General features: G+C 39.5%; 2 protein-coding genes across 3 annotated transcripts; one reads left to right on the top strand and one right to left on the bottom strand.

Annotated features, from left to right (window-relative positions):
- Positions 1 to 31,025: 31,025 nt before the first annotated feature.
- Positions 31,026 to 67,416, top strand: LOC124554824. Of its 2 annotated transcripts, XR_006968462.1 has the most exons (7): positions 31,026 to 31,219; positions 32,682 to 32,824; positions 33,870 to 33,969; positions 46,446 to 46,633; positions 46,731 to 46,781; positions 64,540 to 64,681; positions 65,921 to 67,416. XR_006968462.1 is itself a non-coding variant. In XM_047128486.1 (6 exons), exons 2-6 carry the CDS (start codon positions 32,738 to 32,740, stop codon positions 64,621 to 64,623), a joined length of 510 nt encoding a protein of 169 aa, XP_046984442.1. In that variant the 5' UTR covers positions 31,026 to 31,219; positions 32,682 to 32,737; the 3' UTR covers positions 64,624 to 67,416. The 2 variants fall into 2 exon arrangements, 1 of the variants encoding a protein (XP_046984442.1); XM_047128486.1 differs by having other exon boundaries at positions 64,540 to 67,416.
- A 4,551-nt stretch (positions 67,417 to 71,967) lies between these two features.
- On the bottom strand, positions 71,968 to 130,057 carry LOC124555658. The gene is made up of 4 exons (XM_047129642.1): positions 129,430 to 130,057; positions 79,982 to 80,170; positions 79,129 to 79,313; positions 71,968 to 72,194 (listed from the first exon to the last, which is right to left on the bottom strand). The coding sequence occupies exons 1-4, from the start codon at positions 129,450 to 129,452 to the stop codon at positions 72,106 to 72,108; spliced, it is 486 nt and encodes a 161-aa protein (XP_046985598.1). The 5' UTR covers positions 129,453 to 130,057; the 3' UTR covers positions 71,968 to 72,105.
- Positions 130,058 to 144,179: the final 14,122 nt, after the last annotated feature.

Here is a 144,179-nt window from a genome sequence, read left to right as displayed (position 1 = left end):
CCAGCCATGCGGACAGGACAGGGTCCTTCTTCCTCATCTTTGCATAGGTCACAGCGCTATTGCGCATGGCTCCTTGCTCCGGTAACAGGACGCTCCAATGTGTGGCGCTTACGGTGTACAGATCACTGTGCGCTACGTTTCATTACAATGTGTTTTAATTTCAGACCAGAGGGCAGCAGCAGATTTACCGATAGATCTTCCCTCTATCTTAAATGACGTTCAAATAAATATGACGAGAGTTTTAAGGTAGTGTGATATGACCAACTTCAGGGAGATGTTCCTAGTGTGATAATAGACTGACTGGCTCACCCATGTTTTTTGTAAGTGCTCAGTCAGCCACATTTCCCTATGCCTTTATTTTAGCTCCTCTGTCGTTTTACTTATGTTTTAATCCCAGGTATAGCACCTTTCACCCTTTCTCTATTTTCTTAAGGCACGTGAGACAGAGTGATTGTGTGGGTCAAAGCGAGTGAGGTGGGACTGAGTGAATGGGTGTCATTTTATAGTTTTCCTCCTTCCTGAGTGACAACAATTTTACCCATTTTATCCACATTCGTTTCCTTTAATATATGTTATGGAGCTGATAACCTCGCCATTGAGTGCTTGAAAACTCCAACCACACAAAAGAAAATCAGGCTTCTTCAGTAGGCAAACTCTCAGCTCAAGTAATGGAAGAGTAATTTGCATGATGCGATAAAGCCCTTGCAGAAGAACAGCTACATATATGAAGAGAGTATTTCAGTGTTTAAGAGAGTATCACGTATAAATGAAAATTTGTTGTAATATCAGTCTGTCAATACTACAGGTTCTTACATTCTTACAAAATATGTCTCATCTTCGAAGTCTATTGCATTAACAATTAACTATTATTCTACAAGACCACTGGATTATGTCTGGGCTACGTTTGAAACAATAAGTGGTGTGAAAGTACGATTGGACCATCTGGTTTCACAAGTTATTATTATTGTATTTGTATGTATGGGTTCTGTGGAGAACTCCATTGATTTCAGACTTAGTGAATTTGTGTGTGTGTGTGTGTGTGTGTGTGTGTGTGTGTGTGTGTGTGTGTGTGTGTGTGTGTGAACAAGACATGTGATAAAGTACACTGATTAATAACCTCCATTTTTTTGTAAACTGAAGTAAAGATTTAATTTCACATAACACTGGAGCATTGTTTTGCTGTAAATTAAATAATCATTTAAGTGAACAAATTCATTTTTACTAACATCTGAACTGAATTTATGTCCACTAGTTACCGCAATGGTAAACCGAAGTAACGACTGAACTATATATTCCTGACTCTTCAAACTGTAAAAGGGAATTGGTAGTGTTTAGAATGACCAAAAAGTTCTCAAAAGAGCAAAAGTTTATTATACAGACAAAGAATGACTTAAACTGCCTTTGTGTGTAAGTTTTTCATTACAGTGGGAACACTTAAATGCTCAGGAGCTTGGACAGTAACTTCCATACAGTGTTGTCATGTGTCATCTCTGCTGACATCATGAAAATTGTACATTGTCAATTGAATGGAAGAATCTTATACCGTTTGTACTGGAAACTATTGCAGCAACTAGGTCGGCTTAAATTACAGTGATCGGCATTTTCACCACGATGTAATCTGTTCTTAATTAATTTAATTCCACATCAACAAGTTAGACTGACATCTGTCTGATTATGAGTATTCCTCCACGAAAACAAGTCATATCTAAACACATATTCCGAAGTTACTGTCAATTCAGTGGCTTTAAGTAAAGAGGGCAAGTTTCTTGCAGGGTTTTAATGGAGAAAGCGTAGTCTTGGTCTCCCAAGATGGCGGACTGTCATGCTCTTGGGTTCACCCAATGACTGTTCTTAGCAAGGTGTAGCGTTTTGATACAATACAGCTACGAGGGTAAGTCAATTATTATCCCCAATTTAGTTACATTTTTGTTTATTTTTGCAGTACTGTCGTTTTACTTTGATGACGCAAGCTTTGTTTATTTGTTGTTACATCTTTGCCTCCCCATGAACCATGGACCTTGCCGTTGGTGGGGAGGCTCGAGTGCCTCAACGATACAGATAGCCGTACCGTAGGTGCAACCACAACGGAGGGGTATCTGTTGAGAGGCCAGACAAACGTGTGGTTCCTGAAGAGGGGCAGCAGCCTTTTCAGTAGTTGCAGGGGCAACAGTCTGGATGATTGACTGATCTGGCCTTGTAACACTAACCAAAATGGCCTTGCTGTTCTAGTACTGCGAACGGTTGAAAGCAAGGGGAAACTACAGCCGTAATTTTTCCCGAGGGCATGAAGCTTTACTGTATGATTAAATGATGATAGCGTCCTCTTGGGTAAAATATTCCGGAGGTAAAATAGTCCCCCATTCGGATCTCCGTGAGGGGACTACTCAAGAGGACGTCGTTATCAGGAGAAAGAAAACTGGCGTTCTACGGATCGCAGCGTGGAATGTCAGATCCCTTAATCGGGCAGGTAGGTTAGAAAATTTAAAAAGGGAAATGGATAGGTTAAAGTTAGATATAGTGGGAATTAGTGAACTTCGGTGACAGGAAGAACAAGACTTTTGGTCAGGTGAATACAGGGTTATAAATACAAAATCAAATAGGGGTAACGCAGGAGTAGGTTTAATAATGAATAAAAAAAATAGGAGTACGGGTAAGCTACTACAAACAGCATAGTGAATGCATTATTGTGGCCAAGATAGACACGAAGCCCACACCTACTACAGTAGTACAAGTTTATATGCCAATTAGCTCTGCAGATGACGAAGAAATTGATGAAATGTATGACGAGACAAAAGAAACTGTTCAGGTAGTGAAGGGAGATGAAAATTTAGTAGTCATGGGTGACTGGAATTCGAGAGTAGGAAAAGGGAGAGAAGGAAACATAGTAGGTGAATATGGATTGGGGCCAAGAAATGAAAGAGGAAGCCGCCTGGTAGAATTTTGCGCAGAGCATAACTTAATCATAGCTAACACTTGGTTCAAGAATCAGGAAAGAAGGTTATATACATGGAAGAACCCTGGAGATACTAGAAGATATCAGGTAGATTATATAATGGTAAGACAGAGATTTAGGAACCAGGTTTTAAATTGTAAGACTTTTCCAGGGGCAGATGTGGACTCTGACCACAATCTATTGGTTATGAACTGTAGATTAAAACTGAAGAATCTGCAAAAACGTGGGAATTTAAGGAGATGGGACCTGGATAAACTGACTAAACCAGAGATTCTACAGAGTTTCTGGGAGAGAATAAGGGAACAATTGACAGGAATGGGGGAAAGAAATACAGTAGAAGAAGAATGGGTAGGTTTAAGGGATGAAGTAGTGAAGGCAGCAGAAGACCAAATAGGTAAAAAGATGAGTGCTAGTGGAAACCCTTGGGTAACAGAAGAAATATTAAATTTAATTGATGAAAGGAGAAAATATAAAAATGCAGTAAATAAAGCAGGCAAAAAGGAATACAAACGTCTCAAAAATGAAAGTGACAGGAAGTTCAAAATGGCTAAGCAGGGATGGCTAGAGGACAAATGTAAGGATGTAGAGGCTTATCTCACTAGGGGTAAGATAGATACTGCCTACAGGAAAATTGAAGAGACCTTTGGAGAAAGGAGAACCACTCGCATGAATATCAAGAGCTCAGATGGAAACCCAGTTCTAAGCAATGAAGGGAAAGCAGAAAGGTGGAAGAAGTCTAGAGAGGGTCTATACGAGGGCGATGTACTTGAAGACAATATTATGAAAATGGAAGAGGATGTAGATGAAGATGAAATGGGAGATATGATACTGCGTGAAGAGTTTGACAGAGCACTGAAAGATTTGAGTCGAAACAAGGCTGACAGCCTTGGGAGAGCCAGTCCTGACAAAACTCTACCGTCTGGTGAGCAAGATGTATGAGACAGGCAAAATACCCTCAGACTTCAAGAAGAATATAAGAATTCCAATCCCAAAGAACGCAGGTGTTGACAGATGTGAAAATTACCGAACTATCAGTTTAATAAGTCACAGCTGCAAAATACTAACGCGAATTCTTTACAGACGAATGGAAAAACTGATAGAAGCCGACTTCGGGGAAGATCAGTTTGGATTCCGTAGAAATGTTAGAACACGTGAGGCAATACTGACCCAACGACTTATCTTAGAAGAAAGATTAAGGAAAGGCAAACCTACGTTTCTAGCATTTGTAGACTTAGAGAAAGCTTTTGACAATGTTGATTGGAATACTCTCTTTCAAATTCTAAAGGTGGCAGGGGTAAAATACAGGGAGCGAAAGGCTATTTACAATTTGTACAGAAACCAGATGGCAGTTATAAGAGTCGAGGGGCATGAAAGGGAAGCAGCGGTTGCGAAGGGAGTGAGACAGGGTCGTAGCCTGTCCCCGATGTTATTCAATCTGTATATTGAGCAAGCAGTGAAGGAAACAAAAGAAAAGTTCGCAGTAGGAATTAAAATCCATGGAGAAGAAATAAAAACTTTGAGGTTCGCCGATGACATTGTAATTCTGTCAGAGACAGCAAAGGACTTGGAAGAGCAGTTGAACGGAATGGATAATGTCTTGAAAGGAGGATATAAGATGAACATCAACAACAGCAAAACGAGGATAATGGAATGTAGTCGAATTAAGTCGGGTGATGCTGAGGGAATTAGATTAGGAAATGAGACACTTAAAGTAGTAAAGGAGTTTTGCTATTTGGGGAGCAAAATAACTGACGATGGTCGAAGTAGAGAGGATATAAAATGTAGACTGGGAATGGCAAGGAAAGCGTTTCTGAAGAAGAAAAATTTGTTAACATCGAGTATAGATTTAAATGTCAGGAAGTCGTTTCTGAAAGTATTTGTATGGAGTGTAGCCAGGTATGGAAGTGAAACGTGGACGATAAATAGCTTAGACAAGAAGAGAATAGAAGCTTTCGAAATGTGGTGCTACAGAAGAATGCTGAAGATTAGATAGATAGATTACATGACTAATGAGGAGGTATTGAATAGAATTGGGGAGAAGAGGAGCTTGTGGTACAACTTGACTAGAAGAAGTAATCGGTTGGTAGGACATATTCTGAGACATCGAGGGATCACCAATTTAGTATTGGAGGGCATCGTGGATGGTAAAAATCGAAGAGGGAGACCAAGAGATGAATACACTAAGCAGATTCAGAAGGATGTAGGCTGCAGTAGGTACTGGGAGATGAAGAAGCTTGCACAGGATAGAGTAGCATGGAGAGCTGCATCAAACCAGTCTCAGGACTAAAGACCACAACAACAACAACATACATCTTTGCAGTTTCCAAGCTGCTGTGTTAGTTTCGTTATAGATGCCGTGCTGTTAATCATGACTGCTCCGCTGTCTATTTGCACCAAAGAAGAGCAAAGTTCAGTGATCCGTTTTTTGTGGTCAGAAGGCGTATCAGGGGCCGATATTCATCGAAGATTTTCGGTGCACTACGGAAACAGTGTTTTGCCACAACAGAGTGTCTACGAATGGATTGAAAAACTCCGAAATGGTCGCACAAGTGTTACGCACGATGAGGGAGCCGGACGACCGTTTACCGCTACAAATGAAAAAACCATTGAGCGTTCACGTGAAATGATTATCTTAGACAGACGATTAACTATTGACGGAGTGGCATATCTTCTGCAAATTACTCACGGTTCTGCCTACGAAATCATCCACAACAGACTTGGGTTTCATAAAGTTTGTGCTAGATGGGTCCCAAAACAACTCACACAGTTGCATAAACAAATGCGCTTGGACATCTGCAAAAAAAACATTTGGATCGCTATTGCAAGGAAGGGGACAACTTCTTAGATAGGATAATTACTGGTGACGAAACATTGATCCATCATTACGAGACGGAGAGTAAACGGCAGAGTATGGAATGGAAACATCCAAAGTCGCCGTGCAAGAGAAAGTTCAAGACCCAACCGCCCGCAAGAAAACTGATGCTTATGGGTTTTTGGGACGCACAAGGTCCAGTACTGGAACATAAGAGGAAAAACGATAAACAGTGCACGTTACAGTGGGTTGCTTACTGCCAGGCTAAAGCTGCAATTCGAAGTAAACGACGAAGATTGCTGTCAAAAGGTGTTGTGTTGTTGCACAACAATGCCCGTCCGCATACTGCTGCCCACATTGCTGAAACGCTCCAGAAACTCAAATTTGAAGTAGTGGATCATCCTCGATATCTTGCCCCTTCTGACTGTCACTTGTTTTGTCCATTCAAACAGGCATTAAGGGGCCGTTGATTTGCCCTGGACGTAGCAGTGAAAGAAGCGGTGCATTCCTGTCTCGCAACTCAACCGAGAACCTTCTTTCATGGGGACATTAGGAAGCTTGAACAATGATGGACCAAGTGCGTGGAATCGCAAAGGAGAGTATGTCGAAAAATGATGTTCTTGTAAGTTTTCTATTTGACTATAATAAAAATTTATAACTACTTTGCGGATAATAATTGACTTACCCTCGTAATATTTACATAGAGCACCCTAGTTGTTAACAGAGAGAGTACACGCTTACAGAGAAGCGTTTTGATTGAAAATTCATCCACCAGTTGTTTTCGGTGAATTTCATTCTTTTTCTTGTTCCTCAGCACTTCTTCCCTTGTCAGCCATTGAGCAAACAAATGCAATTAGACACCACTGCTCGACTAGTCCACTTAATATTATTATCATACTGAATACAACAATATATTATCAGGACCAGTGCCACAGGCTGGTGCAAATTTTAATTTTGAACGGAATTAATGATTAAAAGGTAAAAGAATCATGTAGTGTTTCAGCATGCTCATTTCTTACTCATAGCAATCTTGATCATTATTTGAGCACTCACTCATGTCTTATTGTTGTAAAAAAGTCCTTCAAAATGTACTATAAAGCACAGTGTACTCATAGTGATGTGGAGTACATCTGTTAAGAAATCACTCTTCTCAGCGAAGGTAATGTCATTTAGAGATTTTTCAGAGGACCTGCAGTTAGTTTTTACTCGAAGTCCTCTACACATATCACAAGTTGAAAGTACTAATATTTAAGCTGACATACTTGATTAACCATATATTACATACATTTATTTTCGCTCTTTGTATGTGGCATGTTACATTGGCCATCGTGTTGTAAAGGTTCGATTATTGTGAAACTACTCTACATATTGTTCTATGTTTCATTAACAATAATCCCATCCAAAGGAGACAAGAACAATGATACACTAAAACAGAGGAAGGAAGCTATAACGGAAATTTGGAAGGGCCCAGTAGACAAATTAGTTCCTGGACACAAAACATCGAGAAATTTCCTTAGTTCATAGTTAATTTACTGCATAGAGCTGTTAAATTCACTTTTGCTAAATTTTTGCAGTGTGGAGGAAGGATTGTCAAATTTAATTATACAACCACCATTGCTGCATAAAAGTAGTAGTAGCTCACCTAATCTAATGGCGGACTTTCAGTGCATCAATTTATAGTGGTGGGTACGCTATTAGTTTTTTAAAAGTAATTCAAGCACCATTACATGCTGAGTGGAAACGGAAGTGGAGAATTCATGTCGTGTAACTACAGCAATATAGTATAGCATGTTCTTGTTGTTAGAAGTAGTAATAAATATTCTTAGTATTTATTGTTATTATTTCTCTATTAAATCAATTTTTGAAAACAGTTGTCCTTTATGAGTTCAGAAACAAGTGATTAACAACCCATAATGGAGCCGAAAGCTATCAAACGGCAGTTTGTTTGTACTCCCATGAATAAAATGCTGTGGATGTTAGAAACTCTCACAAAAGCAATATGAACAGTTTCGCGAACACTAGACCAGACAAAAGGAAAATTGGTAGTGAAAATAAATGAGCTTGCACAAAATCAAGGTGATCAGGCATAAGCACAAGCCAGATTAGCTATACAAATAAATGACATCGACAAAAATGGTTCAAATGGCTCTGAGCACTATGGGACTTAACTTCTGAGGTCATCAGTCCCCTACAACCTAGAACTACTTAAACCTAACTAACCTAAGGACACCACACACACCCATGCCCGAGGCAGGACTCGAACCTGCGACCGTAGCGGTCGCGCGGTTCCAGACTAAGGCGCCTAGAACCGCTCGGCCACAACGGCCGGCGACATCGCCAAAGCTCAAAAGGAAACTGCGAGCATCCAAGTGCAAATAAAAACTGATAATGACAAAGTGCAGGCTGTGTTGGTGAACCAGTTAAACGCCCTTGCCAGAGAGCAAGAGACAACAGTTATGGAACACTTAACAAAACACCAGCAGTCCATGCGAGCTGATATGGCCAAATAGCTAAAGGAAAAGGAATTTCACTCTGATCAAACCTTAAACAAAAAGTTCTCCTATTGGTAGGAGAATCAGAACTTACGTAGTGAAGCTGAGCTATATAATTTCACGTTGGCAACCGAATAGTGTGTTGGAGAAATTAGTTCGACTTAGTTAAAGAAGACAGAGAGGGAGCACCAATTACAGTGAAGACCATCTCTGCCGAGTGAAACCATGTCAAGGAAACTGTGCCTAGAAAACTGAAAGAAAGGGAACAGGCTATGGTTACTGAAGTTACGACAATAAAGAAAGAAACAGAGAAAGTGAACCAAGCAATTGAGAGTGACAGCCCTCCTGTAACTTCAGAGACTAAACTTATATGCCTACAAGAATTCCTGTGATACGTGCTAGCATTCCAGTGATGAGTGCTGTACCAAGAACGGTCAGCCAACAGACGTTCCCAAAAACGTTATTTGTGGTGTAGGAACAACTCCTCTGCTGGTGAATGTCATGCTCGAGGGAAATGTGATTATACACTGGTAGTTTAGTTTTTCTCGCTGGACAAAAAGTCTATTCATCTCGTAGTTTTCCTGCGTTCCTTCAGTGAAATTTTACTACAATCCTGGAGTAAAATCCAGCAGATAAGGTTTGTGGGAGGTTTCATTATAAATCACATGGCCCTCTGGGCTACAGAAGCCACCAACACGTCAGACTTACGCCGATTTCGAGAGCGCATTCCTGACGTACTGGTCCACACGCGTTCAACAGCATCTGCTTAAAGACGTTCCTATCCTGGAACCAAATAAAGAGAGAAACGGAAGCCTTAATCGACATATAGAAAAGCACGCCAATAATATCAAGTATTGGGATCAGACAATAACAACAAGAGGTGTACTATGAACCCTCAAAGTTAAGTTGCCAGTCGCAGTGTGTGAAAAGTTGATAAATGTGCCAGATGAGAATTTTGATGCTTCATGGCTGTAGTAGACAGTATAGGTTTGATTTGCAACCGCAGCATCAGAATAGCAATGGAAAATCGCAAGTTGACAATAATCGGCATATCAATCATTCCGACTACAGCGGACGCAAGCAGCCCCAATCCAACAACTAGTCCCCATCACACAGCCACAGCCCATAGAGTCTTGATGGAAATAAAAATCGTGACAACTGTGATCACTGTGAGAAATGTGACCAACACTGTGACCAAAACTACAATAACAGGCGACCAAATCAATGGTGGCATGACCACCGTACAGAAAGATGTAGGAACCATTCACCCAACTGTGAACATGGAGTGCACATAGTAGAGGGTCGCTCCAAGGATTTACACACTAAATCGTCAAATTAACTGAGACAGGCGTTGGCCCTGCTGATTTGGTGTCAGTAGACCGTAAAGCCGTGGATATCAACTTACAGTTACTACATTACAACGAAGGTGTGAGCATGAAAGGTGATGAGAGCACAATGTCTGTAACCACAGGGTGAAATATGATGTTCAAGCAGCTACAGACACTGCAATCAACAGTTTACCTCTAAACGCCATTTTGGACACTGGTGTACAGCTAAGTGCGATGTCAGCCAGACTGTTCAATAGGATAAATGAGTGTGACAAAGTCATGACATTAAGAGTTAGTGGATCCACGGTTTTGGAGCTGTTTGCCCAAGATCAAAACCAATAAAACTCCAGGTCCTATTAGAAATCAGGATAGGAAATGATGTGTAAACACTCATTCCTCGTCGTCGACCGTTTAACAATTCAATATATTACAGGAACTGATTTTTTCGCGAAGACGGATGCAGTGATCGACAACTCCAGGTGTAAATGCCATGCCTAAATTGGTTGTGCTGATGCTGTGCTAGACTTGATTACACTATTCAAGAAACACACTGAAGTCATCTGTGGTGACGGATGTAAACAGACATTTATCCACATCAAACCTGTTGCCACAGTTTCTATACTATTTTCTGGACTTAGCAGCCAACCATAACTAAGAAAACGAAAGATCTCAATACATGGTGCGAAATACATACGCACACACACACACACACACACACACACACACTTAAAGGATTTCATCCTTTTCAAGACCTAAACCGATACCACATGTAGTGTTTCAACTTATGGAGATCACACATGTACACTTCTTAGTATTTCCCTACACTTGTACATAGTTAGGATTACCATTCATTTTATAACATGTATGGAACCACAGTTGTCTACATAATAAATAAGTATATGTATGCTTTTTTTGCTTTTATGTGTACTATGTGATATTTACATTTGTCATACAATTGTTTTGCAAGCACCCTTAGTGTGCACACATCTCACCTAGTATTTCAATTTATTATTCTGTGTGTAGTACACATGACATTCTTTTTTATTAGTTAACATGCAATTTTAATGAGTACTGCTAGGCACAGTAGTTTATTCGATGAATACCATTCATTGAAAATTTAATGCAAATATTATGTAACATATGCAGTGGGATGTAACTGATTATAAATATTAAGTGCAATAATAAATTTGCGATTTTGTACATAAAGGTTTCTACCATTCAATTAAAAATAGATATTTGATAAAATATTATTCAGTGCAATGGATTTTTCAGTGATCTATAGAAATCAAGTGTGTATGTTCATCTCTAATCATTGGTGTGTGAACATTTTTCCATTTAATGTAAACAGCGTACCTCAAACGTCACCTGACTGTGAGCAAGCATCACTCGCACACCAAGCTGGCGACTTTCCTGACACTGTTGTCCCTTCACTCAACAACAAACATTGTCTACAAAAATATGTAACATTTGTACACTAAATTGAAAAAGGAAACTCAATTGTAAATTCTGTAGGAAAATAGTGGATGCATTCCTCCCCAGGTTTATGGTTTGTTCCCTGCTTAGGGACATGAGAAAATGCCACTGAAAGACAGATATTGTCACTTCCACCATTTGACAGCATGAAGAAAATCATAAAAATTTTGGAATCACCAATCCGCTTCACCTAGAAACATTCTATACATAGGGGGAGAGAGAGAGAGAGAGAGAGAGAGCGTGTGTATTTACAAGTTCTATAGAGCCTTTTTTAATTTTTTTGTCTCATTGAAATGAGGTGTTGTAATGAGGAACAAAGAAAGCCTCTTAGAAAAATTCAAGTGGCACAGGAAAGAAAAAGTCATTTTATACAATGTTTCTAAGTCTATATGTATACCACTGGCCATAAAAATTGCTACACCACGAAGATGACGTGCTACAGACGCGAAATTTAACCGAGAGGAAGAAGATGCTGTGATATGCAAATGATTAGCTTTTCAGAGCATTCACACAAAGTTGGTGCCGGTGGCGACACCTACAACGTGCTGACATGAGAAAAGTTTCCAACCGATTTCTCATACACAAACAGCAGTTTACCGGCGTTGTCTGGTGAAACGTTGTTGTGATGCCTCGTGTAAGGAGGAGAAATGCGTACCCTCACGTTTCCAACTTTGATAAAGGTCGGATTGTAGCCTATCGCGGTTGCGGTTTATCGTATCGCAACATTACTGCTCGCGTTGGTCGAGATCCAACGACTGTTAGCAGAACATGGAATCGGTGAGTTCAGGAGGGTAACACGGAACGCCGTGCTGGATCCCAACGGCCTCGTATCCCTAGCAGTCGAGATGACAGGCATCTTATCCGCATGGATGTAACGGATCGTGCAGCCACGTCTCGATCCCTGAGTCAACAGATGGGGACGAAAAAATGGTTCTGAGCACTATGGGACTTAACATCTGTGGTCATCAGTCCCCTAGAACTTAGAACTACTTAAACCTAACTAACCTAAGGACATCACACACATCCATGCCCGAGGCAGGATTTGAACCTGCGACTGTAGCAGTCGCGCGGTTCCGGACTGCGCGCCTAGAACCGCTACACCACTGCGGCCGGCAGATGGGGACGCTTGCAAGACAACAACCATCTGCACGAACAGTTCGACGACGTTTGCAGCAGCATGGACTATCAGTTCGAAGACCATGGCTGCGGTTACACTTGACGCTGCATCACAAACAGGAGCGTCTGCGAAGGTGTACTCAACGGCGAGCCTGTGTGCACGAATGGCAAAACGTCATTTTTTCGGATGAATCCAGGTTATGTTTACAGAATCATGAGGGTCGCATCCGTGTTTGGCGACATCGTGGTGACGCACATTGGAAGCGTGTACTCGTCATCGCCATACTAGCGTATCACCGGCCGTGATGGTATGGGTTGCCATTGGTTACACATCTCGGTCACCTCTTGTTCTCAATGACAGTACTTTCAACAGTGGACGTTACATTTCAGATGTGTTACAACCCGTGGCTCCACCCATCATTCGATCCCTGCGAAACCCTACATTTCAGCAGGATAATGCACGACGGCATGTTGCAGGTCCTGTACTGGCGTTTCTGGATACAGAAAATGTTCTACTGCTGCCCTAGCCAGCACATTCTCCAGATCTCTCACCAATGGAAAACGTCTGGTCAATGGTGGCCGAGCAACTGGCTCGTCACAATACGCCAGTCACTACTCTTGATGAACTGTGGTATCGTGTTGAAGCTGCATGGGCAGCTGTACGTGTACACGCCATCCAAGCTCTGCTTGACTCAATCCCCAGGCGTATCATGGCCTTTATTATGGTCAGATGTGGTTGTTCTGGGTACTGATTTCTCATGATCTATGCACCCAAATTGCGTGAAAATGTAATCACATGTCAGTTCTATTACAATATATTTGTCCAATGAACACCCATTTATCATCTGCATTTCTTCTTGGTGTAGAAATTTTAATGGTCAGTAGTATATATATATTGTATTTGCAAGTACTTGTGTATATGTATGTAAAAATCTACATTTTAATATGTGTTTAAATACATCTATCAATTCAAGGCAAATTTGACCTTTATTAACTGAACCAAGAAAGTACAGATCTGTGACATCTGACGAACTTTGCATCAGACGTAATGTTTATTTTGAAAAACTGTCTAATTGTCTAAAGTAAATTGGGCAGTCTCTAGGGGCTATGTAGTGTTTTGATCCAATACAGGTAATATTTACACCAAGCGCTGTAGTTGTTAGCAGAGATAGTAGACACTTACAGAAAATCACTCTGATTGAAAATTGTCCATCAAATGTTTTTGGTGACTTTCATTCCTTTTCTTATTCCTCTATGCTTCTTCTCTCGCCAGCCATTGAGCAAACAAATACAATTAGACACCACTGCTTGACTAGCTCACTTAATATTATTTTCATACCGAATATAATAACATATTATCAGAACAAGTGTGAAAGGCTGATGCAAACTGTTGTTTTGAAGAGAAGGCTTTATTCTTGTAAAAATATTCTTTAAAGTATGTTATATAGAGCCATGTACTCATACTGAGTCGGAGTATCACATCTGTTAAGAAAGCAATCTTCTCAGTAAAGATAATGTCATTTAGATATTGTTTGAAGATCTACAGTTAGTTTTTACATGAAGTCCTCTACGTGAACCATAAATTGAAAGTTTCAGTATTTAAGTTGAGATACTTAATTAATCATATCATTATATAATTATTTTTTCTCTTTGTACACTGTATGCTACAATAGGTAATACCCATCTTCTTTTATTCTAGTCTTCTTGGTTACTCCTTAGCATGCTCGTATAGCATTATCAACATTGGTATTTCATCAGCAGTAATAAACATATGGCTTCGTTCACACATTTGTTATGAGGATTGAGATTCAGAGGAAATGACTGCTAGAATGTGAGAGGGAGCTAGGCCACACACACGGAACTGAGATATTTTAAGTTTTTCCTTTGTCTTTATTGTATGAAATTGAGCACATTAACAGACATCTTTTCGGTTCATAAACAATTGTTTGTAGGCCAAAAATACCGAAAAATTAAAATATCATCTAATATGCAATACTAATCTGAAAATTGTCAGCTCTGTATCGCCAAATATGAAAAATAAAATTTAAAAAATGAGTTACTTTTACGTCAGTCCAGTCTTCATTCATTGCTCGTTTTAAATTGCAGTAACGTTCAGATTTACTTCAACATGAATCTCTTGTTGCATGTATGGTTTACTAATAGTGTTTGGTGTCCAAGTCACACTGACAAGCCATGTCCATCGAAAGCTAAACTTACATTTAGTCATATGAGTCCTCCTCGCTATTTTCACCTTCAGTCTCTGATTGAAGAGCACAGTACGCAACATGATGGTTTACACAGATGTAATGGACCAGGGACATGTAATCTGCAGCATCAATCTTTCTGTCACTGGGTACAAGCATTCTGTATCTTGTAAGCGTGAATAAGCAGTGATGGTGTTGAAATCTGTTGATATTCTGTGTTTCCAAGTGTACAACGTGGCAGCCAGTCATGGAATATTTAGAAAACTTGTTTAAAAAAATTATTTCAAAGGCCCCAGTCAGTTTTTACAAGTTTTCTCGCAGAGTAATGTAGGCTGTACCTACGTGACACAAGCTGCCTCCCTTTCAGAACCAAGGCAGTTCTGTCCATTTAAAGCTGCTGACAAGAGACGCTTTCAGACCTCTTCTGAAGTTTCTAGCAAATTCATGCCCCTCTTCTGAAGTTTCTAGCAAAGTCACACCATCAGTTTAGCCAATAGCATGCGTGAGAGGCAGGTCATATGTGTGGACGATGAAGTGTTCTGTTGAGCTGGACATAGTCACTTCTCTTTCTTGTGATCCAGACCCCAAGTAGAGCAGACACCTTTCTTGGGAGGCAGAGCCTCTGGCTCTGTGCTTCGTGACTGGCCACCAACAGATCTCAGCATGAACTGCCTCCCCTCCTGTTGCCTACTTGCTTTAGTTTGTTCGACTTCCTACACTGCCCCACACCTAGCAACTTCCTATCCTAAGTGCACCCTCTGTATCCCTTACACTGAAATATATTCTCATTACTTGACCAAATTTCCCGTTATATCATTGAACGTTAGCCCTGGATGCCCATTTACAAGTCCTAATCATTCGATCACCTGTACACAACGTGGTCCAGTACTTTTTTTTTTCAAAATCTCAACTTCCTCCAAAAACGCAAATGGAGAGTAGCTTTCTATAAATTGTTTAGTGCCAGGCTTCCTGGCTTCGATTTTCATGACACAGACTATATGTAGACTGTCGGATGGAATTTCACTTGGTCGACTGTGGTGGGGAACTGAATGAGGAACTCAGTGAAGTTCTCCCATAAAACTGTAGGCTCTGCAAAAAAGACAACAGAATTGCTGAATGGGAGGCAAAGATTTGTACCCTTCAGACTAAACTAGAACACGCAAAATTTGATCCAGATAGGTTGAAGGAGGGAAAAAGATCGTGGGAACTGGGTAAAGGTAACAAGCACTGGGCAAATGGCGAACTGCTCTTCAACTTCATCTATACAGTATTTGAGCTTACAATATCGGATAAATTTGACTTGTTACCCGAAATAGGAGGGGAAGAGCCTCATCCAGCTATAGGCATAATAGGGTGCAGCAGACTTCTAGCAAAGAAACTCAGTGTAGGTCGGTAACAAAAGAATGTGAGGAGACAAGAGTCTCAGGTAGTAGCCATGGGAGGAGTGCAGGCCAGATGATACAGGACCAATTGGGAACATGATACAAAGTCACAAGTATTGTGAAGCCAATTGCCACCTGTATCCTTGTGACAGAGGGTATAGGGAATTTGTGGATAGATTTTGGCAAAGAAGATCAGGTAATTGTAGTAGTTTGAGCAGGGAACTACTTCACTAAGGACAATAATTACAGCATTAGTGGTAGCCTGAATGAAATAGGAGTAGCAACTACACAAGCGAACGTGAGTTTTGTGGAGGTCCTGTAGCACATTTGACCAGTCCTGTCTTAACACTGCAGTGAGCTCTGTGAACACTGTGTTGAACTGACTGAGATGAAAGCCTAAATGCGTGCAGTGCCTGTTACTGCAATTTCGAAACAGGGATATACAAGACATGACTTACACCTGAATAGGAGGGGGGAAGATCTTGACAGAGCCTCTCGCAGATGATACACAGGGGGCACCATCACAGAAAGCAAGATCCCTATGATAAATGGTAACAGAGATGTATCATAGTTTTGATTTAGAATCAGGATTCAGGCATCCTGTTTCAGAATAACAGAAGATCCCCCAAAATGCTTAAGAATGTACAGAGAAGTAAGTTTAGCTTAATTCATAGAAATATTAGAGGGCTGGGTAATGAGATAGAAGAGCCTCTTCTCTGCTTGGAAAATTTATAGATAACTACAGAGTTAGATAAGTTACATATAAAAGATTACACTTTAGTAGCTTACTCAGGCAGAACTCATATGGGAAACAGAGGAGTTGTTACATATACACTGAAGAGGCAAAGAAACTGGTACACCTCACTAATATCGTGTAGGGCTCCCACAACACGATGTGGCATGCACTCGACTAATGTCTGAAGTAGTGCTGATGGGAACTGACACCTTGAATCCTCCAGGGTTGTCCATAAATCCGTAAAAGTAGGAGGGCATGGGGATCTCTTCTGAACAGCATGTTGCAGGCCATCCCAAATATGCTCAATAATGTACATGTCTGGGGAGTTTGGTGGCCAGAGGAAGTGTTTAAACTCAGAAGAGTGTTCCTGGACCACTCTGTAGCAATTCTGGACGTATGAGGTGTCGCATTGTCCTGCTGAAATTGTCCAAGTCCGTCGGAATACACAGTGGACATGAATGGATGCAGGTGATCAGACAGGATGCTTATGTACATGTCACCTGTCAGCATCGTATCTAAAAGTATCAGGGGTCCCATATCACTCCAAATGCACATGTCCCACACTATCACAGGGCCTCCATCAGCTTGAAAGTCCCCTGATGACATGCGGGGTCATAGATTCATGAGGTTGTCTCCATACCTGTACACGTCCATCTGCTCAATACAATTTGAAACGGGACTCGTTCGACCAGGCAACATGTTTCCAGTCGTCAGCAGTCCAATGTCAGTGTTGATGAGCCCAGGCGAGGCATATGCTTTGTGTGGTGCAGTCATCAAGGGTACACGAGTGGGCCTTCAGCTCTGAAAGCCCACATCGATATGTTTCGTTAAATGGTTCGCATGTTGACACTTGTTGATAGCCCAGCAATGAAATCTGCAGCAATATGTGAGAGGGTTGCACTTCTGTCACGATCCTCTACAGTCGTCGTTGGTCCTGTTCTTGCAGGATCTTTTTCCGGCCGCAGCGATATCGCAGATTTGATGTTTTACCGGATTCCTGATATTCACGGTACACTTTTGAAATAGTCGTATGGGAATACCCCACTTAATCGCTACCTCGGAGTTGCTGTGTCCCATCCTTCGTGCGCCGACTATAACACCACGTTCAAACTCACTTAAATCTTGGTAACCTACCATTGTAGCAGCAGTAACCGATCTAACAACTATGCCATTCTCTTGTTGTCTTACATAGGCGTTGCCGCCAGCAGCGCCGTATTCTGCCTGTTTACGTATCTCTGTATTTGAATATGCATGCCTATACCAATTTCTTTGGCGCTTCATTGTATTAAGACAGAACACAAATTCAAAAACAGTGAGACAAGTAGATTTTGTAGCTATCAGCATATAGAAGTTTGTGCTGTGAATTAATACTGAAAAATAGTTCATTCTTAATTGTAACTATATGCGCATAGATCCCCACTGGCAAATTTTGAAGCGATTGTGACGAACCTGGATTCCTTACTGTGTTATCTGCCAGACTGCAGCAGGCAGCTAATAGTCTGTGCTGACTTCAATGCAGGTTTTAAAAGGATTCTGATAGGAAAACTTATCTGGAAACCTTATTTGGATCCTTCAATTTGATCTCAGTGACTAACTTTCCAACACATGTGGATAAAGACTGTAGGACCTTAACTGATAATCTTTTCCTTGGTGAACCTCAAATCAAGACAATAACTGTTTATCCAGTAACAAATGCTCTCTCTGATTATGATGCACAGTTGGTTGGGATAAATAACATAGTCCCTTACAGTATGGATACTCCTCAGTGGAAATCAAAATAATTAAAAACTCCAGGACAAATGTTTTTAAGAATAGTTTACAGGAGAGTAACTGGTATGAAATTTATAATGAACAAAATTCTAACAATAAATTTAATATATTCCATGATAAATTAATATACTTATTTGAAAATAGATTTCCACATAACCAAACCAGAAAGGGCATTAAACAGCCTCATGAAAGAAACTATGGATTACTAGAGGGACTGAAGTAACTTGTGGAAGGAAAAGAGAAATGTATTTGTTGGCAAGAACAAATAAAGATCCTGCAGTAGTTGCACACTACAAAAAATACTCAAAATTGCTAAGAAACAGGTTATTAAAATATCAGGGAACATACACATAGTGTCATAAATTAGTAATTCCAACAACAGACTTAAGGCTGTATGGAATGTAGTGAAATGAGAGACAGGACAACCAGCCACAAAACTGAAATGAATGGAAGAGCTGCAAATGATGAGTCACAGACAGCAATCAAATTTAATAAACATTTCTTAACTATAGGAGGAAGTATAGGGACAAACAGTTACAGAGAAAAATTATAGCAGTATGCAGTACGTTGAAAAAATAACACTCATTAAATTCAGTCGTATGAATGTATCACCAACTTCTCCTTCAGAAATTAAGAAAATTATATATTCTCTCAAGAATGAAAGCTCATTTGGTTTTGGTGAATTTTCCAATAGAATACTAAAGATTTGTTTCCATAAAATAAGAGTGGTTTTTGCCTGAAATATTTAGCACATGACTAACTCAAGGCACTTTTGCAAGAGAGACTAAAATATGCCATAGTCAAGTCTCTATTTAAGAAAGGTGAGAGGAGAGATGTCAATAACTACCGACCTGAAACTTCCTGGCAGATTAAAACTGTGTGCCCAACCGAGACTCGAACTCGGGACCTTTGCCTTTCGCGGGCAAGTGCTCTACCATCTGAGCTACCGAAGCACGACTCACGCCCAGTCCTCACAGCTTTACTTCTGCCAATATCTCGTCTCCTACCTTCCAAACTTTACAGAAGCTCTCCTGCGAACCTTGCAGAACTAGCACTCCTGAAAGAAAGGATACTGCAGAGACATGGGGGATCTCATTCTGGAACTACCGACCTACCTCACTGCTGACACCACTTCCAAAATATTTGAGAAAGTGGTTGATTCTGGAATAGATGCAACCTGAATAACAATAGTAGCTTCAGAAAATCACAGTTTGAATTTCAGAAGAGTTGTTGTACTGAGACTGGCATACACTCATCAAATTTTACAAGTATCAAATAGTAAAATAGCGCTGACTGCTATTAGTTAGCCTGATATGCCTATTTTCATTCTCTGCTTTCGTATGACATCATATTTTGGGGTAATTCATCATTAAGAGAAAACGTATTCATTGCACAAAAGTGTGTAATCAGAATAATAGCTGGAGCCCACCCAAGATCACCTTGCAGATATTTATTTAAGGAACTCAGGATGTGCACAGTACCTTCACAATACATATATTCACTTTTGAAATTTGTTATCAATAGCCTATCCCAATTCAAAAATGGCACCAAAGTGCATAGCTACAACACTAGATGAAAGGTTATCTTCACTATCCTTGGTTGAATCTGACTTTGGCACAGAAAGGGGTGAATTATGCAGCCACAAAAATCTTTTGTCATTTGCCAAATAGCATTAAAAGTCTGACAGATAGCCAACCAATACTTATAAACAAATTAAAAGAATTTCTCAATGACAACCCCTACTCGATAGACGAATTTTTAGATATTAAGTAGTAATTGTAAAATAAATAAATAAATTTTGTAATGTAAATTTATGTTTAACTGACACATATTGTCATATTCATGATCTATAGAACAAGTATTAATGTAATGTAATGTATGAATCACAGTGTTCTCCTAGATAAATTGAAGATTTGCCAGATTGGTGTTATAGTCAACTCATGGATAATGTCATATCCAACATAAAGAATGCAGGAAGCAGAACCTTGTAATTCAACCAATACAGTCTGGGGACGTTATTCTGACTGGGGAGGAATCATGTGTGGGTTTTCACAAGGCTCAAACTTAGGCCCACTATTGTTCCTTATACGTGTGAACGATCTTCTGTCTAGTATACAATAAGCAAAATTAGTTCTTTTTGTAGATGACACCAATATTGTTATCAGTCGAAGCATGCATACAGAAACAGAAGAAATTGTAAAGTTTTCTTAAAAGTATCATTGACTGGTTTTCTGCGAGTGGTCTCACTCTGAATATAAAAAAGGTACGTCATATTCTGTTCTGCACAAGTAATGGTGCTACACCAATAATAAGTGCAATGTATGGTATGGAAATAATGAATGCGGTGGTAACTTCAAAAATGTACAGGTGAATTTCAACTGGAAAAAGCACATTTTGGAATACCTGAAACAATTAGTTAATTCAGCCACATTTGCACTTAGGATCATTGAAAATCTTGAGAAGAGACAAATCAGTAAGTTTACATATTTTGCATATTTTCATTCAATAATGTCTTGTGGAGTAATGTTCTGAGGTAAGTCATCATTAAACAATAAAGTCTTAGCCCGCATCTCGTGATCGTGCGGTAGCGTTCTCGCTTCCCACGCCCGGGTTCCCGGGTTTGATTCCCGGTGGGGTCAGGGATTTTCTCTGCCTCGTGGTGGCTGGGTGTTGTGTGCTGTCCTCAGGTTAGTTAGGTTTAAGTAGTTCTAAGTTCTAGGGGACTGATGACCATAGATGTTAAGTCCCATAGTGCTCAGAGCCATTTGAACTATTTGAGCCAATAAAGTCTTAATAGCTCAAAAATGTGCTGTAAGAACAATATGTAGTGCTCACCCACAATCATCTTGTAGATATCTGTTTAAGGACTCGAGCATTCTTACTACTGATTCACAACGTATTTATCCTCTTATGTAGTTTGTTGTAAATAATCCATTGTAGTTCAAAAGGAACGTTGGTGTACATGACTACAGTACAGAAGGAAAAAGTATGTTCATTACTCCACATTAAGATTGTCTTTAACGTGAAAGGGGTTCAAATGCTGCAACTAAAATTTTTGATCGTTTATCTGGGGATATAAAATGCCTGGCAGATAGCAAAGTAAACTTTGAAAACAAACTGAAAAAGTTTCTCCTTGAAAACATGTTCAGCATATAGCCTTATTTACAAATTATAAAGTAAATGACTCATTCCACATCTTTACAATTTATCGTACAAACTGCAGTATCAGGTGCAATCTGGTTGGCTGAACTTTCAAATATGCCCACCACCAGTTATGGCACCATGTTTCCTAAAGTCACCACTGCAACACAAGGGCGCTGCCATGATCGATTGCGCTGTAGCCAGTGAGATGTAAGCATCCCCTCTCCAGAGCTCCAGCGCTTGTTGTACTTAAGATCGAGCATTCATACACTGTCCCCATTTTCTGTGTTTGCCAGTTGATTAACATTTACAGACTTCAATAGTGGCCAGGGCTCGACATCTGCTGGATAGACATTGTACTGGAGAGTGATAGATTTATACATCTTTTGTATCTGTATATGTTTCAACATGCAAAGCTACTGTTACAAACTGATACTGCAAATGCAGTAACAAAGCTATGTATTATTTACACTGTTTGATATTAGATGTAGAATAACTCACTATATGAACATATGAATTCTATGTTCAGGATCAGCGCACATTCCTCGCTCCTGTATCCACTACTAAAGAACCACACAGCACGCAAAGGAAATCATAACAGGAACATGAAACTAATTAACCAACTGGTTTTGCGAAATTTCCTCTTCTTTACAAATGTGCCCATTTATCTCTTATCTACGTTTGAAGTTGCAGCTTGCAAATCTCGAAAAGTTTCTGTGGTCATCATCTGCACATGGAAAGGATTCTATATACAGGACTTTTCTACCGCTCTGTATCAGTCCTCTGGGTTAAAGATAAAGTATGTTTTCCTAATCTTTTTCTCAGCAACACCAATGTCATTGTAAGAAATTAAAACGGTATGTGAAAGAATTAACCTTCTGTCGGGCGCGGTGTTTGGCGCAGTGAGATCGGGCACAGTGTATCAAATTGATCACACCGTTTATTCACGTGATCATTTATTAAATTCTGTTCACAAAACATAGTATAAGTGCCAAATACATTTAAAGAGAAACAAAGATGACATATGAGCACAACTGCAGCAGATGTATTCATCATTCATATTTCTTATCGTCAATGTTGGGCTTTAGTAACAAATGATGAAAACGTCGCTTTTTCATTTGCTTCTTTATTATATTTCACTAATAAAACACATTACAAATGACAATTATCTTTACAGAAAGGCTATTATGATACTGGAGCATAACAACAATGATATTACAACTAATTCATTTGTTTCATCGTCACTTTTTGACTGTGGTAACAAATGCGAATTTTTCCGCATTCAGAGCAAAAAGGTTCAATGTGTATCAAACAGATAGGCTTCTGACACATTTTGCAACAATATTTTGTCAGTCTTTTTTTTCTGTGCAGGTATTACACCTTTTCCTCTTGATCCCAGTCCCTTGTTCTTCGTTTCTGCTTGTGTCTTCTGCTTCTTCTTCACACGTTGGCCTATATTGTTGTAGCCGCAGTTGAAGATCTCTGTGAATTCCTGAGGTGTCGAAGCATTATTGCTAACGTGATACAATCCTTCTGGCTGCATCCCAGCGTATATTTCCAGATTATAGAGACAAAATACTGGGGAATCCACAAGAGCATATATCTTAATTCCATATTTGTTTGGTTTGCTAGGTATGTATTGGCGAAAACTGCATCTTCCACGGAATCCTTCAAGTTTCTCATCTACTGTAACGTTTTCTCCGAGGGGATAGGGAGCCGGCCGGTGTGGCCAAGCGGTTAAAGGCGCTACAGTCTGGAACCGCGTGGCCGCTACGGTCGCAGGTTCGAATCCTGCCTCGGGCATGGATGTGTGTGATGTCCTTAGGTTAGTTCGGTTTAAGTAGTTCTAAGTTCTAGGGGACTGATGACCTTAGAGGTTAAGTCCCATAGTGCTCAGAGCCATTTGAACCATTTGAATTTGAGGGGATAGGATTTCAGGCAATTCTGTACAAACAGAGAAAACATTTCCCGAATAGCTGTTATCTTGTCTAATTTTCTCCTTTAATTGCGAGTCACAGGATTGTCAAATCTAAGGCACCGCATGATGAATTTGAAACGTTTTATGTTCATAACGACACGAAATATTTCAATTCCATCCCCATCACTTCCCCACAGATCTTCTAAGCTTTGTCTGTTACTTTTGTCAACACCAGCCAAAAACAGAAGACCAATGAAAGCTTTTGATTCAATAATATCTATAGGTTTTACGTCTCTCTCTCGCTGAAAAGAAGCTTTGGTGCTCTCAATATACTGATTGGTATACAGAACTATAATCGACAAAATGTCGCCATCTATGAGGCAATTCCAACATTCCAAAGGCGTTCTCAATGCTTTCGCCGCACCTATAAGACCAGGTAACTAATGGCTCTGAGCACTACGCGACTTAACTTCTGAGTTCATCAGTCGCCTATAACTTAGAAGTAATTAAACCTTACTAACCTAAAGACATCACACACATCCATGCCCGAGGCAGGATTCGAACCTGCGACCCCAGCAGTCGCTCGGCTCCAGAGAGTAGCGCCTAGAACCGCACGGCCACTCCGGCCAGCAGACCAGGCAATTTTCGAATCATATTGTGCGCCCTGAAACGTACTCTCTGCGATGGTAGAACTTTATTCCATTTTGTCTCTTTATCCGTTCCAGTAATGCTGACTTTCTTCAAGTACTTCCTCGTCGTTTACACTGTCGTTTTCCTCTGTTTCTGAATCTTCCTGCCGAACTTCAACTGTGTCTTCACAATCTGTGTCTACTTCATCTTCAAAATCCTCTTGAACTTCATCATTATCCTCTTCGAACAACATTTTTTGTATTTCTGCAACATGATTTGGGTCAAGGAGGTTGTATGTCTTACTGTAGCCTGCCATGATCAAGTGTCTCACAACTAAAATGATAAAATTCCTATAAAATAACGCAGTCAGGAGCAGTGTATCAATTTGAGACCTGATACTCAAACATCCTTAACTGACGAATAAACGGTCCAAAAAGAAAATAAGTGCATTACACGCTGTATATTAACATTCTACTACTTACTTCGGTATGTTGATAACCAAAGAAATGAATTGTTGAAATGCAACACGAACGGGCGCAGTGTATCAAACTGATCAATCAGCACATATATCGACAACAGAACAGTCGTATCGACACTGAAGCACACAACAATGACAAGCGTTCGGAAAAGGCTAGTTACTAGCGAGTAGGCGTCAGTGCTGCCATTCGTTGACAAATAATTCGCAGTAAACTTCGAGGTGTATCAATTTGAACAGCCGCGCCCGATGGAAGGTTAAGCAAGAATGTTCTATGGAATCGAAAATTCAAGTCATTAAAGTACAAGGACATAGTATACCATGTACAATGCATTATTCTTGCTGTGTGTTGAGCAGGAATCGGTAAACAAATGTAAATTTTTCTTCTTCAATATGTTTTCTAGGATAATTATAAATTTAAACAAACAAGACACGATTTCTGAAGCACATCTTGAAGCCATATTTTCAAGCCACATACACATAACATCTATATTGTTATTACATATGTGTATACCAAAGTCATACACACAAAGTTGCCTCAAACAGAATGCAAATTTGGTAGGTAATGTGGATGTTGGAAAAGAATTATACAAAACGATAGTCTGATTCTTCTTTGCAACATTCAGCTCAATACTGGCTCAGAAGATTATGAACAGCTGTGGCTTGTGTTTGATGTAGGTGAATATCCAGATGTATTATACCCTGTTGTTTGGATATCCCTACATCACACACCTTACATATATCAGTATGAGACATCTTAAATTTTTTTGTGAATGTCATATCTAATATATACCTGACGCTCTAAAAACCATCCCTTTCGATTTATTTTTTGTAATTTCAGCTACAGATTTCACAGAATGTGTATCTTTCCTTGTCAACTTCTTCCTACTATAATTGCTCTTGTACAAAGAAAAAATCTTTTTGTATGAACAATTATTCCATTTTCTAAATCAATAAACTTCGACATTTGTTTGCCATGTTTTCGTTTTTGGTTAACATAAGGAGAAGATATGTAAGCTTTGTTTTTTAATGTTTCTGCATTGTGAGACTTGTCACTGGAATCATCAATGTCATTAAACGTTTCTAGATGAATATCAGATGTTTGTGTCTTCATTCTCCTCTGGTGGTAGACAGACGCTCTCTGGATATTGCAAATACATCATAAAATTCTTCAGCATATACCCCTATTGAAACACCATTTGAATTCTTTATACAACATGTAAATAATAACTTTGATTTATTTACACAATCAAAATATGCACTATTTCTATACTCTCTGTTACATCCTCCATCATGTACAAGAATGCACAGAACAGCATTTTACAGAGTATAGTAAAGAGAATGTCCCTTTCATTCACTGTAAATGTGTGATATTTGTATCAAATGAGGTTATTTTTCATAAAATTCGCAGCACAATCGCAATGGTTACCCTGTTTTATCATTGGAACGGTTTTGATTCTTTTTCAATTAATGTGGTCTAGTCTCATGTTTATTCATACTTTTGTCTTCCTTTTCTTCCAGTAATTTTCATTTCTTGCACTTTTCTAGATTTCTCACAACTAATAGGCACAGAATCATCTCCAACATCACCCATAATACCAACACTAAAACAAACGACTGCAAGTGGATGTACTCTAGGTTACCCCTAGCTGATGTATTGTTACCTCTCACATCGAAAGATTGTTGTTCAGAGATATTCCGAATCCTTCTTTTCCTACAGTGGAAAAATAAAAGGAGATAATAATTATTCATGCATTGTGGAACAGTAAAATATTATAATAATATCCAAATATGTAAATAGTTAATTTTTAACAACTTGAGGGATAGCTCCCTCTTCTATTCTAGCACACAAATGTTTTCTCATCAGCAAACTTCATTTCTTATTTTTGTCAACTGTAAATTGATTTTAGTGCCAACATTGTCTCAAGTGGTAAAGTGGCTTGACCTATGGCAACATTGTATTGTTGGTGCAACTGTGGGCATTATATTTATGTTTATAACAGGGTGCAAATTGTGCAGTGTTTTAAAGATGAAGTGCTTTTGTTTTATATGGCTATTGTGTCATGCGATGTTTCTGTATTCCTAGCTGCTCATGGCTCATGGTAGAAGTCTGCATGCCCAGCATATTGGATTTATTCCATGAGATTTAATGACGTCAACATCTTGCTACAAAATTTCAGCTGATAACCATTCAGCATCATGGAAAGCTGTCAACATCATTTGGCTAGAAGCCTGTAATCTCTTGGAATATTCATTACGCTGGGAAAACTTCAAAAATCACAAACTGGATTTAACTGAAATCATCTTACTTGATATATTCTGTTTTCTTGTAATCTTGTGTCTGATCTTAAGAGTTTTTATGTGCTGGTAATCTTCACAACCTCTCAAAAAGGCATATTCTGAAATATAATTTATTCGTATTGCAAGTTGGGAAATAAGGTTCCAAGTTAAGAAATCGTTTCCCTTCCAAGCATCTCATATAAACTGCAACAGTGAAAACTTTGGTGCAACACCCTACTTCAAATACCTTCAGCCAACATTGCGTTTTTACTAAGTAAATCAAAAGCAACTGTACTTTTCACTTTAAATATAGTCTGCTTTTTCACTGTTAAAAATGCTTACTTACTGTGAAAACCAATTTATATACCTGTATATGCACCATATATTATTATTTGTCTAGGGACCACTTGTATAATCACAGAATAAAGCCTGGAATAGCTGCATTGTATGCTGTGCACACTGCATGATGCCATTTTATTTCCCAATTAGTTATTCCTGGTATGGTGTTCCAATTCAGTTAGAGTGCCAAAGCAAACTCAGCTTTTGGAGAATTTTTGCATGTGAAAGTCACGATATTCAGTTTATTTTGCCATCATCACAGGAAATATAAATTGCAAACATGTGTGATAACCATAGAAATAATAGTATTACGCCATTAAGAACAATGAAACCAGTGGTCATCATTATGGGTCTCAAGAACGTTGTGAAAATCAGAAAGTTCTTTCATCTAATGAAAATGTTAATGAGATATACTTCACTAAGCTTGAAAACAATCTGGACATATAACACAGCACTCTTATCTTATAGACAGTTAAGTAAAGAAGCAGATATACAGGACGCAGCACTTAAATCTGGACAAATGAAACTTTTATAAAAGTAAATTCATTAAAACACAACACATACGAAAATGAAAATCCTTTTACATATCAGCAATGGTATCTGTCAAGAGTAACATCGCTCAATGCAAACACCTTCAGCTGCAGTGACCACGCCAATCTTGCCCTGAAGCGATCGCACACACTCTTTAAAAAAGCACTGTCCATATTCGTGAATGCTGCTTTCATAGCAGTGCATAGAGATGAAACATTAGGGTGCCTCATCTTATTGGTAACTCTTTCGACTAAATTCCAAACATAGCAGTCGAGGGGGCCTGAATTCCTTTGACCAAAACATGTCAGTGTTATCCAAGAGCTAGTTTTAGACTAAGTAGCCCGTATCAGGTCCTCTTCTGCTATCCGACTCATTTTTCGCTCGCTGACATTCAATAGCGACGCCAATTTCCTTAGCAATTGCCCCAGGTCCTGCGAAATTGGTGCCTGAGCCTTTTCGATGACTGCTGCAGTTCGTGACATGCGTTTCCTCGAATGAGGTTTCCCCGCCGAGTTAGTGGAACCTTCCCCAAACTTCTCTGAAGCATTGTAATTGGCCACAATATCGTAAACAGTTTATCTCAGGTACCCAAAGAATCGAACTATTTCAATGGGCGATTACCTGTCGCGAAGACTTTCGATAATCACGGCTGTTCGGTTGTACTCCACACTTGTTTGTAGCATCTCGTCCATTTTGAGGTTTTCACAGTTTACTAGATGCCTATGGCTTTCAAGAACGCTAACCGCGACCTCTGGCGGAACTACGATACGGCGGGAAATTCAGATTGAAATTTGTCTGGGTTTATGCGCCGCACGCTGTATGTTATTTAGCCAGTGAGAGATACATGTTAAAGGAAAAAATAGGTAAAAGAATGTAAGATTTTCAATTCCCGAACTTTTTCATGCAGATTTCAGGAAAAAACCGGAAAATGATCAGGCGGACAGTTGAGGCACAAGTATGACTCTCATACAAATAAACAAGGAAATATTATTAATAGCAAAAGCAATATGGGTTTCAGACTGGTGGTGTTTAGTGCACAGAACATAAATCTTATGTAATGTACAGTACAATATTTGAGATAACAGAGTTTTGATGCATATCAAATTAAGCTAACTTGCCAGCATCAAAAGCTGTATGACACATAATGCTACAGCTCCTGTGATTATTATAATTCTACATACTGCAGTAAAGGTTTTGAAATTAAAATTTTAAGTGAAAGTGTTATTCTGCAGTATGTGGTATTTTGAAGTGTCTTTCATTCCTTGACAACTAAGGGATAATTGACCGAAACTTATCTGCTGACAACTCTGAGGTGTTATTCCCTGTCGTTTTGTCAGTTAGTATACCAGTGACTTTAACCACATAATCCGCAGGCAAGATTCACAAAAGCTGTTTCATAAAAAATTGAGTCCATTGCACTGTGGGATCTTGTACATATAACAGCGTCTGGAGAATGTCAGAAATATAAATGTTGTAAAAATTTTGGAACCCATTTCTTGCAAACTATAAAAACCACACTGTAGCAGATTTTCAAATAGACCCTTACAATTACAACTGCAGGCTGTGTATGGTATTTTGTGCTTAAGGAAACAAGCCATAAATATATTTTATCATATATACAATTTTATTCTTTCTGTAACAATGTCATTTTAAAATCAAAGTGTGTGAAATTCATTGAGCTGCCCCACAAAAGGAGTGCAGTACATGACATAAAATATGTAGCATGTACTGTAGATTAAACCATAATTTCACTACTTTGTGTTTTCATTTTTATAAGGAGAACTGTATAGTAACAAATATCCAGAGGAATGGAGCTATTTTGAAAAAGTACTCTGTGCACTAGCAGTTTATTCTTGTGCGCTTGAAAATTATATGTGTGCAAGGGCAAGTTACACAGTGGATTCTTGGACTAAAACTTGTCCTGCTGGTTGTCGCCTTGTCACTATCAATCTAGCCTAAATCTCCAAGAAACAGTACGAAATCTGCAGAAGAAATATCTGAAATTCAGAAGCAGCTGATTCATTGATGGAAAAGTCATTTCTGAAGGGAAAATTATATGAGACAACCAGCTGACAATTTAATTTTTTATGTAGGTCAGCATCAGTCATAGTCATTATAGGAAACACTGCCAATTCATTGATTTGGATCAGTATTGGAACACATATAATTCAGGACACATGTACACATGTAAAAAAATATAGTCCATATGGTTCATAATATATAACCCTAACAGCAGTAGGGCTGAAAGTAATGCAAGGTGAGATACAGTTTTGTTTCTTTTCAGCATTAATGAGCCTGTCGTTGTAATACTTCCACAAAATAAGAGAAGGTTGTTCCAATACTGTTGACTTCTTAATAGAAAGTATGACCTGTAAAGGGAATAACATTATCTGCTATCAAAATATTGTCACTATGGGAACATCAGAAACTACCTTTATCATTAGCGAGGTCAGAAAAGAGGCCGGAATATTCTGTCCAACTGTAAGTATCCACAAAGGAGGGCTGTTTTAGTATTGCTTAGGCCTATGTAGCATGATTTTTCTAAATTAAAACGAATGGTGACAACATCTCAGTTTATCTCTTCTCATTTTGCCGGGAACTAATTTTGAAAAATCTCATCATTAATGTAAAGTTGTGTAGCTATTTTTGACTACTCGTCGAACTTAATACGACAGCTAAGCGTTATTTCGAACTAGTACAACGCGTTTCCAGAGTTTGTGAAGCTACCCCTAGGCACTGTAAACCACAAATAATTTTTGTTTTCGAATATGTTGCCTATTTTGTGGAAGAACACTCATGGAAAAATATCCAAGCTGTCATGAAACATTTTCAGAGTTCCACTAAAACAAAGCAAAGAATAAATAAACATTGAGAAGAGACAGAAGCTCAAAATCTACTACTGTAACATGTGTGGACGCTTTGAAAATAGGTTAACCTCCTTTGTTACCACATGATGTCGCTAGAGACCAGTTCATACTAGATAGAATGGAACGGACGGCCTGCCAATGTTACCATCAATTAGTGACGGTTCACACTAGGCGGAAAATCAGCACGACATCAATTCACTTCGCCCAATGCCGAACTGTGAAAGTGAGGTTATGAGACACCATCCATAACACAAATAGGTGAAATATAGTATAAAAACTAAGAACTATAAAGCCTATTACCGGTCAAAGCAAACTTTATAACGGATTTTCTTGATCGGTTTTGTACGGCAAATTGCTGGGAAATGAAACATTTGAAAACACAGGCATTTATTTTCTGGCGGAAATATACACATCAAACAGTATTTATAAGAGAATACATAGAGCCCGGTTAGCAAATCTATTACGTTTTTTCCTACTTAGCAAATAACGTCTTACAAAACTGTATTTTTCACCTTCAATTGAGCTGACTCGATAGAAATCAGCGATTATATTTCTATCTACACGCGCAGTTTCGCATATACTACTTCTCTGGTGTTTACGTCGTCGGAATGCTTGAATCCGTTAGGCCAGGGCGTTGCCTTGTTTTGTTGATTTCTGTTGTTAAGACAATGTTGAGATGAATAAAATTATTTGGATGGATCGTGGAGCCAGCTGATGAGTGAAAAATTGCTACGAGTGTGTCTATTGCCGCTGTCTGTTATACTGAGGGGAGGTTTGTTAACACAAATTGAGACATCGGATAACTTCTGAAAAAATTCAAAATATGCCTGACAATCCACAATAATGATGTTGAAATGCACTGAATGCTGAAATCTTTATTTCTGTTTCCAAAACAACGTGAATTATAATGTTCGTCTACAATTAGAATAATGTTGGCCGATTGAAATATATATGTGGAAGAGGTTATTATGCACGTTCATGAAAATACCATCATTGCTTGACATTACAAGAGTTGTTACACGTTGCACTCCGTTCTTCAGTGTCATTTGCTATTCCTTTAAATGGCCATTGCGAAATCTCTCCTTCATCTGAAAGTAATCTTGTGTATTTGTGTAAAGTGGCAGTGATTTTTTAAAATATTTTTGTACTTTGAGATATCTAATTAAGGCTATGGATTTTTTTGAACTAAAAGAGTGAAGTTCTGTTTCTACTGACCTTACGTGTATAATCCTACTCATTACTCCAGTGACAAAAGATACAGGCATGTATTTTATTTATTAGCGGTTCGTGTTGGCAGAAGTTGTCAAGCCACTATAGCTTTATGAGATACGTTGTGGTAGTATGTTGTTTTTCACGGTTGTCACGGCACTTTAGCTTTATGAAATACGTTGTGATAGTATGTTCTTCACGATTGTTGGCTTACACGCGTGGATCTGCCTGCCTAAGGTACCATGTATTTGTGTTTGTAAATGTGCACCTTGCGCGGGGTAGAGAGATGCAGGTGCACCTTGCGGCAGCTGGCCCACAGATATGTTTACATCTGTGGGTAATAGGGAACCAGTTCATATTGACAAATCGATTCGAATTAGGGTTGAAGTACTGGAGACATGTAAGGTACACCGTTCACATGCTTATATTCAAGATTGCGTTGACGAAAGTGTTAAAGTAAATTATGTTCGTCGTCATTGTTTGACATATCTTACATTCACTACCTAATAACAAACTTATATTGTGCCTTGTGTAGTATGCGAGTACTACAGTGCGAAGTAATTTGAACCTTCGATTAGAATCACCTTAAGACAGAAGGCTATTTTAGCCCGACGGCGGAGCGTTAATTTTTAAGTTCTAGGATCACCATTACGACAATTTATGGGCACGGTATACCAAAAATTCTAGAAGTAACGTGAGTAAAGTAATGTAGTTGGAGCGGTACATTGTACCCCGCCTGCAAAAGTGCACTTGAATTTTATGTAGTTTGGCAATATTCAGTATAGGCGTTTATGCAATAGTTAATAGATAAGAGTTAATTGCCAGTCTACTGTAGTTTACGTAGTTGTTTCATCTGTGACATCATGTTGTTTAAACTTCATTCTTGCTTTGCATACAGTGCTTTGTAATCAGTGCGTAGAATGTTATTTTTGATTATCATGGAAGTATTAAACTACCCCATAAACTTAGATATCAAATTCATGCATGATATAAAAAAAAACATTATTTTTCTATTTTATCACCAGCTGCTGCCTTTGTGTTGCTGTCAAATCCTGATATCCCTTGAATATTTGGAACAAGAATGGTTGCCATAAGATCATGTTGGTCTCCTTGCATATGGAACAGCAATGTCAAAGTTGGAACCTACATGGTTGCAGCTTATACTGCAGTAAGTGTTTGACTCATAGATGCTGTGACACATTTTTCATGTATTGATCTAATTTGTATTTTTGATCAAAGTGGAATTTGCCATGGATAAATTCATTATGGACAGAAATTTTAAGCTGTAATCTATGATGTGGATAGACATCTGTACTTGTCAGAAAAAGGAAATGAACTTATTCATTTGTTCACAGTGTGTCCATTTTATTATAACAGTTACTGCTCATTGTTTGTTGAGGTAAATGCTTCTTGGACCTCAAAGCTAGCATTTTGGAAGACATACAGAAGTCTCATTGTAGTGCATATAACAACTGAATAAGAGCATACCTGGGACAGTTGTAATGCACTGTGTGGAATTCAAATTATGTTAAAATTATATTACTTGAAGCTAAGTAGTGTTTTCTCACTAAAAGCAGAATAATGTCTGTAGAAGAAAAATATGTATGGTGATATGGATTTATGTGGTGGCATAGTTTTTGTGTATGTGCAATGTTCTCTACATTAGTTGCCATGTAGTGGATGGGAGTTGTCAAATGTTTATGAAATATTCTTGGTCATAAAGTTCTAGTTGTTTAAAATCATTGGGATCACTTTTAATATCTAGTCCCTTTTGATTTCGCTGTGTACATTTATTGAACAAAAGCACTCAGATTACTATCTTAAACTTATGTGTCACTGTGAAAAACATTCATTTGTCCAAACTGGAGAGATTCTGAGTCTGTCCCTGTTTTTTGTACTTTAAACGTTACTTGCTTTCCAAGAGATCATACAATAGAAAATTTATGTTCGACTGTTGAGATTTTTTTATGCTTGTGATGAGCACTATAGTCATAGGATGGCAGTGCACATACATAGCTCTATACTGATGAAGTAAGGTGTAAATTATGTTTCTTCAAGACACATTAAAAAATGTGAAGCGATCTATAACAATACCCACAGACTGTAATGACGTGTTTACACGATTTAAATTAAGTTGTGCATAATGAGTTTTCGCTTTAGATATGTTATCAAAAGTAACTGTTCAAGTGTACTGATATGGTTTCTGTTTCCAGTCCTTCAGTGTTGTCCTAATTACACTGATTGCATATATGATGAGTGGTGGGGAATCAACCCAGCTATATTCACCATTATTTGAGACGGATGTCAGAGGATGTAAGTTAATATGATATTATAAGTATTACAAACATCTTTATAACAACAAATTAGGTCACTCAATAATTTCGTACAGGGTGTCCGCATTAAACATATAATATAAAAAGGTAGTTACTTGAGACATAATTGAGATATTTGTTGACAGTTTTCTTCTACAAGTATGCTATCTCAAAAGGTATTGTTTAGTATTTTATCCATCCTCAGCAATTGTAGTTGTATGTAATGAAATAATAAGCAACCATTTGCATAAAAGAAATTTAATTTCTGTACTGGTTTCATGCACTTAGTGACCTCCTTCAGAAGGTTACACGTATCATATTATTTGCGAGTGTCAGTACTAAAGTGCATGCAGCACAATGGTGTGGTCCTGAAAAATATATGCAGGAGCAATAAGTAATACAATACTGAATCCATTAATACAATATTTTAAGAGCATGATATTTTTGTTTCACTTCTTTGTACTAGTTTTATGCAAACACCAAACTACATGTAGGCATCTAAGAGCTCTTATTGTATTAATAGGTTCAGTATTGTAATATTTATTGCCCCTGCATATATTTTTTAGAATCATGGCATTGTGCTGTATGCACTTTATTTGATATCCACAAGTAATGCGATAGGCATAGCCTTCTGAAAAAAGGCTCTAAGCGCCCGAAACTGGTAAAAAAAATTAAATTTCTTTTATGTTTCTTATTTTATTACAATATATTGTGTGTTTGCTTGCAGCAGTTGGTAACTGCTTTGTTTGTGTGAACGCTCATTAGTATCCATATGGACTCCACAGCAGGTGTTATATGTGGTTTCTCTGGGGGAGCTAAAGTCTTTTTACACTGGTACGTCGTGACATGATATTTCAAGAAGATGGCGCACCATACCATTTTGCGAACATTGTGAGGTATTTATTGAATTGTGGGTTCCAGGATTGTTGGAATGGGAGAGGTAGTCCATTGACTGCTTGGTCCCCTAGAAGTCCAGATATTACCCCAGTTGATGTTTTTCTGTTGAGGGTTTGTCAAGAATGAAATGTACCAGATCACATTTCATAATATACCAGACCTGCACCATCATGTATGTTTCACCTGCAGTGCTGCAACACCTTTGGAGAGAATTGGAATACAGATTACATGTGTCTCACACTACTATTGGTCTGCATATCAGGGTGTATTAGATATGTTAAACAAGATTTTGAGTTCCCATACTTGTAGGCACATACTGTCAATAAATACATCAATTAATTCTCAAGTTATTATGTTTTATATTGTTATATGTATAATGCGGGCACCTTGTATTTAGCTATAATCACATGTAGATAAGCTAAAGTCAGCGTTGTATTTGTGAAGGTACTGTTTTGAAAAATAGTATCCTTCTGTGCTTTAATATTTATGTGAACGTAAGTGCTTGAAAACATTGTAGACGCTAGAAGTTAATGAATAAGAACTGCCTCTGTAAGGTCCTTTTTTTAACTTTTAAGGTACTTTGGAACTCATTAGATGTATTAAAACTGAGTGAAGACAATTATGATACCCTTGCTTCCATACAAACAGTGTATTGCCATGACATTTTCCTGCTGGGATTGAAGGTGATGCATAATTAGTTAGTGGGTAATGTGTATTTAAATCTGTTGGTAAATCAAAGAAGTTAGCAATACTTCATGGGGTTCTTGAGGCTGCTATTACGTTCTTGTGAATAGCTGCACTTGGGATGTGCATGAGCTGCTGTGGTTGTGTGTCAAGATGAGGGGATCACACAAAGTGTCAGCATTGTCTTTGAAGAGTTCAGCATCATGGCTCACCTTGTACAATGAGTGTATGAGGATGTCACACTAACGGCAACTAGCATTAAGTAGTTTTTATTGCACTTTTTGAGTCATTGTGTGACTCTTTTGTGTCACCTGGAGTCTAATTATCCACTGTATATAGCAACAGCTATACAAGGTAGTGGAGAGATTTATGTGATAGGGGACCATGTTTACCTAGCAAGAGCTTACCACTTCTTCCTTTCGCTCATCCTCACAAAACATGCCCAGGGCTTGTGCCCCAGCTGCCATACCCTAATTGACTGCTTGCACCTTTGGTGGTCAAAGAAAAATAAGTGCCGGTTTTTTGGTATGATTAGTTTAGTGAATTGATTATGTGATGACTGTCTGTAAGACAAAACATGTTGCTTTCTGAACAACGCAGTATGGCCTCTCACCATTGTGCATCATCCATAAATTCACCCCGTGTCCATGGTATGATCACTTTCTGAATTGCCCATTGTAATAGTGTACACATCTTGTCACCATACTAGCGCTGAATTGACTTCTCATACAGAAACCTCACCCATGCTGCGAGACAGCTAAAAACATAAAACATTGCTATGTGAGAGCACATCATATGCAATAGTGAGTAGCTCGTTATAGTCAGTGAACAGTGGGCTTACAGTTTTTTAAGGAATCTGTAAAGTGTTAGGATAAGTTACAGAGGGTGAAGAAAAATTCACGCACTCATACTTTGCAGCACGATTCCTCGTGTACAAGCAATACATAAATGTCTCTTGTAAAGTTTCGTCCTCTGCATGTTTCTGGCAGTAAATGGATGTCACAGATTAGCTATCTGGCATCACTGTAATCACATGTCAGCCTCTGTCAGCATATAGTAGTAGTGCTGTGCAGTTGGTGTAGTGCATAGCATTTTGGGTTACTATGCAGGGGGTCAATGGTTCGATTCTGGATCGACACACATTTGTTTTTATTTGCTGAATGTAGTCTTTGTGGTATGGTATCTGAGGTCTTAATCGTCATACAGCGATTACAGTTTGTCTTCTACAAAACATTTTCACTTATGTACTATGAACACAGAAATGTAAGTACAGTTGATATCATTGCTCAGCTTTTAAAGAAGTCTTTTGCATGTCGTGGGCGCAAATTATTTCGCACCACTGTGTCTACTAGATTCCAAACTTGTTTTCTGTGTACTCTCCCACAGTGGTTCCACCGATTAGTATGAACTGTTATTCTTGCCACATTCCAGTCCATTACATTTCGTTAGGGCCTTACATCACCAGTAGGGCTAGCAACATGTTTTCAAATAATTTTCAAACTCATTTACCATGTGTGTGTATTGTTACCATCGAACCACTAATTATGCCTTTCAACATTGATTCTGATAACCACTTGCTGTTTTTTATCTCCATGTGTTACTATCATTGTCGTCATTATTATAATTGATGGAAATGTAGAAACATCATGTCCATTACAATTAGGGAAACAGTGTGATTAGAAAAAAAGCACATTTCACAATTAGCAGTGTCTGGATGAATCTGCAGAACAGAGGCTGTAAGAGAAGCGATGCGTGTAAATTGGAACAGCCTGCTGCAAATAATGACGTGTTTATGCTGTATGCACTGTTCACCAGATAGGAACTAGTAGCTAGTGGAGTAATGCGCCTGTGACAGACTCCATGTGTATTCGTACACATCTCGTATTTTCTTCTTGTGTTATTCTAAAACAGTGTGGCAGGTGTATGGCATACACAAACAATGAATATGTGGATATGCTTCTGGTCCATTATGCAGCTAATAACCGGGTTAGTGTTGCTGCTCGTAAATATGTTCCTAGGTGTACTGGTCAAAGTTGTCCAGATAAAAATGTGTTTCATCATCTGGAGCTTCGTCTTTGGGAGACAGGTTCTCTCCTTCCACTATCACGTGATAGAGGTCGTCCATGGACTCGCCGTACTCCAGCTACTGAGGAAGCTATTCTGTAGGTTGAATATCAAGAATGCCAGCAAAGTACACATAGTGTAGCAAGGTAGCTGCGTGTCTCGCAGTGCACAGTTGTTGATGTGCTGTACAAGCATAAGTTGCACCCTTATTATTCTTTAATGCAATACCTGTATGCTGTCTGCAGATGACCTGTAAGTCCTCTGAATTTTTTTCCTGGGGGGACACTTGAAGGAGCAAAAGTATAATACTCCATCGGGGCATGTGGAATAACTGGTAGCACATGTTCATATTGCTCTTGTATCTTTGGATGCAGCCATGTTGTGAAGAGATCACAGCTGTGTGACACAGCGGGTCGTGCAATGTTCGGAGCTGCAGGGGGATAGCGTTGAGCATCTGCTCTGAGGGCAGTGTATTCTTTTGTGAATATCATGTGGTCGTTAGTATGGAAATTATTCATCAGATTACCTTCCACTAGGAATGTGGGTGCACTCAGCGACTGTGATATGATTTACAGATGATAGAGCACAGCAGTCCCTTTTTGCACGTTTTATTTGGCAAATCTAGATTTCATAATATCAATGCATGTTAGTTCCCTGTTGTTCGGACGTCTGTTACAGTTCTTTCAAGAGTAGTCTTGAAAGAAAGGTGACGCTCGAACAACAGGGGACTGACATGCATTGATACTATGAAATAATGCATTGATAATGACTAGGCACTAGCCAAAATCTAAATTTGCCAAGTAAAACCTGCAAAAAATGATGACTGACTGCTGTGCTCTGTCATTTGTAAATGGAAATTATTATTGTCATAGGTTGCTAATGTATTACATCTGAGTGGATGTATGGCATGTAGTATAAATGACTAGTAGATGTTGAGTGCAATCATCTTTAGCATCTCAAAATTGTTGTTGTTTTTGTAATTGTTTTATCGTGTGACTGGTCATTTGTTTCAGCTATCCAATTATGACTTCTCTGATCATGTTTTTGTTATGTTCACTGTTGCAAGTCACTGTACTATGTCAATGTTGGATATGTGTGGCTTAAGAAATGGTGTATTCTACAGTATTATATGGCAGAATGAAAATGGCAAATGAAAACAAATGTGCTTCGAACAGAATCGAACCCCCAACCTCATAAACAATACCAGCTGCACAGCACTATGCCTATATGCTGACACCATGAATGTGATTACAGTGTGACTGCCAATCTGTAATACCCATTTACTGCCAAAAATATGTGCAGGATGAAATTTTGTGACAGGCATTTTTGTATTGCAAGTATGTGAGGAATCGTGCTGTGATGTCAATGTGTGTGAATTTTTCTCTGCCCTATATAACAAGTAATCACCTGTATATGAAATGATTATCATAAGAGTTGAAAACATTCATGCTCCAGTAAAACTTCTTTGGCACTGAGAATTCAGTTGAGGAGAAATATAGGGAAAAGTGAATTAAATCCCTCCCCCCTTCAACAGTGGACCTTACTGTTGGTTGGTTGGTTTGTGGGATTAAAGGGACCAGACTGCGACGGTCATCGGTCCCTCTTACTGTTGGTGATATGGCTTGTGTGCCTCAGTGATTGAAATTGCTGTACCATAGATGGATATCTGTTGAGAAGCCAGACAAATATGTGTTTCCTGAAAAGGGGCAGCAGCCTTTTTAGTAGTTGCAAGGACAACAGTCTGGATGATTGACTGATCTGGCCTTTAACATCAGCCAGAACGGCCTTGCTGTACTGGTAATGTGAACAACTGAAAGGAAGAGGAAACTACTGCTGCAGTTTTTCCCCAGGGCATGCAGCTCTACTGTATGGTTAAATGATAATGGCCTCTTCCTGGGTAAAATATTACAGAGGTAGAATTATCCCCCTTTCAGACCTCCATGTGGGGACTACTCAGGAGGATGTCACCAGGAGAAACAAAACTGGCATTCTACAGATTGAAGGATGGAATGTCAGATTCCTTATTGGGCAGATAGGTTAGAAAATTTCAAAAGAAAAATGGATAGGTTGAAATTACATATAGTGGGAATTAGTGAAGTTTGGTGGCAGGAGGAACAGGACTTCTGGTCTGGGAAATACAATTTTATAAATACAAAATCAAATAGCGGTAATGCAGAAATAATTTTAGTATTGAATAAGAAAATATTAATGCAAGTTAGTTACTATGAACAGCATACCTAACACATTATTGAAGGCAAGAGGGACACAAACTTGTTGAATATGTGGAAGAGACTTGGAGATACCAGAAGGTTTCAGATTGATTATATTATGGTAAGACAGAAATTTCGGATCTAGATTTTAAATTGCAAGATATTTTCAGGGGCAGATGTGGACCCTGATGACAATTTATTGGTTATGCACTGTAGATTAAAACTGAAGATATTGGAAAAAGGTTGGAAATAAAGGAGCTGGCACCTGGATAAGTTGAAAGAACCAGAGTTTGTTCAGAGTTTCAGAGGTAGCATTTGGCAACAGCTGACCAGAACAGGAAAAGGAATACGGTAGGTGATGAATGGGTAGCTTTTAAGAGATGAAATAGTGAAAACAGCAGAGGATCAGATAGGTAGAAAGACAAGGCCTAGTAGAAATCCTTTGCGGGTGAAAGGTGGTACAAATGTCTAAATAATTAGATTGACAGGAAATGCATGCTGGCTAAGCAGGAATGGCCAGAGGACAAATGTAAAGATTTAGAAGCCTGTTTCAATAGGGGAAAGATAGATGCTGCCTACAGGAAAATCAAAGGGGCCATTCAAAAAAATAGAAGTAGCTGTGTGCATATAAAGAATTCAGATGGAAAACCAGTCCTAAGCAAAGAAGGGAAAGATGAAAGGTGGAAGGAGGATCTGCAGTGTCTGTACAAGAGAGATGAACTTGACAGCACTATTAAAGAAATGGAAGAGGATGTAGATGAAAATGAGATGGGAGCTATGATACTGCAAGAATAATTTGACAAAGCACTGAGAGACCTAAGTTGCAACAAAGTCATTGGAGTAGATGGCATTCCATCAGAACTAATGATAACTTAGGAGAGCCAGTCATGTCAAAACTTCCATCTTGTGTGCAAGATATATGAGACAGGTTAAATATCCTCAGACTTTAAAGAAGAATGCAGTATTCCAATTCCAGAGAGAGCAGCTGCTGACAGGTGTGAACATTACCAAAATACCTGTTTAATAAGTCAGGTTGCAAAATACAAACACGAATTCTTTACAGAACAGAAAAATTGGTAGAAGTCAACCTCGGGGAAGATCAGTTTGAATTCTGGAGAAATGTAGGAACACACAAGGCGATACTGAGCCTATGCCTTATCTTGGAAGATGGGTTAAGGAAAGGCTAACCTATGTTTATAACATTTGTAGACCTAGGGAAAGATTTTGACAGTGTTGACTGGAATACTCTCCTTGAAATTCTGAAGGGAGCAGGGGTAAAATACAGGGAGTGAAAGGCTATTTGAAACTTTACAGAATCTGGACAGCCGTTACGAGTTGAGGGACATGAAAGGGTAGCAGTGGTTAAGAATGGAGTGAGACAGGGTTGTAGCCTATTCCTGATGTTGTCCCATCTGTACATTGACATTGAGCAAGCAATAAATGATTCCAAAGAAAAATTTCGAAGTTCAGGGAGAAGAAATAAAAACTTCGAGGTTGGGCAATGACAACATAATTCTGACAGAGGCGCAAAGGACTTGGAAGAGCAGTTGAACAGAATGGACAGTGTCTTGAAAGGAGGATATAAGGTGAACATCAACAAAAGCAAAACACTGATAATGGAATATTGTCACATTAAATCAGGTAACACTGAGAGAATTAGCTTAGGGCCGAGGCACTTGAAAGTAGTACACAAGTTTTGCTGTTTGGCCAGCAAAATAACTGCTTATGGCCAAAATAGAGAGTACGTAAAACATAGACTGCTAATGCCAAGAAAAATGTTTCTGAAGAAGAGAAATTTAACATTGAATATAGAATTAAGTGTTACAAAGCTTTTCTGAAAGTGTTTGTATAGTGTGTAGCCATGTGTGGAAGTGTAACATGGATGATAAAACTGTTCAGTCAGTAAGAGAATAGAGGGTTTTGAAATGTGATGCTGCAAAAAAAAAATGCTGAGGTTTAGATTAGTACTATAAATCACATAATATATGAGGAGCTACAGAATGGAATTGGTAGACAAGATATTTGTGGCACAACCTGTATAGAAAGGGTCATTTGATAGGACACATTCTGAGACATCATAGGATCACAAATTGAGTATTGGAGGGATGTGTGGGTAGTAATAATCACAGAAGAAGACCAGAAGACGAATAAGTAGGACTTCGAACGTGGTCAGGTGATGGGCGTCACTTGGGTCGTACGAGATTTCCACACTCCTAAACATCCTTAGGTCCACTGTTTTTGATGTGATAGTGAAGTGGAAAGTGAAGGGCGACCTCGTCTGTTGACTGACAGAGACCGCCGACAGTTGAAGGGGGTCGTAATGTGTAATAAGCAGACATCTATCCAGACCATCCCACAGGAATTCCAAACTGCATCAGGATCCACTGCAAGTACTACGGCAGTTAGGCGGGAGGTGAGAAAACTTGGATTTCATGGTCGAGCGGCTGATCATAAGCCACCCATCACGGCGGTAAATGCCAAACAATGCCTCGTTTGGTGTAAGGAATGTAAACATTGGATGATTGAACAGTGGAAAAATGTTGTGTGGAATGAAAAACTGCGGTACACCATGTGGCAATCTGATGGCATGGTGTGGGCAAGGCGAATGCACAGTGAACATCATCTGCCAGCATGTGTAGTGCCAACAGTAAAATTCGGAGGCAGCGGTGTTATGGTGTGGCTGTGTTTTTTATGGAGGGGGCTTGCACCCCTTGTTGTTTTGCGTGGCACTATCACAGCACAGGCCTACATTTGTGTTTTAAGCACCTTCTTGCTTCCCACTGCTGAAGAGAAATTCGGAGATGGCGATTGCATCTTTCAATACGATCGAGCACCTGTTTATAATGCACAGCCTATGGTGGAGTGGTTACATGACAGTAACATCCCTGTAATGGACTGGCCTCCATGGCATCCTGACCTGAATCATATAGAACACCTTTGAGATGTTTTGGAACACATACTTCATGCCAGGCCTCTCCTCAGTGCAACGCTTCGTGAAGAATGGACTGCCATTCCCCAAGAAAACTTCCAGCACCTGATTGAACATATGCCTTTGAGAGAGGAAGTTGTCATCAAGGCTAAGGGTGGGCCAACACCATATTGAATTCCAGCATTACCAGTGGAGGGTGCCACAAACTTGTAAGTCATTTTCAGCCAGGTGTCCAGATACTTTTGATCACATAGTGTACTTTGGCGGCAGTAGAATTGTTCTGCAGTCAGCCTCAAATACCAGCTCTCTAAATTTTCGTCATAGTGTTCCTCAAAAAGAATGTCCCCTTTCCCCCAGTGTTTCCCCATTAGGTTTTTCGAAGCATCTCTGTAATGCTTGTATGTTGTTCAGATCTACCAGTAACAAATCTAGCATCCTGTCTCTGAATTTCTTCAATTTCTTCCTTCAATCTGACCCGTTGTGAATCCCAAACAACTGAACAGTACCCAACAATGGGTCGCACTGTTGTTCCACAAGTGGTCTCCTTTACAGATGTACACTTTCCTAAAATTCTCCTAATTAATCAAAGTTGACTGTTTGCCTTCCCGGCTACAATCCTTCAATGCTCATTTCCATTTCATATTGCTGTCCAGTGTTACACGTAGATATTTAATTGAAGTGACTGTGTCCAGCAAAACTCTATTAATGCTGTATTCGGACATTATGGATTTGTTTATCCTAATCAGCTGCATTAACTTAGATTTTTGTACATTTAGAGCTAGCTGCAATTCACCACACCAATTAGAAATTTTGTCTGTCATCTTGCATTGTACTCGACAATGACACCATACAATCACACCACAACATCATCAACAGTCGCAGACTTCTGTTTACCCTTATCTGCCAGATCATTTGTGTGTGTGGAAAATAGTAGCAGTTTTATCATATTTCCCTTATGAATACTCACCATTGAGGAAACCGTATTGGGTCCTATCACTCTTCAAGCCACTCACGTACCTGGGAACCTATTCCGTATGCTTGTACCTACATTGTCAGGCAGAATTGGGGTACTGTGGCAAAAACTTGACGAAACTCTTGTAATATGGAATCTACCTGTTGATTTTCATTCATATTTAACAGGATATCATGTGAGAAAACGACAAGCTGGGTTTCGCACAAGCAATGCTTTGTAAACCCGTGCTGATTTGTGGACAGAAGCTTTTGCCTGTGGAGGAAATTTATTATGTTCTGAATGAGAATATGTTAAAAGATTCTGCAGCAAACTGATGTTAGGGATATTGGTCTGTAACTTTGCAGGTCCTTGTTTTTACCCTTCTATGCAGGAGTCATTCGCACTTTTTTCCAGTCATATGGCATCGGGCGAGAGATTAACGATAAATGCTAGCTAAGAGAGGGACCAGTGCCATAGGGGACTCTTTGTAAAAACCGAATGGCAATTCTCAGGACCTGGCAACCTATTTGCCTTCAACTCCTTCAATTGCTTGTTTGTGCCAAGGAGGCTTGTTGCTATGTTCTCCATACGGGAGTCTGTGCGATGGTCAAATGATGATGTGTTTGTACAATTCTCCTGCATGAACGATTTCTTAAATGCAAATTAGAAACTTTGGCTTTACTTTTGCTTTCTTCTTCTGCCGCACCAGACGGGTCAATGGGTGACTCTATAGAACCCTTAGAGCAACTTAGCGATTTTAATTGGTCTTTTTAGAGATGCACTAATTTCTGTTACCTTTTGCTTGTGGTCATTTGCACGTTCTCTTTTGAACCAAGAATGCAACAGGCCTTGCTTGTTCAGCATTTCTGAATTTCGTTGTTAAACCACAGTGGATCTTTTCTGTCCTTAATCCATTTACTCGAGACATACTTTTCAAGAGAATGATTTACTATCCATTTAAACTTTTCCCATAATACCTCTACATCCACTGTACTGGAACTGAATAATGCCAGTTCATTGTCTAATGTCTAAGTGATATGCTAACAGCTGTCTATCTGCTCTCTCTAGCAGAAATACCCTGTCTTGATACTGATGCCGTTGATTAGGTCAGCCTTGGTTGTAGCTACAAGATCTAAAATATTTCCATTGTGTGAAGGCCGTCAAATTAGATGCTCAAGACAGTTTTCGGAAAATGTGTTTCAAAGATCTTCACAAGACTGCCTATCTGTGCCCCCTGCAATGAATCCATAGACGTCCCAGTCTATACTCTGTAGGCTTAAGTCACCTCCAATTAATATTACATGATCTGGGTATTTCCGCGCTGTTGACCGTAGACTTTATTTCACTTACTCTAAAACCATCACATCAGAATCAGGAGGCTGGTAAAAACATCAAATTGTTAACTTAATTACACCTAGACCTGTTACATGTGACCAGACAACTTCACTGTAGCGTGTAGGTTGCAGTAGTTATTTGGAGATGAAGAGGCTTGCACAGTACATAGTAGCGTGGAGAGTTGCATCAAATCAGCTGTGAGACTGAAAATAACAACAACTAGTATGGAGAATGAGATTTTCACTCTGCAGAGGAATGTGCATTGATATGAAACTTCCTGGCAGATTTAAACTTTGTGCTGGACTGAGACTCGAACTCGGGACCTTTGCCTTTCGTGGGCAAGGGCTCTACCAACTCAGCTACCCAAGCATGACTCACGACCTGCCCCACAGCTGTAATTCTGCCAGTACCTCGTCTCCTACCTTCCAACTTCACAGAAGCTCTTCTGCGAAACTTGCAGAACTAGCACTCCTGGAAGAAAGGACACTGCAGAGGCATGGCTTAGCTACAGCCTGGGAGATATTTCCAGAATATTTTCACTCTGCAGCAGAGTGTGCACTGATATGGAACTTCCTGGCAGATTAATCTCATTCTGGAAACATCCCCCAGGCTGTGGCTAAGCCATGTCTCTGCATATACTTTCTTCCAGGAGTGCTAGTTCTACAAGTTTTGCAGAAGAGCTGCTGTGAAATTTGGAAGGTAGGAGACGAGGTACTGGTGGAATTAAAGCTGTGGGGACGGGTCGTGAGTCGTGCTTGGGTAGCTTAGTTGGTAGAGCACTTGCCCTCGAAAGGCAAAGGACCCGAGTCTCGGTCTGGCACACAGTTTTAATCTGCCAGGAAGTTTCAAATAGTATGGAGTTTTTGTGTACTCAAAAATGCAGAACAATGTAGATAAGTAACACATAGAAATAAAAATTTGGCAATATAAAATACACAATTTTATACAATCAGTATACATAAAAAGTGTATTTATGCAAATAGTTCTATGTTGTTCCTAATATAGCATGTGCTGTGACTTAAAGGGTGAACTGTTTTAGTACTTATAGGTTTTGAGCATTCTTAAATTGTAAACTTATTTAAATATTATGAACAAGAATGCAGTGAGGAATGTTCATTGTTGGCATCATAGTAGAAAACAGCAGTCAGCTAGTAGTAAATGCAAGAGTAAATAACTCATGCACATAGAAAGTAATGATAAACATCTGTGGAAGTAAGTCATGTGTGTAAATGGAATGAACATTGAAATTTGATTATTTAATATTTACTTGTCCTGCTTGATTTGGATGGTCTACCATGTATTGTGTAGTTAGAGGAATAGTGACTCTAACAAACATAATGTTTTAATTCGTTTGTATTATTTCTCAGAAAGTACTGCAAAAACTTGATTACAATTTTGTTTTGCAGCTATGCTTGGTGTTGGAGGGTTTTTCATTGCCTACCTGCTGCTGCTGATTGCATTCTCTGTATTCCTCATTTTTGGTGTGGTGGAAACTAATCGAGGAATGATGCTGCCATGGATGATCTGCTTTGGAATAGTAATATTGTTTCAGCTAGTTTTTGGCCTGTGGTTGCTTGGTGGATACTACATATATGTAAGAATATTATTGTTTAGTGAGTTAGTATCAAGCATATTTTAATGGTGGTAAATCAATGATTACACTGAAATAAATTAAACCATTATTTTTGCAGCTGGATTCCGTTATGGCAGCTCTTGTTGATTGGCTTTGGATGGCATACAATGTAAGTTGTGTTGTTTTAGGATCACTGTTATTTAATTCCTCCTTTTTTTTTATTTTGAGCAAAACTTAGTGAAATGTAAATAACAGGAGCAAAATTTAAGATATTTTTGAGACAAATGGTATAATATTTTTTGTTGTGCTGTATTAAGTCTGAGTTTTCGTCTGTAATGACATTTAAATATCTATAAGAGTACAGATGATCACTCTTTGTTTTTCATGTGAATGAGACAATGAAGATCATCATAAAGGTGTTGAGGAATGAAGGGTGCAACAAGCCATTGTTTGATTTCTTAAAGATCACATGGTATAATATGAGAGTCCTGCCACATAGTAGTAGTCATGGAAGTAGTTTAGGCTAGCTGCTACATGAAAAATTAGATTCAGGGTATTAGATCTCAAGTATTGTGAAACCAGCTCCTAGACTATACCAGCATGAAACTTGAGAAAAATTTGTAAGGGTTTTATTAAGAAGGTTAGTGCTGAAAGGTGGGAACTAGAAGTGATTTAGCTAATAGCATAAAATATAGTCTTGTGTGTCATGGACAAAATAAGAACATATATTGAACACACAAATGTGTGTTTTGTGGAAGCCCTATGGTTCCACTTCCATTGCTGCTGTTGACTATGTTTTAAAGTGTATAAATGTAGAGATGAGGAAGCATCTTAGATTTTAAGTGAGGTACCACATCAGTGTTATTGCTGTGGATGCTATAGACGGATCATGGTACTCTTCTCATGGCCTAAATTTGTATCAGTTAGGTAAATACAAGTTAGCAGATCTGTTTGTAGAAGGCATGAAAGGGGACCGTTAGTACACAAAGGCAAAATGCTGTGGTTATTTAAAATGTCGAGTGAGATGTTGCTTTTGTATTAATGCTTTCACATAAATTGACACGGCAAGTAACATGTGGAGATTTTATTGCAAATGTAAAATTGGTGGGCTTACAAAATAATTTGCTTAACATGAGTAGTTGAAAAGTAATTCACAGCCGTGCACCCACAATGATTTAGCTTGGCCCTAGGTGGTGATCTCTTAACTGTCATTTACGGTCTATATGTGCAGCTGGTTTTTACATCATAAGAAATGTAAGAGACGTGATTAACTGTGCAGTTGAAATGAAAAAATTTCAACTGTGCAGTTGGAATTAGTATTCTGTATTTATTTCTTTTTCATTCATTACAAACCAGCTTTATCTAGTAACTTCCCCCTCCCCCCCCCCTCCTCCAAGCTCTTTTTTGGAAATTTTATCACTAGTTAATTTTGTTTATGTATTTTGTTCTTTGTGCATATCTTTTGTACTTATGCCAATATCTCCATCTCCATGCGTTTACCCGAATCGGTTTGGTTTGACTTTTAATTTTTCAAAATATTTTATTTTTTTTCTTGTCAGTATGGTAGGATTCATTCTTTGTCTATGTTCAAAAAACATTAGTTTTATTTTCCAATTTCTAATGCAATATTTTCCTGTGTATTTTTATACCTCAGAGTTACTTCTTAATTTAGATGTTTCTACTGTTGCAGTGTTTCCTAATGTCCTCATCACTTCTTTCTTTTCATTTTTCTGTTTTTTTTTTTCATATTCTTTAATCATCAAAAACTAGTGTTTTTGATGCATACATGCATTTTAGCCATACGACAGTCTTCTAGTGATAAACTTTTATGTTTAAAGGGAATGATGTTTTTATTAATGCATTTTCATAATCTTGCTCTGTTAGCTTCTGCATTGTCCATAATAATTTATTCTTTGGACTTAAATTTTTATGAACTCTTCTGATTATTCCATACTTCATGCTTAATTTTGATGGTGCAGTATTTTCTAAATTATCTGCAACTGCTAAACTGCCAGTTTTGACTTTATTTTCCCAAGCTATTTTTATTCCCCTTCTGGTGTTTGTTTCTGCAAATGTTTTCCTCCATACTGTGATCTTTTTTACAGCACACTGTTCAACAGGGAATAGTCGATAATCTTGTCAAACTTGTGTCTTCTTGTGAAATGGGTCGGATATTTATTCCATGAATTTTGTCCGGGATATTGTGTTTGTTAGGGTTTGTTGCAATAGCTCTTGCATTTTCTTTTCCAATCCAAATTCTTCCATATTATGGAATAAAACCAGCCTGTGTATAGGGTCATAAGCGTTGTTCGAAATTTAGAAATGTTCATAGGTATTCTGTAGCCTTTTCATTCTTATTAGCAACATTAGATTCATACCTACAATAAGACATCATTCAAATGTTAAGAGAGATGATAAAATTATTGTCCTTTTGGAGGTTGGCATTCAATTGAAGGAAAAAGAAATAAAAGGGGAAGCTGCCCAGTAGAATTTAGCACAGAGCACAATTTGATCATAGTTGACACCTGCTTTAAAAATGACGAAAAAAAAGGTTATCTACTTAAAAGAAATATAATTGTAAGACGATGTTTTTGAGAACAGTTCTCAAACTGCGAAAGATTTCCAGGGGCAGGTGTAGACTGTGGCCATAATTTACTGATTATGAACTGTGGATGAAAAGTGAAGAAACTGCAGAAAGGTACGAGATTTGAGAAAGAGTACTTGGAACGGTTGAAAGACCCTATGGTTGTTGAGAGTTTCACTGGGAGTATTGCACAATATTGACCTGAAACAGAGAAAAGGAATGCAATAAAAGTGATGCGGGTAGATCTTGAGATGAAATAATGAAGGTAGCAGAGCAAAGGACAAGGATCGGTAGGAATCTTTGGGTGACACGAGATACTGAATTTGACAAAAAGAGACTATGTGAAACTGAAGTGAATGATTGAAAGCAAAAGTGAACAAAAACCAGCTAAAAATTAGACTGACAGAAACTGCAAAGTGACAAAGCAGGAAATTGCTAGAGGAGAAATGCAAAACTTTAGAAGCATGCATGAATATGTGAAATAGAAGCTGCCCATAGGCAAATTAAAGAGACATTTGGAAACACGAGAAGCTCCAATATGAATATTAAAAGTGCATATGGTAAGTCTGTACTAAGCAAACAAGAAATTTGGAAGGCATGTACAGAAAGGCTGTATAAAGGAAAGAAACTTGAGGACAACCTTATAAAAGGGAAGTCATGAAATGAGAGTGCATTATTGCTAGTTGAATTTGGTATAGCACTGGAAGACCTAAGGTGCCGTAAGGTACTTAGAGTAGACGTTATTCCCTCAGATTTAGTGAGGTTCTAGGGTGACCATGACATGACAAAATTATTCACCTGAAACTGGAGATATATGAGACAGGCAAAAACTTTTGAACTCAAAGAAAAATGTAGTTATTACATCTCCAAAGAAGGCAAGTGCTGACACATATATTAACACACCATCAGTTTTAACAAGTCATGGTTGCAAAATAATGACACGAATTATTTACAGAAAATTGGGTATAAGTGTGCCACAGGGATGGTCACTGTGGGTTCTGGAGAAATGTAGGACTATGCGAGGCAATATTGACCCTACAGCTTATCTTAGAAGCTAGGCTGAAGGAAAATAAACCTTTAATTTATAACATTTGTGCAAAAGCTTTTAGCATTGTTGACTGAGATATGCTGATCTACAGGTAATTTATGACTTGTCGCACATTGAGCAGTCTGAAGAGGAATTTGAAAGTGAATTAATGTTCTGTGAGAATAAATAAGTATATGACCTACCTTACAAAATAGACTCAAGAAAGACAAACCTATGTTTAAAGAACTTGTAGATTTCAGGAAAGCTTTCAATATTGTTGACAGGAATACACAATTTGAGATTCTGAATGTAGTGGAGATAAATTGCAGGTTCCGGAATGGTTATCTGCAATTTCTACGGTAACATGACTGCAGTTACAAGAATCAAAGGGCTGAGACAACATTGTAACCTAACATCAATGTTTTTCAGCCTGTGCTTTGAAACAGCAGAAGGATAAAAATGGAAAGGTTATACGATTTAGTTGAACAGAACAGACAGTTTCTTGAAGGGAGGTTGTTGTACGAGTATCGACAAAAGTAAAACAAGGATAATTGAATGTAGGTGAATAGAATGAGGTGGTGCCGAGCATGTCAGTCTGTCCAGTGCATCAAGTTGGTTGTTGTGCAGAAGAAGAAGAAGAAGAAGAAGAAGCTATTACTGATTTGTTCTCAGAGTGTGTACAACCCAGTAGATCCGGGTAAAACTCAGGAATTTTTTCATCTGGGAGAAAACTGGGAAAAGCCCGTAAATTTTTTACGATTCTGGGGAATTTTTCATGGTTTCAGTTTTCAATTAAATTTTTGTAATTTTGACTGGTAAGAATCAATGTTCTAACAAAGGATATTACCATATCTTGGCACTGCAGAATAATATTGCAGCAATAAAACATGAACGAGAGGGAAAAAAATGAAAATAAAACTTAAGTTTCAAAGGAAATGCGCCATATATGGTGTCACCGCCAGACACCACACTTGCTAGGTGGTAGCCTTTAAATCAGCCGCGGTCTGTTAGTATATGTCGGACCCGCGTGTCGCCACTATCAGGATTGCAGACCGAGCGCCGCCATACGGCGGGTCTAGTCTAGAGACTCCCTAGCAATTGCCCCAGTTGTACAACCGACTTTGCTAGTGATGGTTCACTGTCTACATACATTCTCATTTGCAGAGACGACAGTTTAGCATAGCCTTCAGCTACGTCATTTGCTACGACCTAGCAAGGCGCCATATTCAGTTACTATAATCTGAACAGATAATATTGTGAATCATGTACCGTCAAGAGTGACGTTCATCATTAATGAATTAAAGTTAAGTATCAAACTAATTACGTCTGCTTTCTGAATTCTAATTCCTTGTCATGTTCCAGACCTCACGTCAGTATAGTCCTTCCCTCCTCACGCCAGCCTGCGTGAGCTAAAACGCGTGCATTTCGGCCTCCTCTAGTAACACAGTGTTGGCTCTTCTGCCAACACAACACCATATACAAGGAAAAAAATGTTCGTACAAACGCCTGCCAAGTGCAAAATGTGTCATAAAGGTTTTAGGAAGACTATGCCATACTGCAGAACGACAAATTACGTCCAATGAATGTGACGTCACAACTGTTTACATTAGATTTGTGTGCGCAGTTGCGGGCGGGCTCATGCGCATGCGCAATTGAGTTGTGTATGAGTAGTACCTTCTCCCGCTTCTGGCTACAGAAGTGTGGCTGTTAGCTGTATAAGCAGTAGCAGCAAGCAGCCAGATGCTGCACAAAATTTTAATGGCACTCTCAAGCTGCCAGATTCGCGCATGCGCAACAGGCACAGATCTAGACGGCGGGGACAAACCTGGGTATCTGCCCCGGGTGGCAATTTCAGAGGGGGTGGGGCCAAATTCATATTCTTTAGGTAAAACCTTTTTTTACAAAGTGTCTAGCATCCAGTGACATTGCTCTATCGATTCTTCATACGATTTAGAAACACATCTCTCTTGGTTTTTTAACGTTTTTGAAAACATTCTGAGTTGATTTCTGAATGTATCATAAATTGATTTTTTAATGCGTGCGTACTGTACATGATCCCTCTGCCATGAGAACCCCTGTCGCATCTAGAAATAAACTTTCCTGCAAACAAAAGGGAATGCGGCTACACGAGCTGAGCGAAATAAAGCCGAATGGGTGAATGCCAATTGCAGTTTATTTATGAGGTTGACTGGGTTTTGCGAATGTTCAACGTTGTTATAATTACTAGCAAAAGCCATAGTTTTAGACTGCCAGAGTGGAAATAAAGGACTAAGAGGAATAACAAGTAAGAAAGATTATGTTATCTTCCAGGTGTACCCAAGAAAATGAAATTTTGACAAAGTTTTTGGCCAGACCAGTACACTAGTAAGGGCCAGTTGTACAGTCCCCGGCTAGCAGGCGCGTAAGTTCTATTGTGGGAGAAGCACGGAAAACGCGTTGTACAGACGCATAATAACACCTAACCTGAGAATGAACATAGGATAACTAAACCGGCGATTGTGGCAGGGTTAGTGAAGTTAACCAGAGAATAAGTTTTGACACTGGCAGGTAATAGTTACAGAATTAGTGATGACAAGATCGTTTGTTAGAACGAGGAAGGAGACAAAATGGGGACATCACACAAGTTGTGGAAGAATATGACAATTCCAAATTTATACAAAACGTTTGAACCACTCCTTTTTGATCTCATGCTTGAGAAACTGGCGCCTATGAATGAAATGTGAAACTATTTCCTAACATAAAGCTTTTTGCTTGTAGTAGGCCTTCGCATTTGATATTGGTACTTTGTGAATTATATGACCATTTGTTCCAAAAAAGTTTCGTTTATTTGGTGTGTATTAAAATTGCTGCAATATTACACAGGGCTATTTATTTGTACCTAACAGACAGTGACAAAATACATGTAATCAGCTTGAGAAACCACACCAGTTTTGGGTACTATTTGTATTAACAGCTTTTTCAGTATTAGACAATGACATTTCGTTTTTTCATGTAGCAAAACGTTTGAGGAACTTTGAGGAGGTAATATATTCTTTCGCAGAAAGGGAAGCACACCATGAAAAGCCATAGCAAATTTAGAGAGGGAAAAATGCTGGGACATAAGGATTGGAGAAGTGTGTACATCTTGCTGGCCTCTTGCTTTTACTGGTTTTGTGTGTCCTGTATTTAATATGTCACACCAAAGAGAAAGTTATTAGCTAAGAGATGATAAATAATGCTAATTTTCTGAGGATTTCTTGTTCTCTAGGCTACAAATAATCCCAGCTAATAATAATTGCGAGGTCTTAAAAAAGAGGGCGGGATGTCAAACCGGCCGACACTGTGCAGGAGAGACATCACGGGACATTTTAATTTCCACTATCCTGAGTATAGTTTAATGGCATCCATTACAAAATAAACACATTTGAATACGACAGGGCGAAATACAGTGACGTGCGGTAGAAGAATGCTGTGTGAAAAGGCATGGCAATGTACTTTCGAAAACTTGAGACCAAATAACATGGCTTTCATTTCCTGGAAGACATATGTTTTATGTATGAGACATCTTCAGAAAGATGTGCGCTACAAAATGAACATTTTTTGAAAAGTTGTTTTAATTTTTGGCATCCTATCTCAAACGCTGGAGAGGGGGAGGGGGGGGGGGGGGGGGCACCACTATCGAGTATTACCCCGGTTTGGAAATATCGTAGATCCAGGACTAATACGCAGAGTAGTCAGAGTCCCCCCTGCGGGTCCGGGGGTTAGAAAAGGCCCGAGGTATTCCTGCCTGTCATAAGAGGTGACTAAAAGGAGTCTCACATGTTTCGGCCTTTGTGTGATGGCCCCTTCCCGCATTGGCAGCCCAGGTTAGGGCTGACTATTGCGGTTCGCATGCAATCCCTTCTGTCTGAACTGGAGTCTCCTTCCCTTTACCACCTCACATCCAGGTCTGTCTGCATGCACCTCCATGGTGTACACATAGGCTGCAGATTTGTCTGGACCTTTCGCAAGACCCTACGGACTCAGCTACTCCTGCTGCTGTCCACTGTCACTTCCTCTTGATTCTTTACATGTCTCGCGGCTCTAAAGTGGTTTACACTGATGCTGTGATGGGTGATGGTCATGTTGGCTTCGCCTACGTCCACAGAGGCCATTTTGAACAGCATTCTGTGCCTGATGGCTGCAGTGTATTCATTGCCGAGCTGGTGACGCATCTCTCGTGCACTCCAGTATATCCTTTCATGCGCCGGGGAATCGTTTCTTCTGTGTACTGACTCCTTGAACAGCCTACAAGCTATCGACCAGTGCTACCCTCGCCATCCTTTGGTAGCGTCCATCCAGGAGTCCATCTATGGCCTGAACCAGTCCCGTTGTTCAGTGGTGTTTGCGTGGACCCCAGAACATGTTGGCATCCCAGGCAACGAGCTTGCCGACAGGCTGGCCAAACAGGCTATGCGGAAACTGCTTCTCGAGATGGGGTTATCTGAACCTGTCCTGCGTTCTGACTTACGCCATTGGGTTTTTCGGCTTTGGGAGACGGAATGACATAACAGTACACCCAACAAACTGTGTGTCATTAAGGAGACTACAAATGTGTGGAAGTCTTCCATGCAGGCCTCTCGCAGGGAATCAGTTGTCCTCTGCCGGCTCTGCATTGGCCATGCTGGGCGACCCACAGTTACCTCCTGCGTCGTGAAGACCTCCCTGAGTGTCGGTGTGGCACCGGGTTGACAGTGACCTATATTCTGATGCATTATCCCACTTTGACTGCCCAGCGACGAAATCTTGGGTTACCAGACTCGTTGCCGCTAATTTTATCTGACAATGCCTAATGGGCTGATTTATTTTTATGGTTTATTTGTGAGGGTGAGTTTTATCATTAGATCTAAGTTTTAGCGTGTGTCCTTTGTCCCTTTCTGTCCTACACCCTAGTGCTTCTAGAGTGGAGGCTTCAGTGTGTTGCAGAGTGGCTGGATTCTTCTTTTTTATTCTCATGTTCAGCCAGCCATGGTAATCTGCATTTTTTTTAATCTCTTCATCCTGTTTCTTGTGTTTCTGTGGTTTTCTTGTACCCTTTTGTCCATTTACATGTTTGTTGCCCTTCATCGTTTTGTGATTTTTTCCTTTCATTCTGTTTTGAGTGGTCAGTCTCGTTTGTTTTATTCTCACACTTGTGGCAATGTTTTATTCGGAACAAGGGACTGATGACCGCGTAGTTTGGTCCCTTTCCCCCTCTTTTAATCCAACCAACCAAGCAGCCAGAGTTGTGGGGGGGGGGATGTGGGTAGTCTCCACGTGATCCGTGTTTATGTTTAGTGATTTTGCTGTTCCCTCTTTGTTTATTGCTCTCGCGTCAAATGAAAACAAGAAGGATTTCTGTGGCTGGGAGCTATTAAGTGAATTAAAATACATTCACATAATTATGGAAGGCTAAAACAAGTTATTAACTTCAGATTTTATTTTATTTCCACCTTTCTGACAGTCAAGCATTAATCGCCTTGTAGAATAGTGAAGTTATTTTTGTCGGTTTGCTAAAGAAATTTGGCTTTTATTAACCTTTTCTGCTGAGGGCAGTCCATTTATTTGAAACAAAGCTTTTAGTTCCACACTATTGGCTAATTTTAAATGTTCTCTGCATTTCAAGTGCATGTTTTCATCTTCTAGTACATACGGCATTATGCCATAATATAGAACCAAACATGTGGTAATACGCTACTGGTACTCCAAGAAAATTTACATCTGAATCTGGACATAAGTGTGTGCACTTTAAGCATGAGTGTGCACTTTAAGCCGAATCATGCATGTTAGTAGGGTTCACTAAATTCCGATGCTGTTGGAGTATCCTCTGATGTTTTGTTTCATTTATGACATAATGTAAGATATTTTAATGTTTTACCATACAAATATAAGGGCTTCCAGCATCATCTTAGCTGCGCAGGCCCGGTGACGCCTATTATCTGGCACTCTCTGGCAACTGCTGAAACGAACCTATTTCTAACAGGCCGTGGAAAAATATTGAGAATGGTGCTTTGAAAAGCGGTACTTTCAAAGTAAATTTCGTTTTACGCAGGATGAATAATGTGTGAGAATATACGATAAATTTCTTGACTATCATTTAAAAATCAACTCTTTGAGGACAACCTTTTGAAGAATTTCAAGCCAAGATGATCAGACATGTATGCCATCATCAAAAATTTTACTGGCACATTTTTGTGATGTATCCTAAAGTGTTACACGCTTATAAAAGATCAACATTATGTGTGAAAGCTTAGATTCTGTTAAAGCTTATTAATCTTTGAGGCCAGTATTATATCGGAAGTTCACCGAGGCTTTTTGCAGATGATGCTGTGGTGTATCAAGAGGTTGTAACAATGGAAAATTGTACTGAAATGCAGGAGGATCTGCAGCGAATTGACGCATGGTGCATGGAATAGCAATTGAATCTCAATGTAGACAAGTGTAATGTGCTGCGAATACATAGAAAGATAGATCCTTTATCATTTAGCTACAAAATAGCAGGTCAGCAACTGGAAGCAGTTAATTCCATAAATTATCTGGTAGTACGCATTAGGAGTGATTTAAAATGGAATGATCATATAAAGTTGATCGTTGGTAAAGCAGATGCCAGACTGAGATTCATTGGAAGAATCCTAAGGAAATGCAATCCGAAAACAAAGGAAGTAGGTTACAGTACGCTTGTTCGCCCACTGCTTGAATACTGATCAGCAGTGTGGGATCCGTACCAGATAGAGTTGATAGAAGAGATAGAGAAGATCAAACGGAGAGCAGCGCGCTTCGTTACAGGATCATTTAGTAATCGCGAAAGCATTACGGAGATGATAGATAAACTCCAGTGGAAGACTGCAGGAGAGACGCTCAGTAGCTCGGTACGGGCTTTTGTTAAAGTTTCGAGAACATACATTCACCGAAGAGTCAAGCAGTATGTTGCTCCCTCCTACGTATATCTCGCGAAGAGACCATGAGGATAAAATCAGAGAGATTAGAGCCCACACGGAGGCATACCGACAATCCTTCTTTCCACAAACAATACGAGACTGGAATAGAAGGGAGAACCGATAGAGGTACTCAGGGTACCCTCCGCCACACACCGTCAGGTGGCTTGCGGAGTATGGATGTAGATGTAGATGTAGATATGTGAAAGCTTTGCTTTTCTTGTAGCAACACTATGTATATTTATTTAAACCATTAACTTATCTAATTTGTGTGGTCGCGCTTCTTGACAGTGATATTGCTATTGGCTGACTACATCACATGTCCTATGCTCTGAATATCTGCCATCATTGGCAGGTGAGATCACGTGACATGAGCTATGACTGGCTTACAAAATCGCATCGCAATCTCGATTTCAATGCTTCAGAAAGTAACATGAGATGTTTGGTGGAATTCAAATTTACACTTCCATAATATGAAAATATGCAGTGTACACATTGCAGCACATCACAGATCTTTTCAAAATGTGGTTTTTTTTCTCACCTAAGTTTCATTTTGTAAAGTGCCGGGAAATTTTTTGTCGGTGTATAAAACCATATTGATTCTATGGGATCTGTCCACTTTTAGCAGACCATCTTTTTTCTGTGACTCACTTCGGAATTGAGAGACTGATGACCTCGCCGATTGGCCCCATAACTCCACTCAATTAATCAATCAACCAACAGGCTCGTATAGGCTGTGGGGCCAGTTACCTCACTGTCCCTGTATGTTGACAACTTTAGTAAATATGAAAGCTCTTCATCGGCCAGTGTTGCTGAATGCCAGCTACAAGGTGCCTCAAGGAAAGTGGGGTCACTGGGCCCTCAGCCAGGGCTTCCATCCTGTTGGAACTTTGCTAAGCCCTTGTCCTATTTTGGTGGGCTTATGGACTAGTGGCCACCTTTGTATTACAGCTACTGTACAGAGTGCACCATTGTGGGATCTGACTTGCAACTGGTGCCTTTTGGACAAGTCCTGTGGATAGCCTCTTGGGAGAGGCTGGAATTCCTCCTCTGCACATCAGGTGCCACCAGTTACTATTGAGTTTTGCAATACATGTCCTCAACTTCCCAGAACCGTATTCTTTTTCCTGTCAGGATGATTCACCTCCCACAATGGTGACCCAGGTTGGGTGAGCTAGCAGAAGTTCATCTGGAATCTCTTCGTTGTGATCTTGACCTTCCGTCATTGAATCCTCTTATCAGATCACCTTTGTGACACACACCACTACCAACCCCCTTCAACCCCCAACCCCCTCCAACAGTGGTTTATACCTCATAGAAGGATCCACTTCTAAATTGGACAGAAAGAAAAGGTAGACCACCTGTTTTTGTATTTGTTTCTCTTTTCTTGGGAACTTTCATGTTCCAGAGTTGTATGTAGTTACAGCTTGAAGTTGCTAATATCACCAGCTGTCCCTTCATAAATTCTGGGGGTCACAAGTAACATCCATCCCATATGGGCACACTTTTTTGAGCAGAATTAATGGCCATTGTCCAAGCTCTCTGTTATCCGCCCACTCAACCTTGGGAGAGTTTTCTAACCTGCAATGACATTAATTATAAGCAGTCTGCAGCCATTTTTTATAGTCCTCAGTCTTCTGACTGATGTGATGCAACCTACCACAAATTATTCTCCTGCATCAATGTCTTCATGTCAGAGTAGCACTTGTAATTATTTGTTAGATGCATCCCAGTCTCTTGACTTTCTATACAGTTCTTACTCTCTACATCTCCCAATAATACCATGGAAGTTCCTGATGTGTTAACACATGTTCTAACATGCTATCCCTCTTCTTGTCAGTGTTTCCTGTATTTTCCATTTTTCATCAATTCTGTGGAGAACCTCCTCATTTCATCTTTTATCAGTCCACCTAATTTTCAACATTATTGTGTACCACCACATCTCAAATGCTTCGATTCTCTTCAGTCCTGGTTTTCCCACTGTCCATGATTCAACACCATACAGAAGTTTCTTCCTCAAATTCAGGCCTGTGTTTGATACCAGTAGACTTCTCTTGGCCAGGAATGCCCTCTTTGCCTGTGCTACTCAGCTTTTTATGTCATCCTTGCTTTGCTGATCATGGGTTATTTTGCTTTCAAGATAGCAGAATTCCTTGACATCATCTACTTCATGATCACCAGTTTTAATGTTAAGTTTATCACTGTTGTCATTTCTGCTGCTTCTTGTTACTTTTGTCTTTTTACAGTTTATGCTAATCCATATTCTGTGCTCATTAGGTTATTCATTCCATTGAATGGATCATTAATTCTTATTCACTGTCACTGAAGATAGCAGTGTCATTAATGAATCTCATCGAATGTTAATCCCACTCTTGAACCAGTCTTTTATTTCCATCATAGCTTCTTCAATGTATAAACTAAACAGCAGAGATGAAAGACTGCATTCCTATCTTACACCTTTTTTAATCCGAGCACCATGTTCTTGGTCTTCCAGTCTTATTGTTCCTCCTTTCTTCCTGTACATATTGTATACTACCTGTTTATCCCAATAGCTTACTTCAAGTTTTCTGAAAATTTTGAGCATCTCGCACCATTGTATCTTATTGAACATTTTCTCTAGGTTGACAAATCCTTGATTTTCTTCATTCTTGTTTCCATTATCAAGTATAACATCAGAACTGTCTCTGTGGTACCTTTTCCTTTCCTAAAACCAAACTGAGTGTCATATAGAAGACCTACAGTTTTCTTTTCCACAAGCTGTAAACCAATTCTATCCTCAGAACGTATTGGTATCGACCATACGTGATCTTTCTGCAACCTCTAGGGTACTTGGAGCTCGATTTTGTTGCTCTGGACCCCAAGCCACATTGAGTTAACAAAGGTGGTCGCAAGAAATTACTCTAGATGATGAATATCCTGGGGTCTGACTTGCAGTCAACACTGCATCTTCAACTTTTGGAGGTTTGGACTGCAGGGGAAGGGGAGGGGTGTTCGCATGCCATGGTCGCTATTCACAAGCAGCAATTAGTAAAAGGGTGCATGGTTGCATGGCAGGCTTGCTTTCACCCTTTCCAAAGGGTGTATTGTCCACACCTAGCTGACTCGGTGCACATCCTCAGATAAGCAGCCACCCTGTTGTGATTGTGGTACTCCTGTGAAAGTGGCCCATATCCTGTTAGTACCCAAGCTCTCCGCTTTGTGGCAAACATTGCAGCTTGATGAAGACTCTATACCCCTGCTGTTAGGTAATGATATCCATGTGGCAGATGTGGTCTTGCATTTTATTCAAGAGAGTTGTTTGTTTACTGTCATTTAAAATCTGTCAACTCAGCTTCATCACTTCTTCTTACTTTCCTCTGATGCAGGCATTCTGCCTGTATTCTAAAGTGGCTGGAGGGTCATCAGTCAGGTGTGGATGTTGACCTGCAGAACTAATGTCAGAGGATCTCCAGCTGTCTCTACCACCACACCTCCCCTACCTCACTGTATTTTTTCATTTTTGTATGGCTGTTTTATCTTTGTTCTTCTGACAATATTTTACACTTCAGATAAAATTACTTGAGATTCGGTTGGCTGTGTAGCAGCTCTTGAACGGTATATCAGCCTGATAAACACTTTTTAATCTTTTTAATCTCTTTATGCATTTGTATTGACCATTGTTTCCATAGTTTATTTTACATTTTTACTCTTCTTTGATGGGAGCATGCCACCCAAGTATTTTATGTGAAACAAGGGGGTGGAAAGCAATCTCCTTCTTACCCCCTGCCCCTTGATGGTCCTTTGGCTGATTGCTGGATGTTGCACCTCCCCCACCTCACTGATTTTTACTTTATTTTGTTTGTTGGTCCTGCCATGTGCTTCTTGCTTATGCATCAGATGATACTGCAAAAGATCATGTTGGCTGTCTGTCCTTTTCTCCTCATGGAATCTCGTGGGCTTGGATTATTAAAGGAAGATAGGACTGATGGCTTTATTGTTCAGTTCCTTTCAACCCTACTAGTTAATCAACCATTCTTCCAGTTGTTCCCAAAACTATTTCTGGAGGTGATAATAAATTTGGCAACAATGTATGTTGATCACTTAATAATGGATATTGTTAGTAAGTGTGGCACACTTTCCACAATGTCTTTATTTCCATTTCAAGATTTGATAATTATCTGACTAGTGTTCCTTCATCTGTGAATCTGGTTTCTTGTAATATCAGTTCTATGATCTGTATTGAATTGAGCAAGTCTGTCCTGGGGTTTCCCATTATCTTGACAACCCCAAATAACTCGCTTTGTTCAGAAACAAAATAAAAAACATATCAAGCAAATGTTATTTCATTACCAGGGATACAGTATCGAGTGTAATTACCTCTCTTTTAATTTTATTTGTTGAGAAGATATGACCAGCAGTAAACTTTTTTAAAAATGCCACCTTATATTTTTTATTCAGCAGTCCATTTCCTCTCCTCAAGACATGTTAAAAAATATCACTTTGTTCCATTCATGCAAGCATGACATTAACACTAATATAACACAAAATTGCCTTTGAGTGTCCAGTACCAGCACACAATGCAGGTACTTGAGATAGGGCAACTTGTCCACTTTCCGGTGATGACTGTAAACAAATGGAAACTCAAGGAAAGAGCACACTGGTCATACAGTCTTCTGTTGACTCTTTGTGCAAGTAAAATGTATACCAACAAAGAGTGGGCAGAAATGCTGCTCATCTACAGAGAATGAAGCTAACAGCACAGTAGTTACAATAATGTTTTTTGTATTTACAATGTGGGTACATGTCGTACAGTACTTAAGTTTGTTTAAATGATATGTTTTGTACAGTGAATGCAGCACTTGGTTAAAAACTGCACTGCAATTACTTTCCTTTTATTGTGGTTTGAGGTAGGTGTATTGCTACTCGGCCAGACGAACTCTGCAGACAGCAGTAACTTGACGGAAACCACCTTCCTGATGAATGTTTTTTCTTCTTCTTGTTGTGATGCTTGAGGAAACTAGAAGTTTCAACCCGAGGCAACAGAAACAACATAGAACATACACAGATGAAGATAACAAAGTTACTCTCCCTGTTTCTGTTGCACATGACAGCTTGAACAGGTTATTGGCATTCCTAGGACCAGTGTACATTGCATTCCAACACGTCGCGAATTCTAGATATGTCATGGAGACCTACACCAAGATTTGCATGGGAACGGTTTCCAGTATTGCGTACAGTTCTGCCAGTAGACACAGCAGCAAATCCTCCTGAACCAGAATTTTTTTCTGATTTTCTTTTTACTGATAAATGTTCCTTTTCAGACAAAAGACAGATAAATACAAAGGACATACATTTGTTGGTCCAGTGAAAACCAGAGATTGCTCAGACATGTATAACATCAGTGTCAATCGAGAGTTAATTTCTGGTGTGGGATACTTGATACTAAAATTATTGTCCCTTATTTCATCAATGGTGACCTAACGCACAAGGCATGTGCTGACTTTCTCTCATTAATTCTTTCTAGTCTTTTGAATGAAGTGCTACTTATAGCAAGACTACTTATATGGATCAACATAATGAATGCCCTTGAATGATGTGTTGGAAGAGGTCTTGAGGAGAGGAAGAAGATTACTGAATAAAAAATGTAGGATACTATTTAAAAAAGACGTACTGCTGAGCATACTTTCTTATGAAACATTTAACATAAACTGGCAGTCATGTTGGTTAGTGTCCCACAGGTAGCTTTTTGCCGATACTTTTTTTACGAAAAGGTGTGATAGAGATAAATGATACACCTTATGTGCAGTGTTAGTGTTTGTGTGTTTAATGCCTGGTTACATTTCTTAATTTTGGGTTTAGATTTTGTAATTGTATTTAAAAGCTTTTCCATTTCACCTATATGTATTGAGATGCTGTAATTCACATGTTGGTTTGGTATGCCCTGAATGTGAAGACCCATATGAAGATGCATATATTACCATGCAGGATTCCCCTTCTGGTTTTACTATCACTCACACATAGTGAAATCCTCTAATATTTTTTTCTAGCATATGAACTTCGGGAACTGAGTTGAATTGTTGATGTTCCAGCCACATAATTTTCACCACGTGACTAGCTACAGCGAAAGATCAGTTTGAAACAGGAATTCCTTCTGACCATCTACAGCTCACTGATGAAGTTACTTTGTCTGGTTCCTTGCGAGATCGTTTTCTGTACGACTACCACCACCTTTTATGAAGTAATGTGCTGTATAGATATAGTTTCTCCCACTTTTTCTAATCACATTCATGTCTAACATTGTTTTGTATATCCCACAAGTTCCATGCTTTTATAATCGTCCATGTATGGTATTCAGTTTTTCACAAAAATAAGTATTGTCACATTATCTACAGTGTGCATGCGTACACATTCTCTCTCACATAGTACTCTTGTTAAGATACAATGTTTTCAAGCTTGCATCTATTTTTGTTTGTATTGTTATTTGAGACAACTATAGCATTGATAATACTACACACCACAGTTTCCCTGGGTGTGTGTAATCAATTTTAGAAGGGTACAGGTTGGCTGAATAAAACATGTAACTCAGTGTAGCAACCTTTGTGACTGCATGTTAAACAATATTCTGCAGCCCAACAGTTAACTGGTTTGTGGAACTAGCTCATTCTGCGTATTTACTTTTCTGTGATAATAAGTCACTTGAGCAGAGAGATCTTGAGGTGGTGCATGCAGTGATGCTGTAGCAGTCTTGATTCCACTACACTAACAGTGGAGTCTGCATAGAGTTGCTCCAAAAATGAATTAGTAGTAGTGTACATCAAGGAAATGAAGAGATGTTTGATCTTATATTAAACACTTTAAAGTAGTTGCTTTTTGTTTTTGAAATGCAGTTTGCCACATCAGGTATTCAGTAGCTTGCCATTTGTTTGCAAATAGTCATAAATCTTTTCAGTGCTGTGCTTGGGACCATTCATATTTTATTTAAAATATGGAGGAGTACCTTTCGCATAGAAACATGATTTTTATTTTTTGCAGTGTGACGTAAGATTCATGTTAAGCTGATAAGACTATGAAAATAGGAGTAAATGCTATGTTCATCAGATGAGCTTTTAGTGGGGAACACACATTAGCCACTATTGTTTAATATATTGTTTTAAACTTCGTACAGTTAATTAACAAAATGCAAAATTTCAACTGTCTTGAGTCTTTCCTTATAATGGCTCAGAACTACTCAGTTACATTACCACTGTGGTGTTCTTAATCACTGCAACAAAATGAAATTGCATTTGAACCTAATTGTAATTTAACTTTAAGTTCTTGTGTTGATGAGTTTTACGAAGGAACAGCTGTTTTTTCCACTAAGATGTTTGATTAGAGGTTTTTCTGGAGCTTTGTTTTTCTTTTTCAGGCATACTGCTGGACCTGTGTGTATTCTCTGTACCAGATATTTAAGGAAATGCAGTCCCCAAATATTGAACTGCTGTACCCATGAACTATAGCTGTTGCTCTGATCATCAGAAAAGCACCATCTAAATCTATGAATAGATTAGGTATAGTTACGACCACAATTTTTTTAAAACTGGGAGTTACATATCAAAAAGAGTGTGTAAAGTTTCAGGTTTATAAGAGGAGGAAACTTTAATTCATGTACAAAATTATGAATCTCATATTGATATTTTGTATTTTTGTAATGAATATTTACTCCAGTATTTACAGAGACAGTGTGTAAAGTTTGAAGGATGGTTTTTACATGAAATGAAACTTCTGTATTATGAGTAACCAAAGAATGAATGCTAATGACCTTTTGTGAAAGAAAAAGTAACAGGTGCACTCATAAAGCAAGAGCTTTTTATTTTGCTGGTGTTTTGGAAGAGATTTGGAACTTAATTATCAATTGTGACATTAATAATGTAAGGGTTTGTTTTATCTGTAGCTTTCTTATAAATTTTGTTTTGTTATTTTAATAAGAAAGTGATCTGTAGTGGCTTTTTGCCTTCTGTTCAGTGCTGCTTGTATTTTCATTCGTTCAGTGAAATGATTGGTCTCCCTAAACCGAAGTATTGAGGCAACCAGTATTGCCTTCAGTCTGCTTATAAAATAGTAACTATAACTGTTTATGAGATTGTCATGACCAGTTTGTCATCAGTAATACCATTTACGAATACATGCACCGTCTCTGTTTTTGCAGTTCTTTTGTTTGTGGTTTCTTTAATTGAATAAGTGACATGCATTTTACTCATTAACTGTGCCAAATGCATCCTATATTCATTGTTTCTGAACTAGATCAATTGTTACATAGTTCCAATCAAAACCAAGCACCATGCTCCAGCAGATAACAGTAAGATAAGCCAGAAATTGCTAGTTTGTGGTGGTGTTCTGTTAATTATAATTCATTTTTGTTTCTTTTCCCACAAATGAAAACAAGAGGTGGCTTAAACACTTAAATGTTCACAAATGGAGGTTCCATAAAGGCATATAAGATCCAGCTGTGACTCCTTTTACCAGATCTTTGAAAATTCACTTAATGATGGAATCGTGTAGTTAGCTCTACCTCTTTCCTCTCTTAATCAAAATGTATTAAGTGATCTGGATGGCATTATTCACAAAAGAAATATACCATCATAGTATTTTTAGATACTGTAAGATTAGTATAAACAACCCAACAACTAATGCATGTTGGTTGAGTATGCGCTCAGCAAGTAAGTTTTAATGGGAAAGTATTTGTTGTATTTTCTTATGTTGCCATTACTAGCATGAAGTTAAATATTTTTCCTCCTTTTTTTCCTCAGATGAACACAGGGATCTGGTCTCTCATTATGTGCACAATATCCACTAAAATTCCCCAGCATGCTTTGGCTTTATTATGTTACTTCACGTGAATAGAAACAGTACTTCCACTTCAAATAAAAGTGTTCATAGCATTATGTATATTTTTAGTTTTCATTGTGAGGAAAGTTCATTTGTGGATCTTATCACATAACCATTGTGATTTATATTGCATTCATATGAATAATACATTGGAACACTGTGTTCTGGAACATTTACTCCATGCTATGGTATCAGTAAATACTACAAACTAGTTCCTGTCAACCAATCAGACTTAGAATTACCATTTGTGGGCATTGGTATTATGAATGTATGGTTAACACCCATCTGTAGTTTTTCAAAGATAATGTAGATGCATTCTTAAAATTTGTGTTCTGTTGCACTTGTAGCCACTATCTAGCTTACATGTAATTATCACTGAAAAACTGGCTATTTTTAAAGTTATTCTACAGCAAAGAGGCCTTGCTATATGTTGTATAGTTTTGTCATCACGCAGATGTAAAATTTGCCTTTGCCTGTTTCAGTAATTAAAATATTCTTGCATCACTGTCTTCCAACACACACACACACACACACACACACACACACACACACACACACACACACACACACAAAACAGCGATCATTTTACAAATAAGATTAATGCTGCCATGTATCCTGTTATCATCAGTATCTGAAGGTATTTCTAATCTCACAGAGTTTGTAAACATAGACAAGATATATTTCACACCTACTGTGAAGTGTCAGAGAATGTACATAACAAAGCAATAAGTGACTAGCATAATAGTACTTTTAGATAGAGTAAGATTATTATAAAATGCTACACAGGAGCTAATGTGTATTGATTATGTACACAGTAAATTTTAATCTAAAAGTATCTGTCATACTTTCAAATTCATAAATACTGTGCATTAAGGAGAGATGCCACAGGTTCTGTTTTTAGAGGGTTGAATTATTTTGCATGTTCAGCCTGTGTTCAAACATTCATTCTCTGTTCCCCACTGAGTAATTTAAATTTATTAATTATCTTTTACTAAACTGTGGTTGCCTTTTTGCACACCACTGTTTGCAAGGGGAAAATCGTATACATGCATCATTGTTTCTAATTCTTAATATGTCCAATAAAATATTAGTGAGAAGTATTATAAAACTTTTTTTACTGTAATGTTATTTTGTAGTTGAATGTTATATTTGTACTTTTTATAGTAGTTAATGTTAGTCTTTCATGAAGACTGACTCTTATTTTTTTATCACAAAAATTGTCAAACATTGATTACTCAGAATGTACCTTAAAGTATTCTACACAATTCCGTCCAATTAAGAAACTGTGTTTCATTGTGAAAAGTAATCCATCCATTGTTGCATCTTTGTCAAATGCATTTTTACCCATACATTTGTTAAATGTTTACAATATTTTATGCAGTAAAATGTTTAATAAACATATGTTTTATTGAAAATCTGCTGTGTGATTCAATGAAGAAAGTTTCACCCCTCCTAGAATTCTTACTTTCAGTCAAGAGGTGCTGTTTACTATGTGATAAGTGTGATTCCTAATATTTATTTTTAGAAGGGAAGGGGGGGGGGGGGGAGACATGTGACAAACTTTTCGTATTCTATTGATAATTCCCTGTACACCTCTCACAGGATACGTTGGACAATATGCAGTTTTCGTCCAAAGCGCTGGGCTAATTCATTCGTTTCGTTGGAAGAGGAGGCCGATAAGTGTTTTCCACCCTTTGACTAGTCAGCGATGACAGAATCGAGGTGCGCACCCAGCAATCTTTTTCAAATGATATTACAGAAACTATTCAGCAAAAAAATTTCATTTTTGCTTTGCTGATAGCTTTACATGGCATGTTACTTATGATGTGCCCATCATTTCGTTAATGACCTTAGTTATTGTGATTTACGCAAAAGTAAAATACTGTGCAAAATTCGGAAAATGTGCAATGAAAAATTGGGGTCGCTATGATTTTGCATTTGGTGCATATTGCATAATATGTTATTGCATATGAAATTTGGGTATCATTGGAATTTTTTTTAGACATGGGTAGAGGTATCTACATGTCACCAATCTTGTGAAAACTGATTTGATGTAGCACACTCATTTGTGATGGTGCTGTGCCAGCAATAAAGCCAGAGTGAAATATCCACAACACTCCTCGTATTTTGTTAATGGTTTCTGATATCAAAATGAGATTTTGGCAAATGATAGTACGCAAAGAGGAGAGTATTTTACCGTATCGTTATTATCTAGTAACTAGTATCTAGTTATTATCTAGTTATTATCTAGTAACATTATCTACTGTGTTATTCCAATAGCTACTGATCTTTTTGGTGAAAGAATGTAATTTTTAAGGGCCATCGATAGCTGGTGAAACGAGAAATGCTATAGGTTTTGGAACAACATATGTGAAGACATTACAGCCTTTTTTATATACAGAATGTGCTATTTCACAAGCTACTGACTTGAGTTTTCCTTAGTTCCTCATTTAATAAACAACTGTTTCAGAATTCTGTCACAACTGTGTCTGCATAAGGTGAGGTGAGACAGTGTAAACTCCGCTGCCTTTTGGCAAAACAAGCAAATTTTGACATGGAAGCCAGAGAAATGTGTAGGTTTCACTCAAAATTCACTATTCATGATGTTTCTCTGAAAGTTGCAAACGGTTAACAAGGCAGGCGAAAATAAGTCGTTGCATTCTCAGTGGAATTCTTTTTAGATACTAACGAAAGCAGAGGTGACAGTAGATTTTTTTGAATGGTCACCATTCAAGTGTGAGCGTGGAGGGGGACCACTTAATATTTACAAAAAATGTGAGTATAGGCTTCAGTTTAGAACAGCACTTCCCCTCCAGCACTCGATATTTCCCCTACAGTGCTCTGAGCGACCGCCTACAACTGCTGCTCTCCCCACACTTCCCCAGCTGTCTGTGCATCTAGCAGCCATGGCATTTTGCACGCAGTATACTTGGTTTCTTCTTTGTTCAGATTTTTTGTTCAGTTGTTTACCTCATACTTTTGAAGTAGAAAAATCAGTGTCAGCCATTAATGATTGCATAAACGTATGGGTTCAGAGTGGGGGAGGGAGATGTCAGTGCGTCAGCCGGCCTCCATTACATTCTGTTGCCATACGTCAGCAAATTCTGTTAGGCTTGATAGTGAAACGTTGGCCTGGTTTACAAGGAACATAGAAATTTAAACCTCAATGTCTAATCTGTGACAATGGAATTGAGGATACTCTTAATTTTTGGGGTGTTATTGAACAGTTGCTATGGAACACCTCCCACATTCCATTTGTATTAAGTATACATAATCCTATGGATTTCCTTCAGATGTAAAATCAGTTCTTCAAAATATTCAATTTTAGCAAGGATTTTGTACTGACGGTGACGTAATGCACTTCTGGAAGTGCAATTGCAAAATTGATGAGTAAATGAAGGGGTAATTGAAATCAAATATATTCAGTGAAAGTCAATGACGAACTGCAGAGGATGTAACCTGTCATTCTTATCTTCAGTTCAGTTTGCGTAAACATATTAACATGACGGCTGGTGGCAGTCACAACAGAACTGCACACCTGATCTGTGCCTGACAGTGAAACATCCATCATTATGTGTGCAGCAATCAACATGTTAAAGCCTCAGTGCAATGCCTTAAGTTTTAGATTTGACCACACTATCCTGCGATGCAAATACTTAGTGAGGTTGCATAGTGCAGGACTCTCACATATTCTGATAAGCAATTCAAATCCCAGTCTGGCAATCCAGACCTAGGTTTTCTGTGATTTTTCTAATTTGATCAACGTGAATACAGGGGCGGTTCTCTTCAAAGGGCATGACTGATTTCCTTCCCAATCAGAGTTTGTGCTTCATCTTTAATAACTTTGTCAACAAGACAATAAACCCTTATCTTCCTTACTTTTTCCCTATACTGTAAAAGGTGTAAGACTGTAGTTTAGGTGCATATGAATTGTGAAACAAATGTTTGACATTACTAGTGTATGTGTAAATCACTTGAGCATCATGAGAAGCCGTTTTCAGTGTTACCACAAATAAAAAAATGTGAATAGCTGAAGATAGTTAGCCATATTACGTATGCTGAGCCATCAGTTCTTATAAAGAGTTACAGTCTTTAACATTTGTCACAACCTTCAAGAAAACGAATTGTCGAAAAGTTCTGTCAGATTTTTCCTATCCCATCAGAAGCCACCTGTAGAAGCATCCATCTCGTATACCACTCTGCTGCAATCACTGCACAGCTTTTTATGGTGGCATGACAGCAAACCAGCTGTTCATGAGAAAGAATGCCCACTGTCCAACTGGGGTCAAGAGCAAAGTGGTACAACATGCAGCTGAGTATGACATGTTGGAGTTCAATGGCTACGCCACAACCCAAGCCACTGGATATTTCTCTCCAGCACCAGATTTTCTGATCTACACACATGAGACTTATCCTGGCAACACATCCTTCGTTCCCACAGCCTTTCTCTCCTGTAACCCTCCTGGCTTCACTCTGTGCTAACCCATTGTTGCCACACCCAGCTCTGTCATATTACCCCCTCCCACCCCACATAATCTTTGTGTGCTGCACCTCACCAGCTCCAATACCCCCGTAGCGCATGCCTAACCTGTACACTTGCCATCACTTCCACCTGCATTCCTAGCCAACCTGCTGCCTCCCTCTGAGCCGCTAGCTACCCATCACCAAACCCTCTTCCTCCACTCCCCCACCCTCCCCCTCCTGTCCCCTCCCCTCCCCTCCCTGCCCAACACAACCCCCACCCCAGTCCATCTGCTTTAATGCAATCCGCATTGTGTGTCCAGCCAGAGCAATGTGAGGGCACAAATGTGTGTATGTGGTGGGGCTGGGGTGAGCACTTTCTCTAAGCTTGTCAAAGAATTTATTTGAAATTTTGCAAGTTTTTTCTCTTTTGTGTGGGTTTGTCAATGACCCAACACTTTTGCTATTTAGTGAGTGGTCTCTTTTATCCTAAATCATTTAAAACAACAAGGCCGGGGTAACAGAACAACAAAGGTTGCAGAATCCAGCCCAGATATCTCCAGCTCACCTTTAGACTGGTACCAAGTAAGGTGTTCAGTGGTTAAGACAATGGAGTCAGTCGGGAGAGCAGCAGTTCATTTCTCTGCCTAACCACCCAGATTCAGGTTTTCCTTGGTTTCCTTAAACTGATTAAAGCAGATGTTAGTATAGTTCCTCTGAAAAGGGCACAATCAGTTTCCTTCACCAAGCGGAGCTAATTCTAATGATATTTGTATCAGTGGGATGTTAAACCCCAAACTCCTTCTTAGACTGATGAAAACAGTCTATAATTGCTTGAAAGAGACTATCTTCACCCATGTCATCAGTACTTTCACTATGCTGGGAGAAGTAATGGAAAAGGACAGCAAAGGAAACAAAACAGCTGTGGCTGTTGGGTTACATAACTGCATGTAGTTGCTACCCTGGTATGGAATTTCAGACATTACTGAAAGCGTGTTCCAGTAATCCAACTGCACTTTCTCCTGATCTAAGTAGATTGTATATTTGACAGAGAAGCATGTGGAGAACCTGGACAAAAAATGGTTCAACTGTAATAGGATATGAATGGACTTGGAAATCATTTGAAAGAACTGAGACCTGTGGCATGGGGCGGGCACTTGTACATAAGAGAGTCAAATTATGTGGAGCTACAACGTCAGTGGCAAGAATGATCCCAGGGGTGGAATGACAGCTGTTGGAGGCTTACTGCTCTACACCCATTCTCGTAACTGCTAAACTCTGAGCAGACAGTGCAAAGTTCTTAATACTGAAGCTCAGAACTGCCCATCCTTAGTAGGGAGAGGGTGTCAGCTCTGGCAGATATGATACCATCCACTGTATCGTGTTGTGGACCAGGGAAGCAATTGCAGTCCAATTCCTGAGAGCAGCAATTGAAATATGTGCCACCACTTAATACCAAAGAAATTGGGATGTTGAGTGCTGGGTTTTTAATCAAGGATAAGTCATGTTGATTCAGATTTCTTTTATTTATCTTGCTCCATTATATTTATGCTCTTGAAATTCCAATTCCACAGAACTCCGAGCCTTGTGTGTAGTCACAGTGGTGTGCTGATTAAGGAGACCAAACAACAGACACCATTGCTCCTCACTGCTGTAGCAAACACTGTCGATGACTGCAACAGTGCGTTTTATGAGGATCCCCATGGGTGAAGAAACTGGTGGCAGACCCTTGATCTGTAACAGAAACCAGAATAACTAATCAATTTGGCATCTAGCCATCATATCTACCTCTTTAAAGCAATACAGCCATGCAACTGTAACATAACCACACTTAAAAATGGAATGAGTAAACAATGTGTCAAGCAAACTCTGGAACTCCAAGATACTTAATATTATAGGGCTCTCTCTCTCTCTCTCTCTCTCTCACACACACACACACACACACACACACACACACACACACACGGTTTTTAAGACAGATAAAAATAAAAAAAACACTACTGCCGACCTAGAGCTCTCTTACAACTACATAGTCTCAGTAACTATAATACCACTTAAAGCAAGGCATTAAGTTCACTCAGTTCTTATAATTTTCAACTAGTAGGATCAAACCTTTTTTCTACTGGCACTGGCAATAACTTAGTTTAGATCTTAACACTTGGCAGATTTTAGCCCCCTATCACTAGTCAGGTACTAGCTCAGTTAACACAAGTTAAACTGCACTATTAGTGATAGCTTGCTTATATGCAGGGAAGCAAGCGTAATTAATCACTGACTGCTAATCACCAAGAGACACGCTGGACAAGGCAGTGAACACCATTATCATGCACTAGCAGAACATACAAATAACAGCACTCAACTGCAATGTTCCACTTGTGCAGTTATGGTTGAGTACCGAAAAACCCTTCTGTGCCCTAAAGTGAACGGAGGTAACTAAGCCTTGCTTTCCTCAGTCATTCATACGGAAACACAAAGTCACCACAGCACAGATTGCAACAACAGGACCTCTAGGCATCTGGACAGTATGTGCTTTCAAAACCATTCAAGTAATACAAGATCAAGCAATTAATACCACTGACAGTGTCTCTGGAAACCCACTCTGATTCTGTACCATAACAGCTCAAGTTATCAGCCAATACAACTAAGCAAGTTTCACCCACAGACAACTTATACTTACATGACACACTCAGAATCAACTGCCAATCTTTTGCAACATCAATGAACCAACCATTTAAAATAATAACAGGAGCAGACTTACGTACTCTGTCCTTTCGGTAACCGACTTCACTTGCCATCATTTGACTGTCTTTTGTCTGGCCGAATAGTGTCCTTCAGTTACAAGGATGGCAAGGCAACCCCTTTCTGACAGTAATTCAATATGAGCAAACTCAAAAATACAACAGACAGAATGAGGTACTAAACCAAAAATCATAACTCATGGATTGCACCAGCATTTTACACACACAGCGAACAAATGTCTCCTAACAAGTAATAATGGATTTATGAGGAAACACTCATGCAGAAGCAGAATTCAGTTTCTCAACCTTGTCGTCATTGCTCGGGAGCACACACTACCAACACACAAAACTATGTAAAGTTTCAATGATCAACTTCAAACGCCTTGAACCAACAAACTAAGCACATCTACCAATAACCAATGGTGTGATCAAAAGTGTGCCCAACGACTTCAACATACGATGATCTCACATCTTATGTGCACCATGCAGCAAAAAACATCACCCAAATACCAGTGGTCAGTGCTTCCAGTAATCTCCACACTGTTTGGTGTCACAAACCAAAACCATGTTGCCTGAAGACAACCCGTAATATCAAGCTACCAGCAACCACACGACTTTGACAAACACACTTATAATAATGGATCACCCACAATAGAGCAGGCACAAGTTCTGCAATGAGCTATCAAAACTACCTAGGCTGATCACAGTTTGTAGTAATGGGATACTCACTACAGAGTAGACACAATTCAGCAACAAGCTATCAAAACTACCCAACATCAGAGAATAGGCCAAGCCACAGCAGTAGGTCTCTGTTTGAATCTGAAATCAAAGCTCACAACACACATACGACCACTACATATCAACACAGGCCCTGTGCCTCTCTACCAGCCAGAACTACCCTCTCTGCAAGCAGGCCAAGCACTCTCCCTCACTTTGGTCTGCATTATGCAGCTCACCAGTGCCAGCATTAAGTGGCACCCCCAACACAGTGCGCTAAGAGCTGACAGGCAGGGAGTTCAAGAGTTCAAATCACTGAGGTGGACCAACAAATTGGCACAAATGCATTCTTCAATATTTGGCTTCAAACAGTGTGTGTGGGGGGAGGGGGGGGCAGGTGGAGGAGTGGAAGCTCTTCAGCTGGTTGTCTACCACTGTCTCACGTTGATTACCAAATTCTGTATGTACATCTATACTACACAAGTCACCTTTAGAATGTAGTGGAAGGTATTTTTGATACCACTATTGTACCCCTCCTTTCCTGTTCCATTTGTAAATGGAGTTTGGAGAATGACACACATTATGTAATTTTAAAAATACTTCAAAGTTACTGGCTGGCATGCCTAAGTGATCTCAAAGTAAGGTCAATCACAGGACTGAATGTTACGAAGTACCACAGCCTACGGCCATGCAACTGTAAGAGCCCATTTTTTAAATATGTTACAAGGGATTATTTCAAACATAACTGCACTGTAGTTGCACATTCTATTGTTCAGCAAGGAAATCCTACTAGACAGTTATTCTACATTTGTCAGCTCTAAACTACCCCAGGTGCAAAAGCTGTTAAATGGATTTTTTGTTGATTTTGAGCTGGGCACACTGCCATATAGATTTTTTCAGTCCCTACATGATGGAATAGGCTTCAGGGTGCAAAACCCACTATAAACTGCTGAAAATGGCTGTAGAAAATCTTTTTCAGGTGCAGAAGCTGCTAACTACACATTGTCTTCAGGTGCAAAGCCCACTGAATGTCCAACATTTGCAAGGCATGGCAGTCGCTGTGCCATGTCCAGATGCAAAGCATGCCATCTGACACCAGACTTACCAATATAGACATTCAGAGCTACCTTTCAGTTTTTTTTATGATCAGAAGAGATATTTTTCTTATTCAGGGTTAGGTTGATTACACTGTAGCAAACATGTATGCAACAATGAAGCTCTCGCTGCTAATGCATTGTTGAAATATATGCCGGTAAGCACAGTTCAGCTGATCAGAAGGGTGTTTGCTGACGTATTTGCATGAGTGTTTTGAAGAAAATGCATGATTTTGTGGATGGTTTAGATGCAGAAGATGGTACAAATGAAGTGAGAGTTATTGAAATTCTGCAAGAAGTCGAACCCGTTGTAGTAGTTGTAAATGACCAGAATGAGACCAAGGGTGACAGTCCCTCCCCAAAAAGGAAGTGGTATCCTGATCAGTGGAAGAGAAATGTTTCCTAAACACAAAGGTAAGAACATGAAAGGTATTATCAAAGCAATGTTATGCAATGAAAACTGTGTTGGCTGTGATTGTTATGACATTACCTCAACAAATTTGTGGTACAACCTATGCTCTGCTCTACACAGTGGCATAGTATGAAGAATTTAATGGACAATCTCTGCAAAACTGAGTAGGAGTGTAATGCATAGCAAAACTAAAGAAAATTTATGTTTAATGCAGTAGATATCGCAGGGAGCAGCAAGAAGTTACGCTGTTGCCAGATTGCTCCCAGTTTCAGTTTTGCGGGCATTATTCATTGGGGAGGAATTTAAGCAACCAATGGGGGACAGGGTGTTGGTAGTAAAAAATGAAATTTTCTACTATTGATGTTTTATCACGTTTTTTTTTTTTATATATATATATACCACATGATTTTTTAACTTAGGTTGTTGTGCTTACTGTCCCTTTTGTTTTATCTTCATGTACAGAGCTCTACCTAATTTTCAAGACTCGTGATGTAGTTTCCCCTCTTCCTCCCCCCTTTTCTCGTCACCTAAAAGAAGATCCGGTGAGGATGAAAAAAGGAAACAAACTGTTGCTACCCATTTTTCTTTACCAAAAAAGATGGGTGAGGAGATCAAAAATGTTGTTGTTTGCAAAGCAGCTTTTTTTGTCAATTTTACAAATTAGGAAAGATAGTGTTACCAGGCTGTGCCATAAAACTTTAGAGCATGATACGGTTCCCCCTGAGAAGAGAGGAGGTGACAGAAGAACGAAGTTGTATGAAATGGGAAAAGATAAAGTGAAAAATAACACTAAGAAGTTCATCTCCTTAGAACGTCTTTACTCACAACGAATCAACACCCAAAGAAACTATTTCAGTAGTGAACTCAGTATAATGAATATGTGGCCCATGTAACATGAAGAGAACCCTGAAAACATTGTCAAATATTTTTTGATGAGATTTCAATTCTGGCTTTGGTGCTCCATATGTTGATACTTGCTCGACATGCTCATTGCTGGAAAATCATATTGAAGCGGAAAAAGAAAGAGCTGAAGTGGAGAACCTACAAATCTAGCACAAAGTCTACAAAATGAGAGGTGGCGTGTTATACACAAAGCTGAAGGAAAATAATGAGGGTGAAACAACTCTCAACTACAACTGTCAAAAGAATGTAGTATTACAAAAGATGCCAGACCAAGTGGCCTATTATTCCTGTCAAATGTACCTTTACAATTTTAGAGTCTGCCAGGGCTCCTCAGAGGCGCCCCAGAATACTAGTATGGTGTTTTCATACATCTGGTTGGGACATGAATATGCCAAAGGATAAAATAAAAGAGTATCAATGGCTCACCACAGATTAACTCACTTAAACTTTGAAGGAGGGAAAAAACTTTGATTGTTTTCCAATGGATGTGGGATCAGAATAAAATCCCGGATGATGATTAGCATGGTACATCACTTGTTTCTTCTCAAAGCTTGCAACAATCTAGAAGAAACAGACCTGTGGTTCACGATAGTTGACCACTCATTCATCCCACCTGATAGGGTTTTTGATAACATCCTGTCTGTATACACACATCACATTGAGAAATTCGCAACGATAGTATGTCTAGGACAAAATGCATGTTCTGGAAAGAATACACAGAAAGCTCAGTGAATGTTACTGGTAACTGACATTTTCAGACTAAGAAAGCCAAAAAAATCATGTTCACAGAAAGCAAAAACAAGAAGATTTGTCTAGTTTGTGAAAAGCCCTTCTACAATTTTGAAGCTGGAGAGGGGAAGAGCATCCTGAAGAGGGGAAGAAATATCAGCAAAGGAAATGACCCAACACCAATCACAGCAGGTGTAGAATGTTCAGAAGCCAAACTCAGAGACGTTAAAAATCTTTTAGAGCTCCACTTAGGTGAAAACTGGGCGACCAGTGACAAACTCAAATTCTACACTGAGGTGTTTGATGAGCAGGAAGGCACTCCTAGAGTTGCTCCTGCCACTGCCAACCCTTAGGATGAGGAATAAACCAGAAGCAGTTGTGAGTTGGACAGTGTTGAGGTTGATTCAGTCAATTCCATTTTCTAGAATTTTTTGTTGCAACTTTGTCCATTTTTTTCATTTTTTAAATTTTTTGTAGTGTTTTACTAAGATGCTATTTAAAGCTCATTTTATTTTCTACCTTGTGAATTGAAAGCATGATGGTGTATTTTTTTGAAAAAACCTAATGTTGAACATTCATTTTGTTCTATTTTTGTCATTAAGTAAGTTAGTTTTTCAATGTAAAATAATTTAACTTTTATATTTTTATATGACAATTTTGTAGAGCTTCCCAACTTCTCTTTGAAATAAAATGTATTGTGTTTAAATTTGCAATAATTAAATACCATCCTTCTGTCATTCCTAACACACCATTGAATAGCAGATTTTGCAACTAAATGTTTGTTTCATATTTGGATCAGTACATTTGCAAAACCAGCTAACTGCATAAATCGAGTGCGAAAACCACTAAGTCAATATTTCTCTTGAGATATTAACTTATAAAAAATAACTGCAGATTTCAGCCATTAATTTCAAGTAATTAACTATTATTTTACTTATTTTTCAAAAGTAATGAGATCTTTAACTTTAATAGTATGGATGGGATGAGTTTTTCATGATTAACTCAGTTTCGTTTATCACTCAGTTAGCAGCTTTCGCATCTGGGCTACTCAAATGTTCTCAATTAGTCCTGTAAGTAATTTGTTAGTAATTTTCTGTTTGACCAAACAGAAACAATTTCCCGATGGCATTTTGCCTTTGGTGACCATGATATCAGTAATAGCACCATGGTGGCTAATCCTTCTTTCACAAGTGACGCTCAAAAATATTGGGCCTGTTAGTAGCCAGGACAGCTGAAATATTTCTTACGTGTGTTGGTTGCTGCACAAGTTGGTGAAGACACTTATCAGAGACAATGTATTCAGTATTTTAGCATTTCTTTTTGTTCTTACCGCTGAGTGAGGTAGTGCAGCGGCTAGCACACTGGACTGGCATTTGGGAGGATGACAGTTCAAACCTGTGTCCAGCCACCCAGATTTAGGTTTTCCATGATTTCCCCAAACTGCTCCAGGAAAACGCTAGGATGGTTCTTTTGAAAGGGCATGATCAATTTGCTTCCCCATCCTTGACACAATCCGAGTTACACTCCATCTCTAATGATCTTGATGTCAATGGGACATTAAACCCAGTATTCCTTCCTTCCTTCCTTCCTTTCTTTATTTATCCTTACCATGAATACTGTGTGTGCAGTCTTCCCAGTTGATACTGGGCTCATTAAACTCATCACCTATTACTACGACTACTCCTGTTGCTGCTGCTGCTGCGTGCTCATGACATTTCCATGATACTGAGTTTAGCTTGTCTTTGAATGACTGTATGACCAATCTGTCTGAATCTGGTCATTATTGTTACTCTGAAATAACTGCCCCTGGTTAATCTTGTTCATGTTAGTTTGCAGTTGGATTTATTTTTGACCACTCCGGACCTAATGTTTCTGCTTGTCACTATGAATATTTCTCCTCCTGTAAAGTCTAATTTGTCATTGCCGTATGTGTTCCATGTGTTGTCGAAAATACACTGCACTGGAGCCGAAGCTGTGGCTACAGGGGGCATCAAGTTTCTGGTCCTACCCCGCCATCCTGCCTTCACTCTGGTGGAAATATCACCCGGAAAATGATCACAAGGATTCATGTCCACCTGTGCAGGCCAATAACCAGATGAGGAAGGTGTCGGCTGTTGCAGTGTGGGTGGGTCCAGCTCCATCGGTATGATGAGAGGAGGCAGAGGAGATGAAGGCTCCATCTCCATGGGGTCGTCCCATGGTGTCATGATGATACCCTCTGGCAGCTGCTGTGGCCACGCCATCCTTGGGATCCGTGAATCTGGGAAAGTAGACACAGAAGGATTGATGAGGTCTCAGACACTAGGAGATCTGGCTATTGCTAACCTGGTTGCTTCTTTCTCTGGTAGGGTGTCTGAGTATGTGTTAGTGTTTGTAGAAGATCTCCAGTCATTGGCTAGCATAGTGGATTGGTCAAATAAACAGTTATTGCAGATTGCATGGTTGCATTTGATAAAGTAATTGAAGTTGTTCATAAGGTACACAGAAGCATTTCACAATACAGAGACTTTTGATCAACTAAGGCAAGGGTTGGAACAATGATACAGGGAGCATAAACTGCATGTCCCCCCCCCCCTCCCCCACCCCCCAATCACCCCGCCCCGTGATTGGTGGGTTGTGGTGTCTAGGAAGCATAATGAGGTAGTGGAGGACTTTGGGAATAGGATTAGGCAGTGATGAATACAGCCAGGGGGGATATTTAGCTTGACGGGGAGGGGGGGGGGGGGGGAGGGAGGACAAAGTTATAGGCTTAAAATTTAAGTGATAGCGTTCTAAAGATGTAGCAGTGCTATTAATATTTAAAATTTTTCATGAACAGCTAATATGTAATTAAATAATATGTAGGTTAAGCACTAAGCTGTTAGGGTAAGCCTAAGTTAATTATATTAAATAATAAAATAATTTTATTGCATGCAAAAAAAAACTCACATTTGCATCAAACTAATATGTTGAGGCTTTTTTACAGCATATCTCTTGACGAAGTCATCAATAAAACTTTCTGTTGGCTCCTCGTCCCCTTCAGTTGAAATCTTCACACAAGCTTGGAGCATTTCCTGACCCATCCTATTCCTTAATTTTGTCATCACTCTGTTCATTGTACTAAATGACCTTTCCATTCTGCAAGTCAAAATGAAAATGCACAGTACAGATTCAGCGAGTGTCCGAAGTGCTTCGTAGCCGATGTCGACTCTCAGAATGAATGAAGCAACATCAGAAGACGTATCGTCTAATTTATTACTAACAACGTACCTAAACGAATGCAAGTCTGCAATAACAGTGTCGACATTTGTAAGTCCCAAAATCAAGCACAGTTCTTTACAATCATTATCACTAAACACTAGAAATTTTTTAAAACTTTCAAAACACGCACTTAGTTCTATCACTTTTATTGCCTTCCCAACAAACTGTTGCTCAGTTTCATCAATCATACTTTTAACAAATTTCCTTGTGCTTTTCGTAGCTTGAATCTGCTCCTCTTCATTCGTGAATAGCACACTTTTAACTTATGTTGCGTCCTCCTGCAGTTTTTTTAATTTTATTAAGAGTTTCATTTTCTGCACTATGTCCATCGCAGTCACCAACACAGTCGATGTGTCTTAAATGTTCCAGACTTCCAGAAACAAGTAGAGGGATTTGCAAAATTTTAAGTGCTTGTCTCTGCAAAACTTTACATAAGTTTGAGACTGCATTTAACGTATCGTCTAAAATCACTAATCCTACAATGAAATTGGAATTCATCATTTCTAACAAGATTCCTCCAGCTAAACTTGTTAAATCCGCACCGTCCTTGTGTATATCTTCACATGCCATTATAATGGACTTGTAGGTTAGGAAAATAGCATGAACTGTGCGATAGGTACTTAACCATCGGATGTCAACAGCTTTGGGTATTTTTAAAACAGGTTGCTCTAAAGCACACTGAATTTCATGCAAAACATTTTCTCGTTTGGAAGAAGCATGAAAAAGTTTATAAATGTCTTTAACAACATGTAATGTGATTTTATAATGGGGTGTTTATTCCTAGAGTTGGTGGCAGCAGTTGACAAAACATGTGCTCTACAGTGAATGTATGGCAGCTTATGGCCCTTCCTCTCTGACAACCGAGCGTGGACTCCTGAGATAGAATCACTAAAATTCGCAGCACCGTCGAAAGAACAAGATAATAATCTGTCGTAAGAAAGTTTTCTTTTATTTAGTTCAGTATCAATTGCTGTATATATGGATTCAGCTGAAGTGCTTTTCAACTCAATGAGACACAAAAACCTTTCCTTCACTTCAAACGATGGAGACGGAGCAACATATCGAACTACTAAAGACAGTTCACTTTGGTTGGAAACATTTGTAGATTCGTCTGCCATTAATGAAAAATATTTGTCATAGAGAAGTGTTTCATTTTGAAAGTCTAAAGACTTTCCCAAACAAGTCAACAATTCTGATGCAATATACTTACTAAGATACGTGGATCTTTTGTTCTGAAATTTTAACCACTTTTCAAGGGTAATGTCGCTTTTCAGTACTACCTTACGAATTAGAGGTTCATATTTTGTTGTGTGGGGTATTTCTTCCTTACTAAGGAAATAAATAAAATAAATGTCATGTGACTAGGGCCTCCTGTCAAGTAGACCATTCGCCGGGTGCAAGTCTTTTGATTTGACGCCACGTCGGCAACTTGTGCATCGATGGGGATGAAATGATGATGATAAGGACAACACAACACCCAGTCCCTCAGTGGAGAAAATCTCTCACCCAGCCGGGAATCAAACCCAGGCCCTTAGGATTGACATTCTGTCGCGCTGACCACTCAGCTACCGGCGGCAGACACTAAGGAAATACAGACTTCGAATTAATGATGACAATGCTTGACGGTTTAAAGCTTTTTCATTTTCATTTTGTTTAAATATGTGTGTATGAATTGGAGCATTTAATCCCTGTAATCTACAATTTTCAAGTGCAACGGCTCTCGCATGTTGTTCTGAGTTGGTGTGCTTTTCTAGTTTTCCCGTGCTTCCGATAGCTTTTCTAAATTTAGTGAAAGGTACAGAAATGTTTTCCGTAGAGCTTCGATATTGTTTTTTAAATGCATTTCACACAATTTGCAGAAAGCCCCACCCCGCTTGTGGTCAAAGTACAACCAATTGTACTTACACTCCAATTTTTGCTGATACTTAATCTCGCGTTCAGTATTTTGTTTAGAACTGCAATTTACGGATGGGCGAGAAATAGAACATTTATTCTTTGAAAACTGTGGAAGGGAAACTGAAGACTTGGTAGACCTACGCAATTCATCGTCACAATCACTAGCACTTCTTTCAGTAGCCTCACACTCGTCTTTGTCTTTTGCAATACACTGTCTTTTATTAGAAAAGAAAAAAAATTAAAGTTTGTTGTTTCAAAATTGTATTTCAGCACTAACACTTCTTTTTATGTTATAAACCGATGAAGATTGCATATAGTACACTACATGATCACATCACATTTCCATAGTAACCTGTGAAATGATTGTTACAACCTTACAACAGTTTCAACAATGCATTGAGTTTTTATACAACAATGAAAGCTTAGATTATACTCGTAGAGCAGCATTGCCAAATGTCCCACTCATGGTGGAATGTACCACTTCTCTAGGCAAATATTGTGTATCCCCACTGACGCTGTGAAAATCATTGTCAAGTGTACACAAATATTTGGTTTGAGCTTTGGACTCATCGATTAGGAAAAATTTATATGGCTATTAAATCTTGGAAATATTCCCAGTAATGCAATAAAAAACTGAAACAATCTATTATAATGTCAGATGCTACTTCCAATTCCGTAGCAATACCCGGGGACGTGTTTTGTGAGATCAGGTTTATTCTAAGGGCAAATAAAGTATAGATACGAGTGGCAGATAAGAATAAAGTTCACAGTGAGGGTGGGCTGTGCAGCTAAGGGATTAGCTTACACTTTAGGCTGATTGCAGGTGTGGTGAGGGAAGACATGAGAGAGGAAAGGCTGACTTATTCCACAATCGGCGTTGCCAACACACCTTGCAACGCTTAGCTTTAACGCACACTTATTATACAGCAACTGCTAATTTGTTGGTGTTGGCAATAATAATAATAAGAATAAGCCTCCGGTATGTTCTGCCAGTCGTAAAAGGCGACGAAAAGAACAAACCACTAATAGTGCTAAGCCCCCCTTTTAGTGTGATTAGTTGGTTCAGGATAGAACTAATGAAGCCTCGGACAAGCGCTGTCATGGTCGAGGACGACGCTTGAACCCTATGCCCGTCCACAATGGTAACGACACTGCTAGCCACACGGAAAATGATTTAAATCCAAATAGAGATGTTTTGCAGGATATGCTTCCTGCAACCACTCTAGAAGGAAAACAAAGACAGAGGATGAGATGGTCAGATGAAGTTAACCGACACCTCATGTTCTGTTATTACCAAGCAACAAACTTAGGAACCAACACAACTGGCTACACCTCACACGTATACACAACATTTATTACCAGATACCCAGAATTAAAATTTTTAACAGAACAACGACTAGCTGATCAGATCCGTGTAATAATCAAAAATAACAGGATACTCCAGTCAGAATAAGAAAACATCAAACAACAAGTACAACAAATACTGAAACAAAATAATGTGCAATCAGAAGAAGAAGCAGAAAATACAGTAATGGTCTCAAACATCCCATAGCAAAAACAAACAAAGAACACCATGCATCAATTAAACAATCAGAGGAAAATGACATCTTAAGACAGCCACCAGAACAAGCACAAATAAAACACGAAGTGACACACATGTTAGATATAGAAGAAAAATTTCAGCTAACATATATAGAATACAAAGACACAAATACAGGCATTAGACCGTTCTTGCATAGACCACCAAATAACCCACAAGTCAAAATAACAATAACAACTATCAACACAATCATACACAACAAAATAAGTGAAAATACAACTATGGAAGAGTTACAACTACTGGTTTATATAGGAGCACTCACTACACTAAATATACACACTAGGCAGAGATCAGAACAAACCAACACACAGAAGAAACCCACAAAACCAGCATGGCAACACAGGCTACAGATCAGAATAGAAAAACTGAGAAAAGACATCGGACAGCTAACACAATTTATAAGAAATGAAATGTCAGGAAAAAAACGAAAAAGGTTAGGTAAAATCTCACAACAAGAAGCAATAGAGCAATTAGATGAAAAGAAGCAGAAATTACAAGCATTGGCCAAACGACAAAAAAAGTGAAAATAGAAGGAAACAAAACCAAATATTCAACACAAACCAAAAGAAAGTTTACCAAACAATAGATAACACACACATTAAAATAGACAATCCACCAAACATAACAGACATGGAACACTTCTGGAGCAACATATGGCCAAACCCGGTACAACATAACAGGCATGCACGGTGGATACAAGCAGAAATAGACACATACAAGATGATACCACAAATGCCTGAAGTGATAATTTTGCAACATGAAGTCACCCGAGCAATTAATTCTACTCACAATTGGAAAGCCCCTGGAAAAGATAAAATAGCAAATTTCTGGCTAAAGAAGTTCCACCTCAACACATTCACATCTAACTAAATTATTTAACAGTTACATTGCAGACCCATACACATTCCCTGATACACTTACACATGGAATAACTTATCTGAAACCTAAGGATCAAGCAGACACAGCAAACCCAGCTAAATATTGCCCCATAACATGCGTACCAACAATATACAAAATATTAACTTCAGTCATTACACAGAAATTAATGACACATACAACACAGAACAAAATTATAAATGAAGAACAAAAAGGCTGTTGCAAAGGAGCACGAGGATGTAAAGACAACTGATAATAGATGCAGAGGTGACATATCAAGCTAAAACTAAACAAAGGTCGCTACACTACGCATACATTGATTACCAAAAAGCTTTTGATAGTGTACCCCACTCATGGTCACTACAAATATTGGAAATATACAAAGTAGATCCTAAATTGATACAGTTTCTAAACATAGTAATGAAAAATTGGAAAACCACACTTAATATCCAAACAAATTCAAATAATATCACATCACAGCCAATACAGATTATGCGTGAAATATACCAAGGAGACTCATTAAGTCCTTTCTGGTTCTGTCTTGCTCTGAACCCACTATCCAACATGCTCAATAATACAATTTATGGATACAATATTACTGGAACATACCCACACAAAATCACACATTTGCTATACATGGATGATCTAAAACTACTGGCAGCAACAAATCAACAACTCAACCAATTACTAAAGATAACAGAAGTATTCAGCAATGATATAAATATGGCTTTTGGAACAGACAAATGTAAGAAAAATAGCATAGTCAAGGGAAAACACACTAAACGAGAAGATTACATATTGGATAACCACAGCGACTGTATAGAAGCGATGGAACAAACAGATGTCTATAAATATCTAGGATACAGACAAAAAATAGGAATAGATAATACAAATATTAAAGAAGAACTAAAAGAAAATTATAGATGAAGACTAACAAAAATACTAAAAACAGAATTGACAGCAAGGAACAAGACAAAAGCTATAAATACTTATGCTATACCATTATTGACCTACTTATTTGGAGTAGTGAAATGGAGTAACACAGACCTAGAAGCACTCAATACACTTACACGATCACAATGTGACAAATATAGAATACATCACATACATTCAGCAACAGAAAGATTCACATTAAGCAGAAAGGAAGGAGGAAGGGGATTTATCGACATAAAAAACCTACATTATGGACAGGTAGACAATTTAAGAAAATTCTTTCTAGAATGAGCAGAAACTAGCAAAATACACAAAGCAATCACTCACATAAATACATTGGCTACACCACTGCAATTTCATAACCACTTCTACAACCCTTTAGATCACATAACATCAACAGATACGAAGAAAGTAAATTGGAAAAAGAAAACACTACATGGCAAGCACCCGTATCATCTAACACAGCCACACATCGATCAAGACGCATCCAACACATGGCTAAGAAAAGGCAATATATACAGTGAGACGGAAGGATTCATGATTGCAATACAGGATCAAACAATAAACACCAGATATTACAGCAAGCATATTATTAAAGATCCCAATACCACAACAGATAAATGCAGACTTTGCAAACAACAAATAGAAACAGTAGATCACATCACAAGCAGATGTACAATATTAGCAAATACAGAATACTCCAGAAGACATGACAATGTAGCAAAAATAATACATCAACAGCTTGCCTTACAACATAAACTTATAAAACAACATGTTCCCACATACAAGTATGCACCACAAAATGTACTGGAGAATGATGAATACAAATTATACTGGAAAAGAACCATTATAACAGATAAAACAACACCACATAACAAACCTGACATCATACTCACCAATAAAAAGAAGAAATTAACACAACTAATCGAAATATCCGTACCCAATACAACAAATATACAGAAGAAAACAGGAGAAAAAATTGAAAAATACATCCAACTGGCTGAGGAAGTCAAGGACATGTGGCATCAGGATAAAGTTGACATTATACCAATTATACTATCATCTACAGGAGTCATACCACACAATATCCAGCAGTACATCAACGCAATACAGCTACATCCAAACTTATATATACAACTACAGAAATCTGTAATTATTGATACATGTTCAACTACGGGAAAGTTCCTAAATGCAATGTAACATATACCGTACAGTTAAAAGGAAGTCACGCTTGATCAAGGTCCGCGTCACTTTCCATTTTTGACCAGACATAACGTCTGAGAAAAGAAAGAATAATAATAATAATAATAATAATAATAATAATAAAAACAGGACAATTGACGCTAAGTGTTCCCAACCAAACCGATCAGTAACGAAACCAAACTATAGGGACCCAGCCGCTACCTATTGTGTTACACATTCATTTTGGTTGTAAAAACTGCATGTCATCACAACTTCTCCATAGTTGACTCCAAACTTCGTTAGCAACAGCAGCTAGCGTAGTTTAAATTTTGTCACAATGGTACAAGTTAACAGACCTGGTGATAATTTTTATGTTTCACCATGACTATAGATATGAATTTCTCGGGGGGGGGAATTTCCAATTTCCGGGAGGGGGGGGGGGGGTTCTCCGCCGGGCTACCCCCTGAATTCATCACTGGGATTAGGGTTTTGAATGTTCACACCTGTGATTTGTCGCAGAATTAGGAGGTGAACAAAGTGGTGCTGCAGGAGGCCAAGCAAGACACACTTAATGCTTTTCTGAGAGTTTTGCCACCAAGATGTACACAGGGTCACCTAAATACCTCCATGAAGGGATTAGGTTAGCACTGTTAATATGAAGAAATTTTTTCATTATAATGTACAGGGTTTAGGAAACAAAAGAGATGCTTGTAAATCATTTATCACAGGACTATCTTCATATGTAGTAATAATTACAGAACACCATAAAATAGTGAACAACATTCAATATTGCAAATTAGAAGGCTACAACCTGGCTACATTCTACTGCAGAAGACACAATAAAGGTGGTGGTGTTGCCACATAATCAAGAAAATGTAAGTTCTTAACCACCACAGAAAAAGTGCTATGGAGGAACAATTTCCGTGTTGATGAAGATTTTGAAATTGAAATTCTTAAAATCACATTTTGCACTGCTCCTTTCTGTGTCATAGGTGTATATAGATCCCTCTGTGGAAACTTTGATGCTTTTCTGAAATCACTTGATGGAGTTTTAAGTAAATTAATGTCAGGCTGTAGAAGTGTAAATCTATTCATACTGGGAGATCTGAACATGATGGTCAGGAAAGCAAATGTTTTACAGATTTTATCCTGTCTTATGGGGCTAAAGATCTTCTTGGACTAGTACCCACCAGAATAGCTAACACACATAGTAGTTCAATGGGTCACGTTATCGCAAGTTATGACCACATCATCTCAACTTATGTAATATATAGTCACCTCTCAGATCATTTAGGCCAAACACTAGTGCTAAAATGTAATACCAAATTCAAACCAAGAAAAATGTACAAGCACAGGTGAATATTATCCGCAAACAACATTGCTACACTAAGACACAGTTTAAGCCAGGAATCATGGGAATCAATTGTGACAACCATTGGGGTCAACAGTAAATGGAACATGTTCACAGAAATTATGACTGAACACTTAAATAGAACCATGCCATTAAAAAAGCGAGTATCCAGAAAAATCAACCTTTAAAATAAAAACCTGTACCATTAGATTTTAAAACAAAAGATCTGAAAGAAAAAATGGAAAACATGTATAACTTACACAGACTAACTCAGAGTTACATAAAGAACTCCACAAGCAGTACAAATACAAGTATCACAAAGAAGTCAGGAGACTACAATCAGAAAGAATCATCCAACAGATATGAGTTTCAGATAATGTTTCAAAGATTTGCTGTTTCAGAAACAATGAAACAGAAACTAAAATTAATAATGTACAGTTATCTGTGAATAACAAAGATATCTCTGGTCCTCTTCTAGTCAGCAATATTTTCAATAATTCCTGCATAGATACTGTTTAAAATGATGTATCTATGAAACAGGATATACAGCACTCATTTGAGTCATGTAACAAACAGAATCGCAGTACACTACCCGCAGTAAGCACATATGACATTCTGCAGCATACTGATAACCTCAGAAACAAAAAATCAGCAGGATTAGATGAAATTTTTCCATATCTATTGAAGAAATATAAACATGAACTAATGAAACCACTAGGTCATCTAATAAACTGTGTTCTCGAAGATGGTATATTCCCTGACAAGTTGAAACTGTCTGTCCTATATTACTTGTACACTGGCTGTATAATATGTAATCAACAGGACCAAATAAATAAATAAAAAAAATAGTGAAATCAATACACAAAAAGGGGGAAATAAAGCATGTACAGAACTATAGACCCATTGCCCTAATCTCAACTTTCAGCAAACTGATAGAGAAAACAATATTTAAAAAAAATCTTGGAACATTACAACAATGCTGACATATTAAGTGATTTCCAGCATGGTTTCAGAAGAGGTCGAAGTACCATGTCAGCAGCAGTACAATTTGTCCATAATGTACTTGAAAAAATAAATGAAAAATCCCAAGCAGCAGGAGTATTCCTGGACCTCTCAAGGGCTCTTGATAAGAGTACATTGTGACACACTCTTATCAAAAATTGCAAAGAGTGGTGCGACTGGAAAACTCATGCAATTGCTAGAAACATATTTAAAGGCTAGACAACAGTGCATGGAGATTATGTACTCTAATGGAGAAATACTGGAGAGGAGAAGGTCTAGTATAAGAAATATAAATTTAGGTGTTCTTCAGGGCTCTATTTTAGGTCCACTCTTATTCATATGCTACCCAGTATGTAAATGATTTCCCAAGGTCCCTTGACCATAAGCAACTGATCACTATGTATGCAGATGATACATCTGGTGTCTGCTATGCAGACAATGAGCCCATCCTAGTTGAACAAATACATAACTTTATTGAAAAGGCAAGAGTTCACTTTGAAAGAGAGAATCTAAAAGTAAACATAAAAAAACTAATATTATTCATTTTAAACTAAGCGGTCCAAACAGACAAAAAACTGCAAATGACGAAAATCTACCAGAAACCTGTACAGATTGTAAATTCTTGTGTTTATGCATAGATGATCAACTTCCATGGAAGCAGCAAGCTGATTATGTCTGTAAAAAAATATAACTCCCATTCTATATGTATTAAGAAGATTATCACCATATCTCAGTTCTAAAAGCCTAAGGACTGTATATTATGGGTTAGCATATCCTTTCTTGTCTTATGGAATAGTACTGTGGGGTGTGACATGCCAAACTAATATGAGTTTCATAATGCAGAAGTGAGCCTTGAGGATTATAGCAAAAGTAAAACCAGGAACTTCTTGCAAACCCCTATTCCTTAGACACTATATTCTCACAGTTTATGGCATGTATATACTAGAAACTATAATAGTAGTGAAAGAAGACACTAAGATCACAAAAAGAAACATGAATACTCACAACTGTGAAACAAGGCATAGAAAAGATTTTCATATGGGTAACAGAAGATTAACTTTAATATCAAAAAGCCCCTACGTCAAAGGAGCTGTTTTTAATAACTTGCTTCCAAATGAAGCTAAGATATCGACAGGGGATACTTTTAAAAAGCGAGTCAAGCAGTGGATTAACCAAAAATGCCCTTATAACTTGAATTTATCATGATTTACAATGAAAAAAAAAAATAATTTTAAAAACTTTATTCTTAGTTGAAAACACACACGCATTTAATATTACATGTTACAAGCAATAAATTGAATTGAAATCAGATGTATAATGTTTTAATTGTGGAGACACAGGACATATAAAGAGGCAGTGCTACCAGCGAAGAAAGAGTCATGGAGATAACAGAGATGGCCAACATTTTAATGGGAATGGTAGTACGGGAGGTGTAGGTCATTGATAGTGATATGACAGTGGTGGTAGAAATGGTCCATTAAACTTAAGAGGAAATCCCAGAACTCTGACAGAAGTTCCTGGTAAAAATACATTCAGTAAGAACAAATGCAGAGGTTGAATGTGCCACAATGGGTGTGATAGATGGCACAAAATATAAAATTTTGTTGGACACAGGGACACAAATGTCAGTGGCCTCAAGAGAGTGTAAGAGGTGAATCCACCGTGTTACAGTTTGCTGTGGTGGAGGATAGTGATATACGAACATTAGAGTGAGTAAGAGTCAATTTTTCATTCCAAGTAACCAGGTTTAGACAATGTGTGGAAGTGCTGTCTCATTTCAGTCAGGGCTATAGCATGATCCTGGGACTAAACTTTCTACATCAACGTCATGCCATAATTGACCTTTGATGACATATAGTGGAACTTAGTGGGAAAATGTTCTGGCTAGGGAAAACTGTTGTCAATGTTGATTTGCCACAAGGAATTTCTCGTGTACGAAACAATCAAGTGCAAGCAATGAGATGAAGGCATGATTTACATGATTGTGTGTCAGGAGGCACTGGAAAGTTGCTACAGGTGAATTTGGGGCCTGCGTTATGAGTTGATATGTTACATGTAATATAACCATTGGAGGATAGTGAGATATTGGATACAGCATGTTGTTCACATCCACATCTACATCTACATGGTTACTCTGCAATTCATACTTAACTGCCTGGCAGAGGGTTCATCGGACCATTTTCATACTACTTCTCTACCACTCCACTCTCGAATGGCACATAGGAAAAAGGAACACCTAAATCTTTCTGTTCGAGCTCTGATTTCTCTTATTTTATTGTGATGATCATTTCTCCCTACGTAGGTGGGTGTCAACAAAATATTTTTGCATTCAGAAGAGAAAGTTGGTAATAGAAATTTCATAAATAGATCTCGCCACAAAGAAAACCACCTTTGTTTCAGTGACTGCCACCCCAACTCGCATATCATATCAGTGACGCTCTCGTCCCCTATTGCATGATAACATGAAACGAGCTGCCCTTCATCGCACTTTTTCAATGTCCTCCATCAATCTTACCTGGTAAGGATCCCATACCATGCAGCAATATTCCAGCAGAGGACAGACAAGTGTAATGTAGGCTGTCTCTTTAGTGGGTTTGTCACATCTTCTAAGCACTCTGCCAACAAAGCGCAGTCTTTGTTTTGCCTTCCCCACAACATTATCTATGTGGTCTTTCCAATTTAAGTTGCTTGTAATTGTAATTCCTAGGAATTTAGTCGAATTGACAGCCCTTACATTTGTGCAATTTATCGTATACCCAAAATTTATCGGATTTCTTTTAGTTCCCATGTGGACGACCTCGCATTTTTCTTTGTTTAGTGCTGATTGTCACTTTTTGCACCATGCAGAAATTCTCTCTAGATCATTTTGTAATTTGAATTGATCATATGATGAGTTTACTAGATGGTAAATTACAGCATCATCTGCAAACAATCTAAGGGGGCTGCCCAGATTATCACCTAGATCATTTATATAAATCAGCAGCAGCAGAGGGCCTATGACACTACCTTGCGGAATGCCAGATGTCACTTCTGTTCTACTCGATAATTTTCTGTCTATCACTACGAACTGTGACCTCTCTGAGAGGAAATCACGAATCCGGTCACACAACTGAGATGATACTCCATATGCACGCAATTTGATTAATAGTCACTTGTGAGGAACGGTATCAAAAAGCCTTCTGGAAATCTAGGAATATGGAATCGACCTGAGATCCCTTGTTGACAGACCTCATTACTTCATGGGAATAAAGGGCAATATTTTCTGAATCCATGTAGGTTATGTATCAATAAGCCATTTTCTTCAAGGTGATTCATAATGTTCAAGTACAGTATATGCTCCAAAATCCTACTGCAGATTGAGGTCAGTGCTATGGGTCTGTAATTCAATGGGTTACTCCTATTTCCTTTCTTGAATATTGGTGTGGCCTGTGCTACTTTCCAGTCTTTAGGAACAGACCTTTCGTCAAGTGAGCAGTTGTATATGATTACTAAGAAAGGTGCTATTGTGTCTGTATACTCTGAAAGGAACCTGACTGTATGCCATCTGGATTGGAAGACTTGCCTTTCTTAGGTGACTTGAGTTGTTTTGCAACACCTCAGATATCTATATTTACGTCACTCATGCTAACAGCTGTTCTGGTTTCAAATTCTGGAATATTTACTTCATCTTATTTCGTGAAGGAATTACGGAAAACTGCATTTAGTAACTCTGCTTTAGTGTCACCATCATTGGTACCATTTCCATTGCTATTGCGCGGTGACGGTATTGACTGTTTTTTGCCACTGGTGTACTTTACATATGACCAGAATCTCTTTGGGTTTTCTGACATATTTTGAGACAATATTTCATTGTAGAAACTATTAAAAGCATCTCGCATTGACGTCCGCACTAATTTTTGAGCTTCCGTGAAACTTAGCCAGTCTTGGGGATTTTGTGTTCTTCTGAATTTGGCATGCTTTTTTTTGTAGCTTCTGCAACAGTGTTCTGACATGTTTTGTGTACCATGGTGGATCAGTCCCATCTCTTATTAACTTATGCGGTATGAATCTATCTACTGCTGTTGATACTATATCTTTGAATTTGAGCCATATCTGGTCTGCACTTAACATAATTAGCTTGGAAGGAATGGAGACTCTCTCTTAGGAAGGCATCAACCGAATTGTTATCTCCTGTTTTAAATAGATATATTTTGCGTTTATTTTTAGAGGTTTTGGTTGATATGGTTTGAGCCTTGCCACAATGACCTTGTGTTCACTAATCCCTGTTTCCATCATGACGCTCTCTGTTAGATCAGGATTATTTGTGGCTAAGAGGTCAAGTGTGTTTTCACAACCATTTACAATTCGTGTGGGCTCATGAACTAATTGTTCAAAGTAATTCTCAGAGAAAACATTTAGTACAATTTTGGAAGATGTTTTCTGTCTACCACCAGCTGTGAACATGTATTTCCACCAACAAATCAAGTGTAGATTGAAGCCTGCACCAATTATAACTGTATGACTGGGGTACTTATTTGTAATAAGATTCAAGTGTTCTTTGAAGCATTCAGATATTATATCATCTGAGTTGGGGTTCGATAGAAGGAGCCAATTATTATTTTGGTACGGCTGTTGAGTATAACCTCTACCCATAGTAATTCGCAGAAACTATCTATTTCAACTTCACTACAAGATAAAAAACTACCAACAGGCACAAACACACCACCACCTACTTTACTTAATGTATCATTTCTGAACACAGTTTGCAACTCTGTAAAAATTTCAGCAGAATTTGTCTCTGGCTTTAGCCAGCTTTCTGTTCCTATAAAGGTTTCAGCTTCAGCTTCAGTGCTTTGTATCAGTGCTTGAAGCTCTGGTGCTTTTCCAACACAGCTACGACAATTTACAACTACAATACTGACTGTTGCTTGGTCGATCCTCGTCGTTTCTTTGCCCTGTACCCTTTGAGACTGGAGCCCTTTTTGATCTTTCCCAAGACTGTCTAACCTAAAAAACCGCCCAGTCCATGCCACACAGCCCCAGGTACCTATGTAGCCGCCTCCTGTGTGTAGTGGACACCTGACCTATTTAGCAGAACTCAAAACTCCACCACCCTACGGCGCAAGTCGAGGAATCTGCAGCCTACACAGTCGCAGAGCCATCTGAGCCTCTGATTCAGACCCTCCACTTGGATCTGTACCAAAGTTCCACAATCGGTCCTGTCGATGATGCTGCAAATTGTGAGCTCTGCCTTCATCTTGCTAGCAAGACTAACAGTCTTCACCAACTCAGATAGCAGCTGGAGAGCAGAGAGAATCTCTTCCAATCCATAGCGACACATGTCATTAGTGCTGACATGAGCCACCACCTGCAGTTGGCTGCACCCTGTACCCTTCATGGCATCTGGAAGGACCCTTTCCACATCTTGGATGACTCTTCCTGCTATGCACACAGAGTGCACATTGGCTTTCTTCTGATCCTTAGCTGCCATATCCCTAAGGGGCTCCATCATCTGCCTAACAGTGGAGCTCCCAATGACAAGTAATCCCACCCTCTGCACTTGTCTGGACCTCTCAGGAAGACCGGCCACTGCTGCAACAGGCGAGGCCACCCTTGCTGGCTCAGAAGTATTTTCAGCAGTGGGCAGCACCTCAAACCTGTTATGGAAGTGTAAGGGTACAGCCCTGTGGCCAGCATCAACTTTCCCCTTCTGCCCATGGATTCGTGACCCCACTATGGTTCACCAGTCACCGTCAGGCAAGTGACGACCGGCAGGGACATGCGAATCTGAGGGCGCAGTGGCATCAGAGATCCCAGACAATGCAATAGGTTCCAGAGGTGCCAAAGTGCTTGCCTCGGGTGTCCCATTGTTACCGCAGCCCAGGGCAACAGCCTTGAGCCAGTCGGCCACGGCCAACACAGCTTCCAGCTGTTTACGGATGGTGGCCAATTCCTCCCGAACCTGTACATGTTGTTTGGTAACATGTAGTCTTGTACACATGTAAGAGAAGGACAGAGGCAAAGTAGTACCCATCAATGTGGGTAACTTTGGTGCTGAAGAAGCTAAGTTGTTAAAGGGAACATTATTGCTACACTAGAGATTTTGACTGAGGAAGATTGCCACACAGGGGTGTTGGCTTTGATGGGGCACAGGATGCTGCTGTGACTGCATTTTGCAAGAAATTGAAGCATTTAAAGGGGACAGAAAGAACAAATGGTGAACCCACTGCTAGAATTTCAGGATTTGTTTTTTCCACAAGAGCCACTGCCTGCTACACCAATAACACAACACAGGATTCTGACAGGGAACAAAGCACCAGTGTGTTGGAGGCCATGGAAATACCATGATCACTGCAACCAGTTATGGAGGAATTTATAAATCAACAGTTGGCTGATGGAATTATAGAAGAGAGTAGTAGCCCCTGGGGGGAGGGAGGGCAGGAATTGTGATTTTGCCCAAGAGTCTATGCATGGGTCAAAGAAGTATTGATTTTGTTGCAATTACTACCATTTGAATAGTAAAACTACTGCAGATGCCTACCCAATTCCAAACATCACGGATATGATAGATGGTTCAAATGGTTCAAATGACTCTGAGCACTATGCGACTTAACTTCTGAGGTCATCAGTCACCTAGAACTTAGAACTAATTAAACCTAACTAACCTAAGGACATCACACACATCCATGCCCAAGGCAGGATTCGAACCTGCGACCGTAGCGGTCACTCGGTTCCAGACTGCAGCGCCTAGAAGCGCGCGGCCACTCCGGCCGATATGATAGATAACGTAGGCTAAAGGCAATATTTCTCAACAATGAACATGAGGAGTGGATACCATCATTTGGAAGCTGCTTTGTAAGATAGACCAAAATTGGTGTTTTCAGCATCTTGTGGACACTATCAATATATAAGGATGCCCTTTGGATCGAAAAATGCACTGGTAGCATTCCATCACTTGCTGGGTGGAATGCTCAAAGAACTGAAGCCTCATCAATGTGTCATATATCTTGAGCATATTACTGTCTTTTCAAGACATATGTAAGAGCAAATACAATGTCCGAGGGAAACATTCTAGAGATTACAAGCAGCCTGCTTGTCACTCAGCACAGCATGTCACTTTGGCCTGGAGGAGGCTAACTATGTGGGCCATATAATTAGTAAGGATGACGTGAGAACAGATCTGAGGTTAATATAAGTGGTGCAAGAGTTTCTGGTATCATGAATAACCAAGGAGTTGAAATCTTTACATGGTCTCGTGAATTATTATAAGAAGTTTGTGAAGTGGTCTGTGGATATTGCTGGACCACTTAAACAGTTGTTGTAGAAGGGATTTAAGTTTGTATGGCCAGAGGAATGACGAGGAATGTGTCAAATTGAAAGATGTGTTAACATTTACTCCAGTGCTGGTGTTCCCAGACTTTCAAAAGAAGTTGATATTATGTGAAGCATTAAATCATGCTCTTGGGTGTGTTTTTGGGCAGGAGGTCAATGGTCAATAACACCCTGTTGGCTTTGCATCAAGACAGTTGAACATGGTGGAGAGAAAGATGCTTAGCTTGGTATATGGAGTGATGTACTTTCAGTTTTACCTGTATAGAAGGAAGTTCAGTGTACGAATGGACCATGCTGCTCTGAAGTGGTTACTATGTTTGGAGGACCTACCCATTACATAGACGAAGTGAACATAAAACTCAGTGAATCTGAGTATGAAGTAATCCACAAGCCAGGGAAGAAGCATGGAAATGCAGACAGGCTAAGAGGAAAAATAGCTGTAGCGTAGGCACTAGTCCAGGGCCTTGTGGAATGGCAAGCTACACAGAGTGCTGATAAAGATTGTAAGCAGTACAGCAAGCAACAGCAGTTTTTAGCATGCATGACAGATTATCATCTAGAGAAACAAAAGTAGGACTATGATTTGTGGTGTTGGCCAAGTTGAAGCTAGAAGTAATATGTGAAATGTGTGATCGCATTTTATCAGGCTATGGGGGACGCTGAGCACTGAATCAGAGGGTGGTGAAAAGTACTGGTGGAAGGAAAGCTATGGTGATGTCAACCAATGTGTCAGAAATTGTGTGGATTGGGCACAGTGAACAGATTAGAGTAAGAAACAGGTACTATCACAGAGTCTGCCAGAAACAATGGAGCCATCCAGTTTCATTGAGGTGAATGTGTTAGGCCCATTCAGTCAAACACCAGCCGGTAATTCTTTTGTGCCAACCATAGTAGACCATTTTTATTGCTGCATGAAGATGGTGTTGATGCCAAACCAACAGGTGGTCATGGTCACTCGAGCATGGTCACACTGCATATTGCAGTTTGGGGTGCCAGAGACAATAATTATGGACCAGGGGACAGGATTAAATACCAGGGATTATGGACTTGCATCAATTTTGTGTAGAATTAACATGGAAAAAGGAAGATTTGCAAAATATGTAAAAGTTGGACACAAAATCAAAAATATTGAAACAAATAGTTTTTATATTTATCAGAACTTAGAAATGGTTGCTTGTGGTTTGTTACTGAAGACTACTTCTCTGACAATTGTAACAATCTACAGATTCCATGTAGGAAACTATGAGCTATTTCTAAGAAATCTAGATGCATTATTGAGCTACCTGTCAGAGAAGAAAAAACAGTTTAGTTTGTGGGGATTTCATTGTAGATTTCTTAAAAGATACAGACAGGAAAAATTAACTAGATTTACTATTTGGTTGTTTCAATCTAATTTCAATAGTCAGTTTTCCAATTTGTGGGCAGCAAAGTAATATGACACTGATTGATAACATTTGTATAGACATTGCCCAGGCTGAAACAATGTGTACCCAGTTGCTAATGGACTATCTGATTATGATGCACAATTAATCAAAATAAACAGTATGGCATCTTACACCTCTGAGGCATGTTCATACAGAGGAGTGAGACTTATTAATGAGAACAGTACAAAATGTTCTAAGAGTAAGTTAAAAGGGATGGTATGGGATGAGATATATGTAGAAAAAGGCACTAATGTCAAATTCAATTTATTCCATAGTAAATTTGTGTCAATATTTGGATGTTGCTTTCCTAAAAAATTATCCAGAAGATAAAAAAAGTAAGCTCTGGATAATTTAAGTGGATTAAAATCTCATGTAAGAAGAAGAAGGAAATTTATGTAAAAGGCAGAGTAAATTAAGAACCAACATTACTCGCATACTAAAAAAATGCTGTAGTATTTTAAGGAAAGACATTAAACTGTCAAGAAGTATTTATGTCCTGGCAGAAATAAATAATACAGATAATAAGATTAAAACGATATGGGACATGGATGAATGGGAGACAGGGCAGCCAGTCAGTGTACATGATTCAATAAAAATTAAACTAAATGACAATTTTGTAAACAATAATTCACAAGTTGCAAGTACTTGCAATAATCACTTCCTAGATGTAGCAGCAAATATCAGATTAAATAATGCAATTGAAAAGGCAAGAGAATGTATTGAAGATGTCATTCCACAAAACTATACGCAACTAGAAGTAGCACCATCATCCTTCACTGGAATTAATACAAGTATAAAAATTATTAAAACGTAAGCTCTTGTGGGGTTGATCAAGTTTCAAACAGAATTGTAAAAAGTTGTTCCAGCTTAATAAATAATGTCCTTAGTGATACACGCTGAGGTGACAAAAGTCATGGGATACCTCCTAATATTGTGTCGGACCTTCTTTTACCCAATGTAGCGCAAAAACTCAATGTGGCATGGACTCAACAAGTCACTGGAAGTCCCCTGCAGAAATATTGAGCCATGCTGCCTCTGTAGCCATCCATGATTGCATATCTGTTGCCAGTGCAGAATTTTGTGCAGGAACTGACCTCTCAGTTATGTCCCATAAATGTAAGGTGGATGTTTGGGTCAGTTACACCAAACAACACCTTTTTAACAGTAGTTCATTTATTCACCTCTTTACACAAGCAAGGCTTACAAAGAACTGCCTATGGCAGAAGAGAGCAAAGATAATCTTAGATTAGCATCCAAAGATGATGCTCGAAGTCTAGAGACAAACGTATATCGATGCTGGTGTCGACCTCATCAGCGCCACAAATGTTTGATGGGATTCATGCAAGGCGCTTGAATTTTCTAGAATGTGTTTCAAACCAATTGCGATCAGTTGTGGCCCTGTGACATGGTGCATAGTCACCCATAAAAATTCCATCCTTGTTTGGGAACATGAAGTCCATGAATGGCTGCAAACTGTCTCAGTTGGTTCCACTTGACAAGAGGACCCAGTCCATTCCATGTAAACACAGCCCACACCATTATGGAGCTATCACCAGCCTGCACAGTGCCTTGTTGACAACTTGGGTCTATGGCTCTGTAGGATCTATGCCACACTCAAAGCCTACCATTAGTTCTTACCTACTGAAATAATGATTCCTCTGACCATGCCATGATTTTCCAGTCATTTAGGATTCAACTGATATGGTCACATCAAAGGAGAGGCACTGCAGGTGATCTCATGCTGTTAGCAAAGGCAATCGCATTGGTTGTCTGCTGCCATAGTTCATTAATGCCAAATTTAGCCACACTGTCCTAGTGGATATGTTCATCATACATGCCACATTGATATCTGCAGTCACACAGTAAAGCTTGTCTGTTAGCACTGACAACTGTATGCAAACATCACTGCTCTCGGTCATTAAGTGAAGGCTGTCGGCCACTGCATTGTCTGTGGTGAGAAGTACTGCCTGAAACTTGGTATTCTCATTATACTATTGACAGTGTGACTCTTGGAATATTGAATTTCCTAAAAATTTCCAAAACAGAATGTTCCATGCATCTAACTCCAACTACCCTTCTGAATTCAAAGTCTGTTAATTCCTGTCACGTGGCCATTATCATGTCGGAAACCTTTTTGCATAAATAACCTGTGTTTTATATTGTGGTCACAATACCACCGCCATATGTATATGTCCATATCACTATCCCATAACTTTCGTCACGTTAGTGTATGCAGTGCATCACTGGCATAGTGAATTTTTCCAGACAGGTTAAAATATGCAATTATTAAAATACTTCATAAGAAAGGTGACAGTTGTTGTCCAGTTTCCTTACCAACATCTTTTTCCAAAATATTGGAAAAAGTAATGTACTTAAGAGTAGTCACACACTCAAGTGGGAACAATTAAGAAGGGTTGCTTGACTGAGAATACTATCCATACATTCTCTCGTCAGACAGCACTAGCCTTAAATAATAATACATTGCCAGGTGGTAATTTCTGTGATCTTTCCAAGGCATTTGATTGCATATATCATGATATTCTCTTACAAAAACTAAAGTTTTATGGACTTGATGACTTTACGCACAGCTGGTCTGAATCATACTTGACAAGCAGAATGCAAAAGATTGTGCTGAATAGCTCAGACAATAGCATTTTAATGAGCAAGGAGAAAACAAATCCCAAAGGGAGTCCCATGGGGTTCAATTTTGGGTGAACTCCTATTCCTTGTACACACATCAAAAAAAGTTTTGCTTCTTCCTGGTTCCCAGAACTCCTAAAGATGGACATTGACTGTGGATTTTGTATCACAGACACAGTCCCTTTCACTGTTCGGAGATGTCACTAAACCGTCCCAAAGATGTAAACAACCATGCATGAGCAGCATCTATTAGACGGAGGGGATCCAACAGCTGATCAGTTCTAGCCATTCCTCCAAGAAGGAAGTACACAGCTCATGTTGTCTGTAGTTCAATTATGCTTAGACAGTCAATACCATGGTTTGATCACATCCTCATTGTTACCTTGTGCAAGGAACTTGAAAATTTGTTTTATGCTTCAGTACACCCCATAAATACTAACTGAGAGTCCTTGTTAATCTACCTCTTATAGTTTTTGAGTAATTAAATAAAAACTAATTTTGTAACTAAAATGTACCTAAGTGTTGTAGATTAAGTACTTGAAAGTTTAAGCCCGCATCTCGTGGTCGTGCGGTAGCGTTCTCGCTTCCCACGCCCGGGTTCCCGGGTTCGATTCCCGGCGGGGTCAGGGATTTTCTCTGCCTCGTGATGGCTGGGTGTTGTGTGATGTCCTTAGGTTAGTTAGGTTTAAGTAGTTCTAAGTTCTAGGGGACTGATGACCATAGATGTTAAGTCCCATAGTGCTCAGAGCCATTTGAACCAATTTTTTGAAATTTTAATGATAGAGGATTTTGGTTAAACCAGATGATTAAATATATCAAATAATAGCGCTACACCAAGTTTAAGACTTGTGACATAAATAGCAACTGGTATAAGTGTTAGCAAAGGTATGGTTCAGAGGTAACAATCTACCGTTAGTTCCACTAAATAAATTCTATCAAGTAAAGTTTTCATTAAAGAGAGTTGAAGCTTTCTACGTGCTTTCAAACTGCTTATCTGCATATCATAAAAAACTAAGAAGTTTCTGAAGTAATTGGTAACTATATTATTAAAGATTATGTGCCCGAGATAGCGGTCGTTTGTAGACTGTCGCCGTATGCAAATAGACAGAGACAACAGATGTTTTCTCGGCAGACCGCACCGGCACCTTATAAATACAGCCCCTGAAGCAGTAGAAAGGTTCACTTCGCTCTCAAGACACTGTGAGGTCCACACCAGTTTAACGTCTGGTCGCGCTCTGCCTCGTATGACGTCAGAGCCGAGCTGTGACAAGTGCGTATTTGGCAGTGAAAACGGATAGTGGACTCGCGAGGACTATTCACCGTCCTGGATCGTTTAGAATTCGGTAAAATAACTGTTAGTGTGCCGTCCGTGTGAAATTCAATTCCGCGTGGCAAGTGGTGAATTTATTTCCACTTTTATGGCGAGCATTAATTTTTGAACATTTATTGCAGACTTTCAATTGAGTGATGTTAGTTAGGGCGAAAAACAATCTGGTAGGAAGTTAACTGTAGAGGTCGCCTCTGAACTGCTAAAGGTGCTGTTAGATTAGAAAGACTTGTTTTCAATTGATCTTAACGCAATTTTAAGTGTTGTTTGTGAGAAACCTAAATTAAATTAAATCTTGTTTGGAACTTTAAACTTTTACTGAAGTCATAGTCCTGATCCCGCAAAGAAATGGGAAAATAGACATTTTTCTTTCAGTGGGCCGTGCAGACTGGAAACTAAGGTCAGTATGTTTCCCTTCGCTTTCTGGCTGACTACCAAATTAAGTTGCCAGGCTCACGTGATTAAAGACGGCATGAAAACTTTGACTTGTGAAGTAACTTACTCGCCGCCCCACATGTGGTGCATCGGCCGGGAAATGAAAGCAAATCAATGTATTTGAATAGTGAAAGCGATTGGTAGAAATCAGTGAGCTCGGTAGGCACTAACGGGATACCGAACTGACATAGACAGGAATTAGTGTGGGAACAGTGTTAGAATGAATCCCAAGTGTGGTGAATTAACAATAAAAGCGAACCGCGGTAACTTGAATGGTGAAGGAAGGAAGAAAGGCGACGATGTTGGATCGCGGCTGCCGCCGGCGCTGAGATCAAAAGAAGACGGTGCATCATAGCGGAGCTGCGCGGGTCTGCAAGACAGCTGCAAGCTGCGGCGAGCGCTCAACGGTGTCTAGCCCCCCCCCCCCCCCCTCCCTCCCCCCTGGAACTACTGCAGTAGACGATTCCTGCGGCCATCTTCACCGCCACAACTGCTGCTTTTGCCTGCAATACGTCGCGACGCGTCGCATCACGGTTGTTGGTACATCGCGCCGACACAATTCGTCGAAATCAAGGATTTAAGTTAAGTCAAAAATATTTACACTATTTGTTAATTACTGATAACAGCTTAGTAGATATGGAGAATTCAAAAGGGAACCGGTCTCTGACCATGAATCCTCAGGATCAGAAACTGAATTTAATGAGGATGGTTCCGCTAAGCCCATAAATATTAAATGAGAGGGTAATTTGCCATCAGTAGAATCTCATTTGAATTTAAATGAGAGTACCGGATTACAACCAGTCAGTGAGATAGAAGTCAAAAGGGAGCCGATAGAGTTGATAACTTTATCAGGTAGTGAAACTGAGCTCAATATCTCTCAGGTTCAGCCAGGTCAGGAAATGACAAGTGGCAAAGTAGAGGCTCCGAATTGGGTGCAACTGTTGTTTGCTAAACTTGAGGCAAATCAAAAAGAACTAAAAATAGTAATAGTAATAAAGAGCTGGAAAATAAGATTGAGGTTAGTAATGAGGAACTGAAAGAGGAAATGAAATCTAAAATGAACAGCTTAAATTACAAGATGGATGCTATCCATCACGATATTCAAGTAAAAGTAGGGCAACAATTAATTAAAATGCATAGTACTTTTAAATGCGAAATTGATAAAGTGGATGAACTCTTGGAAGGGAGGTTGTCAGAAAGATTAGGCAACGAATCCAAACTTTGCTCAAGAAGAATAGATGAGGTAAAAATTAAGGTAGAAACCTGTCAGCAAAATACTGAAGAGGTGGACAAAAGATGTTGTAACAGGGTAGAAGCACTAGAGTCACAAGTAGAAGAACTGAATACTAACATTGCTAACCTAGAAAATAGAGTAACCTCTGGTAGTTCTCGTAGTACAACTCTACAGCGTGTGGCTTCAGTTGACGCCGCTTTTATTGGATGTCGGCAATTCTTATGCTCTGATCCAAATAAGTCCATTCATCCCCTTGAATTTTGGAATGATTTTGAAGACGTAATGCTTAATGCCTGGTCAGAAAGGGAGAAAATTTCATTTATAAGAAGTCATTTGTCAGGAGATGCTTTGCGATGGTCAGCTGATGTAATGATAAAATGTAAAACTTTGGCTGAATTTAAATCTGCATTTCTTAACGAATACTGGTCACATAACAAGCAAAATGATGTTTTAAGAGAATTTTGGAGTGGTAAAAAGTTTTCCCCAGGACGTGAATCAGTAAAAGATTTCTCTAGGAAGTGGGTTTCAATTCTGTCACATTTGACAGAAAGAATGAAACCGGATATGATCGCCTCTAGAGACAATGTAGATAAATTTATTGAATATCTAGAGAGAGTTGAAAGAGTAGCTGCTGCAGAGGAACAGATGCACCATACAAATAGATCATCTAACAATCACGTACAACACAGAAATCAAGACAATGGGAACGTGAATGTTAGAAATATGGAAGTTAGGCACACAAGAACAAATTATCGAAATCAAAGCCGTGGCAGAGGAAGAGGTGGTAGACACTCACCACGCTTTCGTCACAATTATTATGACGAAAGCAAAGAAGTAAACACAATGCCATTGAGGCCAGAATGGGAACAAAATGCGACCATATCTAGTGCTGTAGAAAATGAACACAACAGGCCGCGTAGGGGAAACTAAATCCCGTCTATGAGGAGACGGGCGCTCACCAGGTGGTAACAGTAATACAGCCAGTAACAAAAACACAGACAACAGTCAGCCAACATACACAGACAGAAAACAGGGATGATGAAACAAGAACAGACAGTACCAGTGATCTGTTAAACCACTCTCACAACATAGTAGACAGTATTTTGGATACGCTGGAGAAATGGGTCGAAGAAGAACAAGAACGCACTGTACATAACAGGGAAGAAATAATGAGTGGGTTTGAGTCTGGTGTGGATGATGATGAGGTAAAAGCTTACATCTTCGATAATAATGGCAATCTAAAAACTAGAGTTGAAGTAGCAGAAGTAGAATCAGTCTTGCAAAACTTTAGAGAGGATGAATTGATGAATGAAGGGGGTAGAAATAGTAACGAGGTTGAGCAACCTAGTAGCTGTATTAACGTGCCACAAATAGTAGAAGCTGACGACATTATTATGAATAGCAATGTTGCGCAGGGACGCAGTTGCTCAGAGTTAGAAGATAGTTTGGCTGATGTGCAGCAAACAGAAGTAGAAGGAGTCGTCAAATGCTTCGATTTAAAATTAGTGGATAGGTTGGAAAAGGCAGCTAAAAGTGTAGAGATTAATGAAACTCAAAATTTAAATGTAAATGTACTTGCAACTGATCAAAACTACTTTAGCTGGAAGCAAATTGAAAAGGATTTATTTGAAGACGTGTATGAGCAACCTGTTCAATGTAAAATAACTCTCCCTGTTATCAAAACAAACATATCAGGAGTAACTGTGCGCTGTCTTCTAGACAGAGAGAGATAAGGAGGTCAGTAGACTGACAAAGGAAGAAAGAAGTGGCGGAACCGAGGTATTTTGAAGATGGAAGAAAGGGAGAAACGAAGTAAGTAAGTTGAAGTATATAATTAAAGGATGGAGAATTGATGAATAATTTCCCTCAAGTCTCATAAAATTGTGGAAAACGCGTAATCATGCCTAAGGCAGTTTATAAGGTTAATATGGTAAAAACAGACAACAGAATCTTACAAATATTGGGAAATGCAGATCATAAAAATCGAATTAAATACAGTTTTTTTAATAATACGTACAATAAAGCAAAGTAAGTGCTGGTCAGCAAATGACTTTTTTGGTAAACTAATCCATACGATAATTGAGCCAAATTAATTTTACAGGTTACTCAATTTTCTAAGCTAAAGCAACATCTCAAGTAGTAACATTTGCCAAAAATTTCACTATTTCAGAACCTTAAAGATTATTTACGGAAGAAAGAAAGCATGAAGGATTTTCTCAAATGGTTCAAATGGCTCTGAGCACTATGGGACTCAACTGCTGAGGTCATTAGTCCCCTAGAACTTAGAACTAGTTAAACCGAACTAACCTAAGGACATCACAAACATCCATGCCCGAGGCAGGATTCGAACCTGCGACCGTAGCGGTCTTGCGGTTCCAGACTGCAGCGCCTTTAACCGCACGGCCACTTCGGCCGGCGGATTTTGTCAGATGTGACTTAGTGCAAATGGTCTTTCTAACAACTGCTCAATTAGTAGACTAGTGCCAGAATATAAATTGGAAGATGTACTTTTTCCTCCCTTAGATATAAGTTGAGAACAGAAACTTAGGCTGTGTTGTCTGTTTCTCAGGGACATGGAGGCAAAACGAATGACTGACAACAAGCTGTAGGCAGATTGGACGCAAGGACACCCCGCAGAGTGCGTACGATTCCCTCCTACGTTTCTGTCAGTTGGTGAAAATAAATCAGTGTTGTAGAGACACCAACCGTAGTGCCTACAATTATGGTGAAAAATGTGAGTACTTTGCAGTGATAAATTCGAGTGTATTTCTTTCAGGTAAAAGCTCATATTAAATACAAAAATTTAATAATAATAATTTTGCAACTATTGAAAAATTTATGGAATGTTTCTATGCAAATTTATGTAAATGATTTTGTGAAAGTCTTGTACACTATATTTTTCTATGTGTATGTAAGTATGGTTATTTTGTATGAGTAGTAATAAGGAATTGTATAAAAATCAGTTTTAGTTAAAAGAGGTAAGCTAAATCATTACATCGCTTGTTTGTTCTTTTTGGATATTTAATTTTGTTCAAAAATAGATAATTTCACAAAAATTAAAAAGGGGGTGAAGAAGCAAACCTAGCGCTGTATCATGTGTGAGATACAGAGGGGAGTGAGTGCGCCGGGACTTACCCCAGTTCACTGCTAGTAGCGCCACGTTGCCTTAATGCGTCTGCATGCAGCGCACAAGTATTGCACCACAACTTAGTATGAAATTAAAAATCAATATTCATGTTTAAAACTTTGTTAAATTATAGTTTAGTGTAATATTGTTCCAAATACCAAGTCTTGATCTTCTAAACTTAATAGTTTACGGAAAAATGTCGTTTATTTAAGGAGATGGGACCTGGATAAACTGAAAGAACCAGAGGTTGTACAGAGTTTCAGGGAGAGCATAAGGGAACAATTGACAGGAATGGGGGAAAGAAATACAGTAGAAGAAGAATGGGTAGCTTTGAGGGATGAAGTAGTGAAGGCAGCAGAGGATCAAGTAGGTAAAAAGACGAGGGCTAGTAGAAATCCTTGGGTAACACAAGAAATATTGAATTTAATTGATGAAAGGAGAAAATATAAAAATGCAATAAATGAAGCAGGCAAAAAGGAATACAAACGTCTCAAAAATGAGATCGACAGGAAGTGCAAAATGGCTAAGCAGGGATGGGTAGAGGACAAATGTAAGAATGTAGAGGCTTATCTCACCAGTGGTAAGATAGATACTGCCTACAGGAAAATTAAAAAGACCTTTGGAGACAAGAGAACCACTTGTATGAACATCAAGAGCTCAGATGGAAACCCAGTTCTAAGCAAAGAAGAGAAAGCAGAAAGGTGGAAGGAGTATATAGAGGATCTATACAAGGGCGTTGTACTTGAGGACAATATTATGGAAATGGAAGAGGATGTAGATGAAGATGAAATGGGAGATACGATACTGCGTGAAGAGTTTGACAGAGCACTGAAAGACCTGAGTCGAAACAAGGCCCCCGGAGTAGACAACATACCATTGGAACTAATGACGGCCTTGGGAGAGCCAGTCCTGACAAAACTCTACCATCTGGTGAGCAAGATGTATGAAACAGGCGAAATACCCTCAGACTTCAAGAAGAATATAATAATTCCAATCCCAAAGAACGCAGGTGGTGACAGATGTGAAAATTACCGAACAATCAGTTTAATAAGCCACAGCTGCAAAATACTAACACGAATTCTTTACAGACGAATGGAAAAACTAGTAGAAGCCGACCTCGGGGAAGATCAGTTTGGATTTCGTAGAAATACTGGAACACGTGAGGCAATACTGACCTTACGACTTATCTTAGAAGAAAGATTAAGGAAAGGCAAACCTACGTTTCTAGCATTTGTAGACATAGAGAAAGCTTTTGACAATGTTGACTCGAATGCTCTCTTTCAAATTCTAAAAGTGGCAGGGGTAAAATACAGGGAGCGAAAGGCTATTTACAATTTGTACAGAAACCAGATAGCAGTTATAAGAGTCGAGGGGCATGAAAGGGAAGCAGTGGTTGGGAAGGGAGTAAGACAGGGTTGTAGCCTCTCCCCGATGTTATTCAATCTGTATATTGAGCAAGCAGTCAAGGAAACAAAAGAAAAATTCGGAGTAGGTATTAAAATCCATGGAGAAGAAATAAAAACTTTGAGGTTCGCCGATGACATTGTAATTCTGTCAGAGACAGCAAAGGACTTGGAAGAGCAGTTGAATGGAATGGACAGTGTCTTGAGAGGAGTATATAAGATGAACATCAACAAAAGCAAAACGAGGATAATGAAATGTAGTAGAATTAAGTCGGGTGATGCTGAGGAAATTAGATTAGGAAATGAGACACTTAAAGTAGTAAAGGAGTTTTGCTATTTGGGGAGCAAAATAACAGATGATGGTCGAAGTAGAGAGGATATAAAATGTAGACTGGCAATGGAAAGGAAAGCGTTTTAGAAGAAGAGAAATTTGTTAACATCGAGTATAAATTTAAGTGTCAGGAAGTCGTTTCTGAGAGTATTTGTATGGAGTGTAGCCATGTATGGAATTGAAACGTGGACGATACATAGTTTAGACAAGAAGAGAATAGAAGCTTTCGAAATGTGGTGCTACAGAAGAATGCTGAAGATAAGATGGGTAGATCACATAACTAATAAGGAGGTATTGAACAGAATTGGAGAGAAGAGAAATTTATGGCACAACTTTACAAGAAGAAGGGATCGGTTGGTAGGGCATATTCTGAGGCATCAAGGGATCACCAATGTAGTACTGGAGGGCAGCATTGAGGGTAAAAATCGTAAACCATGAGATGAATACACTAAACAGATTCAGAAGGATGTAGTTGCAGTAGGTATTGGGTGATGAAGAAGCTTGCACAGGATAGAGTAGCATGGAGAGCTGCATCAAACCAGTCCCAGGACTGAAGACCACAACAACAATAAGAGAAAAATCGGAGGCGCTAAATAATGACGCTAGGAAGCCAGAATTTGGTTAGAAGGTGCAGTTAGAAGTTATAAATAAGTGATGCTGGTTTCCAAAACCATAAAACAAAAATTGACGCCCGAATCCACGTTTTTCGGAAAAATCAGAGGCGCTAAATAATGGACTTAGAAACTTGAAAATTTGTTTTATGCTTCAGTACACCCCAAAAATAATAACAGAGAGTCCATATTAATCTACCTCTTATAGTTTTTGAGTAATTAAATAAAAACTAATTTTGTAACTAAAATGTACCTAAGTGTTGTAGATTAAGTACTTGAAATTTTAATGATAGAGGATTTTGGTTAAACCAGATGATCAAATATGTCAAATAATAGAGCTACACCAAGTTTAAGACTTGTAACATAAATAGCAACTGATATAAGTCTTAGCAAAGGTATGGTTCAGAGGTAACAATCTACCGTTAGTTCCACTAAATAAATTCTATTAAGCAAAGTTTTCATTCTAGCGAGCTGAAACTTTATACGTGCTGTCAAACTGTTTATCTGCATATCATCAAAAATTAAGAAGTTTCTGAAGTAATTGGTAACTATATTATTAAAGATTATGTGCCCGAGATAGCGGTCGTTTGTAGACTGTCGCCGTATGCAAATAGACAGAGGCAACAGATGTTTTCTCGGCAGACAGCACCGGCACCTTATAAATACAGCCCCTGAAGCAGTAGAAAGGTTCACTTCGCTCTCAAGACACTGTGAGGTCCACACCAGTTTAACGTCTGGTCGCGCTCTGCCTCGTATGACGTCAGAGCCGAGCTGTGACAAGCGCGTATTTGGCAGTGAAAACGGATACTGAACTCGCGAGGACTATTCACCGTCCTGGATCGTTTAGAATTCGGTAAAATAACTGTTAGTGTGCCGTCCGTGTGAAATTCAATTCCGCGTGGCAAGTGGTGAATTTATTTCCACTTTTATGGCGAGCATTAATTTTTGAACATTTATTGCGGACTTTGAATTGAGTGATGTTAGTCAGGGCGAAAAACAATCTGGTAGGAAGTTACCGTAGAGATCGCCTCTGAACTGCTAAAGGTGCTGTTAGATTAGAAAGACTTGTTTTCAATTGAACATAACGCTATTTTAAGTGTTGTTTGTGAGAAACTTTAATTAAATTAAATCTTGATTGGAACTTTAAACTTTTACTGAAGTCATAGTCCTGATCCTGCAAAGAAATGGGAAATAGACACTTTTCCTTCAGTGGGATTCAAGCGCTAATATAAAGCACAGAAGCTGAAATCGTTATAGGTACAGAAAGCTGGCTAAAGCCTGAAATAAGTTCTACAGAAATTGTTTCGAAGTCTCAGGAAAGATAGATTAGGCACAATTGGTGGTGGAGTGTTTGTGTCTGTCAGTAGTGGTTTATCTTGTAGTGAAGTCGAAGTAGATACTCCGTGCGAATTGGTATGGGTGGAGGTTATACTTAACAGCCGAACAAAGTTAATAATTGGCTCCATCTACCGACGCCCAGACTTCGATGATATAGTTGCTGAACAGTTCAGAGAAAATTTGAGTCTCGTAACAAATATATACCCCACTCATAGGGTTATAGTTGGTGGGGACTTCAACATTCCCTCGACATGTTGGCAAAAATACTGGTTCAAAACCGGTGGTAGGCAGAAAACATCTTTCGAGATTGTCCTAAATGCTTTCTCCGAAAATTATTTCGAGCAGTTAGTCCACGAACCCACGCGAATTGTAAATGGTTGCGAAAACACACTTGACCTCTTAGCCACAAACAATCCAGAGCTAATAGAGAGCATCATGACTGATACAGGGATAAGTGATCACAAGGTCGTTGTAGCTAGGCTCAATACCGTTTCTTCCAAATCCACCAGAAACAAACGCAAAATAATTTTATTTATAAAAGCGGATAATGTGTCACTAGAAGCGTTCCTAAGAGACAATCTCCATTCCTTCCGAACTGACTACGCAAATGTAGACGAGATGTGACCTCATAAATTGGTAAGAGATGGAACTGATCCCCCATGGTACACAAAACAGGTCCGAACGCTGTTGCACAGGCAACGGAAAAAGCATGCGAAGTTCAGAAGAACGCGAAATCCCGAAGATTGGATAAAATTTACAGACGCGCGAAATTTGGCACGGACTTCAACGCGAGATGCCTTTAATAGGTTCCACAACGAAACATTGTCTCGAAATTTGGTAGAAAATCCGAAGAAATTCTGGTCGTATGCAAAGTACACAAGCGGCAAGACGCAGTCAACACCTTCGCTGCGCAGTGCTGATGGTACTGTTACCGACGACTTTGCCGCTAAAGCGGAGTTATTGAACGTAGTTTTCCGAAATTCCTTCACCAGGGAAGACGAATAGAATATTGCAGAATTTGAAATACGAACAGCTGCTAGCATGAGTTTCTTAGAAGTAGACACCTTAGGGGTTGCGAAGCAACTCAAATCGCTTGATACGGGCAAGTCTTCAGGTCCAGATTGTATACCGATTAGGTTCCTTTCAGATTACGCTGATACAATAGCTCCCTACTTAGCAATCATATACAACCGCTCGCTCACCGATAGATCTGTACCTACAGATTGGACAATTGTGCAGGTCGCAAAAGTGTTTAAGAAGTGTAGTAGGAGTAATCCATCGAACTACAGACCTATATCACTGACGTCGGTTTGCAGTAGGTTTTGGAGCATATATTGTATTCAAACATTATGAATCACCTCGAAGGGAACGATCTATTGATACGTAATCAGCATGGTTTCAGAAAACATCGTTCTTGTGCAACGCAGCTAGCTCTTTATTCGCACGAAGTAATGGCCGCTATCGACAGGGGATCTCAAGTTGATTCACTATTTCTAGATTTCCGGAAAGCTTTTGACACCGATCCCCACAAGCGACTTCTAATCAAGCTGCAGGCCTATGGGGTATCGTCTCAGTTGTGCGACTGGATTTGTGATTTCCTGTCAGGAAGGTCGCAGTTCGTGGTAATAGATGGCAAATCATTGAGTAAAATTCAAGTGATATAAGGTGTTCCCCCTGGGAAGCGTCCTGGGACCTCTGCTGTTCCTGATCTATATAAATGACCTGGGTGACAATCTGAGCAGTTCTCTTAGGTTGTTCGCAGATGATGCTGTAATTTACCGTCTAGTAAGGTCATCCGAAGACCAGTATCAGTTGCAAAGCGATTTAGAAAAGATTGCTGTATGGTGTGGCAGGTGGCAGTTGACGCTAAATAACGAAAAGTGTGAGGCGATCCACATGAGTTCCAAAAGAAATCCGTTGGAATTCGATTACTCGATAAATAGTACAATTCTCAAGGCTGTCAATTCAACTAAGAACCTGGGTGTTAAAATTACGAACAACTTTAGTTGGAAAGGCCACATAGATAATATTGTGGGAAAGGCGAGCCAAAGGTTGCGTTTCATTGGCAGGACACTTAGAAGATGCAACAAGTCCACTAAAGAGACAGCTTACACTACACTCGTTCGTCCTCTGTTAGAATATTGCTGAGCGATGTGGGATCCTTACCAGGTGGGATTGACGGAGGACATCGAAAGGGTGCAAAAAAGGTCAGCTCGTTTTGTATTATCACGTAATAGGGGAGAGAGTGTGGCAGATATGATACGCGAGTTCGGATGGAAGTCATTAAAGCAAAGACGTTTTTCGTCGCGTCGAGATCTATTTACGAAATTTCAGTCACCAACTTTCTCTTCCGAATGCGAAAATATTTTGTTGGGCCCAACCTACATAGGTAGGAATGATCATCAAAATAAAATAAGAGAAAACAGAGCTCGAACAGAAAGGTTTAGGTGTTCGTTTTTCCCGCGCGCTGTTCGGGAGTGGAATGGTAGAGAGATAGTACGATTGTTTTCCGATGAACCCTCTGCCATGCACTTAAATGTGAATTGCAGAGTAATCATGTAGATGTAGATGTAGATGTAGATGGGCTGGACCGAAATGTGGCCGTGCAGACTGGAAACTAAGGTCAGTATGTTTCCCTTCGCTTTCTGGCTGATCACCAAATTAGTTGCCAGGCTCACGTGATTAAAGACGGCATCAAAACTTTAAACCAGTGGATTAACTTACTCGCCACCCCACAAATTGTCCAGGCACCTCGGAGTGAACAGAAGCGATGTTGATCGGACATGGAGGAGATACAGAGAGACAGGAACTGTCGATGACATGCCTCGCTCAGGCCGCCCAAGGGCTACTACTGCAGTGGATGCCCGCTTCCTACGGATTATGGTTTGGAGGAATCCTGACAGCAACGTCACCATGTTGAATAATGCTTTTCATGCAGCCACAGGACGTCGTGTTACGACTCAAACTGTGCGCAATAGGCTGCTTGATGCGCAACTCCACACCCGACGTCCATGGGTCCATCTTTGCAACCACGATACCATGCAGCATGGTACAGATGGGCTCAACAACATGCCAAATGGACTGCTCAGGATTGGCATCACATTCTCTTCACTGATGAGTGTCGCATATGCCTTCAACCAGACAATCGTCGGAGACGTGTTTGGGGGCAACCCGGTCAGGCTGAACACCTTACACGCACTGTCCAGCAAGTGCAGCAACGTGAAGGTTCCCCAGTGTTTTGGGCTGGCATTATGTGGGGCCAATGTATGCCTCTGGTGGTCATGGAAGGTGCCGTAATGGCTGTACGACACGTGAATGCCATCCTCTGACCAATAGTGCAACCATATCAGAAGGATATTGGCGAGGCATTCATCCTCATGGACAAGAATTCACGCCTCCATTGTGCACATCTTGTGTATGACTTCCTTCAGGATAACATCGCTCAACTAGAGTGGCCATCATGTTCTCCAGACACGAACCCTATCGACCATGACTGGGATAGATTGAGAAGGACTGTTTATGAACAACGTGACCCACCAACCATTCTGAGGGATCTACGATGAATTGCTGTTGAGAAGTGGGACAATCTGGACCAACGGTGCCTTGGTGAGCTAGTGGATAGTATGCCGCGATGAATACAAGCATGCATCAATGCAAGAGGACGTGCTACTGGCTACTAGAGGTACTGGTGTGTACAGCAATCTGGACCATAACTTCTGAAGGTCTCGCTGTATGGTACATGCAATGTGTGGTTTTCATGAGCATAAAAAGGGCAGAAAGGATGTTTATGTATATCTCTATCCCAATTTTCTGTACAGGTTCCGAAACTCTCCGAACCGAGGTGATGGAAAACTTTTTTTGATGTGTGTACATGTGATGACCTTTCACTTAACATTCAACAAGCAGAATTGCTACTTTTTGCTGGTGATACTAGTCCCATTAGAGATAAAGCAATAGAAGAGTTGGTAAACAATATTTTCCAAGGAATTATTTAGTGGTTCTCTGAAAATCCTTAACAATATGATGATGGTATCTGTACTTTCGGACATGTCTGAAAGAACAGATACCATCAGTTACAGTGCAGCTCTCTGAGAATGAAATGATAATTAAATCAAGACCCTAAGCTGTTGACAGGCATTGGTATACATCAATGGGGACAGCTGAAAATGTGTGCCCCGACTTCCACTCAAAACCGGGATCTCCTTCATATAGTTAAGGCTAACCGGCCATTGACCTTCTTCTTCTGTGCTGGATGCACACGCATTGCCTGAACTCTTACGGGACTCAGTAAGATTGTCTGCTGCGAGTAATGAGTGTAATGGACAGGGGCACTATGAATGTAGTATGTGGACGTTAAGTTGGGAATGTGGGTCTCAGGGGGAGCGTGCAAGGGATAAATCCCTGCAGTTGCACTATCCTCTGTGCGCTCGGTGGTTCAGATGGATAGAGCATCTCCCATGTAAGCAGGAGATCTCGGGTTCGAGCCATGGTCAGGGCACACATTTTCAACTGTTCCTGTTGGCGTCTATCAACGCTTGTCGACAGCTTAGGGTCTTGATTTAATTATCATTTCTTTATATAATTGCTAATCTTGGAAACAAATGTATCAACTTGCAGACATATTTTGCATATTTCCAGTCAGTAATGTCATACAGAATAATCTTGGGGGGTAACTCATTACTTAGAAAGGAAGTAATGATTGTACAGAAATGAGCAGTAAGAATATATGATATCCACCTATAGATGTCATGTAGGTACATCTTCGAGGAGCTAGGCATTTTAACTGTGCTCTCACAATACATATATTTGCTAATGAAATTAGTCAGAAGTAAGCCATCACAATCTGAGAAGAACAGTGAAGTTCATGCCTACAGCACTAGATGGAAAAATGACTTTTCTTACTCATTGTTAAAGCTGTCAGTCGCTCAGAAAGGAGTTCAGTATGAAAGAAAATAATTTTTTGATCATTTTCTAAATAACATAAAATGGCTGTCAGGTAGTGATGCAAGTTTTAAATGTAATTCAAAATCATTTCTCCTTGATGGCTCCTTCTATTCCATTGATGAATTTGTACATAAAAACTGGTAGCCAGTTAAAAAAAGTCCGTTGTAATTGTATGAGCAGGACTGAAAAAAATAATATGTTCATTAATGTTAACACTACTAATGTACACATATCCAGCAAACTGCCTTATTCCATGTTAATTCAACAAAAGAGTCATTCAAATAGCCAATGGAACATGTATCTAACTAACTGACTGACTTCTTTCATGTCAGACCTGACGAGAGAGTTGTGTCAGTTACTAAATGTGAAAAAATTGAGAATCAGTCCACTTCATCCACAAGCTAACGGAATGATGGAACAAATTCATTAGACAATTGGGAAGATGCTTAGTTATTACATGAATGCCTACCATTCAGATTGGGACACATTTCTACCCTTTGTAGGAGTGCATACAACTCCAAAGTACACACTTGCACAGTGTTGCTGCCATTTAAGTGGTTGTACAGAAAAAAAGATGATGTTATCTTTTGACATTATCAGCCAGAAAGGAGGCAAGAAAGGGGAGTTTGCTAGAACAGTGAGGGAAGTGTGGAGAAAGGTCCAGTGAGCAAGTACTGAGGCATTGAAGAAGCAGGAGGGGGTGGTGAAGCAAGTGGGAACATTATGTTAGTATAAAGTAGGCCAATGGGTGATGTTTTCAAGCCCATATACCGTGAATGGAAAGTTGAAGAAGTTTGTAACAAAGTACCAGAGCCTGTACCAAGTAATTGAAAGTATGTCACCAGTAAATGTGAAGCTGCAGCTGCCAATAAGGACAATAATTGTGCATGTTGGGCGTCTTTGACCATTTAAGGGTGCACTGTTGGCAATTTCATGAGAGTCACTGGCAAAAGTGAGGACATAGGCAAAAAAGAAGAAACAGAAGGTTGAGTGACAGGAGAGAGAGATCCAGAAACCTCATACTCTTTATGCATTGATGCCAAGGAATTAATTGATATGTGGTTTGGTTTTGTCATTTTTTCTTTTGTGTATAGTATATGGTATTACTGTCATTTTAGATGAAGTTTATTCCATGATATTTCAACTGGACACTTGCCAGTCATCTTCAGGTGAACCAGTGAAGACTGATGAAGACATTCTCAGCCCTCTTCAGCATTGTCACTCATGCCTGTAGCAAATCTCAGAGATGATGGGATTCCACACGTTATCCAGCCAGAACACTGGCTCAGCAGCTATGGGTGGAAGCCACTGCCCATCCATCACCACCAGCCAGGGCAACAGGGAGAGGTGTACCTGCCTCAATACATCGTGTATCAAAATCAATAAAAGCTCTTTGTAACTGGTGAAAGTGCTTGCCCAGAACCCAGCAGCCTGTCACCACCATTCTCTCCACCTCCAGCATGGTACAATGTGACTGGTGCGCAATATGGTGATTCTCCCTTGTGGTGTTCAGATGTGGTTATTCGGGGCCTTGCACCATTCACTCCACCCCCAGCATGGTACAATGTGACTGGTGCGCAATATGGTGATTCTTCCTTGTGGTGTTCAGACGTGGTTAACTGGGGCCTTGATGATGAGTATGACTACTCTCATGTTCTCATGCAATCCAGCATCTGGCCACTGTCACATATGAATGTCCCAAAAATCTGTATATTCATAAAATGAAGTACAATCTCCTACAGTCACAGTCATTATTTTATTTCAATGCATGATGCATTCTGACCACTGAGGGACCATTGTCATGTGCTTTGACAGTCTATATCTTTTTTTTCAGATTTAGATTAATTATTTCCTGGTAAAATTACATTGCTATATTTAAGTGGCACCTTGTGAATATAAGTTTACAAAGCTAAGTCAAATTGCAAAATAACTTACTGTTTCTAGCAGTGAATACAGGGTTTTGAAGTACAGTATTAATAGACATGTTTATGTACACACTTTCCATTCTACAACACATTTATAAACACAAGTCAAAGAATTTCAAATGTGAAGATACTGCACTTCTATAAATACACAGGTGTTACTATTTCAAAAAAGGTACAAAGCTGTTAAAGTATTAACCATACATAGATATCATTTATAAAAGAAATATTTGTTAATATGTCAAATGTGACTGTATGTTATCAAATGGTTACACTATTAAATATTTGTTTATTTAGGGAAAACAAACTTTTAAACTTAATGAAAAAACTTTAACTGTAAACTCTGTTTGTTCATTCAAGAGGTTTTCAGGAGATTTTTTTGGTGTAACATTATTTCTAATTGGTGTAGCAGATCAAAATTTTAACATGGTTTTCTGTGTGGAGTATAATTAGGTTGTTGCATTTGTCACTTAGCTTCTGTCCATTAAGGCACATGTATTGTTGATTTGTCTAAGTAGTTAAGTCTAAAAATATCAGTGTGTTCTTTCTAACAAGTATGGGGAAGCTCTTTCTGTTTTGCCTATGCAAAATGCTGGGCAACCATTGCATTGTAATTTATATATGCCACTGTGTTCTGTTGTTGGGTTATCTGTGTTTACTGTATGAGGTAAGTGGTCTCCAAGTTTGTTGTTTGCAGAGAAGGATATTTTAAATTTGTTATTTCTAAATAAGTTAGCAATCTTTTGTGATGATGTGCCTAAATAGGGAAAACTTGTGAAGATGTGTGCTTTGTCAATTGATTTTTTTGAATACCCACTATTTATGGCAGTTACTCTGATTATATCAATTTCATGTGTTAATGCTTTGGATTTTAAAGGTAATGAGTGACCATTTAACATCGATCTATATGCAGCTTACTTGTGTGTATCTGAATGGGGTGATGATTAATGTATTGTGATGTTATTGTACGCCAGTTTCCTGTAAATGTAAAAATTATGTTCTTGCTGTTCATTAATTATTTTGAGGTCCAAGAAATTTATGGACTGATATGTTTCACATTTAGTTAAACTTTATTTTAGTGTGGAGTGAACTGAAAATTATAAGAACTTCATAAAGTTCATCTTTTATACCATCATATAGGAGTAGAGCGTCATCCACAAATCTTCTGTAAGAAACAATTTTTTGAGCAAGTTTATTTTTCCTTTTAAGAAATTTATTATTTATGTGGTTGATGAATATGTCAGCCACTTAGTGTGGAGTGAACTGAATATTATAAGAACTTCATAAAGTTCATCTTTTATACCATCATATAGGAGTAGAGTGTCATCCACAAATCTTCTGTAAGAAACAATTTTTTGAGCAAGTTTATTTTTCCTTTTAAGAAATTTATTATTTATGTGGTTGATGAATATGTCAGCCACTTAGTGTGGAGTGAACTGAATATTATAAGAACTTCATAAAGTTCATCTTTTATACCATCATATAGGAGTAGAGTGTCATCCACAAATCTTCTGTAATAAACAATTTTTTGAGCAAGTTTATTTTTCCCGTTAAGAAATTTAATATTGATGTGGTTGATGAATATGTCAGCAACTTGACATTTTGTTACCCATAGCTAAGTCACCTTTCTGTTGGCATATTTCTTTATTAAATGAGAAGTAGTTACAGTGAAGTAGTTGTTCAAGCAAATCAACTAACTCTGGAATCTCTGGTACTGTTAGCTTTTTGCGTTTAATAAGGTTTTTTTTCTAATTGTGATTGAAGGCAGTTGATCTGTCTTTTATATGTAATACAGTCACAGAAGAGACACTGACAACAGTGGATAAAATTAAATCTGGATATTGTATGATAAAACCAGTTGGCCAAATGATGACCACAGTAGGACCACTTTAAAATTCTATTAGGTGCTAATAGTACTGTCTCACATGAGTGTGTGGTATCTCCATGTCCTACACAGTGGTGGCTCAACATCTGATGCAGTTCATGCCTTTGATATTTCCTACCAGGCCTAGTAAGAACCATGGAGGTAAGAATAAAGGGAGATACTGTGACGTCACAGCTGTGAAGCTATGTGAAGCCGAGGGTAGCCATCTTAATCCGAAATGAAAGCTGGAAAGCTCTGTGGGAGAATGCTGTGAGGAGGAAGAATTGGTGTGCGTCTAAATGGAGCACTATATGTTCTCAGCATTTTCAAGAGGAGGACATTGACCGAATTTCTCTTTCAACAGTACGTCTCCAAGAAAATGCTGTACCATCAGTTTTTCCTACACACCCAAAACATTTGCAAAACGTGTGTTAATTCAAAGATTTAAATTCTTAGATTTCAAGTTCACATTTCGGTTTAATACGTACGTATCGCCGATAATCGATGTGTTGAGTAACTCACATTCTGTCTTCATCATGTATAAAATTAAAAGCTAACATTAATTTAACTGGTGTAAAGATAGGCCTAAATGATTGGTGTTATTGAACAGTGTTTCACAGTAGTATAATGTAACTGAAATGTTCCTGTATGTATCACAAGCAAGATGTATTTGTGGGTCCTTGGAGGGAGGGTATAGCTAACTTAGTTTTCAGTTTCCATTATTCAGCCATAACTCCGAATTGAATACGCATATGAAGTAAATGTTATCAGTTATGTGAATATATAAGGCAGTAGTTTGTGAACATCTCACTTTGTCTGGTTTACTGAGTTGTACAATATTTTTATTTCAGTGTCGTTGATGGTTAATGGTAGTTATGTTCTAGGAATAACTGATACAGCGTGAGTTTACTTATCTATGTTGATTGTGGGAGGATTCCTTCAGGTCATTTGAATAAATTAATTTCACTTTCGACCTCTTTAGCTCCTTACACATAGCTTGTGCCTAGGAATGATTTCATGCTGTGTACAGAATTTAAGAGGGGAGGTGCTGGAACAATGAAGTGTTTCTGCATCTACACAGTGTGTTATAAAGAGATAATCTGGTTCTCCACACTATCATGTAGAAACAAATGTATGAAACCCTTTTTTGACGAGCATCAGCCTTTGCACACAAGAGAATATCTGAGAAGAAAATTCAGGTTCACTGTTTAGATTATGAGACTACTTATGCTGAACAAGTTTGTCTGGTATAATTATTTAGTGAAGTCACAGAAATTAACACTTGGGCTGTGTTAAATACAACAGTTTATGTGGGATAAGAACAGCAAATGAACATTTCTCTTGTTTGATGCACTATTAATTGACATTCTCCATTGAAAAATATCATTACTGATTAAAAAGTTTTGGCGCTACCTTCTTTTTAACATCATCCGTTCTCTCACCTCCCGCCTAACTGTCACAGTACGTGCAGTGGATCCTGATGCAGTCTGGAATTCCTGTGTGATGGTCTGGGTAGATGTCTGCATATTACACATTATGACCCTCTTCAACGGTCGGCGGTCGCTGTCAGTCAACACACGAGGTCCGCCTGTACGCTTTTATGCAGTTCGTGTCTCTTCACGTTTTCACTTCACTATCACATCGGAAACAGTTGACCTAGGGATGTTTAGGAGTGTGGAAATCTCGCGTACAGACGTATGACACAAGTGCCACCCAATTACCTGACCACGTTCGAAATCCGTGAGTTCGGCGGAGCGCCCCATTCTGCTCTCTCAAGACGTTTAACGATTATTGAGGTCGCCCATATGGTGTACCCGGCAGTAGGTGGCAGCACAATGCACCTAATATGAAAAACGTATATTTTTGGGGGTGTCCGGATACTTATGATCACATAGAGTAGTGATTCAACTGGAACCCAACGTGGGGCGTGAACTAAAATTAATGAATGTACTAATTTATTGTTAGTTTTATTCTTTATGAACCAGCTGCACCTGTGAAGTACTAGGGAAACAGATGCTGAAGCGGAAAATTGATTCCTGTCGTAGATGATGAGCTTCACCTCCACTCCATGATGCAGTTCTGCATAACAGGTACGGTTGCTAGCTTGTTGTCATCGCAGTATATTGCAATAGTTTTGCCCTGCACAGTCGCATCAATTTGTGGTCAGCCAGCGTAGAATAGTGCAGCTATTGTTGCACTGCGGCGTAGAATTAGAGCTATTGATTAGCTACACGCCAGCTGCAAGTAAATTTTCATGTGTTATGTTAAAGGTAGCTTGTTATTCTGCCATTCAGGTGACTCCATATTCTGCCTATAAAGTTCGTTTGGTTATTCAGATTAGATCGAAGGAGAGTTCCATCTCTAGGTATAGTTGTTTGGGAAATGACCAAAATTGGTAAATTCGTAAACATGGACCCTGTACAAGAAACTACTGACAAAGATGTTGCCGATGTTAGCAACTTGCATCTGACTCGGTAGCAGTTGGAACTAAGCCAGAAAATACAGCAGTTGGTATAATGGAGCGGTCTCAATCTGCAGGGGATGCCGGACAAAGCCCTGCACCCGCTGCAGACCCTTTTGCAGCTTTATTAGACAAAATCGCGCACTTGATGAACGAACGCGATGAAGCGCAAGCTGCAAAGGAAAAAGAACGCGAGAAAGCACAAAGGGAAAGAGAACGCGATGAATCACTGGTAGCGAAATTGAATATGGGCTTCAAAAGTATTACAAAAGAAGTCTCAGCAATGCAAAAGGTCACTAAAGACCTGGCAGAAACAGTAAGTAAATTAATGGGTGCTGTGCAAACTGCACAGATAACCACTGAAGAGACGATAGAATGAGTGCAAAGAGCGCAGAAGAAGACGGAAGAATCCATTGTGCAATTAGCACAGGTAGTAAATAATTTACCTCTCGAACCAGATCCAGCTGCCACTGCTAAAACAGCTGAGCAAAGTGAGACTATAAATAAAGAATTCCACGACTGGTTGAGAGAAAACGACAAAATGATAGGTGATCTGTTTACATCCGAAGTAAAGAGCGCCATAGCCAGCGCTAACGGCCAAGAAGCCGCAGAGTTAAATAAAACGAAGAAAATAATAGCCACCGACATAGAGCAGCTTAAGCAGGTTGCGACGCACGAAATACCAAAGTGGCGCGAGGAAATCGCGACACAAATCCAGGACGTTCATTGCGTTGCGGAAACATTACCGCAACAATCATGTGCTGTACCGCAGCCCGGTGTACACATGCGTGATGGGTATGAAACTGATCCGGAAAATGCAGAATCAATTTATGAAGATCATCAGAGAGAGCACCCCGACATACAACAATCGCCTAGAACGATGGGGGCAGACAATGCTTTGATGGCTATTTTAATGTATGAGAGCCAATTAAAATACCGACAATACCACTTATTCATACCAGATAAGAAGCCAGTGCACCCGGTTGTATTTACCCGGTCGTTTAGGAACGTGCTTCCTAAAACGTGGAACGAACGACAACGCATACAGTTCGTAGCATGGCACATCCAAGGCGATTGAGCCTTGTGGGCGACAGGAGCTATAGAGAATTATGACACATATAGTCAATTTGAAAAGGCATTCCTTTCGAAATATTGGTCGGCAGGAGTACACGAGAGATTACGAAAAAAGATCTTTTCGCCTGAACAGTACAACTCGCAAATAGGAGGGTTACGCCGGTATTTCGTGAAATACATCAATCTCACTCGGTATTAGGACGATCCGGCGGCATAGAAAGATGTGCTCCGGCTGTTAAAGGCAAAGTTCCCACCCAATATGCGAGAAAAATTAATTACAGTTCTGGACGAAAGTGCGGCTGAGTTGTGCTTCCTGAAGGCAGCAGCGAGACGGAATGGGAGCAGAACTGTGCTAGAGCATGTGCATAGGCTCCGGTACAATGACGACCAGGACATGTGGCAGAAGTTGTTTACTGATAATGGAACAACTTCCGAACAGAATCGTGAATTTGCACAGGCTGCTGTGCAAGCCGTAGTAGGAGGTATTCCTACAACGCTCATTTTTATCCTGGCGCGAGTGTGAATGTTATTGAAGCAAATTTTTTCCAGCATGATCACTCAGCATCGAAAAGTACTTAAGTCACCGGTTCAGAATTGTATGGAATCCAGTGCTATTGGCTCTGGAGACCAACGAGTTACGATACAGGCACAAGTAGATATTAAATACGAGAGAGGAGCCGGCAGATGCACGTTCCTCGTCGTGAGCGGCCTCACAGTGTCCTGTCTCGTAGGCATTGAGTATATGCGGGATAGGAACGTAGCTATCGACCTTCCCTATGGTCAATGTCGTTTGAGGATTGGAGGAGAATTAAAAATTCTGAACCTAATTAAAACAAAAGGTCGGTATACCAGGTTGTCTGATGGTATTCAAGTGAAAATCATAAATAAAAGGAAGCGATGGGTGAAATACAATCCTAGGTACCGCAGCCTCGCACCAGATGAACAGGATGACCAGCAGTATGACGTAGATCTCAGTTCAGAGTAAGTCCGAGGAAGCAATGTCTTTGTCGGAAGAACAAAGAGAAGATTTATTTTTACTTTTGAAGATATACGTTCAGGTCTTTTCCAGAAGGCCTGGCGTCATAAAAGATATGAATACCAGATGGATGTATACCTCCGTAAGACCTTTGCACGTGCAACCTACTTCGTCCCGTGGTCTAAGCGCGAGGCCATCAAACGGGAGCTTAATGAGATGATTCAGTGGCGCACCATCGAACCATCTTTCTCCTCACACAGCAGCCCTCTCTTAGCGGTGGGCACAGCAGTTGGAGAGGTGCGCCTTGTTCTGGACGTGAGGTCAATCAACAAGATAATTGTCCCAGTGAGGATTCGACCCTAGAGTTTAGAATAACAATTGCAGAAATTTCATGGGGTACTGAACTTATCTCATCGCTCGACATGTGCTACTCGTACTGGCAAGTGAAGTTAGCAGAAGAATCTAGAAAGTATACTGTTTTCGTCTTTGCTGACAGGTCTTACCAATTTAGGGTTTTGTCCTTCGGCTCTAATGTAAGCACCAGCTTGTTTATCTCCACCCTGGACATGGTCCTATGGGTGGCCGAGCGGTTCTAGGCGCTACAGTCTGGAACCGCACGACCGCTACGGTCGCAGGTTCGAATCCTGCCTCGGGCATGGATGTGTGTGCTGTCCTTAGGTTAGTTAGGTTTAAGTAGTTCTAAGTTCTAGGGGACTGATGACCTCAGAACTTAAGTCCCATAGTGCTCAGAGCCATTTGAATCAACCATGGTCCTAGGGCCGGAATTTCTGGATATAGTAACACTGTACGTGGACGATCTGCTAGTCGCAACGCCCACATGGGAAGAGCACCTGGATGCACTAGATAGAGTGTTCAAGACGTTCTCTGAGTTCGGCGTAACAGCCGACTTAGAGAAATCGAAGTTTGCTAGAGATAAATTAAAATTTCTTGGACACATTGTTTCTCCCACAGGCATATTATCTGATCCAGAAAAGATGGATGCAATTCGCAAGTTCCCAGCACCTGCCACTAAAATGCGACTTAAATCTTTCCATGGACTTGCATAATTTTTTCGCCGTTTTACACCCAATCAGTCGATTAATGATCCTGATCTTTTAAATTTACTGGAAAAGAATGTGGTTTGGCATTGGTCAAGCAAATGCCAGCAGGCGTTCGATAATATCAAACAGAATTTGAAATCAGCGAACATCCTGCATCACCCTGACATGACCAAAGATTTCTGCATAGCAACTGATGCTTCCTGCTCTGGTTTAGGAGCGTGCCTCTTTCAGGAGGACAACACAGAAGGCAAGATAACGTACAAAGTCATCAGTTTTGGAAGTCGAGTCCTGACTGAATGTGAAAGAACTTACACCGATACAGTGTTAGAGGCATTGGCCATTGTGTGGTCTTTTAGGAAATTTAATTATTACTGATGTGTTGGTAAATGTGCCAACACCTTGTAGATAGAGGAGGCCGAAATGGAAGCTATCTAACGCAGACGGGCGTGAATTCTGGAACAGGATAAGTATTGAATGCTAATAAGAAAAGTATGCAGCTCCTCGAATACTTAACTTTTATTTATCCTTGTTGTGAATACAGCATTCCGGATGAGACATTTCATACTATAACTATCAAACTATCACTTGCTATGTAAGGCTAATGGCGCCTTGCTAAGTCGTAGCCATGGACTTAGCTGAAGGCTATTCTAACTGTCTCTCGGCAAATGAGAGAAGGCTTCGTCAGTGTAGTCGCTAGCAAAGTCGTCGTACAACTGGGGCGAGTGCTATTCCGTAACTCGAGACCTGCCTTGTGGTGGCGCTCGGTCTGCGATCACACAGTGGCGACACGCGGGTCCGACATGTACTAAATGGACCGCGGCCGATTTAAGCTACCACCTAGCAAGTGTGGTGTCTGGCGGTGACACCACAATTACATCCATGATAAACATATCAAAGTTTATTGTGACCACCAGGCGCATTGTTTTCTCCGAACGTGCAAATTGTTGCATCAGCGCCTAGCGCGGTGGACGCTGCTACTTCAGGAATATGATTACGAAATTGTGCATATAAGTGGTAGGGTGAACGTCGTAGCAGACGCGCTCTCTCGTTTACCACAAGATTTACCTGAGTATTCAGACTTAGTGGAACAAATGTCCAGTTTCAAAATTATGTTGATGAAAGACACTTTGCTCCGCCAGTGCTATTTAGAAATGTGTAGGAACATGGCTAATTTACAGGATGTAGATGGCAGGTGGGCCCAACTCAAGTGTACGCTTGCCGAGCGGCCACACCACGAACTGTCACAACACTTTACGGCCCATAATGATGCGCTTTTTCGCCGCCAACGCAAAGAACCGGAGTCATGGTGCGTCTGCATACCAGACAGGTGTAAGGAACATGTGATATGGTACATCCATATCGCATGGGGGCACTTTGGGGTGGAAAAGTGTAAGAAAAAAATTGAGCCGTACTGTTACATATTGAATCTGTACTGGTGTGTGCATAAATTGCTTCGCACCTGTAAAGTTTGTCACCGAAGTAAGCCTTCTAGTCTTTCCAATAAAATAGCACTGCATCCAATTATCACAAATAAACCAGGAGAGGTGGTGGCCATTGACGTCTCCGGCCTCCACCCTCAGGCGAGGGGAGGTGTCAAATACATTGCGCCTTATACGACCTCTTCTTGACATATGTACGTTTGTATACCACTAAGTCAGCAATAGCAGCGGCAATCATTAAACGATTCCGAGAACAATTATTTCCCAGGTTTGGGAAGCTGGAAGCTATTCTATCCGATAATGCATCAGATTTCACTGGCAAGAGATGGAAAAACTTCTTGAAGGGAAATGGTATCTGCCAGATACTAATAAGCAATTTCCATCCAGAATCAAATCCTACAGAGGGGTTATCCGGGAATTTAATAGGTTCATTCGAACATATATGCTGAATAAACAAATCAAATGGGTGGAATTTTTTCACCATTTGAGCACATGGTAAACAATTTTCCCCATAAAAAGACGCAACTTACACAGCTATTATGTTCGATACTAAAGAGAGGAATGAATGGGTCAATCCTCTGCCGAAACGCTCTGATGATGAATTATCCAGAGAGGAACGAATCAGACGAGCGCTTAATGCTGCTGCACAGACAAGGAAGCGTGCTTATAATAAGAAGCTTGGCAAAGTGTGAAACTATAAAGTCGGAGATCCTATCCTCCTGAGATCACATCCAAAATCTTCTTTACTTTTAAGGCAGAACAAGAAGTGGCAAACTTTGTACACCTGCCCATACGAAATTGTACGCATTCTTTATGAAGGCAGTTACTTGCTAGCCTACCCAGAATCTCGGAAGATCAAAGGCTTATACCATCAAAATGATCTCAAGAAACATGTACAATGATGAACAGAATTTATATTTATCTATGTAAACAAGGGCATGCAGCATTTTGTATTATTTTCCTTATTATTATTATTATCTGTGTTATCTCATGGATTTTGTATTCACATACGAGGGTCACTCCAAAAGAAATGCATACTATTTTTTTAATCCATCTTTTATTCTACATGTTTGAAAGTTTTACAGTGTGTAGATACATCCTTTAGGAACAATATTTTCATTTCTACACATAATATCCATCCCTCTCAACTGCCTTACACCATCTTGGAACCAGTGCCTGTATCCCTGCACGGTAAAATTCTGGACCAACCTGTTGGAGCCACTGTTTGGCAGCGTTCACAAGGGAGTCATCATCTTCAAACCTTGTTCCACTAAGAGAGTCTTTCAGTTTCCCAAAGAGATGATAGTCACATGGAGCCAGGTCAGGACTGTATGGCGGGTGTTTCAGTGTTGTCCATCCGAGTTTTGTGATCGCTTCCATGGTTTTTTGACTGACATTGTGCATTGTCGTGCAACAACAAAATTTTTTAACGCCAACACTTTCAGTATTCTGCAAACACTTCCTACCCCTATCCCAACGTAGCATGACAATTCGTTCACTGTGATGCGTCTGTCAGCAGTCACTAATTCGTTAACTCTCTGCACATTGTCTGGAATGTGTGCAGTACGAGGCCTGCCGCTGCGAGGAAAATCCTCAATATTGCCGTGATCGCTTTCATCACGTAACCTGCTTGCCCACCAACTAACTGTACTGCAATCGACAGCAGCATCGCCATAAACCTTTTTCAACCTCTTGTGGATGTTTCCCACTGTCTCATTTTCACAGCTCAGGAATTCTATGACAGCACGATGCTTCTGACGAACGTCAAGGGTAGCAGCCATCTTAAAGACATGGTATGACGGCGCCACTCACGGGAACAGGTTGAACTAAGTTTGAAAACAAGCAGGAAGGATGTATCTACACACTGTAAAACTTTCACACATGCAGAATGAAAACTGTATTTTTACAAAAATAGTGTGCATTTCTTTTGGAGTGACCCTCGTATTTGTTAAGAGAGACAGACTATGGACTATAAAAGGAACAAACAGAGAATGTAAAGTTGTACATAAACAAATGAACCGGATTTGACTAATTAATTGAGAAAGCACAGTAGTGCATACAGTGTGCATACTAGTCCAATGCAGAGATTATTACTAGTTTTGGTATTCGTTTCCTGTGTTTAGCTGTGAAGTATTTCTTTTGTTTCTTCTTTATTTGTATATTTTATATTTATTCCTAGAGTAATAAGTGTCATCCAGACACTGTCACTAATGAACTGAACAAAAGTAGCACCTTTAGTGCTTACAGAAAATAAACACGAACTGAAATGAAGTGAGAAATGTTGCTAGTAAGGAAACTGTCAGTATCTGGCATAAATACAGTACGTAAATCTGTAAAGAGTTACATTAAGACGTACTGCTATTTCTATCTTTTATGCAAACAGCTCTATGACCATGCAGTCATGTTGCTGAGTCCTATTAATGTTTCATTTTACTTGGATTTAAAAAAAACCTTGATTGAGTCATTTAAAGAATGTTTTATTAAGAAATTTCTTATTGACATATTTGCTACATGAATAGCGTATTCTCATATTTGGCACCAGAAATGTGCTGCAGAAATAATTACATTCACAGATCTATGTAAATAATAGCTTTAAGTTTTTGAACTCATATTTAGTAAGTATTTAGTTAACTTCTGAGCATTAACATTTTTACTGATGTTTGTTTATTGTATATATCTATATACATTTTTCTGTGAACACAATTTATGACGTAGATAACATTGCAGTAAAGAAACATTTACGTGCCTTGCTGTATGCATAATTTTGTAAGACCATGAGATGAACCGATTATGCTAGGCGAGACACAGACTTGACACTTGCGGTTTTTGAGGCATGTTTAATTTCGCGAACACGAATTTCGGTTTTTAGCTTCCCTTTCTTTGGGAATATCTCGTGCTTTGCTCTCTGAGGTCGTTATTAGTTTGCCGTGAATAGGAATTTCACTTGCAGTGGGCAACATGGAACGGTCGTGGCGTCATGTATGTGTTGACAATGATCTTGCACACATGAGCCACTCGGTAGGAATGTTAAATCAGACCGCTGGTGAAAATTGTATAGCAGTAAGATATTTCTATGAAGGCATGGTTTCAATGTGAACAAGTGTAATACGCATATATTATGTAAACAATAAGGTACTTTGGATATCGATTTCTGGTATTCACGTAGCAGGGACACGCTTGTAAATAAGATGTACACTTGCAAACGTGACTGTTTATATGTTTCGCAAATAGTGCCACATGGACAGGAGGACAATAAAGTGCACTATGAAGTGAACATGGGACACTCAGGCGAGTGCAAAATGTGCACTTTGAAGCGTTTATAAAACTTATAACCACACAAAAAGGTAATGAACAATGGCGTAGCTCGGACTTACCGGTTTTGGGCTGTGTATAGCATCCGATGAGAGATGAATCGACGTCTTCAGCCTATTCTTGTGCCCTAATCCCATGGGTGATACACTTTTACACACATCCGAAGCAATATAGCGAAGTGCAGCATAGAGAAACGCTACTTTTAAGGCACAAACTGTGACTAACTTCGATAAAAACATTGTTGGGACGATATGTTATCGACAACACATAGAACTGCAATTCCACACGATGTGACCCTATAGTGCTACGAATAAACTGTGTTAGCAGAGACGTTTAATAAATGCTTGATTAAAAACACGCGTATAACCGCACTAAATAAGTGTAACAGATAGTGTTGAGACACGTTTGTTGTGGTTATTCAAACCGGGAACCGTTTTCAAACAGTGTGACAAACTTCAGTTGTGTGAATTGTTAACGCTCTAGTGAATAAACAGTGACAATTTACATTCGTGCTAGAGAGACACTTATCATAGAACACAACACATGTGCTAATCAGATTATTTTTCCCAGGACGCTACAGTGTAAAGTGTTTTATGTATTTCGTGCACGCAAGAAGCATTGCACGGACTGGCACCAAATGCGTCCACGCAGCAACCCAGCTCAAATCACGTACGCGAAGCGTGTCTGCGTACCTCATGCCACCGGCCGGCAGCAGGGCGCGCTACATGCGGTGCGTGATTGAGTGACATTATTCCTATGAGATGGCGTTAGCGGCGACTTGTTGCCACCGCTGCTGATCGACGCTCTTCGCTTGTCTGCACAGTTGATTGAGCCCTGGGAGCATTGACCTTCCTCACGGCGACGCCACCGTGCGCTGAGCCAATAAGTTCGCTCGGCGGACTTCTAACTAATTAAAAACGCAAAGCAAACTGATATTTTTGATGAAACATGGACAAATACGTGCCAAGAGCACAGTAAGGAATACAGCGTGTGTGTTTCCTCATTTGTAAAAGATGTTTGCAGATGAAGTGACATTTATGGAACTTTTCTGACTTGTACGACAATTTGCGGAACATTTAATGAGATGATCGATCCGTTGGACTTTAAAGGTGAAAGACAATTTTCGTAAACATGAACATTAACAAAACTATAACTAAAAGGTGAAACTCTTATATAAAAGTTTACCTGGTACCTGACCTCTACGTTCAATTGAATTCTACTTTTTGTTTTCTAACTACGTTAAAAAAAAATAGAAAGTATCATTCAAGGGGGCAATGAAATGTTTCTTTTTATGTATGAATAAATTTAAGCCCCAGAAACTAAAATCATTTATGTAAACCTACGTAAGAAATGCTGTATTTTTGTATTAATTCCGTGAGTGTGTTCAAGTTGTCTTATAAAGTAAAACTGTAATTAATTTTTCTTAAATGTGAGAGAGCATACAGAAGTTAATACTAGCAAAAGAGAGCAACTGTATTTTTTAATTGGAAAATAATGCATCAGACGCAGCGCAGGCGGGGTCAACAGTCAAATTTTATGCGTTCAGCCACGCCAGAAAGGAGCGCAGTGATGTCTCTCCAACGTTTTTCCACGCAAGAGGCTTCCAAGACAGGAAGAGACTGAGGAAAAATGACAGTAAAGTTTCCTTCAGTTGTCTACTTGTATGTAGACACGAGTAGCGTCTGGGTAGCTCTTTCCTCTCTCCTCTCTCCTGAGGTCCGCTCTCCATTGATGTCTCCGCTCTTGTTGATCACTCTCTTAATGGTCGCTCTCTCGAATCATTATGTAAGAGGCAGTTGTAGGTGAAAGATATTATCAAGGTGCGTAAAGTACTCATCTGTGTAAAAGTATGGTCAATGTATGAATAATTGTTATTGTTTATCAATGTTTCATTTCAATAACGTTAACCTTGCCGGCTAACCTCTCTATGTTTCAGCTAGGAGAACTGCAAGACTGTTGACATATCGTTTGCTGGCCGCTGCCACACATCATTGATGTTCGAACTTGTAGCAGCCACTCGTGCGTCCCTGAGATCTGTTCAGCCGATCTGTAAATGTAGTTTCCGGGCAGCACTGCTGCACTGCTGTGCATAACGCGTAATATGCATACAGCCAACAAACAACGTGCACGGTCAGTCCAATCCAACGATATCAAAGCAGGTCACAATCTTGAATTATTAATTTCTCTCTCTCTCTCTTAGTGGTAAATTTATCTGTGCCGTGTGATAATTTAAACTTATTATTTTATTTTTACTTGGCTGCTTCTTTTAATTATTGGCACTCGAGTTAATTTCCTCTTATCAAATTTTATTTTTCAATTACGACTAAAGAGAGCAAAAAAATAGAGAGGAAACTTTCTTTTTCGTAAATAATAATAAAGTAAGACTTAGAGGCAGGCTTGTTCTTCAATGGAAAACAAGCATCTTTGTCCTGGCTTTGAATAGAACGATTCCAACCAGGATAGTGATGTGAACTTTGTGTGAGAGAAATGGGGGTACAATGATTTACGCAGTCACTACAGCGCAGGCATATCGAACATGGCTCTAAGCACTATGGGGCTTAACATCTGAGGTCATCAGTCCCCTAGACTTAGAACTACTTAAACCTAACTAACCTAAGGGCATCACACACATCCACGCCCAAGGCAGGATTCGAACCTGCGACTGTAGCATCCGCATGGTTCCGGACTGAAGCGCCTAGAACCGCTCGACCACAGCGGCCAGCATATCGAACGATGCCAGAGCAAGGCGAGGGGAAGTCAGAGCAGACCGGCAGACTAAGGTGTTGACATGAAGGTAGGACCCAGGTGGTCGGGTGAGGCAGCAGTAGAGCACTGCAGCGACGTGCACAGGTACTTCTTAGTAGCATTTCTATTGCCAAAGCGGTCAGACCTGACTGCTAAGCGAAGCAAGGTGTATGAAGGAATGGTGGACAGCTTGGCTTGCTATGATGCGGAGACCTTATCTGCGGCGATCGAATTGTCCAGATACTGTGTAAGGTGGTATCTCCCCGGCCGGCCGCTGTGACCGAGCGGTTCTAGGCGCTTCAGTCTGGAACCGCGCGACCGCTACAGTCGCAGGTTCGAATCCTGCCTCGGGCATGGATGTGTGTGATGTCCTTAGGTTAGTTAGGTTTAAGTAGTTCTAAGTTCTAGGGGAATGATGGCCTCAGTCCCATAGTGCTTAGAGCCATTTGAACCAGGAAGAGTCTCTTCTGAATCAAAGTGAAGCACACCGTTAGTACTGATATGAGCCAGCATCTGCAGCTGGCGGCACCCTGTGTTCTTCATGGCAACGGGAAATACTCGTTTCACACCTGGAATGACTCCTCCCGATATACACTGGATTTCTTCCCCTCCTTGGCAGCCATACCCCCAAGGAGCCCCATTACGCACCTGACACTGGAGCTCCCAACTACTAGTAATCCCACCTTCTGTGAATGGTCAGATCTTGTGGGTCGAGAGGCTTCCGCTGGTACAGGGCGATCGAATGCATCTAGTTCAGAATCTTTGTCAGCCACAGACTGCGCCTGAAATTTGTTCGTCAGACGAACCATAGGCCCTTCGATCGCCTCTACAGAAAGTCTTTCGCTGCCTGCCGTACCATGGAACGATCTCCCAGTCGATCACGGATTAGGGGTCTATCAAGGGCTGTCACAGTAGTGGACTGATCAGTTGAAACCTGGAACGCGCTGGACGTACATTGCAAGCCCTACATCCAATGCCCCCTCCTCCCCCCCCCCCCCCCCCCCCAAAAAAAAAGCGATGCTCATTGGCAAGAACCTCAAGCTGCGTGACTGAATCCAGCACAGAGCAGTGAGAGAAGTGGTAACAAGTCAGCTCGCGTCTGAACTCAGCAATCACAGTCGCTACCCATATTAAAGTGGAGGAACCACATACTAGACCCGTAGGCTGCGCGGGTTGCAACAGGAGCTGAGTGATTGTGGGGTAACGGACGTCTGCACAAGTAGAGGAGCAGTCATCAGGAACTGCCTGAAGATGCCAAAGAGTCTGTTTGACAAAACATTGTAGAGAACTTACGATGTGACCTGGGCGGACACCCAAGGATTCTACAAGTTAGAAATATGTCGGGAAAAGAACAGATCGTAAAATACTTTCTGTGTTCACATTTTTAATAGTTTTTGATATTGGCTGGCAACATGAGAAAATACATCGCGAAATGGAACTATAATGCTACTGGAAGCTTTCAAAACTTGGCAGTTTCAAGCACAAGAAGAAAGATGACAGCCATAATAGTTTTAGATTTCAAGCCATATGACACTAAATACAGTTGTTTCTAGTCAGTATCCATTACGTGTTGTGACTTACTACAATTTGATATAGAACTGATACACCTCTCTGTATGACGGAGGAGGATGCGAGTTCGGTTTGCCAGGAGAATAACATTTTTTTTTCTTTTTTTTAAATGGTAGTTGCATCCCCTACCACTCGCTGCTGCGCTCTTGATATCAAATCACTAACCTTTGGTTTGTTCCCTGATGCACAAATCTACACGAAATTATACGATTTCCCTATAAATATTCTTTGTAGTGTCACAAACTGTCGGAGACGCCTGTAATCGCAGAGACAATGTCTGCTTAAGCCGTTTCACAAACTGTACTATACGTCAAGATTTATATTTGTTATGCGACTACAGAAATTGGTTTTTACCTTTTCGTGTAACGTCTGACCAGCCAACGGCCTTGCCGCAGTGGTAACACCGGTTCCCGTCAGATAACGGAAGCTAAGCGCTGTCGGGCTGACCTAGCTCTTGGATGGATGACCATCCGGTCTGCCGTGCGCTGTTGGCAGGCGGGGTGCACTCAGCGCTTGTGAGGCGAACTGAAGAGTTACTTGATCGAGAAGTAGCGGCTCCGGTCGCATAAACTGTCATACAGCCGGGAGAGCAGTGTGCTGTCCACATGCTTCTATATATCCGCATCCAGTGACGCCTGTGGGCTGAGGATGGCACGGTGGCCGGTCGGTCCCATTGGGCACTCCGAGGCCTGTTCGGATAGAGTTTAGTTTAGTTTAGTTTTTAACGTCTGATCATGGAGAGAATGTGTGCCACTTTTGAAAGAAGCCGCGCTCTAGAATATGTGATAGCAAGTTGTAATGAGCCGAATGCCATCGTCAGTCAGAGCAGCGATCACATAGCATTCATAGCCCCACTTTCGTAACACTTTATCAACAGTCGCAGCACTGATTAACTTGAAAAACACAGTATTTTTCCTGATCCAGTTACCAGGTATGGACGGTTTCAGAATTGAGACCAATTACCTGTGTAATCCAGTCATCTATTTCCAGGGATGTCGGTTGAACAGGCCGGGATTCCTTATCAAAAGCAAATACCAGAGTATTCTTCCTGAGGTTTGTAGCCATGGTTAATCCAGCGACGCAATTTCGGTTAAACAACCGAAATTCCAATTAGCAGCAGCAAGACCAGAAAGAGCGATCAGATCACAAGGAATAGAAACGAACACGGAGATTAACGGACGGACAGCACTCGGCGAAGCACAAGTACAGCGATGTAAACACGGGAGTGCAGCGCAGCAGTTGACACCGGCCACTCGCGAGCGCGGCTGAAACGGAACTGACAGGAGACGGCACGAGCGTGGGGTCGGGGATTTGTCAGAAATTTTGTGTGGTGAAAGAGGACCCCTAACACCTCACGTGGTTAAAATATTAGGGCGCACTACCCGGAAAATCCCGAGAAAAATCGATCCAAAGTTTCTTAGGTGCCTTATGAGTATAAAATGTTAGCCCATTACCAAGCCGCCTTCTGGCCTACATGGTTAGCGGTCAGACCCTTAGGCCAGAGGTCTCAGGTTCGAGTCCTCCTCTAGCACTTTTTTTTTCTTCTGTTGCTTGCAAAATTGCAGCGCATTGTTACAGGAGAATCGTCGTGAAATTAATTCCCGGGAAGGCTGTATAAAAATTCATTCTATAATTCACCATCAGTTATCGTCACCAATATTCTGAGACATGATTCAATATGCCTGGTTTGCTCAAAATTATCGGATACTCAAAACATTTTCGTAAATGTTAATGAGGCATATTTTTGTACAGATTTATTGCAAACGCCCCGTGTTTGTACAAAATCCGCTTTTATATGTTGCGCAAGATGTCGCAAAAATTTTTGCTTTGTTTGTTTTTACGATAATTAGCACTGCGGTTCTTGTTTATAATTATTATATGTATAAAAATTGAATGCTTCCCAATCGAATTTGTTATTCCGATTAAAAACCCAATGATTCTCCTTATATACTTTACAATGAAAAATGGCAAATCCGCCGCCATGAATTGTGTTGTTGGAGAAAAAGAAAATAATTTTTATTCAACAATGTAACTAATTTGTTAAAGATAATGTAGGTTTGGGAAACTTTCTGAATAATTGGTGGAATAACAAAAAAAAAAAAAAAAAATGAAACAGAAGAAAAAAAAGTGCCAGAGAAGGAACAGACCTCTGGGGTAAGGGTCTGACCGCTAACCATGTAGGCCAGAAGGCGGCTTGGTAATGGGCTAACATTTTATACTCATAAGGCACCTAAGAAACTTTGGATCGATTTTTCTCGGGATTTTCCGGGTAGTGCGCCCTAATATTTTAACCACGTGAGGTGTTAGGGGTCCTCTTTCACCACACAAAATTTCTGACAAATCCCCGACCCCACGCTCGTGCCGTCTCCTGTCAGTTCCGTTTCAGCCGCGCTCGCGAGTGGCCGGTGTCAACTGCTGCGCTGCACTCCCGTGTTTACATCGCTGTACTTGTGCTTCGCCGAGTGCTGTCCGTCCGTTAATCTCCGTGTTCGTTTCTATTCCTTGTGATCTGATCGCTCTTTCTGGTCTTGCTGCTGCTAATTGGAATTTCGGTTGTTTAACCGAAATTGCGTCGCTGGATTAACCATGGCTACAAACCTCAGGAAGAATACTCTGGTATTTGCTTTTGATAAGGAATCCCGGCCTGTTCAACCGACATCCCTGGAAATAGATGACTGGATTACACAGGTAATTGGTCTCAATTCTGAAACAGTCCATACCTGGTAACTGGATCAGGAAAAATACTGTGTTTTTCAAGTTAATCAGTGCTGCGACTGTTGATAAAGTGTTACGAAAGTGGGGCTATGAAGTAGATTTTGTGCATAGAAATGGTCATAAAAGTAAGGTTTCCATCTATAGAGCGGACATTCATTACAAAACCTTTCGTGTCTTGAATATTCCCATTGAAATTGAAAATAATAAGATTAAGGAAGCTCTTTCAAACTACTGAGACGTTAAATCAATTGCAAATGAAAGATGGTCGCCTCACTTTAAACTGCAGTGTTTCAACGGGGTCCGCTGTGTAGAGATGGACGTTAAGACGAATATTCCGCCTCACGTAACTGTTTGTGGGTATAAGGCACAAATTGTTTATACAGGTCAGGAAGCTAATTGTCATATATATAACGAAACCGGCCGCTTCAGACAGGAATGTCCGCGGCGAACTGTTGTTCTTAAAAGTAATTTGATACAGCGTCAGAAGCTTACCTTAAATGATCTGTTACCAAAGAATAGCCCGGATCAACTGGTTGAGGATGTTAACGCAGCGGGCCAAGCGTCTTCCTTCACGATAACAGTCAATTTCCCCCATAACAACAGAGGGAAATCCTGTTACCACTACTCGTGAAACTGAAATGCAACCGAAAAAACGACCTCTGGAGATAACTGATAGTTGTTCAGAGGACGAGCTGTCTTGTCCCATTCCCCACTTCGCAAGCAAAAACAGTGCGATGAGGAGGCAGGGGAACCTGAAGGCAAAATGCGAATAGAAACTGATGAACAGAAAGATAATACACACACGGTACCAGAAAATGAAGTGGGTGTAATCATCATTAATTTGCAAGAAACAACAGGTGCAGTAGCCGATTGCAAAGATCAGCAGCTATCTGTTAATAAACAAATTCAGGGAGAGGTTGCAAAACTGCAGTCTCCATTTGTTTCCCTCGATCAGGAAGTGAGTGAAATTAATAAAGAACGAGGAAGTGGTGGCCAGACTGAAATCACGGTCAACACCTCAGGGCAGGCGCCGGCAACCGAAATTGCGAAAGCGTCTGTTGCTGCTGCATATAAACCGCGAAGTAAAATACCGACGCAACCAAATGAGAATGTAGCTCGTAACCAAGGGAAGGGAAAATCCGGTAGGGACGACCCAAGCCCAAAGAATGTTCGGTCCGAATCGGTCTTACACGAATCACTGGAGGAAAAATCAGAAAGTTCACCAGGAAATCAGTCTGCTTGCGGTACAAGAGAGAATATCAGAAGTAGAAAAGAAACGGGACAGTAACTAATAAACTAATTGAAGCGTTATTCCATGTGCAGCCTTCCGAGAAAACTGTTACAGCTTAACTGAACCCTGAACCACAGGAAACTAAATTAGTTCATCAAAACAACTACATAGTTACAGCACAATGACGCAATCTTATTCTGTCACCACTATAATAATGAATAAAATTACGAACGGTTTGAAATTATCGGCCCTTAAGCAATTTTTGTTCGAATCCACGACTGATATTGCCCTGTTACAAGAAGTTCTAATTTCGGATTTAGTAATTCCCGGTTTTGTCAGTTACATAAATGTGTCTCCCGAAACAAGTGTTGGAACAGCTGTTTTGGAGAGGGAAGGGATTACAGTAAGTGAGGTGGAACGACTGGAATCCGGAAGGGGAATAGGACTAAATATCTATGATGTAACTATCATCGCCAGCCTGGCTGGCTGAACGGTTCTAGGCGCTACAGTCGGGAACCGCGCGACCGCTACGGTCGCGGGTTCGAATCCTGCCTCGGGCATGGGTGTGTGTGATGTCCTTAGGTTAGTTAGGTTTAAGTAGTTCCAAGTTCTAGGGGACCGATGACCTCAGAAGTTAAGTCCCATAGTGCTCAGAGCCATTTGAACCATTTCTTTGTAGCTATCATCAACTTGTACGCCCCTTCAGGAAGTTCTCACCGAGCTGACAGGGCACGTTTCTTCAAATATGACCTGATACACTTGTTGAAGAAAACTCCAAGACAGTTATTACTTGGAGGTGATTTTAATTGTTTTCTAAATCGAAAAGATCAGTTACCTAATTTTTTAATTACTCAAGTGAACTAAAACAACTAATTACTGGTTTAGAATTAAAGGATATATGGGAAATCAAATACCCCTCCATTGTTGAGTTCACTTATGTCACGGCAACATCACGTAGCAGGACTGATAGACTATATATTTATAAAAATCTTGAAACTTCCGTGTAAAAGTAGAAACCATTCATACGTACTTTTCAGACCATTCAAGTGTCTTAGCTTGCATAAATCTAACAAGACAGCTGGTTCGCCGGTTCAAGAATCAGTGGAAGTTGAACACTTCCTTGTTAGTAAATCATGATTTAGAAGACCCGATTAAAGAAATATGCCTGCGTGCTCGTTGTAGATATGCCACTGCTATTGACTGGTGGGTTAAAATGGCAAGGCCAAAGTTGAGGAAGGTACTTATTCAATACAGTGCCCAGAGCGCAAGGGAAATGAAATGCACTATAGAATATTACTATTCCGTTTTGAGAGATCTATATGATCAAGTCTCAGCAGGTTCCTCACTTCGGATAGCAGACATCAAAAAGTCAAAGCCAAGTTACTTAATACCAAGAGAAGTGAAATGGAAGGGTTGAAAATAAAATCGAAGGCAAATTCGGTGTCAGAAGATGAAACTACTCCCCCATATCATTCAGTGAAGCATACGAAGAACGGGAGAAGGACTTTTATTGATAGAATTCGAACAAAACACGGTACGATTCTCAGAACCCAGAAGGGTATCATGGACGAGATTTATCGCTATTATTGCGAGCTATATTCTGTACATCAAAGTAGTGATGCTTCCTTGGAAGAATTTCTTGACGTCCTAACCCCACAGCTGACAGAAGACGACAACGAAAATTTTCTCGAGGTTGTCAGAGAAGAAGTAGTGTATGAAACTCTGTGCGCCTCACCACCAAAAAAATCCCCAGGACCGGATGATCTGCCAGCAGAGTTTTACATCCGTTACTGGCCAATAGTAGGTGCGAAAATCACGGACACTGTAAATGAGGTTAGTCAGGGTAAAATGATTCTGGCTGAGTTTAAGGAGAGTAAAACTGTTCTGGTGCCAGAAAATAATGGAAATAAAGATTCAAATCATTTTCGTCCGATTTCACTGCTGAATTCTGATTGTAAATTAATAGCTAGAATAGTAAACAAGAGAATTTCATGACTTACGGATAAAATTATTAGTAAACATCAGAGCTGCGCGCAAGGCAGAACCATTTTTTAAAATCTAGCAGAATTCAGGGATATCATTGCAATAACTTCTCTAACAAACATAAAGTGTGCTTTATTGTTTTTAGATTTTTATAAAGCGTTCGATGTAGTAAGTCATGAATATCTTCTACAGACACTGAAGCAAATAGGTTTCAACGATAGGGTCATACAGTTGATTAAGAACATAGCAACCGGAACAAATGCTAAAATAGCGGTGAATTGTCAACAATCCAGGCCGATGCAAATCGAACGAGGTGTTCCTCAAGGAAGTCCTTTGTCCATGTCGTTCTTCGCCATTTCGCTGGAACCTTTCCTCTGACATGTCCATGCTAGATTAAAAGGTTTAACATTATCAGGATATAAAACAGTTATAAGAGCCTATACTGACGATATATAGGGGTCGTTATAAGGAATAATGACGAGGTAACCACGCTAGCAACAGTCATTGATTCGTATTGTAGAGCGTCTGGAGCCAATGCAAACGAAAAAAAAAACTAAGATCTTAAATCTCAGAGGTTTTGATAATATCAACGTCGAGTGGGTAAAATTAGTCCGACAACATAAAACACTTGGGATCACCCTGACAGCGTGCCCTATGAAAATGACGGCTTTGAATTGGAAAGTTGCAGCAGATAAAGTGCAAGGAACCATTATAGAGAATTTAACTCGATATATGAACCAAGTTCAAAGAACACAGTATATCAACTCATGCATCCTTGCTAAAGCTTATTATACTGCGCAGCTGTTTCCAATACCGAGAATGATAGCGAGGAGAATAATGTCCAAAATCACCAACGTTTTGTGGAGAGGTGAAGTGTTCAGAGTACCTGCTAAAGTAGCCACTTTAGGTCCTAAAAATGGTGGACTAGGATTAACTGATATAACGGATAAAGCCTCTGCACTTTTTATCAAAAGGCAAGTTAATTTAATAAGAGACTCACGAGAAAGCATAACCAGCCAGCTGTTCGAGGTCATTAAACCTCGAAGCCTGCTTCCCCCGATTGACGTGCAGAATATCAACAGTCGCTTACAGCATGTGAGGATTTTCTATGTTGAGTTTAGTTATGTCAGTGTCGAATTCAGGCAGTCACGACACTTAACATCGAGAGCTATAATGCGGGAATGAAAGAAAAGCGAAGGAAGGAACAAAATAGAACGACAGTTTCCAAACATTGAGTGGACTGAGATTTGGAAAAACATTAGTTCTAATGTACTCACGTCTAATATAAAAACGTCGTGGTACAAGACAGTTAACAACATAGTTAGCACCAATGAGACTGCACGCAATCGGACTCTGTGAAACAAACTTATGTCAACAATGCCACCTAGTTGACACAATAATTCATAGATACACTTGCAGTGGTCACATGAATAGTTGGAAGTGGATCCGGGAGCAAACAGCTTTGATTACAAGAACATCCCCTGAGTATATATCGCTGTCATTGATACGCAGGCCTGAAGCACGCTATTTCCCAGAAGCAAAAAGTGACGCTGTGTACTGGTTGCTGGGAAATTTTGTTAATTACATCCTTAACAAATTAGGATCCGATAGCATCATAGAGTTCAAGGTATACGTGCTGTGTGAATTCCACAAAATTAGAAGGTATTCGAATCACAAGAAAAAGTTCGGTAATACGTTAAAAATTGGATTTGAAAGAATGGGCATTGGTTAATATAAAAAAAGACTGTTGACAGTGATGTATTGTAGTTATCTTAAGGATATTATTTAAAATTTTACAGTATATTTTTGGTGTGTGCTTTTTCTGCTTCAAAGAGTAGTTTTTGAAATTTATAAGCTAATGTACAGAAATTATGTGACAGTGAGATTGTGTGTCTAATAGTGTCAAAACACAAAACATTAAAGGTGCATTATTGACTTATATTAGAAATCTGGAAATAAACAGTTTTTATGGAAAGGTCCTTATCGATTGGTTAAAACCATAAGATTCTATCTGATAATGTAATATTCAATGGGTGGCACATTGCCCTGTTCATTTTTGCACTGTGAGGTGTAAATCAGTTTGACAGTGAAAGACTTATTATATAGGTCTGATCACTTCGGGTACTTAACATTCAATTAATGTCCAGAAAGTGTAGTTGGAGGGCTAGTCAACTTTATTATATATCTCCCTTCCGCTATTCTCAAGTATTTCAGAAATTGTCTAATATAATTATTAAATTGTTTTATATTTAAAATTATCCCACCAACTTGCTGATATCCACCATAAAGAACTATTTATGCTTCTGTAAAGATTGGAGCTCATGTAATTCAAAGTGCAGATTTTATTTCTTCATGTTGAAGTTTGAATGTCTTTAAAAAAACTTTTCTTGATGTTTAACTTAATTCTTTCTGGTAATTTAGTGAGTAACACAATCTTCTGTTGTCTTTCTTTAACATCAGCATAATTGAAATGATCAAACTGTTTTTGTTTAAATAACTTAAGGTATAACATGTGTCCATGGTTAGTACATGAACTTAGTATGTATTTGGAATGTGTAACATTGTTTTTTTAATAAATGTTTTTATATAAAAAAGCGGTCTAAGGCGCTGCAATCATGAACCGCGCGGCTGGTCCCGGTGGAGGTACGAGTCCTCCATCGGGCATGGGTGTGTGTGTTTGCCCTTAGGATGATTTAGGTTGACTAGTGTGTAAGCTTAGGGACTGATGACCTTAGCAGTTAAGTCCCATAAGATTTCACACACGTTTGAACATTTGATAACTTTAACAGAGAAGACTTTTATTTGTTATTTTCGTACCGTGTATATTTATTTATTATTTTCATACCGTGTATAGAACCTGTGTATCGCTCAGTAGCGATTTAATAAATGCTATTGACGACAGATAGATTCAAAATCTATCACAGTTGTCGTCCCTGTTCTACGGAACCTACCATCCTTTCCTTCTCAGGGTGTAGAATGCTGAACCTGTGAACGAATGGAAATTAAGGTTATCAGTCAACGAAGCAACACTTCATCTTGTCGCCATTAACAACTGTAAACAGATTTTTCCTCTTATTGTTGAAGCCATTAGGTCTTATAATTTTTACAAACCAATATACAAGACCAGACTGAACAACCGGAATTCTTTGAAACGACAGCACAAAAAAATGTTTTTAGCGCTTATTATTCCTCGCGTGACACACTGAGTTTTAATGGCAGCATATAACGGACTGTCACGCACGTCGCTATCAGCCATGTGCACAACAAACTGTGGATTTAAAAGGAACCTTAAAACCGTTTCATTTCCATGTACTACGATATGTTCGATTTATACAGCTTAGTGAAGAACGATAGCATATTTTCCAGAATTACAATAACTTGAATATGTGGGTAGATTCTTGTAATCAACGTACAACCTCAATAACTTCGACATCTACACTCGTCGTCGTATATCGGAAAGCCGAATAGACACCTCTCGACGATAGTATAGCGCAGAATTTGGGAATGTGTTGGGACTCACAATGTGTCTACTTTTACGTTAGTACATTAAGGGACAAAACGTGTTTTTTCTAAAGTAAAATCAGTCGTCAGCTGCAATATTGAAATATTTTATTGCACTTAATCGAATTCAGCAGTTAAATCTGTCCTCTTTGGAAGTCTACAAAATTTGGGAAGATACAAATCATTAGAACATGGCCATAAATGTACATAAAGTACAAGAAGCGCGTCGCAACAAACTTACTCAATACTGGCCTACAACATGAATAAAAAGCCACCAAATTAGAAATGGATAATTAAGAAATCTCAAAAAGATCACTTAAAAATGTCAAAAATGTTTGTTTATAACTACCTGATGTGCAACAGTTAATAGTTTGTTAATGAATCTTAGTAACCCGACAAATCACAAATTGTACGTAGTGTATGCGATAATTTCAACCACAGACTGGTAACTTAGAATTCATCAAACTTAAACACATTCAGGTAGGTGCGCTAGGAGGAAGGAACATTCTAAAAGGATATAAAATGTGTGACTCAGGCATATGAAACGGAAGCTGTACCTTAGATAAAAGGGCTCAACGGCCAACCGTTTGTCCACATAAAGATTAGGATAAGGGGGCTAACTAAAGGCTGGTATATAATTTTATGTGTTGAAAATTGGTGATGGCACCACGGGCCATTGGTGGATTGGTTATTCATTGCACTTTCCAGTGTCCTGGAGACGAGGCTCGTACCGGAAAACGAGTTTACAGAAACGCAAAGAAAGACGACTGCACATGGGTTTAGGTGGCAGTGAGTGGAGTACGCCGGCGCGGGAATGCTTTAATATTTCTGGCTTTGCAGCCATTATATTCAGATACGGGAAGATCTTCTTAGAGCAACTGAGTTGGCAGCAGTGGAAAGATGATGTAACGTGGTGTGAGAAATCGGTGACAAACGGTTTGCTCGGTGCGGGTACCGTGAGAAGGACCATCTAAATTGTGGTCCTCTTCGGTGATTGGCTGCTGAGTTAGGAAGTAGCGCGCAAAGTGATAAACTTCTCTAGTTCTCTTATTAATATAAGAAAAACTA

Source organism: Schistocerca americana, chromosome X (genome assembly GCF_021461395.2).
Source record: "Schistocerca americana isolate TAMUIC-IGC-003095 chromosome X, iqSchAmer2.1, whole genome shotgun sequence".
Lineage (NCBI taxonomy): Eukaryota > Metazoa > Arthropoda > Insecta > Orthoptera > Acrididae > Schistocerca > Schistocerca americana.
Note: the sequence above shows the minus strand (reverse complement) of the source record. Positions and strands in the feature narration are given on the sequence as shown.

What these genes read in the sequence shown, in the direction of transcription:
- LOC124554824 (XM_047128486.1), top strand. Translation starts at nt 32,738, where the DNA reads ATGGTTGCCATAAGATCATGTTGGTCTCCTTGCATATGGAACAGCAAT. An exon ending in TGGTTGCAGCTTATACTGCA is followed by an intron (nt 32,825 to 33,869) that starts GTAAGTGTTTGA and finishes TTCTGTTTCCAG; the next exon opens with TCCTTCAGTGTTGTCCTAAT. An exon ending in TTGGTGGATACTACATATAT is followed by an intron (nt 46,634 to 46,730) that starts GTAAGAATATTA and finishes TTATTTTTGCAG; the next exon opens with CTGGATTCCGTTATGGCAGC.
- LOC124555658 (XM_047129642.1), bottom strand. Translation starts at nt 129,452, where the DNA reads ATGCTATACACAGCCCAAAACCG. An exon ending in CTATACACAGCCCAAAACCG is followed by an intron (nt 80,171 to 129,429) that starts GTAAGTCCGAGC and finishes TTTGACTTGCAG; the next exon opens with AATGGAAAGGTCATTTAGTA. An exon ending in CTGGTTATTGGCCTGCACAG is followed by an intron (nt 72,195 to 79,128) that starts GTGGACATGAAT and finishes TTTCTGTTACAG; the next exon opens with ATCAAGGGTCTGCCACCAGT.